Below are 103666 nucleotides of genomic sequence, written 5' to 3' on the forward strand. Positions count from 1 at the left end.
CAGTAGCAGCCCACTAGCAGGTTACAAAGTAAAACATTTACTGACCTTTTAAAGCTGCAATATGTACATTTTTGAAAGACCCACCCAACCAAATTCACATCGAAATATGAGTTATGGATATGTCACTCATTGAAAGTAAGTCCAAGAAGCGAAAAAAATCTGTTCTATGTGCAATATTTCTATGCTTCCCGTTCTTAAGTTTTGTTTTTGTATCTTTTACTTTCAGTTTTGTACACCAGCTTCAAACAGGTTAAAATACAATATTTTTGGTATTGCAAATACATTTCACAGCGGGTTAGATGGTACAATGATCTTCATTGCTTGTTTTGTCACATAAACTAAAATTAGGCAAACTATTCGAATTTTAGCAACCAGGAAATGCCAGACTGATTTCTCCATAGTGCACCTTTAAAGCTCAAAACATTTCTTAATTTATAACGGTAAACACATATTTTCAGAATGGTAGAGATGTGGTGATGGGGAGTCTCATAGACTAGAAATAACATGAATGCAAATCCGAGACATTCAAATTGGTATGATACAGCATGACCAAAACATCATCCATAACATTTTTACTCTATTAAACTGCTCAGAATTTAATAAATTGTACCTTCTCTCATCTCTAACTATCAGATATCCTGAAAGAACAGACCCAGTGGGACAGGGAGCTTATATCCATGAGTTCACCTTGACTGACAGCTATTTTAAACACCCTTGTGGTCATTGCCAGGTAACAAGGTAAACAATGGGTCACATGTCATTGATGACCAGGTAAACAATGGGCCACATGCCATTGATGACCAGGTAAACAATGGGCCACATGCCATTGATGTTCAGGTAAACAATGGGGCACATGTCATTGATGACCAGGTAAACAATGGGCCACATGTCATTGATGTTCAGGTAAACAATGGGCCACATGTCATTGATGACCAGGTAAACAATGGGCCACATGTGTAACGCTTGTCGTCGGTAATGGAGGACCAAAGTGCAGCAGAGGATGTGTTCATCATTAGAATTTTAATTCAAATAAACAAGAGAACACTACAAAATGAACAAAAAAAACGACAGCAAACAGTCCTGTGAGGAAAATACTCAAACAGAAACAATTACCCACAAACCCCAGTGACAAACAACTCCTACATATGTGACTCCCAATCAGGAACAACGATTCCCAGCTGTTCCTGATCAGGAGTCACAAGACACACACCAGACTGCCACGTCCTGACCCCCAAACTACTACACCAGCTCCATCTGCTGGTCAGGACGTGACAACATGTCATTGATGACCAGGTAAACAATGGGCCACATGTCATTGATGTTCAGGTAAACAATGGGCCACATGTCATTGATGTTCAGGTAAACAATGGGCCACATGTCATTGATGTTCAGGTAAACAATGGGCCACAGGTCATTGATGACCAGGTAAACAATGGACCACATGTGATTGATGACCAGGTAAACAGTGGGCCACATGTCATTGATGACCAGGTAAACAATGGGCCACATGTCATTGATGACCAGGTAAACAATGGGCCACATGTCATTGATGACCAGGTAAACAGTGGGCCACATGTCATTGATGACCAGGTAAACAGTGGGCCACATGTCATTGATGACCAGGTAAACAATGGGCCACATGTTATTCCGAGCCTAAATAGTATGCTTCACCCCACTTTCTCTGCAAAATGCTCTTATGGTCAACAGAGCTGATCATGCACAGCTGGATATCAGACAAACTGCAGCAATACACAACTGTATTTCTATTGTTTTGTAGCTAATTACAGAATACAATTCACTGATACACTTCTTCACAATAATTTGTCAAGCCTGATTGACCTTAGAAGCATAGACATAAGGGAATGTACATTAAAATAAGTGTAAAATGTATTGTGAGGGATGACGCGCTGTTACGGTCCCGGGACACCTTGAAGTGCAGGTCACTGTTATCTATGGTCACACACACACATACACACACACACACACACACACTTTCTCTCTTGGCATACCACACATTGATTTCACACACTGACTGATTTCTGCACATCCTGTCCAAATTCAGCAAACTGTTTGTTATTGCTCAAGAATTCCAAGAACAGCCCCAGAATTCCACTCATTATGATATTACAGAACGTTTTCCACCCATTGCGTCCTGGAGTCACCCTGGGCGTCTTGAGGGCTGGGCTGCCAGAGGGAAATATAGAAAGCAGCAGAGTGAGAACAGTATCTATTGCAGCATGTGACTGCTGTTACAGAAGTAGTAGCAGAGGCCACTGTAGGAATGTTGTTTCTCCAGGAATTGGGGCCCAATGTAAACAGAAACTCAGCGGAGGGCTGTGTGTGTGCCTCTCTTGCCAAATGCGTCCCTGTCTGTACAGACGTTCTGGGCACACACGCACACAGACACACAGACACACAAACACACACACTCAGCCTCTTGACTCCTAATTTCGTAACAGTTATTTCATTCACCTAGGTACATAAGCAGCCCATGGGACACGGCCTGGAACAGACAGTAATACTCATGTTCAGTGTTTCTAGGAACTATTAGAATGTTCAGTGATTATTTGTCACGTACACATGGTTAGGAGATGTTAATGCGAGTGTAGCGAAATGCTTGTGCTTCTAGTTCCGACAGTGCAGTAATATCTAACAAGTAATCTAAAAATTCCCCAACAACTACCTTACACACGCAAGTGTAAATGGGTGAATGAGAATATTTACATGTAAGTATATGGATGAGCGATGGCCGAGCGGCATAGGCAAGGTGCAGTAGATGGTATAAAATACAGTATATACATGTGATATGAGTAATGTAAGATATGTAAACATTATTAAAGTGGCATTATATAGAGTGGCTTTTTATAAAGTGACTAGTGATCCATTTATTAAAGTGGCCAGTGATTGAGTCTCAATGTAGGCAGCAGCCTCTCTGAGTTAGTGATTGCTGTTTAGCAGTCTGATGGCCTTGAGATAGAAGCTGTTTTTCAAGTCTCTCGGTCCCTGCTTTGATGCACCTGTACTGACCTCGCCTTCTGGATGGTAGCGGTGTGAACAGGCAGTGGCTCGGGTGGTTGATGTCCTTGATGATCTTTTTGGCCTTCCTGTGACATCGGGTGTTGTAGGTGTCATGGAGGGCAGGTAGTTTGCCCCAGTGATGCGTTGTGCAGACCGCACCACCCTTTGGAGAGCCTTGCAGTTGAGGGCGGTGCAGTTGCCATACCAGGCTGTGATACAGCCTGACAGGATGCTCTCAATTGTGCATCTGTAAAAGTTAGTCAGGTCAGTGAGTGTTTTGGGTGACAAGAAACATTTCTTCAGCCTTCTGAGGTTGAAGAGGCGCTGCTGCGCCTTCTTCACCACACTGTTTGTGTGGGTGGAACATTTCAGTTTGTCTGTGATCTGTATGCCGAGGAACTTAAAACTTTCCACTTTCTCCACTGCTGTCCCTTCGATGTGGATAGGGGGTGCACCCTCTGCTGTTTCCTGAAGTCCACGATCATCTCCTTTGTTTTGTTGACGTTGAGTGAGTGGTTGTTTTCCTGACACCACACTCTGAGTACCCTCACCTCCTCCTTGTAGGCTGTCTCGTCGTTGTTGGTAATCAAGCCCACTACTGTTGTGCCGTCTGCAAACTTGATGATTGAGTTGGAGGCGTGCATGGCCACACAGTCGTGGTTGAACAGGGAGTACCAGAGGGGGCTAAACACGCACCCTTGTGGGGCCCCAGTGTTGAGGGTCAGCAAAGTTAAGATGTTGTTTCCTACCTTCACAACCTGGGGGCGGCCCATCAGAAAGTCCAGGACCCAATTGCACAGGGCAGGGTTGAGACCCAGGGCCTCCAGCTTGATGATGAGCTTGGAGGGTACTATCATGTTGAATGCTGAGCTGTAGTCAATGAACAGCATTCTTACATAGGTATTCTTTTTGTCCAGATGGGATAGGGCATGAGTCACCTTGCCTGAAACCTGAGGACTGATTCACACTATAGGGCCAAACTGAACCAAGCTGAACTGGGCTGGCCTGGTTACGCATCCACCATAGTTGCTGGAACCATGTTGGAAAGAAGATATCTGAGCCAGCATGGTACACATCAGGTTGGCCAATCGGGTCTCAGACTGGCATTTGCTCCCCCAGCTAAAGCCTAGACTTTAGCACACTGGGTTACCACAATCTTGTGGTACACAGATGACTTGGGTTCATACCCAGAGTTACACTTTCAGTACCATCAGTATAGGGAACGGGGATACCTAGTCAGTTGCACAACTAAACGCGTTCAACTGAAATGTGTATTTGTCATTTAACACAGCCCTCTAAAACAGAGAGCTGGGGGACTGCCTTAATCGACATCGTCCACGTCATCGCCGCCCATATTCTTATTTGTGGCCAAGGAAGCCTTTTGAGTGCACAGTGCAATTTGAGATGTTCCAACAGCCCCCCTCTCTCCTCCCTCATCCCACTCTCTCCCTCTCTCTCTGCCTCTCCCTCGCTTTCTCAGAATCACATAGTCTCACATAGTCTCAACCGCCACTGGCTGCCTACAGACGGATATCCAGCAACAGAACAGTCTGTCTAGACAAAGGTTATAGTAGTAGTCTATCTCAGATAGTGACATACTCAGAGAGAGTATGGTTGGTAAACAACTGTATTAGGTCATTATATGACCGTCTGTCTGTCCATGATATGATAGAGAGAGATGAGAGAGAGAGAAACAGAAAGAGAGAGAGTGAGTGACTGAAGACAGACAGACAGGCAGACATACACAGACAGGCAGACAGATACAGACGGACAGACAGGCAGACAGACAGGCCACCGTACCCAGGACCAGTTGGGACTGGCGTTGTTGCAGAATTTTTCCAGATGTTCCTCTGGGGTCATGATTCCATGACACGGCTTGATCCCCACTCAGGTATACGATCCAAAAGGTGTTTTTCTGTGTTAAAAACTGGGTGATCCGACTGAAGTGTGTGTTTTAGATACTTGGTGATCCGACAGACAAGTGTGTTCAGACGGTAGAAGTGTGTTCAGACGGACAAGTGTGTTCAGACATTAGTTAAATAAAGGTTAAATTAAAAAAATAAAAACATTTAAAGCACGTAGTGATCCCAGCGATTCTGTGTAAGACTGTAATACTGTGTTCCTTCTCACTTGTCAAACTGTCTATATAGTGTTTCTGGAGATGTTGTGGGACTAATTTTACCCAGCGTGTTCTGAGAACCGCGTTCCAAAGCTAAACTTTAAAGGACCCACCAGATCTTATCCCAGCTCCTTGAAAAGGCTAGGACAGCACACACACACACACACACATGCAAGTACACACACAAACACACACACAGGCCCGTCATGAGTGAGACATCTATTGGGGCAGTAACTCCTGGAACTGGTTTGCTTCCTAAATCTCAGCTCTCTCAGTGACATCATCAGAGCCACTTGGGAGAGAGACCCGGTCCCCTAAGTTCTGCCCTCTGCTCTACACCCCCTCCTATATCCTACAAGATCTCACAGTCTCACGGCACAATTAGACGCTTATCCATGTTTCTCAAATGTCAATCGGTTAGGGTTAAGTTTAGGCATCAACTCTGTAATACTAAGGTTAGGCATGAACTAAGAATGGTTAAGGTAAGGGTTAAGGTTTGGGATCGGCTTACAATTAAAATCTCAAAAACAACTTTCTATCGCTGGTGTCACAACGTCGACTGAAGGTAGCGCCTCTCCCCGTTCGGGCGGCGCTCAGCGGTCGTCGTCGCCGGCCTACTAGCTGCCACCGATCCTCTGTTCTTTTTCCTTTTGTTAGGTCTAGTTTAGGTTTGCACCTGTGTTGTATTAGTTCATTAGTGGGGGGGTTATTTAGGCTTTCTGTTTAGGTTTGTTTTTTGTGCGTGATTGTTTTCGTCAGGTTGGTTAGGCTGGGGTTCGGTGTTTTTCCTCTGCCTGTGTATGTGTAAGGCTGTTGAGTTTTGGGCTGCGCCCCTACTTTGTTTTCGGGCTCATACTGTGTATTTTATATTGCTGCCCTGCCTTGCCTGTTTTTGGCTGTTTGAGGATTACGCTCATTAAACGTGTGTTCACGGACATTTGTCTCCTGCGCCTGACTTCACCCCTCCTGCTTCCTTGACTACCCGCCTTGACAGAATCACGCACCTGAATGATGGAGTCAGCAGGAGCTGCAGCGCCAACGCCGTCCACGGAGGAAAGGGTTGCCCAACACTCCACCATCCTCCATTGTCTGGGCACCGCCATGGACCAGGTGTTGGCGCGCCTGGAGAGCTGGGACAGAAGCACTCAATCCCCCGCTAACGTGGCTGTCCAACCGCCTGTGCCTCTACCAGCACCGTCAGCACCCAGTACCAGTGGGGTTCAGCTCGCGCCCCCGAGGGAGTACGATGGGGCGGCCGCTGGGTGTAAGGGGTTCCTACTCCAGCTGGAGCTATAGCTGGCGACCGTCCGTCCCCCTCCCTCGGGAGAGGAGAGCGTCAGCGTCCTCGTCTCGTGTCTCACGGGTAGAGCCCTGGAATGGGCCAACGCCGTTTGGGACAGTCCGGACTCGGCCAGGGACCACTACCCGGAGTTCACCTGCCGCTTCCGGGCAGTATTCGATCATCCACCACAGGGTAGAGTGGCGGTTGAGCGATTATTTAACCTGAGACAGGAGACGAGGAGCGCGGAGGACTTTGCGTTAGAGTTCCGGACCCTGGCCGCTGGAGTAGGGTGGAATGAGAGGGCCCTGATAGATCACTACCGTTGTAGTCTGAGGGAGGACGTCCGCCGGGAGTTAGCTTGTCGGGACACCACCATCACCCTGGACCAGCTGATCGATCTGTCCATCCGACTGGACAACCTGCTGGCCGCCCGCGGGCGTCTGAACCGGGCTCTGATCATTCCACCTCCAAGCCCTCCTGCTCCAACGCCCATGGAGATAGGAGGGGCTGCAGCCAGGAAGACTGGAGGGGGAGCCTTCTCCTGCACCCACTGTGGTCGCAGAGGGCACACTGCCGACCGGTGTTGGAGGAGCTCGCCCGGGAGTCCAGAGGGCAGGCAGAGCACTCCTTCGACATCTCAGGTGAGTTCGCACCAGCCTCACCCAGAGCCCCCTGTCGGCCATATGCATGTGTTAGTTTCCTTTCCTAACTTTTCCCCTCACTCCCGGCTTAAGGCGCTAGTCGATTCAGGCGCGGCGGGGAGTTTTATGGACCGTGGGGTCGCCACTAAGTTAGGGATTCTCCTGGCTCAGTTGGACCAACCCTTCCCTGTGCACGCCTTAGACAGTCGACCACTAGGGTCAGGGCTGGTCAGGGAGATCACTGTGCCACTGGTCATGGTAATGCGGAGGGGGGGGGGGGTCATGAGGAGAGGATTAGTCTCTTTCTTATTGATTCCCCGGCATTTCCAGTGGTACTAGGGATCCCTGGCTAGCCAATCATAACCCTAAGATTACGTGGAGACAGAGGGCTCTCAAGGGGTGGTCGAAGGAGTGCGCGGGCAGATGTATAGGTGTTTCCATCGGTGCAACTACGATGGAGAGTCCAGACCAAGTCTCTACCGTGCACATTCCCTCAGAGTATGCCGATTTGGCTATCGCCTTCAGTAAAACGAAGGCGACTCAATTACCACCTCATCGACGAGGAGACTGTGCGATAAACCTCCAGGTTGGCGCTGCACTTCCCTGGAGTCACGTGTATCCCCTGTCTCAGGAGGAGACAGTGGCTATGGAAACATACGTCACTGAGTCCTTGAGGCAGGGATACATTCGGCCATCCAAATCACCTGTCTCCTCGAGCTTCTTTTTTGTGAAGAAGAAGGAGAGGGGTTTGCGCCCGTGCATTGACTATAGAGGTCTAAATTCCATCACGATGGGTTTCAGTTACCCGCTACCTCTCATCGCCACGGCGGTGGAGTCATTTCACGGGGCGCGCTTCTTCACAAAACTGGATCTCAGGAGCGCGTACAATTTGGTGCGTATCCGAGAGGGGGACGAGTGGAAAACTGCATTTAGTACCACATCTGGCCATTATGAGTACCTCGTCATGCAGTATGGGTTAAAGAATGCTCCTGCAGTCTTCCAATCCTTTGTGGACGAGATTCTCCGGGACCTGCTCGGTCAGGGTGTGGTAGTGTACATCGACGATATTCTGATATACCCCGCCACACGCGCCGCGCATGTGTCTCTGGTGCGCAAAGTGCTTGGGCGACTGCTGGAGCATGACCTGTACGTCAAGGCTGAGAAATGTGAATTCTCCAAACAAGCCGTCTCTTTTCTGGGGTATCGCATTTCCACATCCGGGGTGGTGATGGAATGTGTCCGCATTTCGGCCGTGCGTAATTGGCCGACTCCCACCACGGTGAAGGAAGTGCAGCGGTTCTTGGGGTTTGCCAATTACTACCGGAGGTTTATCCGGGGCTTTGGGCAGGTGGCGGCTCCCATTACCTCACTGATGAAGGGGGGCTGGTGCGGTTGCGGTGGTCGGCGGACAGGGCTTTTAGTCGGCTGAAGGCTCTGTTTACCGATGCGCCAGTGCTGGCGCATCCGGATCCCTCTTTGCCATTCATAGTGGAGGTGGACGCATCCGAGGCTGGGGTGGGAGCCGTGCTCTCACAGCGCTCGGGCGCGCCCCCGAAGCTTCGCCCCTGTGCTTTCTTCTCTAGGAAGCTGAGTCCGGAGGAGCGCAACTATGATGTGGGGGACAGGGAGTTGCTGGCTGTGGTAAGAGCCCTGAAGGTGTGGAGACATTGGCTTGAGGGGGCGCGACACCTTTTTCTCATCTGGACTGACCACCGTATTCTGGAGTACATCCGGGCGGCGAGGAGACTAACTCTCGTCAGGCCAGGTGGGCGATGTTCTTTACGAGATTTCAGTTCACAATCTCGTACATCCCAGGTTCCCGGAACACTAAGGCCGACACACTGTCTCTTCTCCATGACACCGAGGAACGGTCCACCAATCCCACTCCCATACTTCCAGCCTCCTGCCTGGTGGCACCGGTGGTCTGGGAGGTGGATGCGGACATCGAGCGGGCACTACAGGCGGAACCTATTCCCCCTCAATGTCTCGTGGGTCGTAAGTATGTCCGGTTGATTCGGTGGGCGCACACGCTACCCTCCTCGGGTCATCCTGGGATTGAGCGGATGGTGCGGGGTCTTAGTGGAAAATACTGGTGGCCCACCTTGGTGAAGGACGTGAGGCGTTATGTCTCCTCCTGTTCGGTGTGTGCCCATTGTAAGGCTCCTAGGCACCTGCCTAGAGAAAAATTACAGCCCCTCCCCGTTCCACAGCGACCATGGTCCCACCTGTCGGTGGATTTCCTCACAGACCTCCCGCCGTCTCAGTGGAACACCACGATCCTGGTCGTTGTGGATCGGTTCTCTAAGTCCTGCCGTCTGCTCCCTTTACCCGGTCTTCCTACGGCCCTGCAGACCGCAGAGGCCCTGTTCACCCACGTCTTTCGGCACTACGGGGTGCCTGAGGACATCGTCTCTGATCGAGGCCCTCAGTTCACGTCCCGGGTGTGGCGGGCGTTTATGGAGCGGCTGGGGGTTTCGATCAGTTTGACCTCAGGTTTTCACCCCGAGAGTCATGGGCAGGTAGAGAGGATTAATCAGGATGTGGGCAGGTTCTTGCGGTCCTATTGCCAGGACCGGCTAGGGGAGTGGGCGAGGTTCGTGCCATGGGCCGAGATGGCGCAGAACTCTCTCCGCCACTCCTCTACCAACCTGTCGCCTTTCCAGTGTGTGTTGAGTTACCAGCCAGTCCTGGTGCCCTTGTATCAGAGCCAGACGGAGGCCCCTGCGGTGGAGGACTGGGTCCAGCGCTCCAAAGAGACCTGGAACGCCATTCAGGAATCCCTTGAACGGGCCAGGGGACGACAAAAGGAGAGCGCTGACCGCCGCCGCAGTGAGGCCCCCGTGTTTACCCCGGGGAAGAGAGTCTGGCTCTCCAACCCGGAACCTGCCCTCCGCCTGCCCTGCCGGAAGCTGGGTCCACGGTTTGTGGGGCCATTTAAAGACCTGAGGAGAATAAACGAGGTGTGTTACAGGTTACCGCTTCCCTCTTATTGTCGTATTAACCCCTCGTTTCATGTGTCTCTCCTCAAGCCGGTGGTAGCTGGTCCACTGCAGGACGCTAGGGTACAGGAGGCCCTCCGCCCCCCCGCTCGGGGGGCCCCAGCGTACACAGTCCGGTCCATCTTGGACTCCAGGCGCCGGGTGAGGGGCCTGCAGTACCTCGTGGACTGGGAGGGGTACGGTCCGGAGGAGAGGTGCTGGGTACCGGTGGAGGGCATCTTGGACACATCGCTGATGCGGGAGTTCCACAGCCTCCACCCGGATCGCCCTGCGCCTCGCCCTCCGGGTCGTCCTCGAGGCCGGCGTCGGCGCGCTGCAGGAGCCGCGTGTCTGGGGGGTGGGGGGTGGGGGGGGGGGGGGTACTGTCACAACGTCGACTGAAGGTGGTGCCTCTCCCCGTTCGGGCGGCGCTCGGCGGTCGTCGTCGCCGGCCTACTAGCTGCCACCGATCCTCTGTTCTTTTTCCTTTTTTCCTTTTGTTAGGTCTAGTTTAGGTTTGCACCTGTGTTGTATTAGTTCATTAGTGGGGGGGTTATTTAGGCTTTCTGTTTAGGTTTGTTTTTTGTGCGTGATTGTTTTCGTCAGGTTGGTTAGGCTGGGGTTCGGTGTTTTTCCTCTGCCTGTGTATGTGTAAAGCTGATGAGTTTTGGGCTGCGCCCCTACTTTGTTTTCGGGCTTATACTGTGTATTTTGTATTGCTGCCCTGCCTTGCCTGTTTTTGGCTGTTTGAGGATTACGCTCATTAAACGTGTGTTCATGGACATTTGTCTCCTGCGCCTGACTTCACCCCTCCTGCTTTCTTGAGTACCCGCCTTGACAGCTGGATTCGAACATGCAATTTTTGCACCAGAGGCAGATGTTTTAAACTGAAACTTACTTGACGGTAACAGCGATAAATGTTGCCCCTATTGGCCGGTTTCCATGTCATCTCCCAACATCCTCTGACTTGGATGGACGTCTAATACAATCTTGTATCACAGGTGACCTGGCTGCTCAATCCCTGCTCTAAACCCCCTGGATCAAAGGCTGCTTGACGGGTAGGTCAACTCAACATGTCCCTCCAATGCAGGATACACAGCTCAATTAAATGGCCATAGATGTCCCTATCTGCACCCTTGGAACCCCTGTCCACCCCTCCCCCCTCCTGCCCTAGTTAGTACAGAACTGCACCATGTCTCACCACTATCTACTGCAGGGGTACACTACTGTATAGCCACAGTAGGACACAAGACTCTTACATAATGACAGATTCTCTTAGTGATTCGCTAAGAGGAAAAACGTAGGTATGGACACTGTTGTTCATAGGAGCTAGCCAACAAGATAACTACAGTAACACAATCACTTCAACCTGAGGTTGGAACGACTGGAAATTAGTTGCGTTTCGTTTGACCTTTTTTCAATTTATATTTTTTGTATATATATATATATTCATAAAAATGATGCCAACTGATTCATGATTTTGACTGGCAACACTGCCTGCCTGTCTGTCTCGTCCCGACTCCCAACACGTTCATTACTATGGGACAGCAGGATATCGAATTTGAATATTGAAACAATGTTGCAAATGTCGGAGAGACAGACAGCAAGGTTTATACAAATCTCTGGTGCTGAAAACTAAATGTTAGTTTAAAAGAAATGTGAGATAATGTCTAGATGCTTTTTGTACTGGAAATAAAGTTCATAAATTGCTTGGCTGGGTTGATGAGACAATGGATTGCGCAGTCAGATGGAAGAGAGTAAAAAGGCATTTTAAAGTCATAGCTTTAGCCAGTGGCAATTTGTGGAATAGACACCGGCTGGAATGCGGTTTTAACCTATCAGCATTCAGGATTAGACACACCCGTTGTATAATACTGTATAACTACAGTAGGCCACAAGACTCTTACAAAATGACAGATTCTCTTAGTGATTCGCTAAGAGGAAAACGTAGGTGTAAGGTAACACTGTTAGGTGTCAGTAAGGCACATTTCAATTGGACTTGATTTATTGTTCTTATCTGTCCTCAACTTGAGCCGTGGCAATAGCTTCCGTTGACTGGCAGTTTAAATGTATAGTGTGTGCTGCCCTCTGCTGGCCACAGATAGTGTCAAGTCTCCTATGTGTCACAAAAATAATTCCAAGGGGGGAATAAAGAGGGAGACACCACCCCCTAGTGGTGGGAAACGAGAGTTGCAGTGAGAGATGTGTGAAGTGCAGTGAGTCAATGTTTAGAGCAGGGTTTTATGACTCCAGCACCTGGACAGCAAATGGGTGCATAGACGTTTGTTCCAGCCCTGCATCAACTATTCCTGGTCCAGACTACAGCCTGTGATTAGTTGATTATTTGAAACAGGTGTGTTAGTGCTGGGCTGGAATGAAAGCCTGCACTCCGAGTTGCTCTCTAGGACCTGATGGTAAAAAACATCATTCAGAAGAGCACCAACCTGGACGGATGTACAGCATAACCAACAGCAGATACTGTAAAATAGATTCAGACTGTTTTCAGAATATGTACATTTATAGATTGTAAAACATACAGGACATTGTGTCTATAGAACATGACAACATCAATTGAAGTTTCTCAACATATTGATAATCAGGAGACCACAAACATGGAGCGTCAGAAATGAGAGCCACATACACATGAGTCCTCACGTAACACCTCTTAAAGAACACTGGCGTGAAATCACTAAAGAAAACATCTTCTTTTACATAGATAAGTACTTTTTACATGACACAAAACTGTCAAAATATATGCAAAATATTTAATCATTGTATATCAAAAAAACGACACTTCATTAACTACAATAAGAATGGTGGCATGCACTGTGGAATGATGACTTGTAACAAATCACAACAGAGAGGTGGAGGGTTGATTGGAGTATTGTAGTATTGTAGTAAATACCACAGCAATGCTACAGTAAACAGAGCCATACCAGTCGCAGACTCAAAGCTATATTCACTAGCAGATACTCTCTTCATGGGTTATTGGCTTGATCCACCAGAAGAGTACAGACAGTTTTTGGCTTTCTGTTTTGAACATACAGCAGGGTTCAAGATGTGGGGTACGGGTTGAGATTCATGGGTTTAGGAGTTAGGGGGGGGGGGGGTTCATATGTGTTTCCCTGTGAGGAAGAAGAGGGGCCGGTCCTCTTTAGCGTTGGCTGTCTGGAACTCGTCACTCAGCCGGAACCTCCACTCGTCCTCGAGCTCCAGCCTCACCACTGTCTGTCTCAGAGAGCTGCGGTCAGCACATATCACACACAGAACCGCCCCTGGAGGAGGGATGAGAGAATACTGTTGAAAAAGTGATGACTTCTCTGTGTGTGAGTCTGCCTGCATGGGTCTGTGTGCGTTTACCTTTGAGGAAGTGAAAGTTCTTTAGGAATCCTGGCGTGACAAAGGAATCCCAGAAGCAGAGCAGCAGGCCGCTGAACAGCAGCCCTGTAGTACAGATGTTGATGGAGCGAGGTCTAGAACTCACAAAACACACCGTCACCTGGAGAGAGAGAGAGAAAGAGAGAGAGGGAGGAAAGGATGGAGGGAAAGAGAGAGGCCCCAATGACTGATCTGACATCGAAACAATCCCATATGTATTTGTGTGTGTGTGTGTGTGTGTGTGTGTGTGTGTGTGTGTGTGTGTGTGTGTGTGTGTGTGTGTGTGTGTGTGTACCTCAGGCCCCAGGTTGAGGTAGCAGTCTACAGACAGTATGGGGTGTGTGTAGTTGCATGTGCTAAGGGGGAACAGGCTAGTGTGTTGCAGGTATTTCTCCAGCAGTAGCTGTGCAGGCGTGGCCAGGAATGGATGCTTGCTGTCCGGGGCACAGATATACTGAGACGGCTGGACCGAGGTGGGGACGTCAGTCATCTGAAACCACACAATATATCAACATTTCAATGGTCCTAGCATGAACGTTACAACAACATTACAATGGTCCTAGCATGAACGTTACAACAACATTACAATGGTCCTAGCATGAACGTTACAACAACATTACAATGGTCCTAGCATGAACGTTACAACAACATTACAATGGTCCTAGCATGAACGTTACAACAACATTACAACTGAGACATCACATCATATGAATCGATCCCTGCGGAACACCACATTTGATTTGAAGATGATGTTGTGAGTGTATGTATGTGTGTGTGTGTCTTTGTGTGTGTGTGTAAAAGACTGTACCTTGTTCTTGATGATGAAGGTGTGGTATCCTCCAATAGAGATCTGTTTCTTCATCACACTGAAGTTGTTGAAACGACAGATGAGCAGACCAGCACTGTGGACTCGCAGGGTGAAGTCCACATCATCACACGTAAACCTGAGGAGAAAGAGGAGAGGAGAGTGGGAGAAGAGGAGCGAAGGGAAAGAGAAGAGACAGAGAGAAAGAGTGAGGGATGGTTCACATAGAAACCATTTCAACCTGCCACCACACTCTTCTTCCAAAACAAATTACTTAACTTTAGATAAGTGTCTGTCTTCTCTAATCCATTCTGGTTGTACAGGACTATTCTAGCATGTTATTCAATTCTATTCTACTGTCTCACCTGTTCTGGTTGAACTGGACGCCCTGGGTCAGGTCCACGTTTAGAAGCAGGAAGTCGTGGAGGTGTCCTCTGGAGAAAGGCTCCCTGTGACGAGCTCCTCCCCCTGACCCCTGACCTGGGGAGTGACTGCTCCACTTCCTGATCCCACAGAGGCCGAACTGTGTGAGGTCAGGACACGCCTCCATGTGCTGCAGCACCTGCTTCAGAGACACACTCCTCTCTACAGGGCCTGAGGTACTGGAAGAGAGAAAGAGAGAGAGGATTACAGAGCAATGCAAGGACAACAAATTGTGTTGTTGTGTGTGTAGCTGAGAATCAATCCTTGTCGTGTGTATGTGTGTGTGTGTGTGTGAGTGTGACTGTATACCTGTGTGAGTCCAGGTCCACAGCGTTCCACATGACGCAGGAGTCGTCAGAGAGGATGATGAAGGGCCAGACGTCGGCTGGCGGCCCTCCTCCCTCCACCCTGCGGCTGCGTTCCAGCTCCAGGTTGTTATAGGACAGCTCCTTGATCAGGAAGTGGGCCGCACCTGGGGGAGGGGACAGAGGTCAGAGAGGGAGACATTGTCTCTGTATCTCATAATGTACGTTAGTTCGTTTGTTTGTTAGTTTGTTTGTTTGTGTGGGGGGAGAGGGTGAGAGATAGATGAAGGGACGGGGAGTGAGAGTGAGAGTGAGAGAATGAGTGAGTTAGTGAGAAAGAGAGTGGAGGTGGTTATAGCGTACCGAGCCCGGCTTCATTGAAGATGGTGGGCAGCACCAGCATAATGTGGTTGGGCCAGTACTTCTTATAGACAGCCATCTCATACTCCTTGATGACCAGGATGTGGAGGTGGGCCGCCCCATCCATGGCGTGATACAGGTTGAACAGGCCATGCTCATGACGACCTGTTGTTGGGGTGAAGATGGGACTCTTGATACAGTCTGGGTTCTGATAGGGGAACGAGAAACATATACACGTTTGAGTGGGTTCCGCAAAGATTTGATCTTTTCAGGGTTTCTATACTATGTATTATGTTGACTGTATATGTTAGTGGAGGTTTCAGATATGGAAGAATTATAGGAAGAAAGAAATAAAGAAATGAGTAAGAGAGGAAAAATAGGCTCTTGGGAGCTCCCTGGTGGTGAGATTATGCAGTGCATCCTCACTTCACTGATTGTGGGTTCAAGGAAGGGGTTAGTTGTGTGCTACTATGGTACAATTCTCTACTCTTCTCCTTGACATGTATACCTGCTCAATCCCCCTAGCAGATTTAAAGGCACTGGATTGCTGTAATGACTTAGCACCCTATTTCTTAAACCAATCAATTTATTTCACATCCATAAAGGGGAGTGAATGAGTGCACACCTCAGGAAGAAGGGTAGAGAATGGGTATTACGGTTAGTATTAAGGGTAAGGGGCTTAGTTAGATTACCCAATCGGAGGTGAGGGGCAGTCTCATGCTCTCTAGCTGGCCCCCTGGTTGGCTGAAGCTGAAGTGGTGTTGTTTAGACTTGGGGATGATGAAGTAGAGCTGGATCTCCTCCCCCAGCAGCAGGTGGGAGAAGGTGAAGGCATGCAGGGTCAACTCATACATCTACACATATACAATACACAAATAGAATACATTATCATACATCTACACATATACAATACACAAAGAAAATACATTATCATACATCTACACAAATAAAACATTCTACATCTACACATGTAGAATAAACATAACACATTATCATACATATACACATATAGAATACATGATCATACAAATACACATATAGAATACATGATCATACATCTACGCATATAAATTCATGATTGTACATTTACACATATAGAATACATTGTTATACATCTACACATATAAAATACATTACCATACATCTACAAAAATACAATACATTATCATACATATACACATATAGAATACATTATCATTCATCTACACATATAGAATACATTATTATACATCTACACATATGGAATACATTGTTATACATCTACACATATACAATACACAAATAGAATACATTACCATACATCTACACAAATACAATACATTATCATACATCTACACATATAAATTCATGATTGTACATTTACACATATAGAATACATTATCATACATCTACACAAATAAAATACCTTATCATACATATAGAATATATTATCATACATATACACATATAGAATACATGATCATACATCTACACATATAGAATACATGATCATACATCTACACATATAAATTCATGATTGTACATGTACACATATAGAATACATTATCATACATCTACACATATATAATACATTATTATACATATGTACATATATAATATATTATCATACATCCACACATATAGAATAAACATATATAATACAGATTTCCTACATCTACACATATAAAATACACATATAGAATACATTATCATACATACAGTTGAAGTCGGAAGTTTACATACACCTTGGCCAAATACATTTAAACTCAGTTTTTCACAATTCCTCATTTTTAATCCTAGTAAAAATTCCTTGTTTTAGGTCAGTTAGGATCACCGCTTTATTTTAAGAATGTGAAATGTCAGAATAATAATAGAGAGAATGATTTATTTCAGCTTTTATTTATTTCATCACATTCCCAGTGGGTCAGAAGTTTACATACACTCAAATAGTATTTGGTAGCATTGCCTTTAAATTGTTAAATTTGGGCCAAACGTTTCCCACAATAAATTGGGTGAATTTTGGCACATTCCCCCTGACAGAGCTGATGTAACTGAGTCAGGTTTGTAGGCCTCCTTGCTTGCACACGCTTTTTCAGTTCTGCCCACAAATGTTCTATGGGATTGAGGCCAGGGCGTTACCTTGACTTTGTTGTCCTTAAGCCATTTTGCCACAACTTTGGAAGTATGTTTTGGGTCATTGTCCATTGGAAGACCCCTTTGCGACCAAGCTGTTTCATCAGACCAGAGGACATTTCTCCAAAAGTACGATCTTTGTCCCCATGTGTAGTTACAAACTGTAGTCTGACTTTTTTTATGGTGGTTTTGGAGCAGTGGCTTCTTCCTTGCTGAGCGGCCTTTCAGGTTATGTCGATATAGGACTCGTTTTACTGTGGATATAGATACTTTTGTACCTGTGGTCCCATGGTGTTTAAACTTGCATACTATTGTTTGTACAGATGAATGTGGTACCTTCAGGCATTTGGAAATTGCTCCCAAGGATGAACCAGACTTGTGGATGTCTACAAAAAAAATTCTGAGGTCTTGGCTGGTTTCTTTTGATTTTCCCATGATGCCAAGCAAAGAGGCACTAAGTTTGAAGGTAGGCCTTGAAATACATCCACAGGTACACCTCCAATTGACTCAAATGATGATAGGCTATCAGAAGCTTCTAAAGCCATGACATAATTTTCTGGAATTTTCCAAGCTGTTTAAAAGGCACAGTCAACTTAGTGTATGTAAACTTCTGACCCACTGAAATTGTGATACAGTGAATTGTACGTGAAATAATGTCTATAAACAATTGTTGGAAAGATTACTTGTGTCATGCACAAAGTAGATGTCCTAACCAACTTGCCAAAACTATAGTTTGTTAACAAGAAATGTGTGGAGTGGTTGAAAAACAAGTTTTAATGACTCCAACCTAAGTGTATGTATACTTCCAACTTCAACTGTATGCACATATAGAATACATTATCATACATCTACTCATATAGAATATATAGAATAGATATACATCTACACATCTACAATGCATTCAGAATGTATTCAGACCCCTTGACTTTTCCCACATTTTCTTACATTACACCCTTATTCTAAAATTGATTTAAAAAAAGTTTTTTCCCTCATCAATCTACACACAATACCCCTTAATGACAAGGCAAAAAACAGGTTTAGACATTTTGTTTTTCCCTCATAAATCTACACACAATAACCCATAATGACAAGGCAAAAAACAGGTTTAGACCTTTTTGCAAATGTATAAAAAATGTAAAACAGGAACATCTCAAGGATGATCAATGGAAACAGGATGCACCTGAGCTCAATTTAGAGTCTTATAGCAAAGGGTCTGAATTCTTATGTAAATAAGGTATTTTTGTTTTTAAATTGTAATACATTTGCAAAAATATCTACACCTGTTTTTGCCTTGTCATTATGGGGTATTGTTTGTAGATTGCGGAGGATTTTCATTTATTGAATCAATTTTAGAAATGTGGAAATTTTAGAAATTTGTGGAAATTTGTGGAAAAAGTCAAGGGGTATGAATACTTTGGAAGGCACTGTATGTTTATATTTATAAATGAGAATATATTTATAATACATGATCATGTATCTACAGATATAGAATACATGATCATGTCCAAGAGAGATAGAACATAACAATATATTAAAGACCAACTAAGCACTGATTAGTACTACTAATAATAAACAGTGAGTGTGCGTGTATGTTTGTGTGTGTGTTTGAGACCGTGTGTGTTTGAGACTGTGTGTGTGTGTGTTTGAGACTGTGTGTGTGTGTTCTCTGCTCACCTGGTATCCAGGGTTGAAAGCCATGTACTGGTGACACTGTTCACAGTGGTGGTAGGTGTTGTAGGCTGCGTATTTAGACAGTTTGATTCTGTCCGTACGCCTCCGCAGATACACGTCCTCCTGACGTCTGGGGATTCCTGGGGGGAGAGCAGGGGCTGGGGGTTAGTCCACCAGGAGAACACCAGTCAACAACCATGGAATTACCATAGAGCATCTGAGAACCAGAACCACATACTGTACACAGCTACAGAGTTTAGCCAATCATTGGTTATCTAGTTTGTTTTTTCTACAATAGTAGAACAAGAGACCAGGAGGCCCAAGACAATGATCTAGTAAGACTGCCTATGATAATGTTATGGTCCTAGAGAGATGTCCCGCTCCATGTCCAACCATCAATGTTGGGGTAGTAGTCAGGGCAGTAGACAGTGCTGATGTCTTCATATTTGGGGTCGTGGACGGTGTAGTCAAACGGCATGCCCCTCAGTGTGTCTGTGACTGGCCAGGAGGCACAGGTTGACTGGTACTGGACACGCTCCAGCTGACCACCTATACAACACAGATATGTATATATTCATAATACATTCATAACAGCTAATAGTGCCTTAAAACAACCTCATGTAGGGTTATCAGAGTCCAAACCGCTTCCGCGTCTGCACAGCTGTTTTCTAGAATCTTGGAGCGTTGGCTATGATAGTTTTCTCAGCACGGCCCAGATGATGTATCTATCTGTCATCACATTCAGTTGAATGGAAGGTGCTCACAATGAGCCGCTGGACTATTAAGGCTCTGCACTCTTCACTGCTCTATTATACAACAGCACAGAGGTATAAAACACAATTCAGAGACCCACAGCCACAGTGGTTATGGGGGTGTTGTCATGGTAACTCACTGAAGTTGATATCTTCCTCATCATAGATGTCCACCTCCATCAGTCTGATCAGCATACGAGACAGGATGCCCAGAAACTGGAGGTACGCCCCTGTCTTCCCCACCTGAACAGTTTACAGGAGGCAGTATGGTGTGGGCGTGTTTCCACTGAGCAGCAGTCTGCATGTGTGTATGTCTGTGTATACCTGTAGGGGTCCGCTGAGCAGCAGTCTGCATGTGTGTATGTCTGTGTATACCTGTAGGGGTCCGCTGAGCAGCAGTCTGCGTGTGTGTATGTCTGTGTATACCTGTGGGGGTCCGCTGAGCAGCAGTCTGCATGTGTGTATGTCTGTGTATACCTGTGGGGGTCCGCTGAGCAGCAGTCTGCATGTGTGTATGTCTGTGTATACCTGTGGGGGTCCGCTGAGCAGCAGTCTGCGTGTGTGTATGTCTGTGTATACCTGTGGGGGTCCGCTGAGCAGCAGTCTGCATGTGTGTATGTCTGTGTATACCTGTGGGGGTCCGCTGAGCAGCAGTCTGCATGTGTGTAGTTTTGTGTATACCTGTGGGGGTCCGCTGAGCAGCAGTCTGCATGTGTGTATGTCTGTGTATACCTGTGGGGGTCTGCTGAGCAGCAGTCTGCATGTGTGTAGTTTTGTGTATACCTGTGGGGGTCCGCTGAGCAGCAGTCTGCATGTGTGTAGTTTTGTGTATACCTGCGGGGGTCCGCTGAGCAGCAGTCTGCATGTGTGTAGTTTTGTGTATACCTGCGGGGGTCCGCTGAGCAGCAGTCTGCATGTGTGTATCTCTGTGTATACCTGCGGGGGTCCGCTGAGCAGCAGTCTGCGGGGATGGAAGTTGTCTGTGCACCCCTTTGCAGGGCGGTTGCTGCTGTCCATGTGGTGAGGCCGTGGGATGGTCCACTGGCGGTAATACAGAGACTGTTCTGTACACGTCATCATCTTACTCAGCAGAGGTCTGACACAGAGGAAGGGAAAGCTTCATTAGAAATGTTGATATACAGCATCATCTTACTCAACTGTGTGTGTGTGTGTGTGTGTGTGTGTGTGTGTGTGTGTGTGTGTGTGTGTGTGTGTGTGTGTGTGTGTGTGTGTGTGTGTGTGTGTGTGTGTGTGTGACTTTTCCTACCTGAAGGAGCTGGCCCAGGTCACAGACCGGTGTGGTAAGAAGGAGGTGCAGCGAGGCAGCCCGCTGCCGTGGCACGCCTTGATGATGTCATAGAGTCCCCGGGGCAGCAGCAGGGAAGGGGGGCGGCTCACCCCCCGTGCCCAGGAGCAGCCCTGAAGGAGAGAGGGGGGTAGGGGGGAGGAGGAATCCAAGGAAGTGGACTTGGAGGGCCGGCGCTGGGTTTTGGGGGGGCGGTGAGGGTCTGGGGGGGTGGTGTGGGGATGGAGGGGGTCCGCAGCAATGCTGTCGGGGAAGGTTCGGGGGGGCTGGAGAACTGAGGGAGGGTGAGGGAGAGAGGGAGCGGTGTGACCCAAGCCAGGGAGGTCAGATTTCAGAGCTAGAGGGAAGAGAAGGGGAAGAGGGTTAGATAAGAACACAGAGGTGAGTTATATTGTTGATATAGAGAAGAACACAGAGGTGAGTTATATTGTTGATATAGAGAAGAACACAGAGGTGAGTTATACTGTTGATATAGATAAGAACACAGAGTTGAGTTATACTGTTGATATAGATAAGAACACAGAGGTGAGTTATATTGTTGATATAGAGAAGAACACAGAGGTGAGTTATATTGTTGATATAGAGAAGAACACAGAGGTGAGTTATACTGTTGATATAGATAAGAACACAGAGGTGAGTTATACTGTTGATATAGAGAAGAACACAGAGGTGAGTTATACTGTTGATATAGAGAAGAACACAGAGGTGAGTTATACTGTTGATATAGAGAAGAACACAGAGGTGAGTTATGTTGTTGATATAGAGAAGAACACAGAGGTGAGTTGTACTGTTGATATAGATAAGAACACAGAGGTGAGTTATACTGTTGATATAGAGAAGAACACAGAGGTGAGTTATATTGTTGATATGGAGAAGAACACAGAGGTGAGTTATACTGTTGATATAGATAAGAACACAGAGGTGAGTTATACTGTTGATATAGATAAGAACACAGAGGTGAGTTATATTGTTGATATAGAGAAGAACACAGAGGTGAGTTATACTGTTGATATAGAGAAGAACACAGAGGTGAGTTATACTGTTGATATAGAGAAGAACACAAGGGTGAGTTATACTGTTGATATGGAGAAGAACACAGAGATGAGTTATACTTTTGATATAGAGAAGAACACAGAGGTGAGTTATACTGTTGATATAGAGAAGAACACAGAGGTGAGTTATACTGTTGATATAGAGAAGAACACAGAGGTGAGTTATACTGTTGATATAGAGAAGAACACAGAGGTGAGTTATACTGTTGATATAGAGAAGAACACAGAGGTGAGTTATACTGTTGATATAGAGAAGAACACAGAGGTGAGTTATACTGTTGATATAGAGAAGAACACAGAGGTGAGTTATATTGTTGATATAGAGAAGAACACAGAGGTGAGTTATACTGTTGATATGGAGAAGAACACAGAGGTGAGTTATACTGTTGATATATAAACAGTCAAATGTGTTGTTATGTGTTAGAAACACCTGATATTGTCTCATTTAATTGCTAGAATTTAGTTGTATTTAACCGAACATCTCTCACCATTCTCTTCCCCCTCCTTCTCCTCGTTGTCGGTGCTGTTGAGTTTGTCTGAGTCGCTCTCTGATAGGTCACTGCCCAGGCCGGGGGCGTGGCCGTGGGGTTGTGACCCCTGGGACTCCACCCTCACCAGGTAGGCCGCCAATCCTAGCTCCTGCTCCAACGCCGTGCGCTGCAGGTAGTAGGAGCTTATCACACGCAGATCACAGTACTTCAGTGATCTGGTCGGAGGACAGAGAAAATACATCAATCAACCAATCCAATGTTTGCGTATGTGTGTGTGTTTATGTGTGCTTGCGTGCGTGCGTGTGTACCTGGGTAGGGACTCTCCCAGGGGGTCTGCCCCAGAGAGGATGAGGATGCAGGGCAGGGCCTCTAGCTCCAGGTAGGTACGAGGAACCCAGTCTGTCTCCTGGATCTTCAGCCATGTCTTGACACACACACACACACACACACACACACACACACACACACACACACACACACACACACACACACACACACACACACACACACAGGCGTTTACCAAGTACTAGGACAGTAATAGATCGAATAAGGTTACAGTATATGTCGCCTGCCCTACTTTGAGATTGTTTTACAATGCTGTCCACTAAGGAACCTACTGTAGCTAACTGTCACGTGGGGTAACAACCCTAAGCTAGATCCTTATCCCTGTTCATGTGATCTAAAAGACAAAACTGATCCTAAATCAGCACTCCTACTCTGAGACGGTTTAAGTACATACACTACTGTTCAAAAGTTTGGGGTCACTTAGAAATATTCTTGTTTTTGAAAGAAAAGCAAATTTTTTGGCCATTAAAATAACATCAAATTGTAAATGACTATTGTAGCTGGAAACGGCTGATTTTGAATGGAATATCTACATAGGCTTACAGAGGCGCATTATCAGCAACCATCACTCCTGTGTTCCAATGGCACGTTGTGTTAGCTAATCCAAGTTTATCATTTTAAAAGGCTAATTGATCATTAGAAAACCCTTTTGCAATTATGTTAGCACAGCTGAAAACTGTTGTTCTGATTAAAGACGCAATAAAACTGGCCTTCTTTAGACTAATTGAGTATCTGGAGCATCAACATTTGTGGGTTCGATTACAGGCTCAAAATGGCTAGAAACAAATAACTTTCTTCTGAAAGTCATCAGTCTATTCTTGTTCTGAGAAATGAAGGCTATTCCATGCGAGAAATTGCCAAGAAACTGAAGATCTCGTATAACGCCGTGTACTACTCCCTTCACAGAACAGTGCAAACTGGCTCTAACCAGAATAGAAAGAGGAGTGGGAGGCCCCGGTGCACAACTGAGCAAGAGGACAAGTACATTAGAGTGTCTAGTTTGAGAAACAGATGCCTCACAAGTCCTCAACTGGCAGCTTCTTTAAATAGTACCCGCAAAACACCAGTCTCAACGTCAACAGTGAAGCGGCGACTCCGGGATGCTGGCCTTCAGTTCTCCTGTTGTTTAACTTTACCTTGATGCGCTCAGTGAAGCTCTGTCCTATGCTGAGGGTTTGGCTGGGGTTTCCTAGGATGATCTCAAAGCGCTCCCCCAGCCCCAGTCTCTGTCTGATCCACACCAGCCGTTGGTGGGCCCACCCTGCCAGAGCCAATGAGGGGAGCCGTAGCAGCACCATGTGCCCGTGGTGGGAGGGGCATCGCTGGGCGGAGCTAAGCAGGCTCTGGACGATCTCCAGCGTCTCGACGGAGGTGTGTTTATGTTGGCTTCGCCCCCCTGAGCCAGACCGACCCGACACGGCCATCATGGCCACACAGTAGTGTTGTATTAAAACCTGGGTCCGGATCACTGCACTGTGTAGCTTGGGGAACCTGGGACAGGGGAATCAAGGAATTCAGTTATTAGTTACATGCTTGTGTCATTTCTGGGCTCCCGAGTGGCGCAGCAGTCTAAGGCACTGCATCTCAGTCCTAGAGGGGTCACTACAGACCCTGGTTTGAGTTTATCACAACCGGCCTTGATTGGGAGTCCCATAAGGCGACACACAATTGGCCCAGCGTCATCCGGGTTTGGCCGGGAGTAGGCCGTCATTGTAAATAAGAATTTGTTCTTAACTGACTTTCCTAGTTAACCTGTTGGGGATAGGGGGCAGTATTTGCACGGCCGGATAAAAAACGTACCCGATTTAATCTGGTTACTACTCCTGCCCAGTAACTAGAATATGCATATAATTATTGGCTTTGGATAGAAAACACCCTAAAGTTTCTAAAACTGTTTGAATGGTGTCTGTGAGTATAATAGAACTCATATGGCAGGCAAAAACCTGAGAAGATTCCTTACAGGAAGTGGCCTGTCTGACAAGTTATTGTTCATCTTGGCTCTGTTTATTGAAGACTGAGGATCTTTGCTGTAACGTGACACTTCCTACGGCTCCCATAGGCTCTCAGAACCCGGGAAAAAGCTGAATGATATCGAGGCAGCCCCAGGCTGAAACACATTAGCGCGTTTGGATAGTGGCCGGTCAGAGGACCATCAGACTGGGGCTCGTGCACGAGGGCACAATATGTTTTTATTTGAACGTAAACACGCTTTCCCGGTCGGAATATTATCGCTTTTTTTATGAGAAAAATGGCATAAAAATTTAAACAGCGGTTGACATGCTTCGAAGTACGGTAATGGAATATTTCGATTTTTTTTGTCACGAAACGCGTCGGGCGCGTGACCCTTATTTACCCTTCAGATAGTGTCTTGAACGGACGAACAAAACGCCGCTATTTGGATATAACTATGGATTATTTGGGACCAAACCAACATTTGTTATTGAAGTAGAAGTCCTGGGAGTGCATTCTGATGAAGAACACCAAAGGTAATCAAACTTTTCTAATAGTAAATCGGAGTTTGGTGAGTGCCAAACTTGGTTGGTGTCAAAATAGCTAGCCTGTGATGTCTGGGCTATCTACTTAGAATATTGCAAAATGTGCTTTCACCGAAAAGCTATTTTAAAATCAGACATAGCGAGTGCATAGAGGAGTTCTGTATCTATAATTCTTAAAATAATTGTCATGTTTTTTGTGAACGTTTATCGTGAGTAATTTAGTAAATTCACCGGAAGTGTTCGGTGGGAATGCTAGTCACATGCTAGTCACATGCTAATGTAAAAAGCTGTTTTTTGATATAAATATGAACTTGATTGAACAAAACATGCATGTATTGTATAACATAATGTCCTAGGGGTGTCATCTGATGAAGATCATCAAAGGTTAGTGCTGCATTTAGCTGTGGTTTGGGTTTATGTGACATTATATGCTAGCTTGAAAAATGGGTGTCTGATTATTTCTGGCTGGGTACTCTGCTGACATAATCTAATGTTTTGCTTTCGTTGTAAAGCCTTTTTGAAATCGGACAGTGTGGTTAGATTAACGAGAGTCTTGTCTTTTAAATGGTGTAAAATAGTAATATGTTTGAGAAATTGAAGTAATAGCATTTCTAAGGTATTTGAATATTGCGCCACGGGATTACACTGGCTGTTGAGTAGGCATCCCACCTAGCCCATAGAGGTTAAGTAAAGCCAGTATTTGTGTTCTATTTAAGGTTAAATAAATAAAACATTTAATAGGAAAAAAAATGGATAGCCCAAATGAAATCTTGAGTGTATTTTTTTGTGAATGTGAGACTGCATGAGTGAGTATATGTGTGTGTCTGAGTGTGTGTGCGTGTATATGTGTATGTACGTGTGTATATGTGTGTGTTACCTCTCCTCCAGGACAGAGGCCATGCTTTCGAAGGAGCTGTCGTAGCGGAGGAGAGGCAGACCGCTGCCTGAACGAGTCGAGTCCAGCAGCTCAGACACACCAAAGTACTGTGTCTTCTCAAGGTACAGATCCACTTCCTACACACACACACACACACACACACACACACACACACACACCACACACACACACACACACACACACACACACACACACACACACACACACACACACGAGAGTTTGAGAAAGCAGTGTACGTGTGTGTGTGACTCTCTCTGTGTGTGACTGTTTGTGTATGCGAGAGAGTGTCTTACATTATTGAAAGCAGAGGGCCAGTGTATCTCGTTGTAAGGGCTGATGCGTGTGTGTTGTGTCTGCAGGGCAAAGGGGAACGAGGTGACGTGGAGAGTCAGGATGTTGTTGGCGTCTCTGATCTGACAGGAGTTGAGCAGGCTGTCCACCAACCCACTGCCGGAGTCACCACCGCTGGCACCATACCCTCCACTGGGAACCACGGGATATATATGTTATGATCATGTTAGAAACACAAGGACACACACACACACACACACCCATGCACATACACGAGTACTCATGCAAACACACAAAAACACACACACCTGCTGATGTCCCAGTGAGCGTGGTCATGAACCAGGATGAAGAGTGTGTTGGGGTTCCTGTTTGCTTCCTGTATGAGGTCATCAATGCGCGCCCTGGCCTCCTTGTCCATCTTCACCACGTAGCGCTCTGCCTCTCTCTGAGACAGACAGTCTTGCTCCAACCCCAGATTCTGTAGGACACCTAGGGTACACACACAGGCAGGGATTACACACACGCACGCACGCACACACGCACGGTAGCCTTGTGGTTAAGAGCATTGGGCCAGACAACCAAAAGGTCGCTAGTTAGAATCCCAGAGTTGGCAAGGTGTAAAAATCTGCTGTTCTGCCCTTGAGCAAGGCAGGTACCCCCAACAACAACTGCTCCCCGTGTGCCGATGATGAGGACGTTGATTAAGGCAGTCCCACACACCTCTCTGATTCAGAGGGGTTGGGTTAAATGCAGAAGACACATTTCAGTTGAATGCATTCAGTTGTACAACTGACTAGGTATCCCCTTTCCCTTTACACACAGACAGACACACACATGGCACCAATGTGTTTCAGGTGAAAGTTTGAGTAACAAGAGCCAACACATCTCTGAATTTAGGTTTGTATAAAACACACCAGCAGGGGGCTCTGTGTCTTCAGCCTGCTAGGTTTGTATAAAACACACCAGCAGAGGGCTCTGTGTCTTCAGCCTGCTAGGTTTCTATAAAACACACCAGCAGGGGGCTCTGTGTCTTCAGCCTGCTAGGTTTCTATAAAACACACCAGCAGGGGGCTCTGTGTCTTCAGCCTGCTAGGTTTCTATAAAACACACCAGCAGGGGGCTCTGTGTCTTCAGCCTGCTAGGTTTCTATAAAACACACCAGCAGGGGGCTCTGTGTCTTCAGCCTGCTACACAACAGACATCAGTCAGAGGAGAACAAGAACTGAAGACAACTTCCTGGAAGTCACCTCAGGAGGGATGGAGGTGGAGGAAAGATGGGGGAGGACGAGCAGGAATAAGAAGAAGAAAGTTAAAAACATCAAATTTAAAGTTTTATTTGAACCCTAAATGGTTTTCAAGTAGATTAATAAGAAAAGCTCATCCATTGTTTAAAAATGACCTTTTTGCCTTTGTGCAGATTGCCATGTCTCAGTCTTTTTCAAACAAGTATCGCAGAGCTGGCTACAATTACAATTTCATCCCCCTGAAAAGATAGAACAAATATTACAACAAATATTATGGCTGATCTCAAATGTGCTGGTTGATAAAATACCTGTATTTATGGGAAATATGTTTGAAAAGGGTACTTTGTTCTTAAATGATATTGAAAATTGTAATGGTAGAGTTATGTCCTTCATGGAGTTATCAGAATTGTACGGGAAGGTCTGCTCAATCCAAGAGTACAACCAAACAGCATTGCCCCAAAAATGGAGGAGGCGGTTGGCAGCGGGAGGAGGTAGGGAACTGGTCTGTCTGCCCAAAATAAAGGATCAAAACTGGCGGAGGAATAAAAATATCATAAATAGGAAAGTATACCAGTTTTATTTGAGGACCAGGATGTTGACAACTGTGCCATACAGATTGCAAAATAGTTGGGAAGAGATTTTTGATGTACCGATTCCATGGTACAGGGTGTATGAGTTGATATATAAAGCAATGCAAGATTCAAGACTTCGTGCTTTTCAGCTAAAATTATTAGATAGAATTCTTGCCACCAACAAAATGTTGAATATTTGGGGCATAAAATCATCGAAGCTCTGCAGATTTTGTTGTGAGGATACAGAATCAATACACCGTTTATTTTGGTATTGCCCTCAGGAAGCCTGTTTCTGGTCTCAGGCTCAGGAATGGCTGAAAATGCAGAGCATTGATCTAAAATTGACCCTAGAAATAGTACTGTTAGGAGATATGGAGAGACCGGGTCAGTCAATTACTAATATACTAATACTCTTAGTAAAATTATTTATCTTCAACACGCAATCTGTAGATTCTATTCGATTAGATAGATTGAAATTGTATGTTAAACATCATAGCATAGTTGAAAGATATGTGTTGCGTAGAAATACGAAGTGGGTGGCCAGCAGAGATAGATGGGATGGGCTGAGGGAAGCTGAGGGTTGGTATGTGGAATTGGAGACAAGTGGGAGTGGAGTTGCTGTGTGAGAGAGAGAATGATGGTCAAAAGATAAAGGGAAAAAAAAGTCTGAATAAAACCTAATAAAAGTACATTTGAATGACACTAAGTGTCAGTGTTTTTACAACTGATGCCGGTTTGCTGAGGCTGATGCCGTGCAGGTGTTGGTACACATGCATAAACACACACTCTCATTCAAATAAACACATACAAGAACACACACATACATGTAATAGTGCCAGACATGCACACAAATATATAAAGTAGGCATTGCTGTTATGATTTCAGTTGTCATTGATGTCCTTTGTTTTAAAATTATTATAAAACAATTTAAAAAATGGCATTGTTGTTTGCTGTTTTCTTCTGTCTTTTCCTTTTTTCTCTTTAGTTCAGTCTCTTGGTTGTTGGTGCATTGAGGGGTTCTTGGGGGTGGAGAATGGAATTAATTGCATTTTTTTTGGGGGGGGGGGGACTGTGGGAGGGTCTCGAATGGTTGAGGGACAGCTATTGGGGAACTGTGGGGGGATCTTGGAGGGTTCGGGTTTCACAAGATTGTGATCATGAAAAAGGAAACTATGACATATTTTATATCACTATCATCCACACGCACCCTCACACATAAGGATGGCTCTGTTGCGGAAAGACTGATACATGTTTGATAGTGTCTTGATGCTGTATTGTTTGTCCTTCATCTTCTAATACTTTAATGTTACCTCTTCCTTGTGTGTTTTGTAATAAATAATTATATTTAAAAAAAGAATTAAAAAAGAAAGAAGAAGAGGAGTCTGTTGACAGGTGGAATAGAAGTAAAAGAAACAGAAGAGGATAAAGAGGAGGTAAGAGAGGAGGATAAAGAGGAGGTAAGAGAGGAGGATAAAGAGGAGGTAAGAGAGGAGGATAAAGAGGAGGTAAGAGAGGAGGATAAAGAGGAGGTAAGAGAGGAGGATAAAGAGGAGGTAAGAGAGGAGGATAAAGAGGAGGTAAGAGAGGAGGATAAAGAGGAGGTAAGAGGGGAGGAGGGAAAAGAGGAGGGACAGTTACCTGAGTTCCAGAGATGCAGTACAGTCTGTTGGAAGGTGACCTCAGAAGGAGGGACACAAATGAGGAAGTGGACCCTGTCGAAGGAGCCCAGGTCCAGGTTCTGAGTGCTGGAGTCAGCGATGGCACACACATGGGACAGCAGCTTCCTGGCTACCACCAACTGGATGGGCCGTACCTCCCGCCACTCCACACGGTACTCTACACACACACGTGGAAACACACATGTTAGACACAATATATACACAAAAAGCATCTATGCGCAAGTACAGACACAAATTCAATTCAACACACACATATAGTATGTAGCTCAGTCAAACTACAAACATTTCCTGATCAGTGCGTGTGTCTCACCTGAGCAGGATGCCTTGGGTCTCTGCTCTGTCTGTGTGTGTGTCTCACCTGAGCAGGATGCCTTGGGTCTCTCTGCTCTGTCTGTGTGTGTGTCTCTGGCTGGCTCTTTGGGGATGCCTGTAGCTCTGGCCGTCTGTCTGTCGATAGGCCTGCTGTCTCCTGTACACTCCTGACTGATGGACAGGGGGGTCAGTTGGCTCCTGCTCTCCACAGCAGCACTCTCCAGCAATACATCTACATCACCTTCTGACACACACACACACACACACACACACACACACACACACACACACACACACACACACACACACACACACACACCACACCACACACACACACACACACACACACACACACACACACAGTATGGTGAGAAACAGTAAATCCAAACCGTTAGTCTAAGATGTGTAAATATACACAAACACACCATATCTCTCTCTCTCTTTCTCACTCGCTCATTCTGTCTCAATTCAATTCAAAGGGCTTTATTGGCATGGGAAACATATATTACAGTTTTTTACAATCACTCTGCCACTAATTTCGGAACCTTGATGCCATATTTCAAAACTAGACACAAAACTCACAACCAATGATCAAAATGCACATTATTCAAAACTCTAACACTTTTTCCAATTGCTTGGATACAATAGACATAAAGTTAAGATCATTTGTTCACTGAAATCTAAACTAAAATCACCTGTTCAAAATGACACAACTTAACATCAAAGTATTACCATTTCAAAATGCAATTCACACATTACATCTGAGATGACTGTCTATTCATGTCATTACAATGATCTAACTATCAATTGATACAACTCCTCAAAATGATAAGTAACTGTTGCATTACTCTTAATGCATAGTTTTATGGAAACTGACAAACAATATAAACCAATTGGACTACATTATCTATGGCTGTAATATTTCATCATCATTCTTTATCAGACACTGTTTCTATGGTCCCATGTACCACTTTTCCAGACCATGTTTTCAGATTTGACATTACTGTACACTCACCAGCCACTTAATTAGGTACACCTATCTAGTATCTAGCACTGGGTAGGACCCCCCTGCCTCCACAACAGGCTGAATTATTCACGGTGTTGTACGTTAAGAGATGTCCTTCTGCACACCACTGTTTTAAACAGCTGATATTTGAGCATTTGTGGCCTTTCTGTTAGCGTGAATGAGTCTGGACATTCTCCTCTGACCTCTCTCATTAACAAGGTGTTTTGGCCCACAGAACTGTCGCTCACTGAATGTGTTTTGTTTATCGCACCATTCTCTGTAAACTCTAGTGACTGTAGTGTGTAAAAATCCCAGGAAGGCAGCTGTTTCTGAGATGCTGGAATCACCATGTGTGGCATCAACAATCATACCACAGTCAAAGTTGCTTAGATTACGCATCTTGCCCGTTCTAATGTTAGGTCGAACAACAACTAAAGCTCTCTACTCTATATACTCTATATATTGAGTTGCAGGCAGCCACATGATTCGCTGTTCAAATGTAACCTTCCTTGATGAGCTAAATCAGGTCTGTAGAGCTGATGGTGTGACCTATGTCATTGTGTGGGATAATGTCAGGTTCCACCATGCTCAAGCATAGTTTCAGGCCCATCCACAATTTATCACCCTGTACTTACCCCCATACTCTCCTTTCCTTAACCCAATTGAGGATTTTTTTCTCCACATGGAGGTGGAAGGTATATGATAGGCGCCCTCATGAACAAGCCACCCTTCTCCAGGCCATGGATGACGCATGCAATGACATCATGTCAGACCAGTGTCAGGCCTGGATTCGCCCGAAGATTCTTCCCAAGATGTTTGGCTAATGAAAACATCCATTGTGATGTGGATGAGAACCTGTGGCCAAATCCACAAGACAGGGTTGATGGAAATATAGAAGTACAGTAATCAATCTTTTGTTTAGCTTTTTACAGTGAGCCAGGTGAGGAACACTGCAGTTGATGTTTTACTGTTTTTTCTTTTTTTGTAGCAAATTATTTTTGCTTTGATGTTGTGATTTTATTGTATTTCATCAATAAATGTCATATTTTGTTCAATGACTCCACTGTGTCTGTAGTATTCTCTCTACTAGTCCTTTTACAGTGATGTATTTACGTGTAGTACCATAATGAAACATGTATCACATATTTTGTACTAGAATATTTAATTATTGTACGAACAACTACACAGTGAAACTATCGGTATCTTGTGTGTGGGTGATCTAAATGAATGTTCCTATGGTATTTCATGATAAATGAGTTATTTGAACCAATGATTCTGCAAGTGCAAGGTTTCTTTAAAGATATGAATGCACAATGCAATGTTTTGAACATTGGACAGCCTGTTTTACAGGTGATGACCGTTTTGAGTTTTGAGTCTAGAGTTTTGAAAAATTAGCACAAGGTTCTGAAATTAGTGCCAAAGGGATTGTAAAAAACTGTAACATGGCCAAAGCAAGTGAAGTAAAATAATAAACAAAAGAGAAATAAACAATAAAAATGAACAGTAAACATTACACTCACAGAAGTTCCAAAAGAATAAAGACATTTCCAATGTCATATTATGTCTATATACAGTGTTGTAACGATGTACAAATGGTTAAAGTACAAAAGGGAAAATAAAGAAACATAAATATGGGTTGTATTTATTATGGTGTTTGTTCTTCACTGGCTGCCCTTTTCTTGTGGAAATTGCTCACAAATCTTGCTGCTGTGATGGCACACTGTGGTATTTCACCGAGTAGATATCGGAGGATATCAAAATCGGGTTTGTTTTCAAATTCTTTGTGAGTCTGTGTAATCTGAGGGAAACATGTGTCTCTAATAAGGTCATACATTTGGCAGGAAGTTAGGAAGTGCAGCTCAGTTTCCACCTCATTTTGTGGGCAGTGTGCACATAGCCTGTCTTCTCTTGAGAGCCAGGTCTGCCTACGGCGGCCTTTCTCAATAGCAAGGCTATGCTCACTGAGTCTGTACATAGTCAAAGCTTTCCTTAAGTTTGGGTCAGTCACAGTGGTCAGGTATGTCTCTCTCTCTCTCTGTGTCTCTCTCTCTCTGTGTCTCTTTCTCTCTCTCTCTCTCCTCTCTCTCTCTCTCTCTCTCTCTCTCTCTCTCACTCACTCACTCACTTACCAGGTCCCAGAGAGTTGCATAAGGTAGTGAGCTCCTGGGTCATGCCAGAGGACAGCTGTTGACTGATCTCTCTCAGACTATCACTGGGACTGAACATCCCCTCAGTCAGGGCACGACACTGGTGTTGACCTACAACCACACCACACACACACACACACACACACACACACACACACACACACACACACACACACACACACACACACACACACACACACACACACACACACACACACACACACACACACACACACACACAGTACACTTACAGACAAAGGAACCCACAAAAAAAAATGACCCCCCCCCTCCCAATCCCTCTACACACACACACCTGTCACCACCATGCAGGACTCTGTCTCCTGTCCCTTGGCTGTACAGATGATGACCACATAGTTGGTATGAGCCAGCTGTCCCTCCATCAGCCTACTGAAGGTGTCAGCCAGCCCCAGAGCCATCGAGGCCTTCTCCCCCAGAACCACCACTCCACCCCCACATGACGAGGCTGCCAGGTTGGCCAGCCAGGGCAGCTGGGAGGGGGTGAGGGGCTGGGCCTGGGGCAGTGGAAGCCCAGGCAGGGTGTAGGGAGCCTGGGGGAGGGAGAGGCCAGGCTGGGGCTGCTGGTACTGGTGGATCTCACTGAGGTGGGACTCTCTCCAGGAACGCATGAAGATCTGCTCCAGGTCCTCAATCAGCGGGACCTGGTCTGGGCCTGGAGGGACACGACATTAACCAGGTACTACCAACTAGGTTTTTACCCACTGTCTCAATGTAATAGTACATTCTGCACAATTTAGTGTGCTATTCAATCTGTATCGCTGAAGCGTTACAGATTGCCTTCTCTCTCTCTTTCTCTCGCTCGCTCTCTCTCTCTCTCTCTCTCTCTCTCTCTCTCTCTCTCTCTCTCTCTCTCGCTCTCTCTCTCTCACCTAGTTGCACCAGGTAGTATACAGTGAGTAGTATCTGCATCTCTACAGACAGGGGCTGTATGGGAGAGGGTCCGTAGTGTTGGTAGACCCTGGGCAGGGCCTGGCAGTTCTGATAGCAGCTCTGGAGCAGGGAACTGACCTGCACATCAGACACCTTACCACTCAACCGAGGTAGGCTGCCATGACCTGGGACCGGAGACAAAACACACACAGGTCACACACATGGGTCACACACACGGGTCACACACACGGGTCACACACACGGGTCACACACACGGGTCTCACACACAGGTCACACACACGGGTCACACACACGGGTCACACACACGGGTCACACACACGGGTCACACACACAGGTCACACACACGAGTCACACACACAGGTCACACACACGGGTCACACACACAGGTCACACACACATGTCACACACAGGTCACACACACGGGTCACACACACACGGGTCACACACAGGATCAGATCGTGGGGAAAAGGAGAGAGAGATAATGCATACCCCCTAAGGAGTGGAGGGATGGAGGGATGAGGGGGGATAGGAGGAGAGGTGGAGGGGTGGAGGGATGAGCGGGGATAGGAGGAGAGGTGGAGGGATGGAGGGATGAGCGGGGATAGGAGGAGAGGTGGAGTAGTGGAGGGATGAGCGGGGATAGGAGGAGAGGTGGAGGAGTGGAGGGATGGAGGGATGAGGGGGATAGGAGGAGCAGTGGAGTAACAGATTGAGGTGAAGGGGTGGTTGAGAGACAGACAGGTGGAGTAACAGATTGAGGTGAAGGGGTGGTTGAGAGACAGACAGGTGGAGTAACAGATTGAGGGGAAGGGGTGGTTGAGAGAGACAGACAGGTGGAGTAACAGATTGAGGGGAAGGGGTGGTTGAGAGAGAGACAGACAGACAGGTGGAGTAACAGATTGAGGGGAAGGGGTGGTTGAGAGAGACAGACAGGTGGAGTAACAGATTGAGGGGAAGGGGTGGTTGAGAGAGAGACAGACAGACAGGTGGAGTAACAGATTGAGGTGAAGGGGTGGTTGAGAGAGAGACAGACAGACAGACAGGTGGAGTAACAGATTGAGGTGAAGGGGTGGTTGAGAGAGAGACAGACAGACAGACAGACAGACAGACAGACAGACAGACAGACAGACAGACAGACAGACAGACAGACAGACAGACAGACAGGTGTAGTAACAGCGCCAGTCCTCAAGGGCCACAGTGTTTGCTGGGTTTTGTTGCAATCTCGCATTTAATGTCATTGAGGTGCAGGAACATCACACACACACACACACACACACACACACACACTCACACACACACTCACACACACACACACACACACACACACACACACACATCATACACATCACACACACACACACACACACACATCTCACACACCACACACACACACACACACACACACACACACACACACACACACACACACACACACACACACACACACACACACACCTCTGAAGATGACTGGCTGGAGTCTGCAGGTGTGTAGCAGCTGATCAGGCACTGTGACAGACGGCCCGGGAGAAGAGGGGGGGTTGGAGGACCCCTGGGACAGACTCACTGGAGGGGCATTGTCTGTGGACGCAAGAACACAGTATGTAGCAGAAAAGAAGCAGAGACACTGATAACGTGGTAGAAGACAGATACACCCTGTAGAAGACTGATACAGTGGTAACTACACCCTGTAGAAGACTGATTCAGTGGTAACTACACCCTGTAGAAGACTGATACAGTGGTAACTACACCCTGTAGAAGACTGATAAAGTGGTAACTACACCCTGTAGAAGACTGATACAGTGGTAACTACACCCTGTAGAAGACTGATACAGTGGTAACTACACCTTGTAGAAGACAGATACAGTGGTAACTACACCCTGTAGAAGACAGATACAGTGGTAACTACACCCTGTAGAAGACCGATAAGGTGGTAACTACACCTTGTAGAAGACTGATTCAGACAGACACACACACACACACACACAAGCTCTCTCTCTCTCTCTCTCTCTCTCTCTCTCTCTCTCTTTCTCGCTCTCTGAGCTCTCCTACCTGGTTTGGTCCAATTGGTGCGTGATGAGGAAGAGGAGGAGGAAGATGGGGGGGTCTTCACAGCAGACTCAGCCCCAGCAGAAGACTCAGGAGACCAGCCTTTGTGTCTCTTTTTAGGTGGTCCTGTATTGAGTGTACCTGACAGGACAAGCAACACACTGTTATGTATGTCTTGGGCGTGGGGGATGTTTCAGAAAGCACAGAATAATGTCCTCTTGAAGAACAACTGACATTCATTCATTATATCATACGGGCACCCTACATTCTGTTTCACTTTGTTTGTTTGTTTGTTTGTTCATTCATTTATACTACTTTTATCCAACAGATCAGCCAACCAGTCAACCAGCCAGCCAACCAGTCAGTCAACCAGCCAGCCAGTCAACCAGCCAGCCAGCCAGCCAGTCAACCAGCCAGCCAGCCAGCCAGCCAGCCAGTCAACCAGTCAGTCAACCAGCCAGCCAGCCAGCCAGTCAACCAGCCAGCCAGCCAGCCAGCCAGTCAACCAGTCATTCAACCAGTCAACCAGCCAGCCAACCAGTCAGTCAACCAGCCAGCCAGCCAGCCAGTCAACCAGCCAGCCAGCCAGCCAGCCAGCCAGCCAGCCAGCCAGTCAACCAGTCAGTCAACCAGCCAGCCAACCAGTCAACCAGCCAGCCAACCAGTCAGTCAGTCAACCAGCCAGCCAGCCAGCCAGCCAGTCAACCAGCCAGCCAGCCTGCCAGCCAGTCAACCAGTCATTCAACCAGTCAACCAGCCAGCCAGCCAACCAGTCAGTCAACCAGCCAGCCAGCCAACCAGTCAACCAGCCAGTCAACCAGTCAACCAGCTAGCCAGTCAACCAGCCAGCCAGTCAGTCAGTCAACCAGCCAGCCAGCCAGTCAACCAGCCAGCCAGCCAGTCAACCAGCCATTCAACCAGTTAGCCAGCCAGTCAACCAGCCAGCCATCCAACCAGCCAGTCACCCAGTCTGCCAGCCAGCCAGCCAGTCAACCAGCCACTCAACCAGCCAGCCAGCCTGTCAGCCAGTCAACCAGTCAGCCAGCCAGCCACTGCAGTATAACTGTAGCTCAGTATTGATCATAAAGATAGCATGGTCTTTGTCATATGTTAACCAGCTCCTCCTCTTCCCCTCTATACATGCTGTCTTCCCTCTCCACTCTGCCTACTCTCTTCTTATGCAGCAACAGAGACAAAGTCCAAAGGGTCCCTGTGTTGAAACGCCCCTACCAAAACCCAGAGTGGCAGGAAGGAAACCTTCAACTTTACAACTAAACACACTGAGAATGAGATGGCCGGAAAGAGAGAGAGACGGAAAGAGAGGGAAAGAGAGAGAGGGGGAAAGAGAGAGTGAGGAAAAGAGAGAGATGGAAAGAGAGAGAGGGAAAGAGAGAGAGAGGGGGAAAGAAAACGAGGGAAAGAGAAAGAGAGAAAGAGAGAAAGTCTATTATTTTGAAACTTTTATCATTGTAATATTTACTGTTAATTTCTAATTGTTTATTTCACTTTTGTTTATTATCTATTCCACTTGCTTTGGCAATGTAAACATGTTTCCCATGCCAATAAAGCCCTTTGAATTGAATTGAATTGAAAGATAATTACTTTTTACTGCCCTGCTTTTATTGAGCTCAGGGATAGAGGGAGGAAGAGGCAGAGAAAAGAGAGAGGTAGACTTTTCGTGGGGAAGTGTTGCTGAATGAAAGGGGTGTCGTAACAATAGGGGCCCACGAACACAATACAGCCGTCTCCTACTGGGTACTTTAGACTGATAAAACACAGAAGCTCTCCCTTTCAGGGGGAGGTGGGAAGATGAGAGAAAGGGGAGGGGAGGCTACAATGATAACACACACATTTAAAGGCATGCCTCCTACCCCATAGAGATTCTAGAATGAATATGTCATTCTATGTTGTTCGCCTTCATAATGATACATAAACAAACATGCATACAAGTATAGAAACACATGACACGTCTGCATGCAAGCACGCGCACACCCATACACACACACACAAACACACACACGCACGCGCGCGCACACACACACACACACACACACACACACACACACACACACACACACACACACACACACACACACACACACACACACACACACACACACACACACACACACACACACACACACACACACACACACACACACACACGGGTTACCTATAACTGTGGGTCTCCCCGGTCCTTTCGACAGTATGGCAGTCTGGGGCAGAGGATTCTGGGATAGGGGGATGTGGCTCCCGTTGCCCGGGGGAGGGGGGGCAATGGGTTCTACAGGGGTGTCGGCTAGAGGGGCGAAAAACAACAATTGTAATCTAGCAGACACTTAGATAGTGTGTGTGTGGGGGGAGGGGGATTTATGTGAGTGTGTGCACGCTATGTGTGTGTGTGAGTATGTGTGTGTATTTGTGTGTGTGTGTGTGTGTGTGTGTGTGTGTGTGTGTGTGTGTGTGTGTGTGTGTGTGTGTGTGTGTGTGTGTGTACCTGTGTAGTTCCCGGGTGTGTGTGCAGGGTGAGCGGTGACTGCTGGGTTGGGGTAGTGATTGTCTGAGGTTACATGCCCGTCAGAGGCGTTGGGCACTGTCTGTCTCCCTCTGCTCTCTGAAAAGACAGAATCGACAGTCATACAGCAACACACAATACTCATTTGAGAGAACTAATGTTTTTTTTTCTTCCAATAAGAGCACTAGAGTCACTCCAGTGTAAACGGTACTAACATGTTAACGTAAGCTGTACTCTAGTTACTGTACTGTAGCTCTGAAACTCATCCCAAACCCCCTACCTATTCAGTCAGGGAACATGTAGCTGGACTAACTGTCTCTGTCCTGTGAAACATCACAGGCTTAATCAGTAACACAGTAAGTCTAGCCACAGGCTCTGACCCCTATTTACCCTCTGACCCCCGTCCTAAACCCTGACTCGACCTCTGCCCTCCACACCTGGACAGACAGGTAGGGTCACAGATCTCTCCCCTCCTAAACACACCTCCCCCAAACAAGCCCTGTCTACAAAACTACAGCATAGAAACACAGGAGAGCGTTAACCACTGACTTAAGCTCTCTCTAATCCTTCTCTCTTTCTCTCTCTCTACTCTTTCTCTCTTTTTCTCTCTCTTTCTCTCTCTAGACTTTCTCTCTCTCTACTCTTTCTCTCTTTCTTTCTCTCTCTACTCTTTCCCTCTGTCTCTCGCCTCTCTCTCTCTCTCTCTCTCTCTCTCTCTCTCTCTCTCTCTTAATTTCAATTCAAGGGGTGTTATTGGCATGGGAAACATATGTTAACATTGCCAAAGCAAGTGAAATAGATAATAAACAATAGTGAAATAAAAAATAAAATGAACAGTAAACATTACACTCACAGAAGTTCCAAAAGAATAAAGACATTTCAAATGTCATATTATATCTATATACAGTGTTGTAACGATGTGTAAATAGTTAAAGTACAAAAGGGAAAATAAATCAACATAAATATGGGATGTATTTACTATGGTGCTTGTTTTTCACTTCAAGGTTGCCCTTTTCTTATTCGTTGTAGGTCTGTGTAATCTGAAGGAAATATGTGTCTCTAATATGGTCATACATTTGGCAGCAGGTTAGGAAGTGCAGCTCAGTTTCCACCTCATTTTGTGGGCAGTGTGCACATAGCCTGTCTTCTCTTGAGAGCCAGGACTACCTATGGCAGCCTTTCTCAATAGCAAGGCTCACTTAGTCTGTACATAGTCAAACGTTCTCCTTAATTTTGGTTCAGTCATAGTAGTCAGGTATTCTGCCACTGTGTACTGTGGACCAAATAGCATTCTAGTTTGCTCAGTTTTTTCTTAATTCTTTCCAATGTGTCAAGTAATTATCTGTTTGTTTTCTCATGTTTTGGTTGGGTCTAATTGTGTTGCTGTCCTGGGGCTTTGTGTTTGTGAACAGAGCCCCAGGACCAGCTTGTTTAGGGTACTCTTCTCCAGGTTAATTTCTCTGTAGGTGATGACTTTGTTATGGAAGGTTTGGGAATCGCTTCCATTTAGGTGTTTGTAAAATGTAATGGCTATTTTCTGGATTTTGATAATTATCGAGTATCAGCTTAATTCTACTATGCATGCATTATTTGCTGTTTTACGTTGTACACAGAGGATATTGTTGCAGAATTCTGCATACAAAGTCTCAATTATTTTTGTCAAACTAAGATTTACTCTCAGGGCCCAGGTCTGGGCCGGGTGCTGCAGACTATTCTAGTGCTCTTGCCAATTCATTAATACATATGCTGAAGAGGGTGGGGTTCAAGATGCCTCCCTGTCTCACCCCACGGCCCTGTGGAAAGAAATGTGTGTTTTCTGCCAATTTTAATGACATGTTGTTTATGTACATGGATTTTATAATGTTGTTGTTTTTCCCACCAACACGGCGTTCCATCAATTTCTATAGCAGACCCTCGAGTCAAAATGAGTCAAAATTAGGGTGTGCAGGGTGAATACGTGGTCTGTCGTACAGTCATTTGGTAAAAAGCCTATTTGATATTTGCTCAGCTCCTAAGTGGTGCAGTGGTCTAAGGCACTACATCTCAGTGCTAGAGGCGTCACTACAGACCCTGGTTCGATTCCAGGCTGTATCACAACCGGACCGAATTTGGAGTCCCATAGGGCGGGGCACAATTGGCCCAGCGTCGTCCAGGTTAGGTTAGGGTTTGGCCGGGATAGGCCATCATTGTAAAAAATTATTTGTTCTTAACTCACTTGTCTAGTTAAATAAATGTTAAAGAAAAAATGAAGTATATTGTTTTCACTGAGGAAATGTACGAGTCTGCAGTTAATGCAGAGGATCCCCCTGCCGTCTTACCGAGGCCCTTCCAGCAGATAGCAGCCCCTCTGACCAGCTGTCCCTGGTCGTTCCTGTACAGATGGTACTTTAAGAGCTTCTGTTTCTTGGGCTGGGTGCTCAGCTTCAGGTTGATGTGGTTGGAGAATTCTGTGAAGTAGCGAAAACCCTTCTCTCCACAACCCATACAGTTCCCCGAGAACCCTGAGGATGACCACACAAACACTGGGTCAGGGGGGGTGTGTGTGTGTGTGTGTGTGTGTGTGTGTGTGTGTGTGGTGTGTGTGTGTGTGTGTGTGTATCATCTGGTGGCTCAGTGGAGTAACAATAACCCCTTTCTCCCGTAGCAAGAGAAAAACCCCACTCTCCCTCTCTCTATTGTAGCTGCTGCCAACCCCACTCTCCCTCTCTCATTGTAGCTGCTGCCAACCCCACTCTCCCTCTCTCATTGTAGCTGCTGCCAACCCCACTCTCCCTCTCTCATTGTAGCTGCTGCCAACCCCACTCTCCCTCTCTCATTGTAGCTGCTGCTAACCCCACTCTCCCTCTCTCATTGTAGATGCTGCTAACCCCAGTCTCCCTCTCTCATTGTAGCTCCTGCTAACCCCACTCTCCCTCTCTCAATGTAGCTGCTGCTAACCCTACTCTCCCTCTCTCATTGTAGATGCTGCCAACCCCACTCTCCCTCTCTCATTGTAGCTGCTGCCAACCCCACTCTCACTCCCTCATTGTAGCTGCTGCCAAACCCACGCTCCCTCTCTCATTGTAGCTGCTGCCAACCCCACTCTCCCTCTCTCATTGTAGCTGCTGCCAACCCCACTCTCCCTCTCTCATTGTAGCTGCTGCCAACCCCACTCTCCCTCTCTCATTGTAGCTGCTGCCAACCCCACTCTCCCTCTCTCATTGTAGCTGCTGCCACCCCCACTCTCCCTCTCTCATTGTAGCTGCTGCCAACCCCACTCTCCCTCTCTCATTGTAGCTGCTGCTAACCCCACTCTTCCTCTCTCATTGTAGATGCTGCTAACCCCAGTCTCCCTCTCTCATTGTAGCTCCTGCTAACCCCACTCTCCCTCTCTCAATGTAGCTGCTGCTAACCCTACTCTCCCTCTCTCATTGTAGATGCTGCCAACCCCACTCTCCCTCTCTCATTGTAGCTGCTGCCAACCCCACTCTCACTCCCTCATTGTAGCTGCTGCCAAACCCACGCTCCCTCTCTCATTGTAGCTGCTGCCAACCCCACTCTCCCTCTCTCATTGTAGCTGCTGCCAACCCCACTCTCCCTCTCTCATTGTAGCTGCTGCCAACCCCACTCTCCCTCTCTCATTGTAGCTGCTGCCAACCCCACTCTCCCTCTCTCATTGTAGCTGCTGCCACCCCCACTCTCCCTCTCTCATTGTAGCTGCTGCCAACCCCACTCTCCCTCTCTCATTGTAGCTGCTGCTAACCCCACTCTCCCTCTCTCATTGTAGATGCTGCTAACCCCAGTCTCCCTCTCTCATTGTAGCTCCTGCTAACCCCACTCTCCCTCTCTCAATGTAGCTGCTGCTAACCCTACTCTCCCTCTCTCATTGTAGATGCTGCCAACCCCACTCTCCCTCTCTCATTGTAGCTGCTGCCAACCCCACTCTCACTCCCTCATTGTAGCTGCTGCCAAACCCACGCTCCCTCTCTCATTGTAGCTGCTGCCAACCCCACTCTCCCTCTCTCATTGTAGCTGCTGCTAACCCTACTCTCCCTCTCTCATTGTAGCTGTTGCCAACCCCACTCTCCCTCTCTCATAGTAGCTGCTGCTAACCCCACTCTCCCTCTCTCATTGTAGCTGTTGCCAACCCCACTCTCCCTCTCACATTGCAGCTGCTGCCAACCCCACTCTCCCTCTCTCATTGTAGCTGCTGCTAACCCTACTCTCCCTCTCTCATTGTAGCTGCTGCCAACCCCACTCTCCCTCTCTCATTGTAGCTGCTGCTAACCCCACTCTCCCTCTCTCATTGAAGCTGCTGCCAACCCCACTCTCCCTCTCTAATTGTAGCTGTTGCCAACCCCACTTTCCCTCTCTCAGAGTAGCTGCTGCTAACCCCACTCTCCCTCTCACATTGCAGCTGCTGCCAACCCCACTCGCCCTCTCTCATTGTAGCTGTTGCCAACCCAACTCTCCCTCTCTCATTGTAGCTCCTGCTAACCCCACTCTCCCTCTCTAATTGTAGCTGCTGCCAACCCCACTCTCCCTCTCTCATTGTAGCTGCTGCTAACCCCACTCTCCCTCTGTCACTGTAGCTTCTGCCAACCCCAGTCTCCCTCTCTCATTGTAGCTGAATCTAACACCACTCTCCCTCTCTCATTGTAGCTCCTGCTAACCCCACTCTCCCTCTCTAATTGTAGCTACTGCTAACCCTACTCTCCCTCTCTCATTGTAGCTGCTGCCAAACCCACTCTCCCTCTCTCATTGTAACTGCTGCCAACACCATTCTCCCGCTCTCATTGTAGCTGCTACCAACCCCACTCTCCCTCTCTCATTGTAGCTCCTGCTAACCCCACTCCCTCTCTCATTGTAGCTGAATCTAACCCCAATCTCCCTTTCTCATTGTAGCTGCTACCAAGCCCACTCTCCCTCTCTCATTGTAGCTCCTGCTAACCACACTCCCTCTCTCATTGTAGCTGAATCTAACCCCAATCTCCCTCTCTCATTGTAGCTGCTGCCAACACCATTCTCCCGCTCTCATTGTAGCTGCTGCTAACCCCACTCTCCCTCCCTCATTGAAGCTGCTGCTAACCCCACTCTCCCTCTCTCATTGTAGCTGCTGCCAACCCCTCTCTCATTGTAGCTGCTGCCAACCCCACTCTCCCTCTCTCATTGTAACTGCTGCCAACCCCACTCTCCCTTTCTCATTGTAACTGCTGCCAACACCACTCTCCCTCTCTCATTGCAGCTGCTGCCAACCCCAGTCTCCTTCTCTCATTGTAACTGCTGCCAACACCACTCTCTCCCATTGTAGCTGCTGCTATCCCCAATCTCCCTCTCTCATTGTAGATGCTGCTAACCCAACTCTCCCTCTCTCAATATGGCTGCTGCTAACCCCACTCTCACTCTGTCATTGTAGATGCTGCTAACCCCTCTCCCTCTCTCATTGTAGCTGCTGCCAACCCCACTCTCTCTCTCTCATTGTAGCTGCTGCTAACCCCACTCTCCCTCTGTCCATCCATCTAACTGCAAACCTCATTCCACCGCCACTCTTTCTCAATGTCTTCAATCTCTTTCTTCCTGTCTATCCTCTCACCTTTACCCTTTTTTTCCTTTCCTCTGGACCAGGGGTTGCCTAGCCCTGCTATAGACTGGGCTTTCTATGTGTGTGTGTGTGTGTCTCACCCAGCAGTGCGTTGCATCCCCGTTCATCGGGCAGGAACCTGCGGTCGACTGCACACACCAGCAGGGTGTCTGGTGCGCCTGCAGACAGGGCCCCTACCAGCAGGAATCCTGGGGGCACGTCTTGAGGCTCTGACACCAGAGAGGATAGACGCAGGTCTCTACCCGCCTGGCAGAATCCTAAGAAGGACACACACACGCACACATAGGTAGGCACACACACCCACACGCATGCACACACAAACACACACAAACTGTTAAACAGTGTTACCCTGACCTGTTACCAGACAGACAGAGATCTCTTTCCACCAGACAGAAGCCTAAGCAGGCCAGGTGTCACGTCCTGACCATTGTAAGAAGTGATTTTCTATGGTAGAGTAGGTTGTGTTTTTCTATGTTTTCCTTTTCTATGTTGAAATTCTAGTTTTTCTATTTCTATGTTTTTTTTTGGGGGGTTGATCTCCAATTGGAGGAAGCTGGTCCTCGTTACCTCTGATTGGAGATCATATTTAAGTAGGGGTTTTTCTTCCTGGGTTTTGTGGGTGATTATATTTTGAGTAGTGTTTGTTTCTCTCTGCGTTACGGTTTGTTGTTTTGTTATTTCAAGTGTTTGGTGTATTGCATTTAGTTTCACGGTTAATTAATAAAGATATGGAACTACGAACACGCTGCGCTTTGGTCCGATCATTTGAACAGCCGTGACAGAATCACCCACCACAAAAGGACCAAGCAGCGTGCCCAGGAGGAGCAGGGATCCTGGGCTCGGGAGAAGAGAGAACGGAGGACGTCCTGGACCTGGGAGGAGGTAATGGCAGGGGACAAGACCCTGCCATGGAAGCAGGTGGAAACGGCGAAAGCGGAACGGCGACGCTATGAGGAGCTAGCCCAACGACGGAAGCCCGAGAGGCACCCCCCCCAAAAAAATGGGGGTGGGGGCACACGGGGAGTTTGGCAGAGTCAGGGTGGAGACCTGAGCCAACTCCCCGTGCTTACCATGGGGAGCGAGTGACGGGGCAAGCACCGTGTTATGAGGTGATGCGCACTGTCGTTAGGGCGCACTCACAGGCCGGTGCGATCTGTGCCCGCGCCTTGCAGTTGTCAAGCTGGGTTGAGCATCCAGCAAAGACGGGTTGTGCCAGCCTTAAGCTCCAGACCTCCAGTGCGCCTCCACAGCCCAGTATACCCTGTGCCGCCTCTCCGCACTCACCCTGAGGTGCGTGTCATCAGCCCGGTGCCACCTGTACCGGTCCCACGCATCAGACCTCCGGTGCACCTCCACAGCCCAGTACATCCTGTGCCTGCTCCTCGCACTCTCCCTCCAGTGCACTTCCACAGCCCAGTACGTCCTGTGCCTCCTCTCCGCACTCACCCTGAGGTGCGTGTCAGCAGCCCGGTGCCACCTGTACCGGTCCCACGCATCAGGCCTCCAGTGCGCCTCCACAGCCCAGTACGTCCTGTGCCTCCTCCCCGCACTCGACCTGAGGTGCGTGTTACCAGTCTGGCGCCACCTATGCCAGTCCCACGCATCAGACCTCCAGTGCGCATCCCTAGTCTGGAGCCTCCAGCGACGCTCCCCAGTCCGGAGCCTCCAGCGACGCTCCCCAGTCCGGAGCCTCCAGCGACGCTCCCCAGTCCGGAGCCTCCAGCGACACTCCCTAGTACGAAACCTCCAGCGGCGGCCTGCAGCCCAGAGCCTCCAGCGGCGGCCTGCAGCCCAGAGCCTCCAGCAATGATCTACAGTCCGGTTCTTTCGACGACGATCCACGGTCAGGTGGTAATAAAGCAGAAGGATCAGCGGGTGGAGCGGGGAGTACGCCCCGAACCGGAGCCGCCTCCTCTGCTGGAGGTTAAGGTTATGTGGACTGCATTTGAGCCGCCATAGACAATTGTCACCCTCCCTTTTGTTTTGTGGTACTGTCACGTCCTGACCATAGTAAGATGTGATTTTCTATGGTAGAGTAGGTCAGGGTGTGACAGGGGGTGTTTTGTGTTTTTCTATGTTTTCTTTTTCTATGTTTAAATTCTAGTTTTTCTATTTCTATGTTGTTTTTTTTGGGTTGATCTCCAATTGGAGGCAGTTGGTCCTCGTTACCTCTGATTGGAGATCATATTTAAGTAGGGGTTTTCCTCCTGGGTTTTGTGGGTGATTATATTTTGAGTAGTGTTTGTTGTTTTCTCATTTTCAGTTATTTGTGTATTGCAAAGTTTCACGGATTTAATAAAATGTGGAAGTACAACCACGCTGCACTTTGGTCCGCTCCTTTCGACAGCCGTGACACCAGGCAGCGTAAGACAGTGAGGGGGTAGAGCTGAGGGAACCGTGTATTCGTACCGTCCGTGGTGCAGCATCCCTCTGGCGGGGGCTTCATCTTGTACGGGATGGGAGGGCTGTTGGACTCTGAGCCATCTTCCTCCTCCTCATTCTCTACCTGGCCTACTGACACACACATGCTCATTACAGAGTGTTATAACACACTCACACACACACACTCACACACAAGTGCGCACACCAGGGGAGGCTGCTAATAATTGCTGGAACAGAGCAAATGGAATGGCATCAAACCATGTGTTTGATGTATTTGATACCATTCCACCTATTCTGCTCCAGTCATTACCACAAGCTCGTCCTCGCCAATTATGGTGATAACAACCTCCTGTGGTGCACATATACACACACAAACACACACATGCAGCACACACACACACACACACACACACACACACACACACACACACACACACACACACACACACACACACACACACACACACACACACACACACACACACACACACCGTTGTGCAGGGTTGGCTGCTTTGCCTCCAGGTAGAGCTGTGAGAAGACAGGCCGTGGCACCACAGTGTTGGAGCGGAGAGAAGCCTCGATGGAGTTATGAAGCACCTCCTCAAAACGCGTGGTCCTCAACTGGCCTGCATACGAGTTCCCCATCACACCTACACACACAGGATTAAACACACACAAGTTCAACATGACCTTGTACATTACTGCTAACAGTTTGACATAACCCACCTACACACACACACATGCACACGCACATGACCACACTCATCCAGAGTAATCTCTCTCTCAATAATACATATGGCGCTGTTGTCACTTCATCTGTCACCTAGGGCAACCTTTGTGGCACGTCATACTTCCCCCTATCAATACTTTGACAGGGTGAGAAGGTGAGCCAGTAACTAAAACCCATGCTGGACACCAACCTTTTCAGGTCAGTAGAGCAATATGAGACAGACACAAAGATCAGCGCCAGAAGCAAAATATCTTTAAGAAACTGAACCCAGAAAGAAAAAATAGATAAAAAAACATAAACATTCTAAACACATCAAATAAATGTAATTTTCTTCATGTGATTTTCTATGTTGACAATGCTGTGAAGAAAACTTCCTGAAAGTGACAGTTGATTGGTTCCTTCAGTAAAACGTCTTTGAAATGTCTTTTTTTGTGTGATGGTAATATTTACTGTTCACTTTTTATTGTTTATTTCACTTTTGTTTATCCATTTCACTTGCTTTGGCAATGTAAACATGTTTCCCATGCCAATAAAGCCCTTTGAATTGAATTGAAAGGTGGGAGGAGAGAGAGAGAGGTATAAAGGAGATGGACCCACTGGTTGCCCTCTAAGTTACAGAGAGCTGGTAGTCCCACCCACCAAATTACCAGCTGTGAAACAGGGAAGGGACTCAGGGGGTATGCTAATTTGTAATAGAGGAGACCTAACTCACTCTATTAAATTAATCAAAACAGGAGCATTTTACAAAAGGAAGGAAATTATCTCAACAAATCAAAATGTCCTCCTGTATGCTACTTATATCCCCCCACTAGAATCCCCATACTTTAATGAAGACAGCTTCTCCATCCTGGAGGGGGAAATCAATCATATCCAGGCACAGGGACATGTACTAGTCTGTGGCGACCTAAATGCCAGAACTGGACAAGAACCTGACACCCTCAGCATACAGGGGGATAAACACCTACTTGGAGGTGACAGCATTCCCTCCCCCATATGCCCCCCTAGGCACTACTATGACAATATACCAACAAAAACGGGTCACAACTCCTGCAGCTCTGTCGCACGCTGGATATGTACATAGTCAATGGTAGGCTTTGAGGGGACTATTACGGTAGGTACATCTATAGCTCATCTCTTGGCAGTAGTACTGTAGACTACTTTATCACTGACCTCAACCCAACGTCTCTCAGAGTGTTCACAGTCAGCTCACTGACACCCCTATCAGATCACAGCAAAATCAAAAAGTCTACTTGAACAGAGCAATACCCAATTATGAGCAGTGGAGGCTCCTCAGTGAAATTTCATGAAAATAAATATTGTGAAACACTAAAAATGTATCCTTTTTAGATAAAACTATACTAAATATATGAATATGTCACCAAATAATTGATTAAAACACACTGTTTTGAAATGAAGGTCTATAGTAACTTCAACAGCACTCTCTGGATAGAGCCATGGTGTAGCCGGAGGACAGCTAGCTTCCGTCCTCCTCTGGGTACATTGACTTCAATACGAAACCTGGGAGGCTTGTAGGCCTCACCCCCTTCCATAGACCTACATGATAATGATGACCTCCAACCAATCAAAGCTTTTGCAGTATGAACTGACATGTTGTCCATCCAATCATAGGATTAGAATCAGAGAATGAACCTAGTGTGTTGTATTGGGTTTATGCCGCAGAGCATTATGGGGGGGTCGATGTGTTGAGAAGCTTGGTGAGTTGGTGACAATATTGAATAGAGATTGAAAAGTGATAGTTGAGCATTTTTGGGATATTATTCAATTCAAATTAGTTTCTTCAAATTAGACGTGACGGAGGAGGTAGACTATACATTGTTTTCTTGGTTTTAGAACTTTATTTTTGTGTCCAATTAGTGCAATTTATTTCAATGTGCCTTGCTATCCTCAGTAGCAGTAGCTAGCTAGCTACCTAACAGCTCGAGTGTGCAGTTTTCGCCGCCAATGCCACTGAAAATGTTGTTTAATTTTTATTGAAGAACCCCTTTCATTCTCTGGGGTACGCAGAACAGATGCAATTTAAAACCGAGGGTCGACCTCTGCCTGATCAGTTTCATGAAGAAGGATGAAAAGGTGAGGGCGTTCAATTCCAATTGGTATAAAAAGTACAGCTGGTTAACAGGGAGCATTTCATCAAGCCACCCGTATTGCCTTGCCTGCTTTTTGGAAAATCTGAGCCTTGGGCGGAAGGGGGGTACAGTGAAATAAAGAACATCAATCGTTCAGCTAAACGGCAAAACAAAAACAGGGAGCATATAAATGCCCACATCAGATTCAAGCTTCTGGGAAAAAGCTGCATCGATCATGACGAAGGTCTGTGTATTCAAACTGCGCAACACAAAGAGAAAGTAAAAAGACACAGGGATGTTCTCTAAAGTTCTGCTAACAAGTGCAACTACAAGGAGCTTGCAGTGGTAATCGCACGTTACGGTGCTTTACTTGCTGAACATATGGAACTTCGACTATTTTCTGGGATGTCAAAATCAATTCATAATGATTTGATAGCTTCCATCGCATCATCCATTGAAAGTTAGGTTAAAGAGAGGCTGATGCAGCACATTTTTTTCATGAGCACTCAAGTAGGTATTTATTTAGCAAAGATAATAACACTATCACTCCAGACAGACCCAAGCAAAAACTCATTCCATAAATGTTGCAGCAGCCTAGGCTACACCTTAACAGAGATCTGACATGCTGCATGGGATGAGAACAAGACTATTTTTCAGTCTGATCAACTGTAGACTGATAATAGCAGCTGCATGCAGCCTATGCGCCCTGTCCATCTGGTCAGCATTAACAAATTGGTAACGTTATGTATTTATAGTCCATTTGTGTGTCAGGAGAAAATGGGAATGTGATCAAATGTGGTTTATATTAAAACTTGGGCTGGCTAGGCTGCCTATACGTTTTCAGTCCCAAATGATTAACTGGAATGAATCTATAAACATAATAGTGAGTAGGGGACAGCGAGGTATGTTGTCACCCTTTACACTCTGTCTAACATTTACTGGGCACAATACATCACAATGGTATAAATGTCATACCAAATGAAAGGCACATATTTTGTATTCATTACATCTTCATATCTTATTTCAGTACGGAGTTGTAGACCGTGAAATAGAGAGTGAGCACTTGTGACAATTTGCCCCATCAGTGGGTAAATTGTCAAACTACTTCGGGTAAATTGTCACATTGGATTATCAACAAATAAGAACACTAATTAATTAATTGTGAATATTGATGTTAACTTCAAATTCAAAACCAAATTCAACTTCATTAAAGACCTCAAAATAAAAAAAATCATGCCTAGAGAATCTGGCAAATCATGCCTTTCAATCAAAACAATAATGCTGGCAGAGCACACATTAATTAAGTAGCAAGCATGACCTCTTTACTTTGAACTTAAAATCAAACGTTCTCTGGCATGCACATAGATCCATGGTAATTGTTGGAATCAGAATGTAATGCTGCAGATAACTTTCTTAAATGTTTAAAGTCTTAACAAAACAGATGTGGTGTTTAAACACACTAATGCACAGTTTTGTAAAAGCCTATACGACGCACATCCGTATCTGACTAATCAGACTCATCTTCAGAGTTACAGTTCTGGCACACATAAATTGTCTGGCCTGAGGTGCAAGCATCATGGGCCCATTTGTTGCATCTCACATACTTCACCCAAGTCTCCTTTGGAAGGCTGTTTAAAAATGGTTCCACACAGATGAGGCAGAAGCACTCCTCTTTCATCTGATGATGACTCTTCTACGATTTCTTTTTTTTTAGCTGGCTTCTTGTTCTTTGTAGATCCAGATTTTGACTCCCCCCTTGCTTCCCTTTCTTCAGAAATAGCATTTTGCTAGACTGTGCCTTATTATTTTCCATTTCTAGTGCCTGCTTCACTGGTGTGTCAGTTAGAATTGTGATTTTGCGCCGTTTTCTTCCTTTGCAAGCTGGTTTTCGGGGGCCAGCTTTTGGATATGGCCGGATGTCCTCTGGAGTTGGTAGTCCACTGTCAGCAATGGCATTGCTGGGCAAGGGTGAGCTGGTGCTAGCATAAGAACTGGCCAGGTCTGTGTCTGAGCTTGTGCTAGGCAGGGCTGGAATGGTGCTGGGGCCTGGCAGGGCTGAAATGGTGCTGGGGCATGGCAGGTTGATGTTGGGGCCTGGCAGGGCTGGAATGGTGCTGGGGCCTGGCAGGTTGGTGCTGGTGGCCTGGCAGGGCTGAAATGGTGCTGGGGCATGGCAGGTTGGTGCTGGGGCCTGGCAGAGCTGGAATGGTGCTGGGGCCTGGCAGGTTGGTGCTGGTGGCCTGGCAGGGCTGAAATGGTGCTGGGGCATGGCAGGTTGGTGCTGGGGCCTGGAAGAGCTGGAATAGTGCTGGGGCCTGGCAGGTTGGTGCTGGGGCCTGGCAGGACTGGAATGTTGCTGGGGCCTGGCAGGGTTGGTGCTGGGGCCTGGTAGGGTTGTGTTCTGAATGGGGCGATCTGTAACGTAGGATGACGCAAACTTGGTTTCCAGAAATGCATCCCTGTTGTAAGGTAGTACCCCAGCCACCCTAAAGCCAGCCTGAATGTTCAAGGGGGTTGCAGCCAAAGAATAGGCGATTGCCACAATCCCAGGAATGTCATAAATTGACATTGTCTTCCCAGGATTATTCCTCATCCAGGCATCACACGCGGTATTGATGTGCCTCTTTAGCGGCCCGTAGACAGACCTGTCTAAGGGTTGAAGCCAATGAGAGCAATGGGGTGGGAATGACAGCATAATTATGCCATTTTCTGTCCATCAATGGACAGATTAGACTTGTGGTTTTGTCCAAAAGGAGTAAACAGGGCTTCTCCTTTGAGAAGTTCATATGCTCAACGAAATGTTTCAGGAAGTCAACAAAGTGCACATCTTTCATCCACCCAGAGGGATTTTCCCCTCCTTTGCTGCCAGGTGGCCCATTGATCAGGAAATGATTGCGGAAGTTGACATGGGGGAATATAAAATATGGAGGTATACTATTCCCTGTGGCTGAGACAGCACAGGCCAGTGTGACGAGGGTTCCCCTTTCAGCAGAGGTCAGTGACCCTACTTGTTTGAATCCACGTCTGCCTACCACTTTGTCATGTTTATGTACAGTGGTCACCCCAGGTTCATCGACATACCATAGGTCTCCTGGTCCAAACTGATATCTCTGTAGCACTTCTGCTACATTGTCGAAGAAAGCATTAACATTTTCTCTGTTGAAGCTACTTCCCTGGCAAGGCTAGTTGCCTCTGGCTTTCTCAGCGACAGCATTGGGTGCTGCTTTAAGAAGCCTGTAAACCACTCCAAGCTGGCCTTTTCTTTTTCTGCCCATGTTGACACGAACTTCAGCTGGTGTGCCACAGCAAACTGGTAGGCAAGTCTTCTGACCTCAAAAAATGTCTATCAGAAAACTGAAGAAAATTAACAACAATGACAAATGGTTTTATGAAGAAATTGAGAAACTTATCCAACCAAAAACATAGAGACCCAGAAAACCTGAGTCTACGCCTTCACTATGGTGAATCACTAAAACAATACAGAAATACACTACGGAAAAAGAATGAACATGTCAGAAATCAGCTGTAATTGAAGAATCCATAGACTCTAGCAGCTTCTGGGAAAATTGGAAGACACTAAACAAACAACAACATGAAGAGTTATCTATCCAAAATGGATAGATGGATTAACCAGTTCTCAAATATTTTGGGCCCGAAAACAAAGTACAAACAGCAAAAACATATACATGATCAAATACAAATCTTAGAATCAACTATTAAAGACTACCAGAACACACTGGATTCTCCAATTACATTGAATGAACAACAGGACAAAATACAAACCCTCCAACCCAAAAAGGCCTGTGGTGTCTGGAGAAATAAATGAATGGTTCCAACGCTGTAGGAGCTGTATCTAATTCGCTTTGTTTTGGGACAAACCGGATAACTCGGGAGTTCCAATGCGGCAATATTCCAATGCGAATATTATAGGCTTGAGGTGGCTTCTTTGATCACGAAGTTTGCCAGCCTATGTAAGAAACTGGGAAAAACGCAGAGTGGAATGTTTACATTTTCTATGCCGGTGGCTAGACGGTGTTCGCGCTTGTTGGATGCATCTCCGCCTTGTCGTTTGTCGTTATCCGACTGGCCGGTGTTGCCAGAAGCTCCCTAATCTAATAGCGGAGTCGAATGAGCACAGCAAGTCATGTCACGTGCCGTGGAAGCGAATGACAGTGTCCTCCCATAAAGCAGTCTACACTTCCAACGAGAGGCCTGTAGCGGATACAAATAACGAATAGTTTCACCGTCCTGGAGCCTGATCTTCTTATACATTCGTCGCTGGGGGTGCCTGTGTCTGCGGCTGCAGTGCATGCTACTACGATTTTGAAGTCGACGTCGGCAACCTTCTGTCTCTGCTCTGGATTGAGCGGGGCTTCTTCATCTGTTGGAGGCCTGCAATAGGTGCCGATAGCAACAGGCTCAAGTTATCTTGCCTCTCGCCCGTCCATAAAGGGTTCTCCGAATCCTTCTCGCCAGACATTATTTAGGGCAGCTCCATGGTAAGAAATTTGACCGTTCCTGGTGCAAAAACAATGTCCTATCCCAGAGCTCGAGTAAATTATATTACTAAGCTGCTCCCGAATGTACTACATCAGGAAATGGAAATTGATTCTATCGTAGTCCATGAGGATTTTATTGACATTATGAAGGGCAGCTCTGAACAGTTGAAACTGGATTTTAAAGAGCTGATTGACTGCTAGACGCTAACAAAATAACCATCATATCTGGCCCTGTGCCATCTCTGAATTGTGTCATTGAACGCTTTAGCAGAATTCTTTCTCTTCACAACTGGCTACGTGATTATTGCAGCTCAATGGGTGTAACTTTTGTTGACAATTTCGATAACTTTTGGAAACAATACCCGTTTTATAAGGAGGATGGGATCCACCCAAATCATTTGGGTTCCTGGATCTTTTCACAGCATTATAAGGCTCCGTTGAAACAATGACTTATCAATGACCCAAGCCCAGCTCAGCTAATCCCTACCATTGTGACGCAGAGTTGTCATAATGCTTCAGCAAATGTACAATATACCAGGGGCATTGGTAGACACATTGTAAGTAAACTAATTTATGTCTCTCTAACTGCACTGAATGCCTCTGCTGATCCTACAGCTATTGTATGCAGTAATCATGTGCCTATGAAACAGATTTATACTGTTAGCACTGAGCCGGTGTGCCCTAGGAGGAAGTTCATTGTGTGCAGCTCACCCTGCTCTAACATAAATAACATGAGCATTTCTAATTCTGCTAAATTTCCCAGTAAAGGAATAAAAACAAGTAAGCATCCCAGAAGAAAAGTGCTAAAAATAGCCCACGTTAACATACAGTACAAGTCAAAAGTTGGGACACACCTACTCATTTTACTATTTTCTACATTGTAGAATAATAGTGAAGACATCAAAACTATGAAATAACACATATGGAATCATGTAGTAACCAAAAAAGTGTTAACCTCACTAAGGTAGGGGGCAGCATTCGGAATTTTGGATGAAAAGCGTGCCCAAAATAAACTGCCTGCTACTCAGGTCCAGAAGCTAGGATATGCATATAATTGGTAGATTTGTATAGAAAACACTCTACAGTTTCCAAAACTGTTAAAATAATGTCTGTGAGTATAACAGAACTGATATGGCAGGTGAAAACCTGAGGATAATCCATCCAAGAAGTGCCTTTATTTTGAAATGCCTGTTTTTCCATTGAAAGCCTATCCAACATACAAAGACTTATGATGCAGTTCACGATCTCTATGGCTTCCACTATATGTGGCCAGTTTTTAGGCATTGTTTCAGGCTTTTACTCTGAGGGAGGAACACCACTTTCAATTTCCAGACATGAGTCCAGCGCGTGACCGGGAGCGCACCTTTCTTGTTTCTCCTTTTCTATTGACAAAGATATTGTCCAGTTGAAATATGATCGATTATTTATGACAAAAACAACCTGAAGATTGATTATAAACATCGTTTGACATGTTTCTACGAACCTTTATGGTACTTTTTTGATTATTCATCTGCATGCTGTGACCACGCTTTGTTCCAATGGATTACTGAACAAAACGCACAAACAAAACGGAGGTTTTTGGATATAAATAGGGACATTATCGAACAAAACAAACATTTACTGGGTAACATGGAGTCTTGGGAGTGCTACCATATGAAGATCATCAAAGGTAAGTGATACATTTTATCGCCATTTCTGACTTTTGTTACTCCTCTTCTTGGTTGCTAACTGTTTGTAATGATTTGTCTGCTGGGCGCTGTTCTCAGATAATCGCATGGTTTGCTTTCGCGGTAAAGCCTTTTTGAAATCTGACACAGCGGTTGGATTAACAAGAAGTTTATCTTTAACCTCTTACATCTAGACGTTCCGCTAGCGGAACACCTGCTCCAATATCCAATGATGGGCGTGGCGCAAATTACAAATTCCTCGAAAATCCGAAAACTTCCATTTTTCAAACATATGACTATTTTAACCATTTTAAAGACAAGACTCTCCTTTATCTAACCACACTGTCCGATTTCAAAAAGGCTTTACAGCGAAAGCAAAACATTAGATTATGTCAGCAGAGTACCCAGCCAGAAATAATCAGACACCCATTTTTCAAGCTAGCATATAATGTCACAAAAAACAAAACCACAGCTAAATGCAGCACTAACCTTTGATGATCTTCATCAGATGACACTCCTAGGACATTATGTTATACAATACATGCATGTTTTGTTCAATCAAGTTCATATTTATATCAAAAACCAGCTTTTTACATTAGCATGTGACGTTCAGAACTAGCATTCCCACCGAACACTTCCGGTGAATTTACAAATTTACTCACGATAAACATTCACAAAAAATATAACAATTATTTTAAGAATTATAGATACAGAACTCCTTTATGCAATCGCGGTGTCCGATTTTAATATAGCTTTTCGGTGAAAGCACATTTTGCAATATTCTGAGTAGATAGCCCGGCCATCATGGCTAGCTATTTTGACACCCACCAAGTTTGGCACTCACCAAACTCAGATTTACTATAAGAAAAATTGGATTACCTTTGCTGTTCTTCGTCAGAATGCACTCCCAGGACTTCTACTTCAATAACAAATGTTGGTTTGGTTCCAAATAATCCATAGTTATATCCAAATAGCGGCGTTTTGTTGTGCGTTCAAGACACTATCCGAAGGGTAAAGAAGGGTGACGCGCCCGGCGCGTTTCGTGACAAAAAAATTCAAAATATTCCATTACCGTACTTCGAAGCATGTCAAACGCTGTTTAAAATAAATTTTTATGCAATTTTTCTCGTAAAAAAGCGATAATATTCCTACCGGGAAACCCTGTTTTCGTTCAAAGACTGAAAATAAAAACATGGAGTTGTCTCGTGCACGCGCAGCCAGTCTCATAGTTGTCAGATCGACCACTTGCCAAATGCGCTACTGTTTTTCAGCCATGGCCTGCAAAGTCATCATTCAACGTTCTGGCGCCTTCTGAGAGCCTATGGGAGCGCTAGAAAATGTCACGTTATAGCAGAGATCCCCTGTTTTGGATAGAGATGATCAAGAAGGCCAAGAAATAGTCAGAGAGGGCGCTTCCTGTTTGGAATCTTCTCAGGTTTTGGCCATTCAAACAGTTTTAGAAACTTTGGAGTGTTTTCTATCCAAAGCTAATAATTATATGCATATTCTAGTTTCTGGGCAGGAGTAATAATCAGATTAAATCGGGTACGTTTTTTATCTGGCCGTGAAAATACTGCCCCCTATCCATAACAAGTTAAGCTGGTGTATAACATTTGTATCTTTTATGTATGTTTATTATGAGAATATCTGTTTTGTTGAGTTTCACGCTCTGCAATTTCACCGGATGTTGTTTGAGACAGTGGATTACTGAACAAAACGGACGTTTTTGGATATAAAGAGGGACTTGATCGAAAAAAACTAACATTTATTGGGTAACTGGGAGACTTGTGAGTGTAACCATATGAAGATCATCAAAGGTAAGTGATTAATTTTACCGCTATTTCTGACTTTTTTTACTCGTCTACTTGGCTGGTTACTGTTTGTAATGATTTGTTTGCTGGGCGCTGTTCTTAGATAATCGCATGGTTTGCTTTCGCCGTAAAGTCTTTTTGAAATCTGACACCGTGGTTGGATTAACAAGAAGTTCATCTTTAAACCGATGTATAACACTTGTATGTTTCATGAATTTTTATGAGTATTTCTGTTTTTGAATTTGGTGCTCTGCAATTTCACTGGATGTTGGCCAGGTGGGACGGTAGCATCCCACATCCCCTAGAGAGGCTAAACAAATCAAAATATGTTTTATATTTGAGATTCTTTAAAGTAGCCACCCTTTGTATTGATGACAGCTTTGCACACTCTTGGCATTCGCTCAACCAGCTTCACCTGGAATGCTTTTCCAACAGCATTGAAAGGCAGTTCCCACATATTCTGAGCACTTGTTGGATGCTTTTCCTTCCCTCTGTGGTCCAACTCATCCTAAACCATCTGAATTGGGTTGAGGTTGGATGATTGTGGATGCCAGGTCATCTGATACAGCACTCCATCAATCTCCTTCTTGGTCAAATAGCCCTTACACAGCACTGGAGGTGCGTTGAGTCATTGTCCTGTTGAAAAACAAATGATAGTCCCACTAAGCGCAAACCAGATGGGATGGCGTATTGCTGCAGAATGCTGTGGTAGCCATGCTGGTTAAGTGTGCCTTGAATTCTAAATAAATCACAGATAGTGTCACCAGCAAAGCACCCCCACACTTCACAGTGGGAATCACACATGCAGAGATCATCCGTTCACCTATTCTGTGTCTCACAAAGACATGGCGGTTGGTACCAAAAATTTCAAATTTGGACTCATGAGACTAAAGGACAGATTTCCACTGGTCTAATCTCCATTGCTCGTGTTTCTTGGCCCAAGCAAGTCTCTTCTTCTTATTGGTGTCCTTCAGTAGTGATTTCTTTATAGCAATTCGACCATGAAGGTCTGATTCACGCAGTCTCCTCCTGCTATAGACCACCAAGTGCTAACAGCCAGTATCTGAATAACGTGTGAAATGCATGATTATGTATGTGATATCAACAGAGAGGTATATTTTTTGAGTGATTTCAATATTGACTGGATTTAATTAAGCTGCCCACTCAAGAAAATGCTTCAAGTTATCAGTCAACCTACCAGGGGAGTTACAAACAGCACAGGAATGAAATAATCAACATGTATTGATGACATCTTTACTAATGCTGCAGAAATTTTCTTGGAAGCAGTATCCAGATCCATTGGATGTAGTGATCACAATATAGTAGCCATATCTTGGAAAACCAAAGTTCCAAAGGCTGGGCCTAATATAGTGTATAAGAGGTCATACAATAAGTTTGTAGTGATTGCTATGTTGTTGATGTAAATAATATTTTTGGTCCGTGGTGTGTAATGAGGAGCAAACAGACACTGCACTTGACACATTTATGAAATTGCTTATTCCAATTACTAATAAGCATGCACCCATTAAGAAAATGACTGTAAAAACTGTTAAATCCCAATGGATTGATGAGGAATTGAAAAAAATGTATGGTTGAGAGAGATGAGGCAAAAGGAATGGAAAATAAGTCTGGCTGCACAACTGATTGGCAAACGTATTGCAAATTGAGAAATCATGTGACTAAACTGAATAAAAAAAAGAAGAAACTACACTATGAAACAAAGATAAATAACATAAAGAATGATAGTAAAAATCTTTGGAGCATCTTAAATGACATTTTGGGGAAAAAGGCAAACTCAGCTCCATCATTCATTGAATCAGATGGCTCATTTATCACGAAACCAACTGAAATTGCCAACTACTTTAATAATTTTTTAATTGGCAAGGTTAGCAAACTTTGGCATGACATGCCAGCAACAAACGCTGACACTACACATCCAAGTATATCTGACCAAATTATGAAGACAAGCATTGTAATTTTGAAAAAAGATTGTGGGGGCTGTTTTGTTAGACTTCAGTGCGGCTTTTGACATTATCGATCATAGTCTGCTGCTGGAAAAATGTATGTGTTATGGCTTTACACCACCTGCTATATTGTGGAAAAATAGTTACCTGTCTAACAGAACACAGAGGGTGTTCTTTAAGTAAAGCCAGTATTTGTGTTCTACTTGAGTAAAGCCAGTGTGTCTATGTATGCGGATGACCATTATCGCTGCAGTCTGCGCGAGGACGTCCGTCGGGAGTTGACCTGCAGAGACACCACCCTCATGTTCGACCAGCTGGTGGACCTGTCCATCCGTCTGGATAACCTGCTGGCTGCCCGCGGACGTTCAGATCGGGTCTGTTGGTTTCATCCCCCCGCACTCCCTCTCCGATACCCATGGAGCTGGGATGGGCGGTGCGCAGAAGGACCGGAGGGGGTTCCAGCTCGTGCACCATCTGTGGCCGCAGAGGTCACACTGCCGGTTGGGTTGGTTCCTCTGGGTATCGAGGCAGCAGGCAGGGCGCTCTGGCGTCACCCCAGGTGAGCGGCACCATTCTCACCCAGAGCCCTCTGTCGCACATATGTTTATGTATGTCACTTTTTCTGAGTTTTCCCCGCGTTCCCAGCAAAAGGCGCTTGTCGATTCAGGCGCGGCTGGGAATTTTACAGATCGATCGTTCGCCCATAGTTTAGGGATCCCCATTGTTCCCGTTGCTGTGCCTTTCCCCGTTCACGCCTTAGATAGTTGATCATTAGGGTCAGGGTTGATCAGGGAGGCCACCGCTCCTCTGGGCATGGTGACACTGGGGGGTCACAAGGAGAGAATTAGTCTCTTCCTTATTGACTCTCCTGCGTTTCCCGTGGTGCTAGGCCTACCCTGGTTAGCTTGTCATGACCCTACTGTCTCCTGGCCACAGAGGGCTCTCACAGGGTGGTCGCGAGAGTGCTCGGGGAGGTGTTTAGGGGTTTCCATTGGTGCTACTACGGTGGAGAGTCCAGACCAGATCTCCACCGTGCGCATTCCCCCTGAATATGCCAATTTGGCTCTCGCCTTCTCCAAAAAGAAGGCGACTCAATTACCCATCGATGGGGCGATTGCGCGATAAATCTCCTGGTAGACGCTGCACTTCCCAGGAGTCACGTGTATCCCTCTCACAGGCGGAGACGGAGGCTATGGAAACATATGTCTCCGAATCCCTGCATCAGGGGTACATTCGGTCATCCACTTCACCCGCCTCCTCGAGTTTATTTTTTGTGAAGAAGAAGGAGAGAGGTCTGCGCCTGTGTATTGACTATCGGGGTCTAAACCAGATCACCTTGAGGTATAGTTACCCGCTACCGCTCATAGCTACAGCGATTGAGTCAATGCACGGGGTGCGCTTCTTCACCAAACTAGATCTCAGGAGCGCTTACAACCTGGTGCGTATCTGGGAGGGAGACGAGTGGAAGACGGCTTTCAGTACCACCTCAGGGCACTATGAGTACCTTGTCATGCAGTACGGGTTGATGAATGCGCCATTAGTCTTCCAGGCCTTTGTAGACGGGATTTTCAGGGACCTGCACGGGCAGGGTGTAGTGATGTATATTGATGACATTCTGATATACTCCGCTACACGTGCCGAGCATGTGTCCCTGGTGCGCAGGGTGCTTGGTCGCCTGTTAGAGCATGACCTGTACGTCAAGGCTGAGAAGTGCCTGTTCTTCCAACAGTCCGTCTCCTTCCTAGGGTACCGCATTTCCACCTCAGGGGTGGAGATGGAGAGTGACCGCATTTCAGCCGTGCGTAATTGGCCAACCCCAACCACGGTAAAGGAGGTGCTGCGGTTCTTAGGGTTTGCCAACTACTACCGGAGGTTTATCCGGGGTTTTGGTCAGGTAGTGGCTCCCATTACCTCACTGCTGAACGGGGGCCCGGTGCGTTTGCAGTGGTCGGCTGAGGCGGACAGGGCTTTTGGTCACCTGAGGGCTCTGTTTACCTCGGCTCCCGTGCTGGCCCATCTGGATCCCTCTTTGGCGTTCATAGTGGAGGTGGACGCGTCCGAGGCTGGCCCCTGTGCCTTCTTCTCGAAGAAGCTCAGCCCGGTGGAGCGAAACTATGATGTGGGGGACCGGGAGCTATTGGCTGTCGTCAAGGCTTTGAAGGCGTGGAGACATTGGCTTGAGGGTTCTAAATACCCTTTCCTCATCTGGACTGACCACCGCAATCTGGAGTACATCCGGGCAGCGAGGAGATTGAACCCTCGCCAGGCAAGGTGGGCCATGTTTTTCACCCGTTTTGTGTTTACCCTTTCCTACAGACCAGGCTCCCAGAACGTGAAGGCAGACACATTGTCCCGGCTGTATGACACAGAGGAGCGGCCCATGGATCCCACTCCCATACTCCCCGCCTCCTGCCTGGTGGCACCGGTAGTGTGGGAGCTGGACGTGGACATTGAGCAGGCGTTACGTGCAGAGCCCGCTCCCGTCCAGTGTCCCGCTGGGCGTCTGTATGTCCCGTCTGCTGTTCGTGATCGGTTGATCTATTGGGCCCACACATCACCCTCCTCTGGTCATCCTGGGATTGGTCGGACAGTGCGCTGTTTGAGCGGGAGGTACTGGTGGCCTACCATACATGAAGGGAACATTTTGGCATTTGCTGTATGGTTGATGAGAAAGTCCATATTGCAAATGTACGGTCCCTTACTAGACGTCCGCGAACGTTTGCACGTCGGGCCGTGCACCGGGGCTGGATCTTCCGGGAAGTCATCGAACGGAGTCTCTCGGACATTCGGTTTCCGTTTTATACAATTTTCAAATATTTGTCATTTTTCACCTGTCCCAGATTATACCACAAGAGGGCGAATGGAATCATATTGCAAATGTAACAAACATCACCAATCACGACGTGGCCTTTTCTCCTAAATGGATAGGACTTCGAAGACGAAACTTGGTGAGCATTGGTTTGGCATAATGGGCAGTTGGCCCCCCGAACAAGATGGAGATGAGGCCTCAACGCTTTTTGAGTTAAGGCCATTTTCATGGAGTTAAAGGTAAAAAATGAAAATAGAGCGATAATTTGACCGCTTCACGTCAAAGTACATGAATCTACGGTGTCAGGAAAAAAAGAACCAGACATTTATCTATCGTAATTTAACTTGTTGGGGATAGGGGGCAGTATTTGCACGGCCGGATAAAAAACGTACCCGATTTAATCTGGTTACTACTCCTGCCCAGTAACTAGAATATGCATATAATTAGTAGATTTGCATAGAAAACACTCTAAAGTTTCTAAAACTGTTTGAATGGTGTCTGTGAGTATAACAGAACTCATATGGCAGTCAAAACCCTGAGACAAATCCTAACAGGAAATGGAAATCTGATGTGTGGAATCACTTCAAACCTTTGCCATTGAAACACACAGGGACTTATTAATCATTCAGCACTTTCTAAGGCTTCCACTAGATGTCAACAGTCTTTACAAAGTGGTTTGAGTCTTCTATGGTAGAAACTGACCCAAAGAGAGGCTTGGGAAGTTGGTCACAGGGGGAGGGCTATTACTACTATGACGTGAGCGCCCATGGGAAACCTTTTGTTCCGAAACGTTTAGTAAGACAATGCAATCGTCCGCCTTGAATATTATTGAAGCTCTGGTTGAAAAAGGCCCTAAAGATTTATGTTATACAACGTTTGACATGTTTGAACGAACGTAAATATATATTTTTTGCACATTCGTGACAACAAGTCCCGCGCGCTTCAGTACATTATGAGTAGCCTTCAGAACGCGCTAACAAGAAGGAACTATTGGGACATAAATTATTAACTTTTTCGAACAAAACTACATTTGTTGTGGACCTGGGATTCCTGGAAGTGCCTTCTGATGAAGATAATCAAAGGTAAGGGAATATTTACAATAGTATTTTTGATTTTAGATGGTTCCAAGATGGCGCTAACATGTATCGCCTAGCCTATTTTTCTGAGCATACCACGTTGTTTATTGCAAAGTGTGATTTCCCAGAAAAGTTATTTTTAAATCTGCCAATGCGGTTGCATTCACGAGATGTTAATCTATAATTCTTTGAATGACAATATTAAATTTTAACAATGTTTTCGAATAGTAATTTTGTAAATTGTAGCGCTGCTTCACCGGAAGCATTTGAGGGAAAATATTTCCTGAACGTCACGCGCCGATGTAAAATGCTGTTTTTATATATAAATATGAACTTTATCGAACAAAAAATGCATATTTTGTGTAACATGATGTCCTAGGAGTGTCATCTGATCAAGATTGTCAAAGGTTAGTGCTGCATTTAGCTGTGTTTTGGGTATTTGTGATGCATCTAGTTGCTTTGAAAATGGCAGTGTGATTTTTTTTGGCAGGGTACTCTCCTAACATAATCTAATGTTTTGCTTTTGCTGTAAAGCCTTTTTGAAATCGGACAACGTGGTTCGATTCAGGAGAGGTGTATCTATAAAATGGTGTAAAATAGTCATATGTTTGAGAAATTGAAGTTATAGCATTTATGAGGTTTTGTATTTCGCGCGACACGATTCCACTGGCTGTTGACTAGGAGACAGGTTAAGAGAAATCGTACAATGTACAATTGGTGATATTAAAAAAAATGAGGTTGTTTTTCAAAAAAGTTACAGATCCAGTTGCAGCGTGTTCAGATGAATCCGTTAAGGCGGGTTTCGGAGCTCTGCGAGATTTCTGTGATTTTCTGAAATAACACACACTCATTCAACCCTCTGTAAATAAGTCAGTTCTTAACGTAAAGACTTAAAACTCAATATTCTATAAGAGCCTAACCCAAGGAGGATGTCTTCACTTTCAGCTTCCTGTGTCAACCAGAAGTGCCTTAAAATGGTGTCATAAAGGCTGTTTCGAAGGGTTAAAAAGGTCAGATCTTTCCACAACTTCATATGTGTGATTAGGCAACCCTCATGAACTGTAAATCAGTAATTTCTCCCAACAGATGTAAAAAAAAGCTCTCTCACACACACACACACATACACACACACACACACACACACACACACACACACACACACACACACACACACACACACACACACACACACACACACACACACAACACACACACACACACACAGCAAGGATGGAGTGACACAGTGCGGTGCTTCAAGACACACAGAGCCTGCAATGGCATTACCATTATCTCTAGGCTGTGCCGAGTTCAACGAGATGCCCCGCTTGACCGTAGCTCGCTCGGTCTGAGCGCAGCGACCTTGAAAAAAAGTAGGCCCAACATGAAGCCTGGCCCTAAATTTCAAGTGCTTTTGGGTGACAGCGAGGGAACCGTTAGGGTTAGAAGCACAATTCGACCTCAGGAACGTTCCTGAGGTCCTCCCGATCTGTGCAAGCCTAACCTTGACCATGTGGCATTAACCCTTAACCTGTTAGCGCTAGGGGGCAGTATTGACACGGCCGGATAAAAAACGTACCCGATTTAATCTGGTTACTACTCCTGCCCAGTAACTAGAATATGCATATAATTGTTGGCTTTGGATAGAAAACACCCTACAGTTTCTAAAACTGTTTGAATGGTGTCTGTGAATATAACAGAACTCATATGGCAGGCAAAAACCTGAGAAGATTCTGAACAGGAAGTGGCCTGTCTGACAAGTTCTTGTTCATCTTGGCTCTTTTTATTGAAGACTGAGGATCTTTGCTGTAATGTGACACTTCCTACGGCTCCCATAGGCTCTCAGAGCCCGGGAAAAAGCTGAAGGATATCGAGGCAGCCCCAGGCTGAAACACATTATCGCGTTTGGATAGTGGCTGGTCAGAATACTCTGAGACTCATGCTCGTGCACGAGATGTTTTTATTTTCTCTCTCTTTGTACGTATACACGCTTTCCCGGTCGGAATATTATCGCTTTTTTACGAGAAAAATGGCATAAAAATTGATTTTAAACAGCGGTTGACATGCTTCGAAGTACGGTAATGGAATATTTAGAATTTTTTTGTCACGAAATGCGCCATGCTCCTCACCCTTATTTACCCTTTCGGATAGTGTCTTGAACACATGAACAAAACGCCGCTGTTTGGATATAGCTATGGATTATTTGGGACCAAACCAACATTTGTTATTGAAGTAGAAGTCCTGGGAGTGCATTCTGACGAAGAACAGCAAAGGTGAATAACATTTTTCTTATAGTAAATCTGACTTTGGTGAGTGCTAAACTTGCTGGGTGTCTAAATAGCTAGCCCGTGATGCCGGGCTATCTACTTAGAATATTGTGCCTTCACCGAAAAGCTATTTTAAAATCGGACATATCGAGTGCATAGAGGAGTTCTGTATCTATAATTCTTAAAATAATTGTTATGTTTTTTTGAACGTTTATCGTGAGTAATTTAGTAAATTCACCGGCAGTGTTCGGTCGGAATGCTAGTCACATGCAAGTCACATGCTAATGTAAAAAGCTGTTTTTTGATATAAATATGAACTTGATTGAACAAAACATGCATGTATTGTATAACATAATGTCCTAGGTGTGTCATCTGATGAAGATCATCAAAGGTTAGTGCTGCATTTAGCTGTCTTCTGGGTTTTTGTGACATTATATGCTAGCTTGAAAAATGGGTGTCTGATTATTTCTGGCTTGGTACTCTGCTGACATAATCTAATGTTTTGCTTTCGCTGTAAAGCCTTTTTGAAATTGGACAGTGTGGCTAGATAAAGGAGAGTCTTGTCTTTAACCTCTCTAGGCTAGGCGGGACGAATTCGTCCCACCTACGTAACAGCTACTTGCAGCCTGTGGCGCGATTTTCAAAACCTTAAAAATCCTAACATTTTACTAAATTACTCAACATAAACGTTCACAAAGAGCTTAACAATTATTTTAAAAATTAAAGATACAGACCTCCTCTATGCACTCGATATGTCCGATTTTAAAATAGCTTTTTTGTGAAAGCACATTTTGCAATATTCTAAGTACATAGCCCAGGCATCACGGGCTCGCTATTTAGACACCCGGCAAGTTTAGCACTCACCATAATCATATTTACTATTATAAAAGTTTGATTACCTTTTGTTGTCTTCGTCAGAATGCACTCCCAGGACGTCTACTTCAATAACAAATGTTGGTTTGTTCCAAAATAATCCATCGTTATATCCGAATAGCGGCGTTTTGTTAGTGCGTTCCAGACACTATCCGAAATGGTAAAGAAGTGTCGCGCGCATGGCGCAATTCGTGACAATAAAATTCTAAATATTCCATTACCGTACTTCGAAGCATGTCAACCGCTGTTTAAAATCAATTTTTACGCCATTTTTCTCGTAGAAAAGCGATAATATTCCGACAGGGAATCTCCTTTTCGGCAAACAGAGGAAAAAAATCACAAAGGCGGGGGCGGTCGGGTCACGCGCATAAGCCCAGAGTCCCTTGATCGGCCACTTGAGAAAGGCGATAATGTGTTTCAGCCTGGGGCTGGAATGACGACATTCTGTTTTTTCCCGGGCTCTGAGCGCCTATGGACGACGTGGGAAGTGTCACGTTAGAGCAGAGATCCTTAGTAAAAGATAGAGATGGAAAAGAAGTTCAAGAAATGGTCAGACAGGCCACTTCCTGTAAAGGAATCTCTCAGGTTTTGACCTGCCATTTGAGTTCTGTTATACTCACAGACACCATTCAAACAGTTTTAGAAAATGTAGGGTGTTTTCTATCCATATGTAATAAGTATATGCATATTCTAGTTACTGGGTAGGAGTGGTAACCAGATTAAATCGGGTATGTTTTTTATCCAGCCGTGTCAATACTGCCCCCTAGCCCTAACAGGTTAAAATGCTGTGAAATAGTCATATGTTTGAAAAATTGAAGTTTTTGTATTTTTGAGGAATTTGTAATTCGCGCCACGCCTATCATTGGATATTGGAGCAGGTGTTCCGCTAGCGGAACGTCTAGATGTAAGAGGTTTTAACCTCTATGGGCTAGGCGGGACGAATTCGTCCCACCTACGTAACAGCCACTTGCAGCCTGTGGCGCGATTTTCAAAACCTTAAAAATCCTATTACTTCAATTTCTCAAACATATGACTATTTTACAGCTATTTAAAGACAAGACTCTCGTTAATCTAACCACACTGTCCGATTTCAAAAAGGCTTTACAACGAAAGCAAAACATTAGATTATGTCAGCAGAGTACCAAGCCAGAAATAATCAGACACCCATTTTTCAAGCTAGCATATAATGTCACCAAAACCCAGAAGACAGCTAAATGCAGCACTCACCTTTGATGATCTTCATCAGATGACAACCCTAGGACATTATGTTATACAATACATGCATGTTTTGTTCAATCAAGTTCATATTTATATCAAAAACCAGCTTTTTACATTAGCATGTGACGTTCAGAACTAGCATACCCCCCGCAAACTTCCGGGGAATTCGCTAACATTTTACTAAATTACTCACGATAAACGTTCACAAAAAGCATAACAATTATTTTAAGAATTATAGATACAGAACTCCTCTATGCACTCGATATGTCCGATTTTAAAATAGCTTTTTGGTGAAAGCACAATTTGCAATATTCTAAGTACATAGCCCAGGCATCACGGGCTAGCTATTTAGACACCCGGCAAGTTTAGCACTCACCAATATCAGCTTTACTATTATAAAAGTTTGATTACCTTTTGTTGTCTTCGTCAGAATGCACTCCCAGGACTGCTACTTCAATAACAAATGTTGGTTTGGTCCAAAATAATCCATCGTTATATCCAAATAGCGGCGTTTTGTTCGTGTGTCCCAGACACTATCTGAAATGGTAAATCAGGGTCGCACGCATGGCGCAATTCGTGACAAAAAAAATCTAAATATTCCATTACCGTACTTCGAAGCATGTCAACCGTTGTTTAAAATCCATTTTTATGCCATTTTTCTCGTAGAAAAGCGATAATATTCCGACCGGGAATGTCCATTTAGCTAAACTGAGGAAAGTAAACAAAGCTTTCGGTCGACGCGGGCACGCGCCTGAGTCTCACAGTACTGTAACCAGCCACTACCCAAACGCGCTACTTTGTTTCAGCCAGAGCCTGCAAAGCCACGATTCAGCTTTTTGCCGCCTTCTGAGACCCTATGGCAGCCGTAGGAAGTGTCACGGGACAGCTAAGATCCTCACTCTTCAATAAACAGAGACAAGAAGAACGACACCTTGTCAGACAGGCCACTTCCTGCCTGAAACCTTGTCAGGTTTTTGCCTGCCAAATGAGTTCTGTTATACTCACAGACACCATTCAAACAGTTTTAGAAACTTTAGGGTGTTTTCTATCCATGTGTAATAAGTATATGCATATTCTAGTTACTGGGTAGGAGTGGTAACCAGATTAAATCGGGTACGTTTTTTATCCAGCCGTGTCAATACTGCCCCCTATCCTAAACAGGTTAAGATAATGACTAAAGTATTCCACCCTGAAACCATTTAATTTTATGAAATGTGTTAGAGTCATAATCCAATAATGTGTGTGACTAGACCTTTTAAGACTAGGCCATTGCGTTACTATTTCGCAATATGAGCAGGGTATAGTTGAGACATTCAAGGACAACTGAACTGTCGACTTGTGATAACGATGAAACTAATAACTGGAAAGAGGCCTCCCCACCCTAGGGAGGAGAAAAACTGTTAGAAACGGCTAGGCTTGCAGAAGATAATGAAACATGTTGCAGAAGTGTGATAAACAATGTATGTGGACTGTGGAAAAATACAGCCCACCTAAAAGCAAGGTGGAGTTTCTACTGATGTGAGTTCATTTGTGTGTGTGCTATAAAAAGACTGTGTTCTCATTGTGAAGACAGAGCACTCTCTGAATAAAGAACTGATCCTTTGTATGCTGGGAATCTATCTGTTTCTTACAACTGGAACTTAACAACCTCCAGGATACAGATAGAGTTATAAAATAGTCACGGGTGTGTGTACTGGTAGCGAAGTCAGGTGCAGTAGAGCAGAGAGTTGTGAACAGGCGCACACTTTATTTAGGCAGGTGTTACGTTCCCCAGTTTCTGTGTTGTAGTTTGTATATTTGTGAGTGTGTTTCAGGTAATGGCTTCCTGAAGTTCTCCAAGCAGCTGATTGGTCGGCCCCATTGCTGATTGGAGAGCTGACCCCGCTGATTGGAGGATTTTAAAAGCAACCTCCCTGATAGAATTGTAGTTCATTTAAATGAACAGAAAGTGGTGACATTGGCCCAGGCAGCAGTGTTGGCAGATGAGTACGCTTTGACACACAAGACTGTCTTTGGTGCACCTCGTTTTGAAGGCCGAATGATTACGTCATCAGTGCCTCGTTCAGGTCGCTTTTACTCTGATAACCCTAAGCCTTTTCATGAGATCCGTGAATGTTTTTACTGTCACCAAAAGGGTCATGTGATTGCGGACTGCCCGGTTTTGAAAAATAAATCGAAACAGTTCCTGTCACCGTCACCAAAAATGAAAAGTGTGGGTTTAGTCAAGAATATGGCTCGTCCGTTGGACCGAGTTATTGATTCAGCATTTGAGAAACCGGATCCTGTCTATGCTCCGTTTATATCTGCCGGTTGTGTTTCCTTAACCTCTCTGGGCTAGGCGGGACGAATTCGTCCCACCTACGTAACAGCCACTTTAAGCCTGTGGCGCGATTTTCAAAACCTTAAAAATCCTATTACTTCAATTTCTCAAACATATGACTATTTCACAGCTATTTAAAGACAAGACTCTCGTTAATCTAACCACACTGTCCGATTTCAAAAACGCTTTACAACGAAAGCAAAACATTAGATTATGTCAGCCGAGTACCAAGCCAGAAATAATCAGACACCCATTTTTCAAGCTAGCATATAATGTCACATAAACCCAGAAGACAGCTAAATGCAGTACTAACCTTTGATGATCTTCATCAGATGACAACCCTAGGACATTTTGTTATACAATACATGCATGTTTTGTTCAATCAATTACCCCCCGCAAACTTCCGGAGGAATTCGTTAACATTTTACTAAATTACTCACGATAAACGTTCACAAAAAGCATAACAATTATTTTAAGAATTATAGATACAGACCTCCTCTATGCACTCGATATGTCCGATTTTAAAATAGCTTTTTGGTGAAAGCACATTTTGCAATATTCTAAGTACATAGCCCAGGCATCACGGGCTAGCTATTTAGACACCCGGCAAGTTTAACACTCACCATAATCATATTTACTATTATAAAAGTTTGATTACCTTTTGTTGTCTTCGTTAGAATGCACTCCCAGGACTGCTACTTCAATAACAAATGTTGGTTTGGTCCAAAATAATCCATCGTTATATCCGAATAGCGGCGTTTTGTTCGTGCGTCCCAGACACTATCTGAAATGGTAAATCAGGGTCGCACGCATGGCGCAATTCGTGACAAAAAAAATCTAAATATTCCATTACCGTACTTCGAAGCATGTCAACCGTTGTTTAAAATCCGCCTGTAACGATTACTGACTGCGCCGCCCCGGTGTCTCGTAAGATTCGTATAGGCTTTCCATCAGCTTGTTCTCCAGTTAACCTGTTTAGGATAGGGGGCAGTATTGACACGGCTGGATAAAAAAACATACCCGATTTAATCTGGTTACCACTCCTACCCAGTAACTAGAATATGCATATACTTATTACATATGGATAGAAAACACCCTAAAGTTTCTAAAACTGTTTGAATGGTGTCTGTGAGTATAACAGAACTCATTTGGCAGGCAAAAACCTGACAAGGTTTCAGGCAGGAAGTGGATACCTGATGTGTTGTATTACCTTTAAACCTATCCCATTGAAAAACACAGGGGCTGAGGAATATTTTGGCACTTCCTATTGCTTCCACTAGATGTCACCAGCCTTTACAAAGTGTTTTGAGTCTTCTGGAGGGAGATCTGACCGAACAAGAGCCATGGAACAATGATGGCCCATTAGACACCTGGCGCGCGAGTTCATGTTGGGTACCCTCGTTCCAATACGTTATAAAAGAGTATGCATTCGTCCACCTTGAATATTATTCATGTTCTGGTTAAAAAAGGCCCTAATGATTTATGCTATACAACGTTTGACATGTTTGAACGAACGTAAATATATTTTTTCCCCTCGTTCATGACGAGAAGTCCGGCTGGCTTAGATCATGTGCTAACAAGACGGAGATTTTTGGACATAAATGATGAGCTTTTTTGAACAAAACTACATTCGTTATGGACCTGTGATACCTGGAAGTGACATCTGATGAAGAGAATCAAAGGTAATGGATTATTTACATAGTATTTTCGATTTTAGATCTCCCCAACATGACGTCTAGTCTGTATCGCAACGCGTATTTTTCTGGGCGCAGTGCTCAGATTATTGCAAAGTGTGATTTCCCAGTAAGGTTATTTTTAAATCTGGCAAGTTGATTGCGTTCAAGAGATGTAAATCTATAATTCTTTAAATGACAATATAATATTTTACCAATGTTTTCTAATTTTAATTATTTAATTTGTGACGCTGACTTGACTGCCGGTTATTGGAGGGAAACGATTTCCTCAACATCAATGCCATAGTAAAACGCTGTTTTTGGATATAAATATGAACTTGATAGAACTAAAAATGCATGCATTGTCTAACATAATGTCCTAGGAGTGTCATCTGATGGAGATTGTAAAAGGTTAGTACATCATTTTAGCTGGTTTTATGGTTTTGGTGACCCTGTCTTTGAATTGACAAAACATTACACACAACTCTTGTAAATGTACTGTCCTAACATACTCTAAATTTATGCTTTCGCCGTAAAACCTTTTTGAAATCGTAAAACGTGGTTAGATTAAGGAGATGTTTATCTTTCAAAGGGTGTAAAATAGTTGTATGTTTGAAAAATTTGAATTTTGACATTTATTTGGATTCAAATTTGCCGCTCTTGAAATGCACCTGCTGTTGATGGAGTGCACCACGGGTGGGACGCTAGCATCCCACCTAGCCCATAGAGGTTAAAAAAGGCCCTAATGATTTATGCTATACAACGTTTGACATGTTTGAACGAACGTAAATATATTTTTTCCCCTCGTTCATGAAGTGAAGTCCGGCGGGCTTAGATCATGTGCTAACAAGACGGAGATTTTTGGACATAAATGATGAGCTTTTTTGAACAAAACTACATTCGTTATGGACCTGTGATACCTGGAAGTGACATCTGATGAAGAGAATCAAAGGTAATGGATTATTTACATAGTATTTTCGATTTTAGATCTCCCCAACATGACGGCTAGTCTGTATCGCAACGCGTATTTTTCTGGGCGCAGTGCTCAGATTATTCCAAAGTGTGATTTCCCAGTAAGGTTATTTTGAAATCTGGCAAGTTGATTGCGTTCAAGAGATGTAAATCTATAATTCTTTAAATGACAATATAATATTTTACCAATGTTTTCTAATTTTAATTATTTAATTTGTGGTGCTGACTTGACTGCCGGTTATTGGAGGGAAACGATTTCCTCAACATCAATGCCATAGTAAAACGCTGTTTTTGGATATAAATATGAACTTGATAGAACTAAAAATGCATGCATTGTCTAACATAATGTCCTAGGAGTGTCATCTGATGGAGATTGTAAAAGGTTAGTGCATCATTTTAGCTGGTTTTATGGTTTTGGTGACCCTGTCTTTGAATTGACAAAACATTACACACAGCTATTGTCAATGTACTCTCCTAACATAATATAACTTTATGCTTTCGCCGTAAAACCTTTTTGAAATCGGACAACGTGGTTAGATTAAGGAGATGTTTATCTTTCAAAGGGTGTAAGATAGTTGTATGTTTGAAAAATTTGAATTTTGACATTTATTTGGTTTCAAATTTGCCGCTCTTGAAATGCACCTGCTGTTGATGGAGTGCACCACGGGGGGGACGCTAGCGTCCCACCTAGCCCATAGAGGTTAAGTTGGAGGTAGACGCTAGTATAGTGGGGGTGGGTGCGGTTCTCTTGCAGGAAGATGAAGATGGAGTGGATCGACCCGTCAGTTTCTTCTCCCGTAAGTTCAACTCGTGTCAGTCAAGGTACTCCACAATTGAACAGGAAACGCTGGCTTTATTGCTAGCATTACAGTTTTTTGAGGTATATGTGGGTTCCAGTGCCTTGCCTGTAATGGTCTTCACCGACCATAATCCTTTGGTGTTCTTAAAGCAAATGTACAATCAGAACCGCCGCCTTATGCGGTGGGCTCTGATTGTACAAGGATATAATGTACAGATAGCCTATGTGAAGGGCTCGGCAAATGTGTTTGCCGACGCTCTATCACGGGTTTAGTAACTGGGGATGCGTTGATTTTTGTTATTGCAAACTGTATGTTTGCATATTTTGTGGTGGGCGTGTTACGTTCCCCAGTTTCTGTGTTGTAGTTTGTATATTTGTGAGTGTGTTTCAGGTAATGGCTTCCTGAAGTTCTCCAAGCAGCTGATTGGTCGGCCCCATTGCTGATTGGAGAGCTGGCCCCGCCCCCTCGTCAGGACGCAGCTGTCTCAATTAACAACCTCAATATAAGCCAGTGTGCTGTTGCTCAGGGAAGGAGAGAGACACAGAGATATTTGCTGAGAGGAGGTTGATGGCAGAGATATATATGTTGGTTGTTTCTCAGAAAGAACATTTGGTATGTACTTAGTTAGTTGTTGCTGAGAAACCTTATAATGTTCTGTGTTAGTTTGTTGCTCAGAGAGAGCTTCTTTAATGTCCTGAGTTAATTGTTTTTTCTCAGGTTGTTGTGAAGACATTTGTTTGTTATTCTGTTTCCTTTGTTCCCAGGGGGGAAGGGGAAGGCACCTAGGGAGTGCTTAGGCAAGAGGCCCGCGGGCATACATATACCTGTAGTAATTTATTGTCTATGCACACTAGGAAAGACCTGGGCGCACCATCCCCTGTGTTTTGGTTAGTGCACCAGGTGGTGCTAGTTAGGTAAGTAGTGGGTAGGCAGGTAAGGTAGGAGAGGGGGCTTTGATATTTAGTTTCTTTGCTTTGGTTCCGTCCAGCCCCTTTTCCCCAACCTTACCGCGTGAAGGAATAAATTCCCTGTTAAAGGTATTCTCTGCCTATTTGTCATCCTTGCTCACACCTACACTTCCATACCTTTTTCACACCACGGAGAGTTAAGTTGTAGCAGGGTGTTGCGCTCCCTCTTTCTAGAGGCGTGCGTAACAGCAGGAGAAACAGCAGACGGACGCAACTGCGTCAAAACCTCCAGCAAAAATGGTAAAAGTCCAAAGCGCGAAAACAGTCACAAAAGCTATAGTTTACCAAATAAACATACTTCGTGAAATAAACACGGATCATGGAAAACCAGCCTGGCGCGTCACATAAAACATGTAGCACAAAACAATTCCACACAAAGACGGGGGGTGGGGACAGAGGAGTGAGTCGTGACAGCCCCTGAGTGAGGTCAGAGAGCATGTCAGCCTGACGGAACCGCCCTTTTGAACAAACTGTATAAAATGATGGGTTAAGAATTAACATATCAGACCAGAGACATAGAGCTGCAGCTTACGTTTAACCTGTTGTGGTATAGGGGGCAGTATTTTCACGGCCGAATAAAAAACGTACCGATTTAATCTGGTTACTACTCCTGCCCGGAAACTAGAATATGCATATAATTAGTAGATTTTGATAGAAAACACTCTAAAGTTTCTAAAACTGTTTGAATGGTGTCTGTGAGTATAACAGAACTCATATGGCAGGCCAAAACCTGAGAAGATTCCTTACAGGAAGTGCCCTGTTTGACAATTTGTTGTCCTTCTGTTGCATCTCTTTCGAAAATACAGCATCTGTGCTGTAACGTGACACTTTCTAAGGCTTCCATTGGCTCTCTAAAGCCGCCAGAAAGTGGAATGGGGTGTCTGCTGTCTCTGGGCAAAGAACAACAGCTCTGTTTGTAAGTGGTCAGCCTGGGGACAGTGAGACTGTGATGCGCGTTCACGAGACTTCTCCATGTTTTTCTTTCTCTCTCTGAATGAATACAACGTTGCCCGGTTGGAATATTATCACTATTTTACGAGAAAAGTAGCATAAAAATTGATTTTAAACAGCGTTTGACATGCTTCTAAGTACGGTAATGGAATACTTTGAATTTTTTTGTCACGAAATGCGCTCGTGCGTTACCCTTCAGATAGTGACCTGAACGCACGAACAAAACGGCGGTATTTGGATATAACTATGGATTATTTGGAACCAAAAAAACATTTGTTGTTGAAGTAGAAGTCCTGGGAGTGCATTCTGATGAAGAACAGCAAAGGTAATCCAATTTTTCTAATAGTAATTCTGAGTTTAGGTTATCCCAAACTTGGTGGGTGTCAAAATAGCTAGCCGTGATGGCCGAGCTATGTACTCAGAATATTGCGAAATGTGCTTTCGCCGAAAAGCTATTTTAAAATCGGACATAGCGATTGCATAAAGGAGTTCTGTATCTATAATTCTTAAAATAATTGTTATGTATTTTGTCAACGTTTATCGTGAGTAATTTAGTAAATTCACCGGAAGCTTTTGGTGGGTATGCTAGTTCTGAACATCACATGCTAATGTAAAAAGCTGTTTTTTGATATAAATATGAACATGATTGAACAAAACATGCATGTATTGTAAAACATAATGTCCTAGGAGTGTCATCTGATGAAGATCATCAAAGGTTAGTGCTGCATTTAGCTGTGTTTTGGGTATTTATGATGCATGCTAGTTGCTTGGAAATGGCTGTGGTTTTTTTGTGTCTATGTACTCTCCTAACATAATCTAATGTTTTGTTTTCGCTGTAAAGCCTTTTGGAAATCGGACAACGTGGTTCGATTCAGGAGTAGTGTATCTATAAAATGGTGTAAAATAGTCCTATGTTTGAGAACTTTGAATTATGGCATTATGTGGTTTTAAATTTGGCGCTCTGATTTGTCACTGGCTGTTGAATAGTGTGGGACGATTTCGTCCCACCTCCCCTAGAGATTTTAAAGTAGTCTGAACTCTGAATCTCAACACAAGGTAGAGATGATAAACTCACCTCCCAGACAATCACTGGTAGGGCTGATTAGCTATCCTAAGTAAAGTATCTTTGAAAGTGACTTTAAGTGGGACCAATCTACTACTCTGTTCAAACCATTGTATTACGCTACTCTCATCACCCCTCTGGTAACCATCGACACGGCTGGCTAGCCTATCTTCAAAGTATTATGTTCCAGTGTGAATGGAAGGATAATAAACTCTGTAGTTCTATTCAGGACTACACGACAAGACATCGGATACCGGACAACTGCAGAGAAGAACTACAGTAGAAGACTTGTTGGAACCATTTTTGGACAATCAGAGCCTTACAAGTGTGCCACGAAAAGGCCCAACCCCTTTCCAAGGCGGCCCGGTTCCGAGAGAGATACACGGCGAACCAAGGTATCTCACGTAAATACATTCATGATTTCTTACTCCAAGCGGGCGGCGGTTCGTGTGCAAAGTATAGGAGTACTATAAGTAAGAGTAGTTTCTAAATGTACCAACGTTAAGTGTCTCTGTCCCTCTCTCTCTCTCGCCCTCGCCCTCTCCATGTCAAATTGGCTTTTTACCAAACGTACGACAGACAGACCACCTATTCACCCTGTACACCCTAATTGACAAAGAAACAAACCAAAACAAAGGCAAAGTCTTCTCATGCTTTGTTGGTTAAAAAATGCTTTTGACTCAATTTGGCATGAGGGTCTGTTATAGAAATTGATTGAAAGTGGTGTTGGGGGAAAAACATATGACATAAAATCTATGTACACAAACAACAAGTCTGCGGTTAAAATGGGCAAAAAACACATTTCTTTTCCCAGGGCCGTGGTGTGGGACAGGGATGCGGCTTAAGCCCCACCCTCTTCAACATATAGTGCATTTGGAAAGTATTCAGACCTCTGGACTTTTTTTGTGACTTACCACCAGGATTTGGTCTTATGTAGCAACATTTGAAATGATGTTTTTTACATTGGATGAAAGGACAGACTCAGAGCTACAAAATCTATATAATACACTGAATTTGAGGAACAATGGGAAAATAATTCTGCTTAGAAAGTTAATAAACTTGTAAACTTACTTTTGAGAAAATGGCCTTTGAATGTTTTGGTATCTAGTGAAGAACTCTTCTTTGTCTACACCCATTCAGCATGGTTCACACCCTCTTAAGCTTTAGCCCAACCCAACTCGTTTTGCTCTCGGTGCGTTTAGAGCGCACACTTGACGCTCTGGCTGATGATTTGATTACCTCTGGATAACATGAAAACAGCCTAACCAGCCAACGGGTGTTGTACACTTTAGCTTAAGACATTTAGCTAGCTAGCTAGGTAAACAACGTGTAAGAGCACACAACACGTAACGTTAGCTAATGAGCCAGCCAGCTAACGTTAGCTAGTTAAACAACAATGAACATAGTACCAAATCATGTCGTTACTACACTGCATGAATCTACTGTGAGTTAACCAACCAGGTTCAATGTTAGCTAGCTAACATTAGCCTCTAACTAGCAAAGCAAATGGTTTTCTGGATATGAATAATAACTTCATACACGTAATGTTAGCTAGGGAGCTAACCAGCTAACGTCAGCTAGCTAGCTATCAGGACACTTTAGCTTGAAATGAAACCACTTTCTGTCAAAATTAGAAATGTGTAATATCTGGAAATGTAGCTAGTTAGACTATATGGCAGAACAATCCGAATTCCTCTCTCGGCATGTCCAGCCCACTCATTATCTCAGCCAATCATGGCTAGTGGGAAGGTTGCTGACTTTTTCTGTGGCTAAACCAACAAGGCTCATAATTTAACAATGTCATTCATATTTACAGATGGCATACAAGTTTGTTATTAAGGCACATAAAAATTCACATGTTCCAGAAGGCATTTCTAAGAAAAGAAACGCATTTTGATAAAAAATAAAGAAAACATTCAAATGGTTCTTTTTCAGAAATGGGTCACATTTTCTTACGTTACAGCCTTATTCTAAAATGGATTAAATTGTTTTTTCTTCTTCATCAATCTACACAATACCCTATAATGACAAAGCAAAAACAAGTTCTTAGAAATTTTTGCAAATGTATGACAAAAAAAGGAAATATCGTGTTTATGTAAGTATTCAGACCCTTTACTCAGTACTTCGTTGAAGCACCATTGGCAGCGATTACAGCCTTGAGTCTTGTTGGGTATGACGCTACAAGCTCGACACACCTGTATTTTGGGAGTTTCTCCCATTATTCTCTGCAGATCCTCTCAAGCATTGTCAGGTTGGATGGGGAGCGTTGCTGCACAGCTTTTGTAAGGTCTCTCCAGAGATGTTCAATCGGATTCAAGTCTGGGCCCTGACTGGGCCACTCAAGGACAATCAGAGACTTGTCCCGAAGCCACTTCTGTGTTGTCTTGGCTGTGTGCTTAGAGTCATTGTCCAGTTGGAAGGTGAACCTTCACACTAGTCTGAGGTCCTGAACACTCTGGAGCAGGTTTTCATCAAGGATCTCTCTGTACTTTGCTCCGTTCATCTTTCCCTCGATCCTGACTAATGTCCCTGTCCCTGCCGCTGAAAAACATCCCCACAGCATGATGCTGCCACCACCATGCTTCACCATAGGGATGGTTCCAGGTTTCCTTCAGACGTGACACTTGGAATTCAGGCTAACGAGTTCAATCTTGGTTTCATCACACCAAATAATCTTGTTTCTCATGGTCAGAGAGTCTTTAGGTGCCTTTTGGCAAACTCCAAGTGGGCTGTCATGTGCCTTTTACTGAGGAGTGGCTTCCGTCTGGCCACTCTACCATAAAGAACTGATTGGTGGTGCTGCAGAGATGGTTGTCCTTCTGGAAGTTTCTCCCATCTCCACAGAGGAACTTTGGACCTCTGTCAGAGTGACCATCGGGTTCTTGGTCAACTTCCTGACCAAGGCCCTTCTCCCCCGATTGCTCAGTTTGGCCGTGAGGCCAGCTCTAGGAAGAGTCTTGGTGGTTCCAAACTTCTTACATTTAAGAATGATGGAGACCACTGTGTTCCTGGGGACCTTCAATGCTGCAGACATTTTTTGGTACCCTTCCCCAGATCTATGCCTCGACACAATCCTGTCTCGGAGCTCTACGGACAATTCCTTCGACCTCATGGCTTGGTTTTTGTTCTGACATGCACTGTCTATCATGACACAAAGCGAGACCCAGATGCAGACACAGGAGGCAGATGGTTGGAGTCTTACAATAGTTATTAATCCAATAGGGTAAGGCAAGAGAATGGTCGTAGACAGGCAAAAGGGTCAAAACCAGTTCATATTCCAAAAGGTACCGAAGGGCAGGCAGAATCAAGGTCAGGGCAGGCAGGATGGTCAGACAGGCAGGAAAGTAGTCCAGAGTCAGGAAGGGGTCAAAACCGGGAAGACTATCAAAAAGAGAAAAGCAAAAGGAGTACGGGAAAAACACGCTGGTTGACTTGACTAACATACAAGACGAACTGGCACAGCGAGACAGGAAACACAGGGATAAATACACTGGGGAAAATAAGCGACACCTGGAGGGGGTGGAGACAATCACAGGAACAGGAGAAACAGATCAGGGCGTGACACCATCAACTGTGGGACCTTATATAGACGTGTGTGCATTTCCAAATCATGCCCAATCAATTGAATTTGCTACAGGTGGACTCCAATCAAGTTGTAGAAACATCTCAAGGATGATCAATGGAAACACATGAGCTCGATTTTGAGTCTCATAGCAAAAGGTGTGAATACTGATTTAAAGGTGATATTTCTATTTAAAAATGTTAATAAATGTACAAAACTTGTTTTCACTTTGTCATTATGGGGTATTGCGTGTAGATTGATGAGGAAAATGTTTTATTTAATACATTTTAGAATAAGGCTGAAACTTAACAAAATGTGGAAAAAGGGAAGGGGTCTGAATACTTTCCGAATGCACTGTATATATCAATGAATTGGCAAGGGCACTACAACAGTCTGCAGCACCCGGCGTCACCCAACTAGAATCTGAAGACAAATGTCTACTGTTTACTGATGATCTGGTGCTTCTGTCCCCAACCAAGGAGGGCCTACAGCAGCACCTAGATCTTCTGCACAGATACTGTCTGACCTGGGCCCTGACAGTAAATCTCAGTAAGACAAAAATAATGGTGTTCCAAAAAAGGTCCAGTTGCCAGGACCAAAAATACAAATTACATCTAGACATTGTTGCCCTAGAGCACACAAAAAAACTATACATACCTTGGCCTAAACATCAGCACCACAGGTAACTTCCACAAAACTGTGAATGATCTGAAGGGCCAAGAAGGAACATACATTTGACATACCAATTAGGATCTGCCAAAAAATACTTGAATCAGTTATAGAACCCATTGCCCTTCATGGTTGGGAGGTGTGGGGTCCGCTCACCAACCAAGAATTTACAAAATAGGACAAACACCAAATTGAGACCGCATGCAGAATTCTGCAAAAATATCCTGTGTACAATGTAAAACACCAAATATTGCATGCAGAGCAGAATTAGGCTTAAACCCGCTAATTATCAAATTACAAAAGAACTGTGCAAACTAGAATGCTATTTGGCCCTATTTGGCAGAATACCTGACCACTGAGTCTGACCCAAAATTAAGGAAATCTTTGACTATGTACAGACTCAGTGAGCATAGCCTTGCTATTGCGAGAGTCCGCCATAGGCAGACCTGGCTCTCAAGCGAAGACAGGCTATGTGCACACTGCCCACAAAATGAGGTGGAAACTGTGCTGCACTTCCTAAACTCCAGCCAAATGTATGACCATATTAGAGACACATATTTCCCTCAGATTACACAGACCCACAAAATTTTCAAAAACAAATCCAATTTTGATAAACGCCCATATCTATTGGGTGAAATACCAGTGTCCAATCACAGAAGCAATATTTGTTACCTGTTGCCACAAGAAAAGGGCAACCAGTGTAGAACAAACACCATTGTAATACAACCCATATTTATGTTTATTTATTTTCCCTTTTGTACTTTAACACTGAATATAGACATAATATGACATTTGAAATGCATTGTTCTTTTGTAACTTTTGTGAGTGTAATGTCTACTGTACATTTTTTATTGTTTCACTTCTATTTCACTAGCTTTGGCAATGTAAATATATGTTTCCCATGCCAATATATTCCCTTAAATTGAAATTGAATTGAGAGAGTGTGAGAGAGAGAAAGAGAGAGAGAGAGAGAGAGAGAGGGAGAGGGGTGGAAAGAGAGAGCCAGAGATTGAGCGAGAGAGAGCTTTTGTACTTCACTTGATTTGGCAATGTAAACATATGTTTCCCATGCCAATAAAACCATTAAATTGAATTGAGTGAGAGAGAGAGAGAGAGAGAGAGAGGTGGAGAGAGAGAGTGAGAGCAGGAGAGAGGTGGACAGCGAAAGAAAGAGAGAGAGAGCAAACCTGGTGGCCAACTACAAGAAACGTCTGACCTCTGATTGCCAACAAGGGTTTTGCCACCAAGTACTAAGTCATGTTTTGCAGAGGGGTCAAATACTTATTTCCCTCATTAAAATACAAATCAATTTATAACATTTTTGACATGCATTTTTCAGGATTTTTTTGTTGTTACTCTGTCTCTCACTGTTCAAATAAACCTACCATTAAAATTATAGACTGATCATGTAACGTTCGTCGTATGGATTAGACCAAAATGCAGCGGGAATGTGTATACTCATCTTCTTTTATTTAGAAGAAATGTGAACACTGAACAAAATAACAAACACCGACGAAGACAGTCCTGTAAGGCAACACGCTATACACGGAACAGGACACAACTACCCACAAACACAGTGACAAAAACCCCTACTTAAATATGACCTCCAATTAGAAGCAACGAAGAACAGCTGCTTCTAATTGAAGGCCAAACCAAAAACCCTGAACATAGAAATAGACTAAATAGACACAGACATAGAAATATACTAACATAGAACATTTTCCCACAAAAAACTAAACACACTAAACAAACACCCCCTGCCACGCCCTGACCAAACTACAATAACAAACAACCCCTTTTACTGGTCAGGACGTGACAGATCATTTCTTTGTCAGTGGGCAAACGTACAAAATCAGCAGGGGATCAAATACTTTTTCCCCTCACTGTAGACATAATATGACATTGGAAATGTCTTTATTCTTTTGGAACTTTTCCGAGTGTAATGTTAAGTGTAATTTTTTATTGTTTATTTCACTGTTGTTTATTATATATTTAACTTGCTTTGCCAATGTAAACAAATGTTTCCCATGAAAATAAAGCCCCTTAAATTGAAATTGAGAGAGCGAGAGAGAAGAGGGGGAGAGAGAACAGAGAGAAAAACATGGTCTTTACTACAAGCTTTTAAAGACTTCCCTTTCCTCAGACAAGGACTCTGGCATTCACGCACACATACATACACCCCCCCACCCGCACGCACACACACACACACACACACACACACACACACACACACACACACACACACACACACACACACACACACACACACACACACACACACACACACACACACACAGAGCAGCGGCAGACTCTGGCGCGGTGGGTGTCTAATCTCCAGCTTAATAAACAATCAGCTCCACAGTCACAGTCAGGTCGCCCTAACCTAGACAGCCTGCTCGGCTCAGCTCGCCCCCAACACACACACACGCACATGCACACGCACACACGCACACATGCACATACAGACACACAGACAAAGCAAGCACTAGTGAGTGACCATGGCCAGCATTACAGACTACTTCGACTCATTATCACAGACTACTGGCGCCGACAGAGATGGTCGCCTCGCTTCGAATCGTTAGGAAACTATGCAGTATTTTGTTTATTTCTTAAATTGTTACCCCAGGAAATCTTAAGTCTTATTACGTACAGCCGGGAAGAACTATTGGATATAAAAGCGACGTCAACTTACCAACATTACGACCAGGAATACAACTTTCCCGAAGCGGATCCTCTGTTTGGACCACCACCCAGGACAATGGATTTAATCCCAGAGGCCGACCCAAGGCAGACGGAGCGGCCTCCTGGTCAGGCTCCGTAGACGTGCACATCGCCCACCGCTCCAGACGTGCACATACCCGCCAATGTCCAGTCTTTTGACAACAAGGTAGACGAAATTCGAGCAAGGATTGCCTTCCAGAGAGACATCAGAGATTGTAACATTCTCTGTTTCATGGAAACATGGCTCTCTCAGGATATGTTGTCGGAATCGGTTCAGCCACCAGGCTTCTCCATGCATCACGCCGACAGAGATAAACACCTCTATGGGAAGAGGAAGGGCAGGGGTGTATGCTTCATGATTATCGACTCATGGTGTAATCATAACAACATACAGGAACTCAAGTCCTTCTGCTCACCCGACCTAGAATTCCTCACAATCAAATGCCGACTATATTACCTTCCAAGGGAATTCTCATCAGTTATCGTTACAGCTGTGTACATTCCCCCTCAAGCAGACACCAAGATGGCCCTAAAGGAACTTCACTGGACTCTATGGAAACTGGAAACCATATATCCTGAGGCTGCATTTATTGTAGCTGGGGATTTTAACAAAGTAAATTTGAGAACAAGGCTACCTAAATTCTATCAGCATATTGATTGCACTACGCGTGGGGGTAATATACTTGACCACTCCTACTCTAACTTCTGCGATGCATACAAATCCCTCCCCCGCCCTCCATTTGGCAAATCCAACCACGATGCCATCTTGCTCTACCGTCTCATAGGCAGAAACTCAAACAGGATGTACCAGTGACTAGAACCATTCAACGCTGGTCTGACCAATCGGAATCCATACTTCAAGATTGTTTTGATCACGCAGACTTGGATATGTTCCTGTCAGCCTCAGAGAATAACATCGACCTATACGCTGACTCAGTGAGTGAATTTATAAGGAAGTGCATTGGAGATGTTGTACCCACTGTGACTATTAAAACCTACCCTAACCAGAAACCGTGGATTGATGGCGGCATTTGCGCAAAGCTGAAAGCGTGAACCACCACATTTAACAATGGAAAGAGATCTGGGAATATGGCTGAATATAAACAGTGTAGTTATTGTCACGTCCTGACCAGTAAAGGGGTTATTTGTTATTATAGTTTGGTCAGGACGTGGCAGGGGTAATTTGTTTTATATGGTTTTGAGTGTGTGTTTATGTAGAGGGGCGTTTTATTCATGTTTCTGGGGTTTTTGGTTTAGTTCTATGTTGTACAGTTCTATGTCTGTTTCTAGGGTGTTTATTTCTATGTTTAGTATTTGGGATTGGGGCCTTCAATTGGAGACAGCTGATTATTGTTGCCTCTGATTGAAGGTCCTATAATTAGGAGTTTGTTTGTTTTGGGGATTGTTGGAGATTGTTCTTTGTATAGCTGTGTGTTGCCTACAAGACTGTTGGTCGTCCGTTTATCGTTTTCGTGTTTTGTTTTGGTGAATAAAAATGAGCATACACATACCCGCTGCGCCTTGGTCCAATTCATACGACGGCCGTGACAGTTATTCCCTCCGCAAGGCAATCAAACAAGCGAAATGCCGGTACAGGGACAAAGTGGAGTCGCAATTCAACGGCTCAGACACGAGACGTATGTGGCAGGGTCTACAGGAAATCATGGACTACAAAAAGAGAACCAGCCACGTCAAGGACACCGACGTCACACATCCAGACAAACTAAACACCTTCTTTGCCCACTTGAGGATAATACAGTGCCACCATCGCGGCCCAGTAACAAGAACTGAGCCCCCCCCCTCCTTCTCTGTGGCCGACATGAGTAAAACATTTAAACGTGTTAACCCTCCCAAGGCTGCTGGCCCAGACGGCATCCCGAGCGGCATCATCAGAGCATGTGCAGAGCATGTGCAGACCAGCTGGCTGCAGTGATTACGGACATATTCAATCGCTCCCTATCCCAGTCTGCTGTCCTCACATGCTTCAAGATGGCCACCATTGTTCCTGTACCCAAGAAGGCAAAGATAACTGAACTAAATGACTACTTCTGTCATCATGAAGTGCTTTGAGAGACAAGTCAAGGATCATATCACCTCCACCTTACCGGCCACCCAAGACCCACCTCAGTTTGCATACCGCCCTAACAGTTCCACAGACGATGCAATCGCAATCACACTGCCCTATCCCATCTGGACAAGAGAAATACCTACACTAACGTTCAAAAGTTTGGGGTCACTTGGAAATGTTCTTGTTTTTAAAAGAAAGGCACATTTTTATGTCCAATAAAATAAAATGTATTAGAAATACAGTGTAGACATTGTTAATGTTGTAAACAGTGAAGGGGCAACATCGGGATGCTGGCCTTCTAGGCAGAGTTCCTCTGTCCAGTGTCTGTTCTTTTGCCCATCTTAATCTTTTCTTTTTATTGGCCAGTCTGAGATATGTCTCTTTTTTTGCAACTCTGCCTAGAAGGCCAGCATCCTGGAGTCGCCTCTTCACTGTTGACTTTGAGATTGGTGTTTTGCTGGTACTATTTAATGAAGCTGCCGGTTGAGGACCTGTGAGGCGTCTGTTTCTCAAACTAGACACTCTAATGTACTTGTCCTCTTGCTCAGTTGTGCACCGGGGCCTCCCACTTCTCTTTTTATTCTGGTTAGAGCCAGTTTGCACTGTTCTGTGAAGGGAGTATTACACAGCATTGTACGAGAAGTTCAGTTTCTTGGCAATTTCTCGCATGGAATAGCCTTCATTTCTCAGAACAAGAATAGACTGACGAGTTTGTCACGTCCTGATCAGCAGATGGAGCTATTGTATTAGTTTTGGGGTCAGGACGTGGCAGTTTTGTGTGTGTGAATGTTTGTTGGTGATTGGGACTTCCAATTGAAGGCAGGTGTGTTGCGTTGCCTTTGATTGGAAGTCCTATATAGGTGTGTGTGTTTTTCTTTGGGGTTGTGGGTAGTTGTTTTTGCACTGCGTTTGTAGAGCCTGTAAAACTGTTGCTGTCGTAAGCTCTGTATATTGTTTTGTCAAGTGGATGCTTTACTCCTTTTTTGGTAATTAAAATATGAGTATTCACATTCTCGCTGCGCCTTGGTCCTCTTCTCTCCAGTACGACATTTTCCGTGACGAGTACGACATTTTTTGTGACAGAGTTTCAGAAGAAAGGTCTTTGTTCTGGCCATTTTGAGCCTGTAATCGAACCCACAAATGCTGATGCTCCAGATACTAACTAGTCTAAAGAAGGCCAGTATTATTGCTTCTTTATTCAGGACAACAGTTTTCAGCTGTGCTAACAAAATTGCAAAAGGGTTTTGTAATGATCAATTAGCATTTTAAAATGATAAACTTGGATTAGCTAACACAACGTGCCATTGGAACACAGGAGTGATGGTTGCTGATACTGGGCCTCTGTACGCCTATGTAGATATTCCATTAAAAATCTGCCGTTTCCAGCTACAATAGTCATTTACAACATTAGCAATGTCTACACTGTATTTCTGATCAATTTGATGTTATTTTTATGGACAAAAAAATTTGTTTCTTTCAAAAACAAGGACATTTCTAAGTGACCCAACTTTTGAACGGTAGTATATGTAAGAATGCTGTTCATTGACTACGGCTCAGCATTCAACACCATATTACCCTCCAAACTCATCATCAAGCTGGAGGCCCTGGGCCTCAACCACACCCTGTGCAATTGGGTCCTGGACTTTCTGACGGGACGCCCCCAGGTGGTGAAGGTAGGAAACAACATCTCCACCTCGCTGACCCTCAACACTGGGGCCCCACAAGGGTCCATGCTCAGCCCCCTCCTGTACACCCTGTTCACCCTCGACTGCGTGGCCATGCACGCCTCCAACTCAATCATCAAGTTTGCAGACGACACAACAGTAGTGGGCTTGATTACCAACAACAACGAGACAGCCTACAGGGAGGAGGTGAGGGCACTCGGAGTGTGGTGTCAGGAAAACAACCTCTCACTCAACGTCAACAAAACAAAGGAGATGATTGTGGACTTCAGGAAACAGCAGAGGGAGCACCCCCCTATCCACATCGAAGGGACACCAGTGGAGAAAGTGGACAGTTTTAAGTTCCTCGGCGTACACATCAATGACAAACTGAAATGGTCCACCCACACAGACAGAGTGGTGAAGAAGGCGCAACAGTGCCTCTTCAACCTCAGGAGGCTGAAGAAATTTGGCTTGTCACCCAAAACCCTGACTAACTTTTACAGATCCACAATTGAGAGCATCCTGTCGGGCTGTTTCACAGCCTGGTACGGCAACTGCTCCACCCTCAACCGCAAGGCTCTCCAGAGGGTGGTGCGGTCTGCACAACGCATCACCGGGGGCAAACTACCTGCCCTCCATGACACCTATAGCACCCGATGTCACAGGAAGGCAAAAAATATAATCAAAGACAACAACCACCCGAGCCACTGTCTGTTCACCCCGCTATCATCCAGAAGGCGAGGTCAGTACAGGTGTATCAAAGCTGGGACCGAGAGACTGAAGAACAGTTTCTATCTCAAGTCCATCAGACTGCTAAACAGCAATCACTAACTCAGAGAGGCTGCTGCCTACATGGAGACCCAATCATTGGCCACTTTACCAAATGGATTTTACCAGTCACTTTAAACCATGCCACTTTAAATAATGACACTTTAATAATGTTTACATATTTTACATTACTCATATCATATGTATATACTGTATTTTATACCATTTATTGTACCTTGTCTATGCCGCTCGGCCATCGCTCGTCCATATATTTATATGTACATATTCTCATTCACCCCTTTTAGATTTGTGTGTATTAGGTAGTTGTTGGGGAATTGTTAGATTACTTGTTAGATATTACTGCACTGTCGGAACCAGAAGCACAAGCATTTCGCTACATTCACATTAACATCTTCCAGCCACGTTGTATGTGACAAATACAATTTGATTTGATTACTACAACTCACTATTACAGACTACTTAAACTCACTACTACAGACTCCTACAACTCACTATTACAGACTCCTTAAACTCACTATTACAGACTACTTCAACTCACTATTATAGATTACTACATCTCACTATTACAGACTACTACAACTCACTATTACAGACTACTACAACTCACTATTACAGACTACTATAACTCACTATTACAGACTACTATAACTCACTATTACAGACTACTATAACTCACTATTACAGACACCTACAACTCACTACTAGACTACTTCAACTCACTATTACAGACTACTTCAACTCACTATTACAGACTACTTTAACTCACTAATACAGACTACTTAAACTCACTATTACAGACTACTTCAACTCACTAATACAGACTACTTAAACTCACTAATACAGACTACTTAAACTCACTAATACAGACTACTTAAACTCACTAATACAGACTACTTCAACTCACTATTACAGACTACTTTAACTCACTATTACAGACTACTTCAACTCACTAATACAGACTACTTAAACTCACTATTACAGACTACTTAAACTCACTATTACAGACTACTTAAACTCACTATTACAGACTACTTAAACTCACTATTACAGACTACTTAAACTCACTATTACAGACTCCTACAACTCCCTACTACAGACTACTTCAACTCACCATTACAGACTACTACATCTCACCATTACAGACTACTACATCTCACTATTACAGACTACTACATCTCACTATTACAGACTCCTACAACTCACTATTACGGACTCCTTAAACTCACTATTACAGACTACTTCAACTCACTATTATAGATTACTACATCTCACTATTACAGACTATTACAACTCACTATTACAGACTCCTACAACTCACTATTAGACTACTATAACTCACTATTACAGACTACTATAACTCACTATTACAGACTACTTAATCTCACTATTACAGACTACTTCAACTCACTAATACAGACTACTTAAACTCACTATTACAGACTACTTAAACACACTATTACAGACTACTTCAACTCACTATTACAGACTCCTACAACTCACTACTACAGACTACTTCAACTCACCATTACAGACTACTACATCTCACCATTACAGACTACTACATCTAACTATTACGGACTCCTTAAACTCACTATTACAGACTACTTCAACTCACTATTATAGATTACTACATCTCACTATTACAGACTATTACAACTCACTATTACAGACTCCTACAACTCACTATTAGACTACTATAACTCACTATTACAGACTACTATAACTCACTATTACAGACTACTTAATCTCACTATTACAGACTACTTCAACTCACTAATACAGACTACTTAAACTCACTATTACAGACTACTTAAACACACTATTACAGACTACTTCAACTCACTATTACAGACTCCTACAACTCACTACTACAGACTACTTCAACTCACCATTACAGACTACTACATCTCACCATTACAGACTACTACATCTAACTATTACAGACTCCTACACCTCACTACTATAGACTACTTCAACTCACTATTACAGACTACTTAAACTCCCTATTACAGACTCCTTAAACTCACTATTACAGACTCCTGCAACTCACAACTACAGACTACTTCAGCTCACTATTACAGACTATTACATCTCACTATTACAGACTACAACTCACTAATACAGACTACTAAAACTCACCATTACAGACTACTACAATTCACTACATATTACAATATATACACTCACTACTGCATTCTACTACAACTCACTACAATGCCTTCAGAAAGTATTCATACCTCATGACTTATATATCAACAAAGAAAATATGTTACAGCCTGAATTCAAAATGGATTAAATATATTATTATTTGTATTTATTTATTCTCACCCATCTACACACAATACCCTATAATGACAAAGTGAAAACCTTTGATTTTAGAATTTTTTGCAAATTTATTGAAAATGAAAGTCAATGCTTTGTAGAAGCATCTTTGACAAGCGAATACAGCTGTGAGTCTTTCTGGGTACAGTTGAAGTCGGAAGTTTACATACACTTAGGTTGGAGTCATTAAAATTCATTGTTCAACCACTCCACACATTTCTTGCTAACAAACTATAGTTTTGGCATATACTTTGTGCATGACACAAGTAACTTTTCCCAACAATTGTTTACAGACAGATTATAACTCACTGTATCACAATTCCAGTGGGTCAGAAATTTACATACACTAAGTTGACTGTGCCTTTAAACAGCTTGGAAATTCCAGAAAATTATGTCATGGCTTTAGAAGATTCTGATAGGCTAATTGACATAATTTGAGTCAATTGGAGGTGTACCTGTGGATGTACTTCAAGGCTTACCTTCAAACTCAGAGCCTCTTTGCTTGACATCATGGGAAAATCAAAATAAATCAGCCAAGACCTCAGAAAAAAAGTTGTAGACCTCCACAAGTCTGGTTCATCCTTGGGAGCAATCTCCAAATGCCTGAAGGTACCACGTTCATCTGTACAAACAATAATACGCAAGTATAAACACCATGGGACCACGCAACCGTCATACCGCTCAGGAGGGAGACGCGTTCTGTCTCCTAGTGATGAACGTACTTTGGTGCGAAAAGTGCAAATCAATCCCAGAACAACAGCAAAGGACCTTGTGAAGATGCTGGAGGAAACAGGTACAAAAGTATCTATGTCCACAGTAAAACGAGTCCTATATCGACATAACCTGAAAGGCCGCTCAGCAAGGAAGAAGCCACTGATCCAAAATCGCCATAAAAAAGCCAAACTACGGTTTGCAACTGCACATGGGGACAAAAATCATACTTTTTGGAGAACTGTCCTCTGGTCTGATGAAATAAAAATAGAACTGCTTGGCCATAATGACCATCTTTATGTTTGGAGGAAAAAGGGGGAGGCTTGCAAGCCGAAGAACACCATCCCAACCGTGAAACACAGGGGTGGCAGCATCATGTTGTGGGGTGCTTTGCTGCAGGAGGGACTGGTGCACTTCACAAAATAGATGGCAAGGAAAATGATGTGGATATATTGAAGCAACATCTCAAGACATCAGTCAGGACAATGACCCCAAGCATACTTCCGGGAGTTGTGGCAAAATGGCTTAAGGACAACAAAGTCAAGGTATTGGAGTGGCCATCACAAAGCCCTGACCTCCATCCTATAGAAGATTTGTGGGCAGAACTGAAAAAGCGTGTGCGAGCAAGGAGGCCTACAAACCTGACTCAGTTACACCAGCTCTGTCAGGAGGAATGGGACAAAATTCACCCAACTTATTGTGGGATGCTTGTGGAAGGCTACCTGAAACATTTGACCCAAGTTAAACAATTTAATGGCAATGATACCAAATACTAATTGAGTGTATGTAAACTTCTGACCCACTGGGAATATGATGAAATAATTAAAAGCTGAAATAAATCATTCTCTCTACTATTATTCTGACATTTCACCTTCTTAAAATAAATTGGTGATCCTAACTGACCTAAGACAGGGCATTTTTACTAGGGTTAAATGTCAGGGATTGTGAAAAACTGAGTTTAAATGTATTTGGCTAAGGTGTATGTAAACTTCCGACTTCAACTGTAAGTCTCTAAGAGCTTTCCACACCTGGATTGTGCAACATTTGTCCATTATTCTTTTCAAAATTCAAATTGGTTGTTGATCACTTCTTTGCAACCATTTTCAGGTCTTGTCATAGATTTTCAAGTAGATTTAAGTAACTCGGCCTGTCAGAAACATTCACTGTCTTTTTGGTAAGCAACTCCAGTGTAAATTTGTCCTTGTGTTTTGTCCTGCTGAAAGGTGAATTCATCTCCCAGTGTTTGTTGGAAAGCAGACTGAATCAGGTTTTCCCCTAGGATGTTGCCTGTGCTTAGCTCCATTCCATGCATTTTTTATCCTGAACAACTCCCCAGTCCTTAACAATTACAAGGATACCCATAACATGATGCAGCCACCACTATGCTTGAACATATGGAGAGTGGTACTCAGTAAAATGTTGTATTTGATTTGCCCCAAACATAACACTTTGTATTAAGGACCAAAAGTGAATTGCTTTGCCACAATTGTTGCAGTATTATTTTAGTGCCTTGTTGCAAATAGGATTCATGTTTTGGAATATTTTTTATTCTGTACAGGTTTCATTCTTTTCACTCATTCATTTAGGTTAATATTGTGGACTAACTACAATGTTGTTGATCATTCCTCAGTTTTCTCCTATCACAGTCATTAAACTCTGTAACTGCTTTAAAGTCACCATTGGCCTCATGGTGAAATACCTGAGTGGTTTCCTTCCTCTCTGATGCCTGTATCTTTGGATGCCTGTATCTTTGTAGTGACTGGGTGTATTGATGCACAATCGAAACTGTAATAACTTCACCACGCTCAAAGGAATATTCCCCATCCAACCTGACAGATCTTGAGAGGATCTGCAGAGAATAATTGGAGAAACTCTCTAAATTCAGGTGTGCCAAGATTCTAGCGTCATACCCAAGAAGGCTCGAGGCTGTAATCACTGCCAAAGGTGCTTCAACAAAGTACTGAGTAAAGGGTCTGAATACTTATGTAAACGTGATATTTCCATATTATTTTTTTCAAAAACCATTTTTTTCTTTGTCATTATGGGGTATTGTGTGTAGATTGATGAGTGGAAAAAAACAATTTAATACATTTTAGAATAAGGCTGTAACCTAACTAAATGTGGAAAAAGTCAAGGGGTCTGAATACTTTCCGAAGGCAGTGTATACAGTCACTACTACATTCTCTATACATACTAAAGGCGTCAGCATGCTTCGGTTTGGCTATCCGAACCGAAAGAGTGTGCTCATATACTCCCTTAAAAAACCTTCACTTGAAAAACAAGAAAAAAATAGGCAATAGCACTGGTTGTCCATTGTGAGATGCCGTAGCCAGTATACACTCCTCAAAACAGTCTGAATTAATCTAAGATACAGTGCAGTCAAAGATTTCTATAACTAAACCAAGATAGACCACAGCCTGTCATTTCCAATGGTGGGCAGAACAAGCAAGGAGGTGGGCAGAGCCAAGCACGAGCTAGCGAGATCCTATTGGCGAGTTCGAGCAGACATCTGCATATTTCCATTCGGGAACACCTCCTCTGTGAAGTGCGCGTGTGCAATAACTCAATTCGCCATTGCACTCCTTCTAAACAACGCGATTTAAAAATAACTTTTGCAAAGGGTAAAGTCTACAAAACCTTGTCCACTCTGTTCATAACAGATTCTAGTTTTGGGAACAGAAAACTGTATTGAGATCAAATGTTTCATCGATCAGAAAATGTGCAGAATGTCAGCCAAAATCGACCTCATTCCATCTTCTCCCACTGCCGGCCAGAGGGCTACCAAATATGGTAGTGAGTGGAAACGCTAAGCGGATGCTTCATATTTATACATCCGGTAAAATATCTGTCTCATTGTTCTATCTGTGGTGCAGTCAGAGCTATTGACTCCAGTCATGGAGGTCAGTGTGGGGAAAGCACAAGATGAAAGACACACACACACACATACGAGCACACACACACATACACAACCGCCAACACAAAATCCATATTGGGCTTTACAATCATTTACAAAAAGACTTAGACATCTATTTCAAATGACAAAAAATTAAATGACAGTAAGGATCTTTAAAAAGAACTTGCAGTGTTTTGTGTTGGCGGTTGTCCTATCTGTCTGTGGTAATGCGTAATGCTACTTTCTGGTGAGGTTTAATACACTGGGCCAGTTTATGAGGAAAGGAAGAGAACGAAGACAAAACAGTGAAATGACCAGAGCAAGAAAAGTCATCATCACACCTCTAAATTCACAGAATGGAGAGTTTTCAAAAGGAGAGAAAGAGAGGAAAAGAGAGGGAGGGCAGGAGATAAAAGGAGAGGTGCACTGATGGCACTTTGGGGCATTAAATAGCCCCTCACTCCCCCTTGCCTCAACCCCTGACAGGGAGGTAGCAGTTTCTTTCATCTTTCCCTCCCCGCCTCTCCATCTCCTCCCTTTCTTCCTCCTCTTTCTTTCCCCCACTGAGAGCAGTAGCACTATTGCGCCTGTTTATGCAGGCAGATTGCTCAAGAGTGACTTCAAAATTGGACATCTATGCATGTCCTGAGGACGTCGGGAAATGCTTTCAAAACCGTCTGCTAGGGGCAACAGGGAAGGTTATTACCATTAAGTAGGGTTGGGTTTTGCTAGGGCGATGGGGTGAAGGATGGGTCTAATCCCATGACTCTGGATCAGAAGGTTATGTGTTCGATCCCAGTGGTGGACACTTGTAAAATGGTTTTTGTTTTAAACCTATCCCAAACCTTAACCCCTACCTTAACCATTCAGAATGAGTGACTAAACTTAATGTTTTAACCCTATCCAAAATCTTAACCTTCTAAATTTGATGTTTGGAGAAATGGAACAATACTGACAGGAGGAGTCAACGCAGGATGTCAAAAACACTTTGAAATGTGATGTTTAGAGCAATTTAGGAATTTGACGTTTGGGGAAACGTGGAGGAACATCTAATTCTGCAGTGAGACTGTGAGAGCATGTTTTGTTTATGACCCTTCTCTCTGTCACACACACATTTCAGTCTTGTATTTAAGAGCCTCTACACCGCCTTGTCAAACAGCGCTTAAAACTCAGCTTTTCTACCGATCTCAACCTCACATTACACATCACAGAGTGGAGATGCTGCCTATCATAAGTATATTTTATGGTACATTTTATTAAAATAGTCAGTTATAACATGGATAGCACTCTTAAAGGAAAATCCCACTCAAAAACTATCTTTTGGTATTTGTTTCATTAGGCCATTGTTGACATATTCCCCAAATGTTTTACACTCTTAGAAAAAAAGGTTCTGAAAGGGTTATTTGGTTTTCCCCATAGGATAAACATTTTTGGTTCCAAGTAGAACCCTTTGAGTTCCATGTAGAGGGTTCTAAATGGAACCCAAAAGGGTTCTACCTGGAATCAAAAAGGGTTCTTCAAGGGGTTCTCCTATGGGGACAGCCGAATAACCGTTTTAGGTTCTAGATAGTTTGTTACAGGTAGAACCCTTTTGGGTTCCACAGAGGGTTCTACATGGAACCCAAAAGGGTTCTACCTGAAACCTAAAAGGGTTCCCCCTGGAACCAAAAATGGTTATACTATGGCGACTGCCATAGTGTACTCTGAGATGCTTTGTACATATGGGGAATGATCTCCCTTGGAAAATAAGTCTTTGATGCCATCAATGGGACTTCCTGGTAAGAATACATCTGATAGATGAAAGTAGACTGTGTCAGTGTGGGATCTCTGTCCTATGTCAGTGTGGGATCTCTGTCCTGTGTCAGTGTGGGATCTCTGTCCTGTGTGTGTTCTCACACTAACAAGCAGACACTGGCCTTTTAAAGAGTAGAAGGGAGGTGGAGAAGAAGAGCATTATAGGCTTTTATCAATCTATAAGAGCAGGGCCTAAATTACACACACACGCGCATTCATGTGCACACACACACAAACACATGCCAACAAGATCTCATGGTTTTACCAATTTGATTTCAGATTTTGATGTTCGTCGATGTTTCTCCAAACGTCAAATTTCGAAGTTCTCCAAACGTTACATTTCAACCTCTCTGGGATATGTGGGATGCTAGCGTCCCACCTCGACAACAGCCAGTGAAATTGCAGGGCGCCAACAGAAATCTCATAATTAAAATTCCTCAAACATACAAGTATTATACACCACTTTAAAGATAAACTTCTTGTTAATCCAGCCACAATGTCTGATTTCAATAAGGCTTTTCGGCGAAAGCACACCATGCGATTATGTTAGGTCAGCGCCTAGCCACACAAAACCATACAGCCATTTTCCAACCAAGGAGAGGTGTCACAAAAGACAGAAATAGCGTTAAAATTAATCACTTACCTTTGATGATCTTCATCTGATGGCACTCCCATGACTCCATGTTAGACAATAAATGTGTGTTTTGTTCGATAAAGTTCATCTTTATGTCCAAAAACCTCATTTGCAATTGGCACGTTATGTTCAGAAATGCATTGTCTCAAACAAACATCCGGTGAAAGTGCAGAGAGCCACATCAAATTACAGAAATACTCATCATTAACATTGATAAAAGATACAAGTGTTAAACATACAATTAAAGATAAACTTCTCCTTAATGCAACCGCTGTGTCAGATTTCAAAAAAGTTTTACAGTAAAAGCACACCATGCGATTATGTTAGGTCAGCGCCTAGCCACAGAAAACCATACAGCCATTTTCCAACCAAGGAGCGGTGTCACAAAACTCAGAAATAGCGTTATAAATATTCACTTACCTTTGATGATCTTCATCGGAATGCACTCCCAGGATAAATGTTTGTTTTGTTCGATAAAGTTCATAATTTATGTCCAAATACCTCCTTTTTGTTCGCTCGTTTAGTCCAGTATTCAAATGCAGACGAAAAGTCAAAAAAAGTTCCATTAATGTTCGTAGAAACATGTCAAACGATGTATAGAATCAATCTTTAGGGTGTTTTTATCATAAATCTTCAATAATATTCCAACCGGACAATTCCTTTGTCTTTAGAAATGAAAGGGAACGCAGCTCACACTCATGGCCGTGCGCAAGACTTAGCTCATGAAATTCTGCCAGACCCCTGATTCCAACAGCTCTTATTCTCTCCCCCTTCACACTAGAATCATGACAAAACGTTCTAAAGACTGTTGACATCTAGTGGAAGCCTTAGGAAGTGCAATATGACCCCACAGACACTGTATATAGGATAGGCAATCCAATGAAAAACTACAAACCTCAGATTTCCCTCTTCCTGGATGGATTTTTTTCTCAGGTTTTTGAAACTTCAGAGTGTTTTCTATCCAAATCTACTAATGATATGCATATTCTAGCTTTTTGGCCTGAGTAGCAGGCAGTTTACTCTGGGCACCTTATTCATCCAAGCTACTCAATACTGCCCCCCAGTCCCAAAGAAGTTTTAAGTTTGGGAAAGGGTTACGGTTACAAAAGAAACAACTGGACAGTTAAGTTTAGGCATTATTACCTAATGGTTAAGTTAAGGTTTAGGATAGGGCTACCACAGAAAACACTTGCCGATTAAGTTTAGCAAATATCATACCCCCTTAAAAATGCTAACCTCCTCTGTTATTGTAATGGGGAGAGGTTAGCATGTCTTCGGGGTATGATATCAAATGCTAACCTCCTCTGTTATTGTAATGGTGAGAGGTTAGCATGTCTTGGGGGTATGATATAAAATGCTAACCTCCTCTGTTATTGTAATGGTGAGAGGTAAGCATGTCACGATTCATTCAGGACAATCCGTAATCGTGGTAGCATCCACATGTCCTGTAGGCTCAGTGGACACAAAAGGTCTCTCACAGGGGTCAGGGAGGGTTAAAGGTCAGGGGCTAAAGAGATAGCCAGAGGTTGTTCTCTCAGCACCAACCCATTCTCGTCAGGCTTCTGACCTCTAACCCCTGAACCCTCAAGTGCGTGCGCGCACACACACACACCACACACACACACACACACACACACACACACACACACACACACACACACACACACACACACACACACACACACACACACACACACACACACACACACACACACACACACACACACACACACACAGTTATAACCTACTAAAGGATCACATTACAGGCACAGCCAGATGCATTCAGAGCTACTCCCTCTCAAGGCATGAGCTAGGAAATGTTTGTTTGTTCTTTGTGTGTGTGTGTGTGTGTGTGTGTGTGTGTGTGTGTGTGTGTGTGTGTGTGTGTGTGTGTGTGTGTGTGTGTGGGTGTGTGTGTGTGTGTGTGTGTGTGTGTGTGTGTGTGTGTGTGTGTGTGTATTTCAGTGTATGTGTGTGTGTGTTGTGTGTGCGCAGTGTGTGTGTTTTTTATTTATTTTTGTGTCAGTGTCAGCTGGTGAATATGGCAGCAGGCAGCTCTTTGAAACGGAGCTGAATACTCTGAGGCCAACCCCTCGTGAGATGGGAATCCAGCTTAGCAGATACTACAACATTACTGACTCTAAACAAACACGTTCTTTCACTGTTTCCTCAATAGCTTCTTGGATCAATGTGCCCAGCCAGGGACACAAGCTGCCCAGGAGGGATAGGGATGTGGAATAGGGAATATAAGACAAGGAATATGGAATAGAGGTTGTTCCCAGAAAACACTCTGAGGCAGCTCTCTGAACTTCCTTGAAATGGTACACAGTGGCGCTCTTAAGTATCTTTCTCAAATAAACCAAAAAGTAATTATATATACTATGTAAGTGCCATGTAATGGAATCTTTGCTACATCTCATTAGTCCTACATTGGTACATTGATTCTCTGTTCTCTGTTCTCTCTCTCCCTTTCCCTCTCTCAGACTCAAACTGTCTCTCTCTTTCTCCCCCCCTTTCTCTCTCTCCTTTCTTACCCACCGTCTTCCTGCTATCTTTTCTCTGCCTCTTCTATCCCCAAGTCCTCTCTCTTCCCTTTCCTACCGTCTTGCACTCTCTCTCACTCTCTCTCGCTCTCCATCCCCCCATGAGTGTTTGTCATCTCACTCTAGTGTTAACAGGAATAGCTGTTCCTCAGTGACACACATATCTGTGTCATCTAGGCTGTCTGGGTCTGTGTCATCTAGGCTGTCTGGGTCTGTGTCATCTAGGCTGTCTGGGTCTGTGTCATCTAGGCTGTCTGGGTCTGTGTCATCTAGGCTGTCTGGGTCTGTGTCATCTAGGCTGTCTGGGTCTGTGTCATCTAGGCTGTCTGGGTCTGTGTCATCTAGGCTGTCTGGGTCTGTGTCATCTAGGCTGTCTGGGTCTGTGTCATCTAGGCTGTCTGGGTCTGTGTCATCTAGACTGTCTGGGTCTGTGTCATCTAGGCTGTCTGGGTCTGTGTCATCTAGGCTGTCTGGGTCTGTGTCATCTAGGCTGTCTGGGTCTGTGTCATCTAGGCTGTCTGGGTCTGTGTCATCTAGGCTGTCTGGGTCTGTGTCATCTAGACTGTCTGGGTCTGTGTCATCTAGGCTGTCTGGGTCTGTGTCATCTAGGCTGTCTGGGTCTGTGTCATCTAGGCTGTCTGGGTCTGTGTCATCTAGGCTGTCTGGGTCTGTGTCATCTAGGCTGTCTGGGTCTGTGTCATCTAGGCTGTCTGGGTCTGTGTCATCTAGACTGTCTGGGTCTGTGTCATCTAGGCTGTCTGGGTCTGTGTCATCTAGGCTGTCTGGGTCTGTGTCATCTAGGCTGTCTGGGTCTGTGTCATCTAGACTGTCTGGGTCTGTGTCATCTAGGCTGTCTGGGTCTGTGTCATCTAGGCTGTCTGGGTCTGTGTCATCTAGGCTGTCTGGGTCTGTGTCATCTAGGCTGTCTGGGTCTGTGTCATCTAGGCTGTCTGGGTCTGTGTCATCTAGGCTGTCTGGGTCTGTGTCATCTAGGCTGTCTGGGTCTGTGTCATCTAGGCTGTCTGGGTCTGTGTCATCTAGGCTGTCTGGGTCTGTGTCATCTAGGCTGTCTGGGTCTGTGTCATCTAGGCTGTCTGGGTCTGTGTCATCTAGGCTGTCTGGGTCTGTGTCATCTAGGCTGTTTGGGTCTGTGTCATCTAGGCTGTCTGGGTCTGTGTCATCTAGACTGTCTGGGTCTGTGTCATCTAGGCTGTCTGGGTCTGTGTCATCTAGACTGTCTGGGTCTGTGTCATCTAGGCTGTCTGGGTCTGTGTCATCTAGGCTGTCTGGGTCTGTGTCATCTAGGCTGTCTGGGTCTGTGTCATCTAGGCTGTCTGTGACACAGACTATATTAAAGTGGGGTTTAAAATATCTTTGTGACCCACCAAATAGACAAAACCATCAAACACAAGCCAGTCTTTAACAGCGATCCAAGTGTCAAGCCATAACCCCCCCCAGACCAGTATGTCCAATCCAGAGAGAACAATACAAGCATCCTACTTTCGTTTGCACCTAATATTCTCTGGTTACTGGATGGTTCCCTTCCCAGCATGGTGAAAAAACAGACCTCATCTCCTTTTTACTGTAAATATTATATTAGACCTCATCTCCTTGTTACTGTAAATATTATATTAGACCTCATCTCCTTGTTACTGTAAATATTATATTAGACCTCATCTCATTGTCACTGTAAATATTCTAATGTTGTCCTCATCTCCTTGTTACTGTAAATATTATATTAGACCTCATCTCCTTGTCACTGTAAATATTATATTAGACCTCATCTCCTTGTCACTGTAAATATTGTAATGTAGTCCTCATCTCCTTGTTACTGTAAATATTATATTAGACCTCATCTCCTTGTTACTGTAAATATTATATTAGACCTCATCTCCTTGTCACTGTAAATATTGTAATGTAGTCCTCATCTCCTTGTTACTGTAAATATTATATTAGACCTCATCTCCTTGTTACTGTAAATATTATATTAGACCTCATCTCCTTGTTACTGTAAATATTCTAATGTAGTCCTCATCCTCATCTCGTTGTTACTGTAAATATTCTAATGTAGTCCTCATCTCTTTGTTACTGTAAATATTCTAACGTAGTCCTCATCTCCTTGTTACTGTAAATATTCTATTGTAGACCTCATCTCCTTGTCACTGTAAATATTGTAATGTAGTCCTCATCTCCTTGTTACTGTAAATATTATATTAGACCTCATCTCCTTGTTACTGTAAATATTATATTAGACCTCATCTCCTTGTTACTGTAAATATTCTAATGTAGTCCTCATCCTCATCTCGTTGTTACTGTAAATATTCTAATGTAGTCCTCATCTCTTTGCTACTGTAAATATTCTAATGTAGTCCTCATCTCCTTGTTACTGTAAATATTCTAATGTAGTCCTCATCTCCTTGTTACTGTAAATATTATATTAGACCTCATCTCCTTGTTACTGTAAATATTCTAATGTAGTCCTCATCCTCATCTCGTTGTTACTGTAAATATTCGAATGTAGTCCTCATCTCGTTGTTACTGTAAATATTCTAATGTAGTCCTCATCTCCTTGTTACTGTACTGATTCTAATGTAGTCCTCATCTCCTTGTTACTGTACTGATTCTATTTCTGGCAGCAGCAGCTCTGTCCATAGCAGCAGGATGGAGACAACTAGACTCTGGCCTTGAGAACAGTCTAGGAGATAAACACAAAGCTTGTGTTGTCTACACACACACACACACACACACACACACACACACACACACACACACACACACACACACACTATAAAATAGTGACTATATTCAGGATTCAGAAGTTAAATGTGCAACATAGGCTATCAGACATGCATTTCAATCATTTCTGCGTACTTATTTTACTTGCTTCCTAATTCGTAGGCCTACTTGCTAATCAAGTAACATAAGTAAGGATCAGATATTCAACTCCTCATCACTGTGGAGATTATTGTAGGCTACAATCCTAAAAACACCTCTGAATTTTACTCATAAAAAAAAGAAACTCAAGGCTCAAAACATTGAAACTCAAAACATTAAAACTCAAAACATTGAAACACAAAACATTGAAACTCAAAACGGTGAAATTCAAAACATTAAAGTACCATATGGGAGTGTCAATATATACTTGTGAAAATCTCCCATTATATTCTCTATGGAACACGTGTAGGCTAGTTGCGCGTCTTGTTTTTGAATATAATTTAAATGGGTTGTTAAATGTAATAGCTGTAACGTCAGATTTCAAATAACCTATTATGTCCCCTAATGTTTAATTGTCGGTTCTTCCGAACGAAACTCTTGGTACATTGTAACAACATGTGTTACAACAATGTAACAACACTATCCTAATATATTACTTATGCAGATCAGACAACGGCCACGCAGCAAGCTGTGTCCGAAGGGTCCCTCCATAATATTAGCAGCCACAAACGTGAGTCAGAGAACACTCACATTTGCAACTCGATGTGCCTCAGACACACAAATAAAAAAATTAAGTCAACTTACCTGCAAATCAAACTGATAATGCCGATACAAATCCAATAGCGACTTGTTAAATGATTAGGTCCATATCTCCGCGAGTAGACGTGCGGTCATCCGGTCAGTGTAGAGTGGAAGAACTGGGTGACTTGGACTGACACTCGTGTAATCCCCTGATCCCCTGGAGCAGGGATGGGCAATTTTGTTGGGGGTGGGGGCCACAAAAAACCTGAACTCCTCATAGGGGGCCGCAGTAGCTCGCGGGTCTGCATACCCACATCCGTACCACATTGCTGCATTTGTTAAGTTTTAGAGTTAATTTCGTGCAATTCTGCAGTTTTAAAGATTGTGTTCTACACATTTTGCCATGGGGGAGAGAGAATAATTGTGCAATTGTCATTTCATGCAATTGATCTCATTGTGCCGAGAGGAAAATGAGCTGTTTTAGAGCTAATTTCCTGCAGTTCTACACATTGTGCCATAGGGTGGAGAATAGTTTTTAATATGACAACTGAGTGAGACTGTCTAACACCAGGCCGTCTAGCACCCAGGCCGGTAATTCGACCATGATAACAAGTTTAGATAGCTGGCCGCGAAACTACACTACGAACCCAACGCACCATTAGATTACTACATTACAGTATAGGACTGTTAACCGTGTAAACCTATGCTACAAGTTATTTTACGGATGCTAGTAGACCAGAGTGTAGCCTATTTTATATATGAGATATTCGATAAGAAGCTAATGCTCTCCACCCTATGGCACTTTCTGGAAAATGATGAGTTAGCCTATCCTATGCAATCACCTATGTTACCGCCAAGGTCACCGTGCCATGCTTACCTTGACCGATAAAAACGTATTGGAACTTCGAAGTCAGCCTCTTAACTTTTTAAACATGAAGGAGGTTCTGTCTCCTTGCGAT

General features: G+C 44.3%; 1 protein-coding gene across 5 annotated transcripts; it reads right to left on the reverse strand.

Moving 5' to 3' along the window:
* Positions 1–12537: 12537 nt before the first annotated feature.
* On the reverse strand, positions 12538–102938 carry greb1 (growth regulating estrogen receptor binding 1). Of its 5 annotated transcripts, none has more exons than XM_045714795.2 (33): positions 102771–102938; positions 47628–47786; positions 47164–47265; positions 44835–45011; positions 41492–41674; positions 39156–39272; positions 38832–38957; positions 36662–36799; positions 36068–36190; positions 34591–34776; positions 33996–34373; positions 33665–33793; positions 30528–30770; positions 30177–30374; positions 27031–27211; positions 26725–26914; positions 26411–26547; positions 24175–24529; positions 23002–23117; positions 22691–22908; positions 21112–21487; positions 20679–20940; positions 19985–20087; positions 19486–19641; positions 19096–19232; positions 16002–16163; positions 15313–15517; positions 14954–15116; positions 14587–14823; positions 14225–14360; positions 13712–13906; positions 13399–13537; positions 12538–13313 (listed from the first exon to the last, which is right to left on the reverse strand). In XM_045714795.2, the coding sequence occupies exons 2-33, from the start codon at positions 47779–47781 to the stop codon at positions 13150–13152; spliced, it is 5886 nt and encodes a 1961-aa protein (XP_045570751.2). In that variant the 5' UTR covers positions 47782–47786; positions 102771–102938; the 3' UTR covers positions 12538–13149. The 5 variants fall into 5 exon arrangements, with proteins under 5 accessions (XP_045570751.2, XP_045570747.2, XP_045570752.2 ...); XM_045714791.2 differs by having other exon boundaries at positions 30528–30773; positions 102771–102937; XM_045714796.2 differs by having other exon boundaries at positions 30576–30773; positions 102771–102936.
* Positions 102939–103666: the final 728 nt, after the last annotated feature.

This window comes from Salmo salar, chromosome 01, assembly GCF_965601325.2.
Source record: "Salmo salar chromosome 01, fSalSal1, whole genome shotgun sequence".
NCBI lineage: Eukaryota > Metazoa > Chordata > Actinopteri > Salmoniformes > Salmonidae > Salmo > Salmo salar.

Coding starts and splice junctions, on each gene's coding strand:
- greb1 (XM_045714791.2), bottom strand. CDS start 47,781: ATGGGGAACTCGTATGCAGGCCAGTTGAGGACCACGCGTTTTGAGGAG. Junction 22,909..23,001: donor CTGGGAGAGTCCCTACCCAG/GTACACACGCAC, acceptor TCCTCCGACCAG/ATCACTGAAGTACTGTGATC. Junction 19,233..19,485: donor CTACTACCCCAACATTGATG/GTTGGACATGGA, acceptor CTCTCCCCCCAG/GAATCCCCAGACGTCAGGAG.